General features: G+C 47.9%; 3 protein-coding genes and 1 non-coding gene across 10 annotated transcripts; 3 read left to right on the top strand and 1 right to left on the bottom strand.

Moving 5' to 3' along the window:
• MIR296 (microRNA 296) lies at positions 47,104 to 47,182 on the bottom strand. Its single transcript, NR_129685.1, has one exon. It is a non-coding gene; the product is annotated as a microRNA 296 (primary transcript).
• Positions 65,122 to 132,056, top strand: LOC102188874 (guanine nucleotide-binding protein G(s) subunit alpha isoforms short). Of its 6 annotated transcripts, none has more exons than XM_018057616.1 (13): positions 65,122 to 66,272; positions 117,615 to 117,687; positions 120,656 to 120,700; positions 124,913 to 124,967; positions 125,054 to 125,173; positions 126,915 to 127,012; positions 130,085 to 130,139; positions 130,271 to 130,344; positions 130,461 to 130,519; positions 130,628 to 130,748; positions 130,907 to 131,037; positions 131,251 to 131,318; positions 131,543 to 132,056. In XM_018057616.1, the coding sequence occupies exons 1-13, from the start codon at positions 66,230 to 66,232 to the stop codon at positions 131,687 to 131,689; spliced, it is 1,089 nt and encodes a 362-aa protein (XP_017913105.1). In that variant the 5' UTR covers positions 65,122 to 66,229; the 3' UTR covers positions 131,690 to 132,056. The 6 variants fall into 6 exon arrangements, with proteins under 6 accessions (XP_017913105.1, XP_017913106.1, XP_017913101.1 ...); XM_018057617.1 differs by lacking the exon at positions 65,122 to 66,272 and adding an exon at positions 111,158 to 111,399; XM_018057612.1 differs by lacking the exon at positions 65,122 to 66,272 and adding an exon at positions 113,398 to 113,928.
• LOC108633189 (neuroendocrine secretory protein 55) lies at positions 65,484 to 122,106 on the top strand. Of its 2 annotated transcripts, XM_013968728.2 has the most exons (4): positions 65,484 to 66,272; positions 117,615 to 117,687; positions 120,656 to 120,700; positions 121,610 to 122,106. In XM_013968728.2, exon 1 carries the CDS (start codon positions 65,505 to 65,507, stop codon positions 66,228 to 66,230), a length of 726 nt encoding a protein of 241 aa, XP_013824182.2. In that variant the 5' UTR covers positions 65,484 to 65,504; the 3' UTR covers positions 66,231 to 66,272; positions 117,615 to 117,687; positions 120,656 to 120,700; positions 121,610 to 122,106. The 2 variants fall into 2 exon arrangements, with proteins under 2 accessions (XP_013824182.2, XP_017913107.1); XM_018057618.1 differs by lacking the exon at positions 120,656 to 120,700.
• On the top strand, positions 74,041 to 80,702 carry LOC102190430 (guanine nucleotide-binding protein G(s) subunit alpha isoforms XLas). The gene is made up of 2 exons (XM_018056847.1): positions 74,041 to 80,352; positions 80,617 to 80,702. Exons 1-2 carry the CDS (start codon positions 78,372 to 78,374, stop codon positions 80,700 to 80,702), a joined length of 2,067 nt encoding a protein of 688 aa, XP_017912336.1. The 5' UTR covers positions 74,041 to 78,371.

The following is a 142,921-nucleotide window of genomic DNA, read 5'->3' as shown; positions in this document are numbered from 1 at the left end:
CAAAGCTGACAGCAAAGAACAGGGTGGCACCAAGGCAGAGCCGGTACTCGACTAGGAGACTCTTGAGGATGCTGCCGGGGCCTGTGCAGGGGGAGAGGCAGGGGAGCACTCAGATTTCTGGGACACTGGCCACAGTGTTTCCCTGTTCCCTTCTGACAGGAGACGGGTTGGGGAGGTGGTGTCTCCAGGGCTGGGACCCTGGACTCTGAACCATGAGGGCTCAGAGAGCCTCCTCCAAAGGCCCCTCCCATCCAGGGGCCTCACTCTGCTCAGGAAGGGGCTTTGGTTCATATCCCATCTGGGGCCAGAAAGTTGTAGATCTGAACTCTCGAAGAGCAAAGCTGTGTTGCCGGGTACCTCCTGGACCACAGGCTACCCTTGCACCCTGCTCTGAGTTTCCGGGCATGACCCAGGTCACCTGGGACCACTCGCTGTGTGTCCTTGGAGAGCCAGCAAGGAACCAGCTAAAGGCAGACCAGAAACAAGGGCCTGGAGGCTCCTTTTACCCTAAGATTCTGGGATTCCTGGGGGAAATGGTTAACTTCAAACATGCACATAAATGGCCTGAGAAAGGGCAGGAGCCAGTCCATCCAGCGTCCTCACTGCTCACGTCCCTGAAGTCCCCTCTCCAGGCCTCCTCCTCCACCAGCCTCCGGCTCTTGGAGACCCACAGCTGCAGCAGCAGCCAGAACACGGATGCATAGAGACTCTGCAGTGGAAACACATGCTTCCTTTACGGCTCACCCTGGACCTCCCGGAAAACAAGCCACGGGTCTCCCTCCCACCACAGGGGCTGGGGCTGGAAACAGGCTTCTGTCTCTCAGAGCCCTGTCGTCTAGGGTGCAAGAGCCGCAGCAGCTCCGTGGAAGGGGGCGTCGGGGGCCGGCTGGAATGTGTCCCCCCAATAGCCTGGTGTGCCCGGGGCTCACATCACCCACGCCCCTCGGAGACAATGGGGGTCAGAGTGGAGGTGCCCATGATGTTTCCCCTGCATCTTGTGGAGTGAAGACAAAGGCACATAGGGTCTGCTGGAGCCGGGCGCTGAGCCAAGGTGGACCCCTGGCCCTGCCTCCTCCTCCACCCCCATGCCTTACTGTGCCCAGCCTTCAGCTGCGGTCTTTTCTGAAATGTTAAATCCCCTAGCCCCAATCCCCTCCCCAGAGTACATCTTGGCACCCAGGTGGGGACATGGCTGCAGGTAGGGTTTCAGGTCCAGGTTGGTGAGCAGCCAGCCCGGGACCCCAGGGAACAGCTCCTCTCGGGACACATGGAGGCCCACCGCGAAACTGAGCACAATCAGGAGGCTGGCATAGCCAACCAGGGAGGGTACACTTCTCAGGGCCAGGCGGCAGGGGTCCCGGGCCATCCAGATGACACAGGCCCAGAGCAGCAGCAAGCAGCCTGGCCAGCCTGTGAAGCAGACACTCCACACCTGCAGAGAGGCAGCTCCTCTCACCGCATGTCTCAAGGCCCAGGGGCTCCGAGCCTTCTTAAAACTTCATTTCCAGGGCTCCCTAGTGGTCCGGTGGTTAAGAATCCGCCTTGCAATGCCAGGGCCACAGGTTCGATCCTTGGTCTGGGAAGACCCCACATGCCGAGGAGCAGCTAAGCCCATGCGCCACAACTACTGAGCCAGTGCTCTAGAGCTGGGGAGCTGCAACTGCCGAGCCCACGTGCGGCAAACACTGAAGCCCAGTCACCTAGAGCCGTGCTCCACAGCAGGAGAGTAGACCCTGTGTGCTGCAACTAGAGAAAGCCTATATGCAACAGAAAAGACCCACCACAGCTAAAATTAAACAAACAGATAAACCTTAAAAAAAAAAAAAAAAAAAACTTCATTTCCAAATCCAGCCCCATCCCCTACACCCAGCAGGAGCCCCCATTATTTGGGCAGATAAGCCGGGCTTCTCCTGTGCAGCAGCCATTAGTATGGTCCCTCTCTCAAATCCACTTTGAATGTAAAACTTCGGATAAATGCATTTGATCAATAGCTAAAGCTCCCTTTTGAGCAGGGTAGTGGGGGACTCGGGGTTTCCAGCCCTACTCCCCATCTCAGAGCCACTGTAGGGAGTTACATCCCAGCAAGAGAGGATGGCTGGTACAGCCCAGCCCTCCCCAGAGACCCTCTATAACCAGGAGACTTGTCCCTTACAAGAGGTGTTTCCTTCCCTTGTAATGGTGATGCAAGCTTGGCCATCCCAGTGATAAGGACAAGGAGAAGCATTTGCCACAAAAAAAAAAAAATGCCTCTCTGAGAAGGACACATAGCCCTCCAACCCAATCCCTCCTGCCCTCAGGCCCTGGTCAGGACACCCCCAGCTCGCATGGGATCTTTCATCAAGTATGCCAAGTGCTTTCCGGCTCTCTGAGCTTCATTGCAAGTGCCAGGACCCAAAAATATACGATGGAGAAAAGATAGTCCCTTCAGTAAGTGGTGTTGGGAAAGCTGGACAGCCTCATGTAAATCAATGAAATTAGAACACTCCCTCACACCATATACAAAAACTCAAAACGGTTTAAAGATCTAAATGTAAAACATGACACCGTAAAACTCCCAGAAGAAACACAGGCAAAACATTCTCAGACATAAATCGTAGCAACATTTTCTTAGATCAGTCTCCCAAGGCAAAAGAAATAAGAGCAAAAACAAACAAATGGGACCTAATCAAACTTAAAAGCTTTTGCACAGCAAAGGAGACCATCAACAAAACAAAAACAACCTACAGAATGGGAGAAAATATTTGCAAATGACGCAGCCAACAAGGGCTAAATTTCCAAAATACACAGCTCATGCAGCTCAATAAAAAAAAAACACACACAACTCAATCAAAAAATGGGCAGAAGACCTAAGCAGACGTTTCTCCAAAGAGCACACAGATGGCCAAAAGGCACATGAAACAATGCTCAGCATCACTAATTATTAGAGAGTGCAAATCAAAACTACAATGAGGTATCATTTCACAGTGGTCAGAATGCCCATCACCAAAATGTCTACAAATAAGAAATGCTAGAGAGGGTGTGGAGAAAAGGTAACCCTCCTACATAGGTAGAAATGTAAATCAGTGCAGTCACTACGGAGAACAGTATGGAAGTTCCTTAAATAACTAAATATAGAACTACCATTTGATCCTGTAATCCCACTCATGGACATATATCGGGAAAAGATGAAAACTCTAATTCAAAAACATGCATGCACCCCAGTGTTCACAGCAGCACTACTTTCAACAGCCAAGACACGGAAGCAGCCTAAATGTCCATAACAGATAAATGGATAAAGAAGATGCGGGGGTGTGTGTGTGTGTGTATATATATATATGCGTTTAGTTACTTCAGCTGTGTCTGACACTTTGCGACCCCATGGACTGTAGCCCACCAGACGTCTCTGTCCATGGGATTCTCCAGGCAGGAATACTGGAGTGGGTTGCCATGCCCTCCTCCAGGGATCTTGCCAACCTGGGGATCAAACCCAAGTCTCCTGTGGCTCCTGCACTACAGGTGGATTCTTTGCCATTGAGCTACCCGGGAAGGTCTCTCTCTCTCTCTCTCTCTCTCTCTCTCTCTATATATATATATATATATATATATATATATATATACATACATACATACATACATATATATATATATGTATGTATAGTGGAATATTTCTCACAAAGAATGAAATAATGCTGTCTGCAGCAACAGGGACGGACCTAGAGATTATCATACTAAGTGAAGTAAGTCAGACAAAGCCAAACAAGTATAATATGATATCACTTATTTGTGGAATCTAAAAAGAACGATACAGGTGAATCTATATACAAGACAGAAATAGACTCACAGACATAGCAAATAAACATGGTTACCAAAGAGGAAAGGGAAGCAGGGGAAGGATAAATTAGGGATTAATAGATTCAACTCAATAAATTGGGATTAATAGATTCAAACTACTATATATAAAACAGATAAGCAACAAGGATATACTATAAAACACAAGGAACAATAATCAATATCTTATAATAATCTGTAATGGAAAATAATCTGAAATATATATGTGTATCACTGAATCCCTTTGCCATACATCTGAAACTAACACAACATTATAAATTATCTGTTGGTGTGTGCGTGCATGCTCAGCCTACCTCCCCAGGACTCACCATCATGGTGATCAATGCAGGGACATGGCTATGCCTTGTGGCGAGGTAGCCCAGACTGAGGCACAGCTCAGCCCTGACTCTGTAGGGGTGGCAGTGGCAGCATGGCCTGCAAGCAAAGGGCACCAACAGGCTGCAGGTGGCGGGGCGGGGCTGTGGCAAGATAGGCACACCCAAGCCTGTAACCTGCAGGGGGCTGTCAGAGGGTCTGTCCTCAGAGCAGGGAGGATCAGATCACCTCACAGCTCCTGTGCCCACACAAGAGCAGCCTGGCCAGCATCGGCCCCACCACCCACCCACACCTTCCCTCCAAACAGAGAGCACACCCTTTGAGTCCTGCCTGAACCTATCCATGAGCCCAACAGCACCTTTGCCAACACTCTGAAGCCAACATGGCAGGCGTGAGCACCTACTCCCAGAGCCCCTGAGGAGCTGGCCGTTGGCTGGTTCTCAGTGGATCTTTCCAGAATAAGGGAATGAGATGAATGTCTCCACTGCAGTAGCCCCATGCAGGTTTAGGGCTTCTATCTAAGTGGTCCACGGTATGCCATCACTCAGGAAGCTATTACTAGGCGCTTTCTGTATGCCCAGCCTGTGCTGGGCACTGCCGTGATCACTAAGCAGCATCAGCCCCATCCTCCAAGGAGTTAAAACCTAGTTGGACAGAAGGTCCTGGGAACTCGTTGGAGGATCAGGGAGGTCCTGGGAACTCGTTGGAGGATCAGGGAAAGTGGCTCTTGGCAGCGAGTGTGTCTGTGCTGCTGGGAACCTCTTTCCCAAAAGGAGGTGAGGACGGGAGATGGGAACCTAACTGCACTCATGCCTCAGGTCATCATGGCCTTGTGAAGGACACTCTAGAGTTCTCAACCAAGGGTGGCTTTGCCCCCCACCCAGGGGACACTTGGCAGGGTCTACAGACATGCTGGCATGAGGGGAGAGGGGATGATGCTGGTATCTAGTAGGTAGAGGCCAGGGAGGCTGCTCAACATCCCACATGGACAGAACGGCCTCCTGCAAAGAAGAATCCCACCAGAAACTGAGTGCTGAGGTGCTGGTGCTGATGTGGAGAACTGGCTCCCGCCTGGATTAAGTTAGGATTAAGTTAAGAGCAGGCCTTTTAAGTCAGCTGGACATGGTTTCCTGTGGGCTGAGGACTTAAGCGCTATGATCCCCTATTTCCTTCTTGATAAAATGAGCTAGACAGTAATATCAGTTTGTGAGACCTCTTCCATCCAACGAGAACGGAAAGAGGGGCTGACCATCCAGGGCCTGGGGCTTGGCTCACACATCAAAAAAGTTCCGTTCTCACCATGATGATGGACTTAAAAACTGCCAGATTTGGTCAAGTCTGGCAGTTTTTAGGTCCATCCTCCCCAGTTTTTTTCTGCCCGAAGAACGTTCCCTTAGCAAGTGTGAGGCATGACGTAGCGTTTCCTGCGTCCCGTCTGAACTCAATGGTTTGTAACCCAGGTCCGTGAGAAGCCCATCTCCAGGGTGAAGGCTCCCGTCTGACAGCCCCCCCCCCCAGGAGGCCTCCTGTTTCTATGTTGTCTTGGAGATGATAGGCTTTGCTGCGATGTGTCTAGGACCTGGGGTGCTGTGGGGTTGGCAGGCCCTCGTCTGGGCTGTGGGTCTCTAACCTGAGCTTGTCTGACTCTTTTCTGGCACAAAGGACGCTGGTGGGTCCAGGTCCAGGCATTGTCCTGGGGCTCCACACAGAAGGGGGAGGTCCTGCCAGCTCCCTCCTGGGAGGGGCATCACCTGGCAAAGGAGGGAGAGGGGGTTCCTGGATGGAAAGCTGGAAGTCACAGGCACCCCGGCACTTTCTGAAGGCCTCAGGTGAGCCCAGAGGAGACAGCATGAAGGCCAGTTTTTAGTTAACTTTCTGGAGACGATTTGTATAAAAGCCAGGTGAGACTCTGAGGCACGTGGGTGTCTCACTCACGTCAGAGTTGGGGTTTCTGAAAGCCTGTTTCAGACCCAGAATCTCCTCATCACCTTCCCTCAGACTCTTGAACTTGACCTGACCTGAAGGATGGCAGCCACCTCTTCACTGCTTTCAAATGCCTCTGACCTGGTCTCTGGTCTCACCTGCTCTTCCCTGAGCCTCTGGGGAGAGAGTCCCAGAGTGTTTGCTTTACATCACTCCTCCCCAGCAAGCCCACCCTTGGCGCCGACAGCCCCAGCCCACCATGCACTCCCCACCCTGTGTCTGCATGGCACTGTTTAAAGTCTGGGCCGCAGCCAGGCCTCATGCGTCCACCCTTTCCAGAACCCATGATGCATCACAGGCACAGTGAGCAAAACTACCCCATTCCTACACCCACACTTTGTCCAGTGTGATGGTAGTGACAGCAGAGACCCTCACATGTAAAATGACAGCTGTGTCAGGGTCACAGCAGAGGTTCACAGTGGTCAGAGCAGCCCGGGTGGCTTCACAGGAAGGAAGGAACAAGGGGATCACTGAGCTGGGGGGAAGGCAGCCAAAATGAGCCTGAACATGAGCTCATGAATGAGCCAAAATGAACCCTGTGTAGAGGAGGGTGGTCTTGAGGAAGGATCCTGGGGGCCTGGAGCCCAGAAAGCTGGAAGACCTGAGAGGTCACCCAGGATCCCAAAGGCCTGGCCAAGTGCCCTGGTGTTTATTGCAAGAGCAGTGGGGAGACACTGAGGGCTAGAGGGGTGGTCAGGGCAGAAGGTTAGATTCACTGGAAAGAATATCTCCAGCTGCCATGCAGTGAACAGACTAGAGGGGACGGGCATGCATGGCAGACCCAGGGGGCACTGCCAGGGTCTGAGGAGGGCAGGGGACAACGCACTGGGGCAGCAAGCTGATCTGAAGGGGGAAATGAATGAGTTCGGAGTAATTTAGGACAATGCAGAAGCGTCTTTTTGGTGCATTCAGTATGGATTGAGAGTAGGGAAAAGACTTGCTTGCAAAATTTGGATGGACAGAAGTACTGCTCTTTAAAGCAGGACGTTCCCAATGGAGACCAGATCAGGCAAGGTGCCCTGATCCTTGTTTGGGGCAGGCAACATTTGAGGGCTTTGAGGACATTCTTCTCCCTCTTAGCCCAAGCTCTTCTCAATCAGAGAGCTAGTCATACTTCTGCTGTTCAGTTGCTCAGTTGTGTCCAACTCTTTGCAACCCGATGGATTGCATACGCCAGGTCTCCGTGTCCCTCACCATCACTATGTCATGAATGTCCTTCACTCATGTCCATTGAGTCAGTGATGCCATCAAATCATCTCATCCTCTGTCACCCCCTTCTCCTCTTGCTTTCAATCCTTCCCAGCATCAGGGTCTTTTCCAATGAGTAGGCTCTCTGCATCAGGTCACCAAAATACTGGAGCTTCAGCTTCAGTATCAGTCCTTCCAATGAATGTTCAGGGTTGAATTCCTTTAGGATTGACTGGTTTGGTCTCCTTCCTGTCCAGGGGATTCTCGAGAGTCTTCTCCAACACGACAGATTGAAAGCATCAGTTATTTGGCACTCAGCTTTCTTTATGGTCTAACTCTCCCATCCGTATATGATTACTGGAAAAACCATAGCTTTGACTACATGGATCTTTGTCAGCAGAGTGATATCTCTGCTTTTTAATACACTGTCTAGGTTTGCCATAGCTTTTCTTCCAAGGAGCAAGTATCTTTTAATTTTGTAATTGATACTTATTTCCCACCAAAATATGTAGGCTTCACCTGGGATAGTCCCCTAACCAGAAATGAACTTACCACCACTTCCCTCTATAGAGACCCAACCCACACTTCCAGCTGAGCTCTTCTGGCTCCTAACCCAGCCCCTGGCTGAGGCTATGTTGAAGTCCCAGGGAGGCCCAGCTACCATCTTCCAAGATCACAGCCAACAAGTATCGCCTCCCTCTCGAGAGAGGGTTCCATGCTTGCTTCTTCTCGCCCTGCGTTCCAGCTAGTCACACGCATGCCTCAGCGCCCTTCCTGGGTGGTAGGTTCTGGAGGACAGAAACCCAGCTTGTGGTCTCCATAGCCTCCACACCCCCATGCCTGGGGTCCAGCCTGGCACTATCCCCAGCCTCCCCTTGCAGCCTTGGCAGGAGACAGCCACAGAGCCATCTCATGGAGTGCGTTCCAAACAGGCTGCAGGAGGTGCTTCCTAGGGTGCCAAATTCCATCCTGTGCACAAAGCCGAGGCCAAGCAAATGGCTCTGTATAGAAAACGCTCTTTAAAATGCATTCCGCGCAGGGGTTTAAAGAGATGCCCGCTGCTCAGTGAATTTCAAAAAGGAGCAAGCGGGTGATGAATGGCCTTGGCTTGCTACCAGGCTAAGGAGCGGGGGGCTCTGTCTGCCTGTGGTAAATAAAGTACGGACATATATCACCTGTGGAGCCATGCTGAGGGAGAGTCTGTTGGACAGGGAAGCGAGGTTCCCAGTTCGTCTGAGCATCACACAAGGAGGCTCTCATTTTGGATGAATCACGAAAGAAGTCACAGTGGTGGTGCTGGTGGGGTCCCCTCCCCCATCATGGGAGGAGGCAGGGTCTCAGCTTCATGCTCCTATGTAGAGAGGAACTTCTGGAAGGTTGCCTCAAAGCATGGACAAACGGTTGTGATTGCTTTTTGGCTTTTTGCCTTTCAACTAGAGTCTATGTTTAAACTTTCCCATCCAGGACAGTGCTATGAGATGGGTCTAAGGGCTTCCCTGGTGGCTTAGATGGTAAAGAATCTGCCTGTACTATGGGAAGACCAGGGTTCAATCCCTGAGTCAGGAAGATCCTCTGGAGGAGGGAATGGCAACCCACTCCAGTATGCTTGCCTGGAGAATCCCATCGACAGAGGAGCCTGGTGGGCTACAGTCCATGGGGGTCACAAAGAATCGGGCATGACTGACCGACTAACACTTTCACACTTTAAGCCAGTTTTAACCTAGCCTAGCTTAGTGCGGGGGTGGGGAATAAGTGTTCATCTATAGGATATTAATACCATCCTTCCATTTCCCCACCTGCTGGAGCTCTGAGAGACTAAACCAGGGCAAGCTATGAGCATCTGTTATCCACCATGCTCTGCATCTGGAATGTTGGATTAGGCATGGTGGGGTGAGGAGGAAGGGTGTCGGGGGGTCTGTACACACATGCTGCTATGAAGCTACACAGCCCCAAGTCCAAAGTGACAGGTTCGACCTGAGAAGATGAACTCAGGAAGGAGCTTGGTCCACAAGTGACGAGACAGAATCGGGAGATTTGCTCTTGCTTCAGGGACTACAGCTGGCTGTTGGCAGGTTTCTTTCTTTCTGAATTACAAATCTGTCCCCAGGGTTCCTCTGGGCCCCAGGGAACTTGGAATTGTCACGGGGCTGCACACAGACACAGAACTGAGATAAAGGATGAGCCCATCCCGCCAAGGTAAGCGCAAGTCTAATCACCCTGAAGCAAGTGGTGCGGGCAATGATTCATACAGACTACTTCTGCAAAGACGGACAGCTTCTCATCAGGGATGAGGAGGCTGGGTTGGTGACCTTGGGCAAGTTATTTGCTTCTGGGATCCCTCACCCCGCACCCTATCTGCAGACGAGAGGCACATGCCAACCAGTGCCCGGTGTATCTGAGAACACTACTGTGGAGAGAGTAGTGTTTGCGAGTTTCAAACAGCACCTGGCTCATGTCCACCCTCCCATGGTGGAGAGCAGCCCCTGCCCCAAGCATTGAGTAGAGTGAGGGGTTTGTGGGAAGGGCTACTGCAGTATTCCTACCCACGTCTGTTACTCGAAACGACGAATGATGCATGGGTGTCAGGCTTCGTCCCGTGCAGACGGGCTAGCCCCTTGCTCAGCTCCCCTGGGCGAGCAACACTCACCACTCGGTGTTTGCAGGCCAAGGCAGGATTTCTGGCTGTGCTGCCCATTGACACCATCTTGGTTTGCTGAGCTTGAGATTTTCCTGGTGGTTTAACTCAACTTTGTCACCTTTTTACATTATGACAGAAGCTCTGGTGTTGCACTGCCTGGTTCGAATTCCAGTTTCACCACCTAATACGGCATAAGGAGTGACACCCCCTCTGCCTCAGTTTCCCTGTCTATAGCACGAGGATGACGCCAATGTAAAGCACTTGAAATGGCCCCAGAGGGATGGCCCTGGTGATCCAGCAGTTGAGAATCTTCCAATGGAGGAAGGGTTCAACCCCTGGTCAGGAAACTAAGATCTCATGTGCCACAGGACACCTAAGCCCACTAGAGAAGCCAGCACATTGCAAGGAAGAGGCTGTGCAGCCAAAAAAAAAAAAAAAAAAAAACCACCACAAAATTACATTTAAAAAGAAAGAAATGGCACTGGACATAGAGGAAACCCTAATAACTTCCCTTCTTATTGTAGCTGTTACTGTTATCTTGACATCATGCGATGAGGCTGCTGCAGTGGGTGCTCCGGAATGGGGCGGGGAAGGGTCTTACCTGTTCCCCCTCACTGCCTGAGGTCCACAGAACAGAGCTTAGCAGCTCCTGGTGTTCACCTCTGCTTGGCGACCTTGTAGGGGCTGCCTCCCTCTCTTCCGGCTTCTGGGAGAAAACACAACTTTCAAATCCCCAGCCATCAGCTAAATCTTATCTATGAGACTGCTGGGTACCTAAGATGCCCTCCCTCAACAGGAAGAAGAGGCCTCACTGGGCAGGGATGGGGAGGTGGGAGGGTTGTTCAAAACTGAGACTTTCCCCAGACTTTCCCTCTTCCTGAGGTCTCCAAGACCATTAGATAGGAAGTGAAGTGTTAGTTGCTCAATCATGTCTGACTCTTTGCAACCCCATGGACTGTAGCCCACCAGGCTCCTCTGTCCATGGGATTCTTCCGGCAAGAATACTGGAGTGGGTTGCCATTCCCTTCTCCAGGGAATCTTCCCGACCCAGGAATTGAACCCACGTCTTTCACAATGCAGGCAGATTCTTTACCATCTGAGCCACCAAAGAAGCCCTTCCCACAATCCCCTCACTCTACTCAGTGCTTGGGGCAGGGGCTGCTCTCCACCATGGGAGGGTGGGCATGAGCCAGGTGCTGTTTGAAACTCGCAAACACTACTCTCTCCACAGGTGAGTGGTAAGGAGTGAAAGCTGACACTCTTTTTGCCATAGCAAGTTTTTTCCCAATCTGTTTTGCTCTTCTAGCATATTGCAGTTTGGATGCTAAATTTTCATCAGAAGTACTCGATCTGTATTTAGATTTCATAAAATGTAAAGTGGAAAACACAGATCCATGCACTCAAGTTGTTCCAAACAAATTTCAAGTTTCCCAATAACCGAGTTGAGTGTTAGTTTTTAAATTTTCATTTTAATTAAGCAAAATGAAACATCTGCTTACCCGGTCGCAGGAGCCACAATTGAAGTGCTCAGAAGACACACGTGGCTGGTGGCAGCTGGGCTTGACAGTACTGATGGAGAGAGTTCTCTCCATCATCATAGAAAGCTCTGTTTACTGGACAGCCCTGCTCTAGATCAATGCCCTGAGGGCCCCAGGGAAGATGCAGACCCTGACCGGCAGGTGGGGGGTGGGTGCCAAGAGTCCCCATCACTGACAAGCTCCTGGGCATGTTCACAGACCAGGCTTGGAGTAGTGATGCTCGGGGGACACCCCTGCATCCTGCTCCAGCCCTGCCTCCTAGTAAAGCCATCCACCCCTCCCCCACTTCCCCAGGGCTCCTGCCCCCTTCTAGTCAGGGCCAGCAAAGTCTCCAAGAATTTCTGGGAACAAGTCATAAGATAGGGGGGCTTGGGACCTCCCTGGTGGTCCTGTGGTTAAGAATCTGTCAGACAATGGAGACGGCGTGAGTTTGATCCCTGGTCAGGGAACTAAGATCCCGTGTACCACAGAGCAACTAACTTTAGTGCTACAACTAGAGAGGTCGTCCATAATGAAAAATCCCACATTCTGCCAAAAAGATCAAAAATCTCGAGTGTAGCAACTAAGACCTGGTGCAGCCAAATAAATAAATATTTTTTCAAAAAGAAAGACAGGGCTCATCCAGGTGATTCACAGTGGCCTGGGCCTCCATCAATGAGCAGCTGTAACTTTTTGCAGTCCTTTTGCGCGTTAAACTGAAAGATGCCTCTTTATAACTTTCACCCTCCCACCTTCCTTCTGTTCTCTGGAGCTGAGTGGAGCCAATTTGTCTCAGCTGCACAAAAGCCCTTTAAACCTTCTAAGGCAACTATCACATCTCCTTACAGCTTGTCTGTTTAGGACCATGGGAGGAGAAACCAGTGAGCAGCTATCAGTCATTCACACTCTAGTGAGAATTTGCTCATCTGCTTGCTTTCCTCTGTGTCTGGCAGGTGAACAAATGGTCCCAGTTCTCTGGGGACAACTTGCCCCAGGCTGCAGGGCCTGCTGTTGCAGCAGGAGGACCAGCGTGTAGTTGGACAGCAACAGAATCAGGGGGCCTACAATATCTGGCCAGCTGAGACGAGGATGGAGGTGGAGCTTCCAGAACTCTGTGTGGTTGGTCCTGATGAGGGCGGTCATCCCCAGCAGCCTGCAAGCACAGAGCCACCGGAAGCACCTACACCTTAGCCTTCTCTGCCCTGTGGAGCCCTTTCCCTGGGGGTGGAGGGATGATCAGGCTCAGGGTGGAGGGTGAAATAGGGCATTCTGTGCGGCCCTGGCTGCCTCATGGCAAACCCGCTTAGACAGCCTTTCCTCCTCACTGTGCCCCCAGGGCCAAACCAGGAGTCCCCCTTGTGTGTCCCCTCAGCCCCCTCCCCAGCTGTGGGACTCGTCGTTGTCCAGCTGCTCATCTGCCTCCCCCGTCAGATGGTGAGAGCCATCTGCCTTGCTTATTGGCCCTACAGCTTCACTGACCCCCCCCCCCCCAGTTGTCAGTCTCCATCCTTCTGGAGGGCACTAGAAGCCTGTCTGTAGGTAAAAAACCTCCGCAAGGCCACATCTCTCTTGTTTGTCTCTATATCACCCAGGCCAGCACCTGGAACGCTAGAGGACTTGATGAGGCTTGTGGAATGAATGATTGACAGCAGGCAGCCAAAATGGAGGTAGGTGGGGCGGCTCTCCTTCTGAACAGAGGCAACTGTGAGCACAGACCATAGATTCCCACCCAGACGTGGCGTCCTCCCAAGCTGACCACGGTCTTAGCATCAGCCTTCAGGACAAGGAAGCTGACGGACACCTCCTGTCCGCATTCTCTCTCATGTGGTCAAGAAGATACCAGTGGAAGAAGGCTTTGCTCGCCTGAAGCCGGCCCTTTTTAGGGAAAGGAAAGTGCAGCCATGGCCATCTAAGGGGCAGTACCCACCCCCCAAAGGAGGCTGGACCCTCTGCCATCCATGGTGGGGACGGTCTGGTCAGTACCTGGCATAAATGTCATCAGGAGGCACGCAGTTCTGGAAGAAGGGTAGCTGCTAGAGGTACAGGCCCCCCAGGTGGCCGGCGGTGAAGGTGGCCATGAAGACACACGGAGTTGTAAAGGCCACAGTGCTCAAAGCCTGGCTGCACACCCACCAGAAGCCCCGGTTCAGGAAGGCCCCAAAGTACACGGCCAAGGTCATGGAAGGGGAGATCATCCCTGGGGAGACAACCCCCACCCACATGATGGGCAGCCTCGCCTAGCCTGGAGCCCCAACCATGTCAGTCTAGGCCATGACTGAGGCCTAGACTGGCCACGACAACCACAGGCCCCAGAGAGAAGGGGGGATGCTGTAGACCCCCAAGTTTGGGTTTCCTTGGGGTGGCTCAAGCTCTTATATCTGAGCAGCAGTGGGAGTTGATAGGCCACGCCCCCATGGACGTTCCACAGAGCCCAGGGCTTCGGCTCTCCATCTCTCTTCTGCCCTGGAGACCCACAGTCCAGTCCTCAGCTGGGCTTCTGTGTCCTCTTTCTCTCAACAGCTGTGGCCCCGTTCCCTGAGGGCCCCCAGCCCACCCCGGCCACCCCAGGGTCTGTCCTCTGCCACAGGGACCTTCTGCTGCCTGCTGCACCCAGTAGAAGGGTCACCAGGACCTTCCACGCCACGGGGAAGAAGGGCTCCAAGACAGCTTTCAAGCCTGATGTGACGGCAGCAACTTTTAGGACCCACTCCTTGCTTGTCCCCTCGGCCTCCATAGCCTTCTTGTCACTGAGGTCAGAGCACCAGCTGGTGACATCGCCCTGAATATCGCTCTCACAATGCTGGAAAAGTCAAAGGAGAAGCCAGAAAGAACAAAGGGGCCCTTCCCTGCCTGACAGATGAGCGGCTCTCTGATCTGGAAGGGTTTGGATCAAGCATCTGCGGTGCAAGCAGCCCAGGGAGGGGGAATGACTTGCTAATGGTCACACAGCAGGTTCACACTGGGATGCAAGCCATGCTCCTGGGAGCCAGTCTCAGCACGACCTGCACTCTGATCTTCGCCTTCCTCTTCGCCCTCTCATGGTGATAACCTGACTGTGAGGACAAAGCCTTGCTGAGAGGACTTCTAGCAAATTCCTAAACCTGAGGGTGGCCTTGGGGGCTTTCAAGAGGTGTTGTGACCACAGCCAAGTCCCTCTTCCACCTGGGCCTCTGTTACTACCCCAAAGTGAGGAATAAAAGCCAAAAAGTCTCCCGGTCCTTCCAGAAACGTGTGCTCAGTCACCCAGTCATGTCCAACTCTGTGACCCCAGCCAATCAGGCTCCTCAGTCCATGGGATTTTCCAGGCAAGAATATTGGAGTGCGTTGCCATTTTTCTTCTCCAGGGGATCTTCCCAACCCAGGCATTGAACCCATGTCTCTTGTGTCTCCTGCATTGGCAGGCGAGTTCTTTACCACTAGCGCCACTTCCAGGCATATCTGCTCTTAAATCGCCTGTGTGTGTGCACTCATATTTCAGCTGAAAGAATTAATCCCTAACAGTGGAACTTCAGTGGTGTGGGGAGAGACAGGGAACTTCACCAGCTCAGGAGGTGTCCCTCCCAGCCCCCACCCTAAGGACCATGCCCCATAAAGTGGGCATTTCAGGCAGCAAGGGAGCCCCCCCAGGCCAGTTCCCTGCTGCCAGTTCCAGCCTCACTTCCAGTGGATGCTGCTCCTCCTTTGCTACTTACTGGGCAGCTGGTCCAGGCCTGGTTTGCCCAGGTGCTGGGACACAGAGCTCAGTGGACAAGCTACCGCCTGGGGAGCCACATCCTTCCGGGAGGTTCAGGGTGCCTATCCGCCTCAGAAGTGCTGACGAGGCCTGCAGGGTAGACCATTTTTAACTTTGAGGAACTCTGCATTTCTCCTTTTTTGTGGGAAGTGCTGATAAGGCCTGCAGGGCTGACCCTTTTTGGGGAACTCAGCATTGTCTGTTGTGAAGGCCACTCAGCATCTTGTGGGGCGCGTGGCCCCAGCCACCTCCTGGCACCCCTTCTCCTACCTACCTCCATGCTGTGTCTCTCTCCCACCGTCTCGTCCTCCTCGTGGTCCATGGTATCGAAAGGGGAAGGTGCTGTGGTCCCAGGAGGCCTCGCCAGCTCATGGCCAAGCCTGGAGGTGACCAGGCCCACAAGTGCCATCCCATTGTCTGGGGCCAGGAGGCGCACAACGTCCATCGCATCCACCCGGCCGAACCTGAGTTGGGGGTGGGGGGCTGAGAGAGTGTCTAGCCTGGTTCCCTGTTCCCTCCCACCCACAACCCCCATCCATCACAGTCTTGCCCCTCTTCCAAGAAGGGTGACTGTGTCCCACCTATCCTAGGAGGCTTCCCTCTGCCTCTCACCAACCCCCAGCCCTTTCTGGATCTCCCTGTCTCTTGGTATCTTCCTCAGGTATGGGGCCTGCTTCCCTCCAGGACTCAGGTCCTCTGGGGAAGAAACCAGCCATGTTCTGCTGTCTGTCTCTGAATGCTTGCTTGGGTCTGGGCATCTAGATACTTCTCAATCAACAGGGGTCAGGGGTCTGAGTTTTCCCCCTGCAGCCCATCCTCGTGCCCAAGTTCCCCTCACCTGACGATCCCTAGATGCTGGATGGCCTCCTCCCAAACAGCACCTGCGGAAGACACAGTGGCTCAGGCTCTAGCCTCCAAGGTGCTCTGGGGGCTGCAAGGACACTGGGCAGCCCAGGCAGGGCTGGCCTCTCCCCTGGCCACCTTGGGACCCTTAGGGACCTTGGCCCTCCGCAGGAGGGTGGGGATGCCGTGTCCACATTCCCTCCTGGTGCTACAGGCAGGTAGGGGAGCATCATGCCCTCATCTCTGCCCACAACTGGCTGGTTCTTGCTGCCAGTCGAGCACAGACTCAAGCATCACCCAGGGCCAGAAGGGGACCCAGGAGGGCTAGTCGGGAGGGGTCTGAAGTGGGGGCAGTCAGGGGCACCTCCAGACTGAATCCTGAGGAGAAGGGTGGGGAATCACCTGGGAAGTGATGGGGTTCCAGAAGCCAAGTGTTATCCCCGTGGATGCCATCCCAGACAGGAAGTCAGAAATGGCCCCAGAAGCATGCTGTTAGAAATGCAGGAAGAAAGGGCTAAAAACACAGATTAGGGAACAAAGGGTGGGATAAAGGACCATCTCTTTCGTGAGGAGCGAATGGAACTCTTCAGCTTTTCAATTATGTATGTGAATTACTTTGATAAAAAGAAAGAGCTAGAGCTGTGCTAGACTTCCTGGATTCACGTGACGGGAGTAAGAGGTTCTGAGATGTCGAGATATGTAAGCAGGTCACATCAACTGCATCTGAGGGTCATTACTTACAGGCTGGTGAGACCATCAGTTGAGTGTACTAGGCAGTTAAAAAGAACGAGGTAAATTGGAGCTACTGAACTGGAAAGTTGTCTCCAGTGCCTCACTTCCCAGAGGCTGATGGACTTAGTAACATCATGCTTAGGCACAAGCGTGGGAAAACACAGAGGGTCTGACCCACACAGCTCAAGAGGACCAGGTAGTCCCCAAGCGGCCAGATCATGGACACTTGCCCTTCATTTCTTATCCATTTCATCCAGGGTTTAAATTTTTTACAGTAAGTGCAGATTTCTGTGGAATCAGAACAGAGCTTATGTCATAAAGATTTATAAAAATCAATTCACGGGAAATAAATGTAACGTCTTATTTTGACTAGACCACCACGTGACTCAGGAAGCACTGGGGGTGGGTGCGCGGGTGGGAGGAAACAGGAGAGACGGAGGCACCAGCTTGGTGGTAAAGGAGGGGCTGTGAGAACCAGATGCTTAGGGGGCCGGTCCCCTGTCTCTTCCCATCCTGGTGGCGATCCACATGTCCCACCGTATCACGCTGGAATTTCAGATGAACAATGGATAAGTTTCAGTACGTGTCTGTCCCAGGAAATATCTGGGACATCCTCATATAAAAGTGTCTTTCTTGTTTATCTGAAATTCTGATGTAACTGGGTGTCCTGTGTTTACATGTTCTAACTCCGGTGACCCTGTGACTTGGGAACCTGGGCTCTGGGAGGACGTGATGAGAACTGTGCGCCTTCCTCTGAACAAATGTCCAACCCCCACTTTGCAAACAATTCCAGGGAGTTGACAGAACCCTGTGCAAACCCATCCATTGGTTTGGACCAGGACTCAGGAAACTTATTCTATAAAAGCACCCGATAGTAAAAATCTTCAACAAAAGCAGCGACGCACAATACGTGTACGGCGCCGGGTGTGGCCACGAACCGATAAAACTTTATGGGAATTTCAAATTTCAGTTCCCGTAAATAATTTCCATGGGTCAAGAAAAATATTCTCCTTTTGATGTGGTTTTTCTTTTTTTCCTTCTTCCCAACCATTTAAAAATGTAAAAATCATTCTTGGGATTTGACCCTGGGGCCATAATTTGCCCACCCTGGATCTAGAGCCCCCAGCTGACTCCCTCCTTAGCTCCCACGCCCTCCATGTCCTGCTGCAGCCCTGGTGCCCCCTGAATAAAGAGGGCGTGCGTGGTGCCCCCATGAAACACAAGGTCTTTCAGAAGTGGCAGGGAGGGCTTTTAGGGAGACAGTTGTCATGGACAAAAAGAGCTGGTACCAGTGTGATCTTTCTAATGATTAAATCACTTGTGGGCCCACAGCCTCAGAGTCCTTGCATCCAAGTTGCTGGGGGGCAAATGAGAAAGTGGTCTGTACCTTCAGGTCCCAGGGAGACAAAAGCAACCCGTAGGGCACCCTGCAGCAGTAGGAAGAGGACACTGGTGGCCCACACGGCTCCCAGGAAGAGCTTGGTGCTCCCTGGAAGAGAAGAGGAGTGTGGGAATGCAGGGTAAGGGTGCCAGGCAGCCTGGGAAGGCCTATGCAGCTCTCTCTGATGCCAGGCTCTGCCCTCAGCTCTCACTGGTTCCCTGGTGATGTGTCCCTAAGCAGGTGGTGGCTTACCTGGGGTGTTGAGGAGAAATTAAGTGGGCCGCCCCTCCTATTTCCTATCACCCTGTCTCCTGAGCTGTAGGACTCACAGCCGCTCTGCATCCGGCCCAGCCCCACTGGACCCCAGTGTGGGGCCATATTGGATTTGTGGCCGTGCACATCACCACCTAGAGACACGTGACTTCCCTGTGTGGGTGTTGAGGGGGAGGGCACAGACTTGCTGGTGAGCACAGCAAAGCCTCTCCCAAGGTCAGTCCCGCTCCTCAGGGAGGTGAGCCCAGTGGCAACAGTGAGCTTTTCCAGAGGCTGGCCATCCTCGGTTCGAAGGGTGGTCTTTGCAGGCAGCGGGACCTGGTTTGCCCTGAGTCCTGAGCACCTGGGAGGCGCCTGGAGAACACTGGTCCAGCGAATACATTATTTAATCAGGCCTGAGATTCAGTCCTTCTTGTTCAGGTCGCCCTCAGGGAGCCCAAATGCTCTTTCTTTAATGAGAAGTGGCCTGAGAAGGTAACTGCTCCTTAATGGCCTTTTCTGATGAAATAAAAAATGGCACTCTCCCCTCTAAATTTTTTTTTTTAACGGGACTATAAAATCCCAAATCTGGGGATTGGTGCCTTAAGTGAAGAGTAAGAACAAGCTCCCAGTGTGTTTGTTTACTGGGAAACGAGGATCCCTAGGGCCCTGGGAATATTCTGTATTCATCCATTGCTCCCATCGCCTCCGAAGAACTTTCTGACGCAGATGCCTCAGTCCCTCCGCCAGCTTTGTAAAACAAGGCATCGAAGAGTGTTTGACATTGATCCCTGGGAAGATACTAAGGAAATTCTCTGGCTGCAGCCAAGACACATTAAAAGGCTATTTTTTTAAAGGCTGGATGACAGAGTCCACAAGTATGGCGTGTGATTTTGCTCACCTCCCCTTCCCAATCCACCTGCTTGCCATCGGGGTCAGCCTACCTCTCATGCAACCAGCCGAAGGTGCCCCCAGCAGTGGGCTGAGCAGAAGAAACACCAGGCAGGCCACTGAGAGACCATTGTATCTGGATAAAACAGCTGAAGGACCGGCGCTGGGGGCATGTGAGCTGGGTCTAGGGTACCCTAAGAGCCCCACAGTGGAAATGAAGACAAACAGGAGAGTGAGCAGGGAACAGATGTGCTGAAATCTCATTAAGAGGGTCTTGAAAATCAACCTGTCAGGATTAGATGCTTGTTCTTTCCAAGTGGTTTTTTGAATTCTTGGGTTTTTGTTTTTTTTTAAGAAAATAAATAATTCTATAGATTCTTCTCCCCAATCAGTTGCCTGCCTTTGAAATTAACCATTTCTCTGGCTCTCCTTCTGATTGGGATCTTGTCCCCCCTCAGTCTTTCTGAAGCGCTATTGTGCCAGACGCGATTCGCTCAGCCACACACAATGTAACTTTGAAATGTGATGGAAAAAAAATTAGCATTTCCAGTGAACTGGAAAGAATGCATCTGATTTCAAAATGTGTACTTAAAAAAAAGAAAAGAAAAAGAGCACCCAAATTGATTCTACCAACTATGGTGCTTTTTCTGCCAAGCCAAATCTGAAATGCATTTTTGCAAAGGGACAACTTTATTTATGATTTTTTTTTAGAGGAAGAAAATATGAAGATCCAGGAACAAGGAGGAAAAAAAACATCTTGAGGATTTAATATAGCTTGGATTAATCAAAGCGCCAGCTTTTAAACTGTGTGCCCCCATGGAAGGGTGAATTAATGAGCGATTTATACAATGAATATATTTTTTTCTTTAATTATCTAGGTATTTCAGACGAACCTGCTTTTTCTGACTTGAATTCTCCAGATACTTCTCTGAAATTTTAGCTTCACTTTGCATGTATAATTACAGCCTCAAGTCGTTCAGAGAGCAAGTCTCCAGGTGGAGGGAAATTTATCTGGCCCCCCTACCCTCATGCAAATCAAGCTGGTTGCTCACCACTCAATCTCAACTCTCCCCTGAATCCTTCTGCAATGAAGAATCCATTTTGGAATTATCTTTAGATCAGAGTTTCCAAGGCTGGCTTGGTGGGGAAGTGAGGGGAGGTTCATCAGAATCCAGGCGCTAGACCCCATGTCTGGAAACTCAGAACCGGCAGGTCTGGGGCAGGGCCTGGAAACATGTATTTCTAAAGATCCACCTAGCAAAGTGGTCGATAACCCCTTCCTGCTTCTGCACTCACACACAGCGAGAGCGAGAAGAAAACGCTCAGTTAGACAACCTCACTTGTCTGCTGCCTCCCAAGGGCAATCTGTAGACCCAAGGCTGAAGCTGAAGGCTGAGAAGATGGATTTTCCCCTCTCACAGCCCAAACTCAGTTGCAATTTAGATCTCCAAGAAATGATGGGGTGAGGGGAGGGGGTGGACTGTGGAAACAACTTGTGCTTGCAGCCTGTGCAGCTCCCTAACCACACTGGGTTGGTTGGCCATCGTTGTCCTGCCTTCCAGAAAATGGGGAGGGGGCTGGTGGCACATGGTAGTGGAGTTCCCAGAGCAAGCCCCCTCGGGGGTCAAGGTCAGCCTTATCTCCCCCCTGCAGCTTTGCCAAAATGGACGGCCAGGTTGTGAAAATCAAGGGAGGAGGACCATCAAGGAGGCTTGAGCTACCGGGAGCTCAGGGCGGCAGACATTAGCCAGTGGGATGTCCCTTCCTCCCTCGGAAACAATCAAGCCATCTTACCTGAGAGCAGGGAACACGGCACCAGGACCTGGAAGAGAAGCCTGGACGTCACCTCTGAGGCCATGGGCTCCAGGCCGCCCTGTGACGCCCGCATCTTTGCAGGGCGTCCTGCCCGTCCTCTCGTCGGCACCCTGCCCGACCCAGCCCATTTTAAGCCAGAGGAGGGGAGTCTGGGAAGGGGTGGAGATCACCCTGACCCCAAAGTGCTCGGTCAGTGGAAAGAATCGATCCTTCTGTCTTCTCCCCTCTGCCCCCAACTCCTTCAGAGTCTTAAGGCTCCACGTTGATGCCCAGCCTCACTGCCCTCCACTCTGCCCCCCTTCAGAGTGGAAGAGGGGTCTGGTTTTGAGATGGGCCAAGATGGATGCTCCCAGACAGCTTCTCTCTCCTCTCCCCACCGGAGAACTTTTGGGAACCAGAAGCCTTGAGTTCAGAAACGTCCAAGAGTGGTCCCGTCTCCATTAGCACTGATGTCTTGGCCTCCAGGGCCTGGGTGGCTTTCTGGCTTGGGTAATTATTTTTTCATTAGTTCCATCCATGCTCACCTGCAACCTTCACTGGATGCTGGGGCATAGAACAGTCATCTCTGGGCACACACACCACCACTTAGGTGCCTGGCTCTGTCTGCCCACCCTTCACCCCATGCCCACTCCCCCACCATGCAGGGCAGGCATCTGGCCCCAAGGCGCCCTGCATACCCACCCCGGACACCTCCTCTGACACCCCTGGAAAGGCCTCCGTGACCTGGGCATTGTGCTGGATTGAGAGCTGCTGTGTTCCTGGGCCTGGGAACGGGTGTGGAAGCATCCCATCGTTACGGGCAGCTGCTCCCCCAGCCCCAAGAGGCAGCCAGAGCATCTTCAGAGTCTGGAGGGGTCTGCCTCTGGGGCTGACACCCCAGGGGTCAGTGTTCTAGATGGTGAAACAGCCACCTGTATACACTCACTCACCAGCATTTACCAAACACCTACTTTGTGGTGGGCACTGTTCTAATGACTGGACTTCAGCAGGGAATCAAGGAAAGCTGTCTAGTCAGTGATGACATGTGTGGCTTCCAGTATTCAGTAGTTTTTGACCCATGAGGCCAGCTAGCAGCCCACTGGTCCCCAGCCTTGGCTCTCCTCAGGTGCCCTCTCAGGACAACTGTGCCTGGCCTGGCCCCTTTCCCTTGTCTTGCCTCTCAGGGTGGTCCCTGCTCCTCTGACTCTGGAGTCAGACCTGGATTTGAGTCCTGTCCCCATGATCTTGGTCTGTGTGGCTGGGAGCAAGCTGCCTGCCTTCTCTGAGCCTCTGTCTGCCTGTCTGTGAAAGTGGATCATTCCAGTACCTTCCTCGTGAGATGCAGCAGGGTGATATGTGGACGTCGGTGGTCCATGCTCACCATGGTGCCAGCTGGGCTTATTTGCTGTTTCCAGGGATGAGCTGGAAGACCCTGGACACACTCCACTCGTGTCCGTCTATGCCCAGTAGCTTCCAACACTATCTAAAACCTCAAAGACCTACCAGAAACTTCTCCACAAACCAGCCAGATAATCAAGCTCCCCAGGAACCTGACTTTCCTAAATTCAAACCTAAATCAAAGATGTTTTCTTTGTTATTCAGTCTCTAAGTTGTGTCTGGCTCTTTGTGACCCCACGGACTGCAGCACACCAGGCTTCATTGTCCTTCACTATCTCTCAGAGCTTGCTCAAACTTATGTGCATTGAGTCAGTGATGCCATCCAACCAGCTCATCCTCCGTTACCCCCTTCTCCTTAGGCCCTCAATCTTTCCCAGCGCCAGGGTCTTTTCCAATAGGTCCACTCTTCGTATCAGGTGGCCAAAATACTGGAGCTTCAGCTTCAGCATCAGTCCTTCCAATGAATATTCAGGGTTTATTTCCTTCAGGATTGACTGGTTTGATCTCCTTGCTGTCCAAGGGACTCTCAAGAGTCCTCTAGCACCACAATTGGATTAACTAGGCTTTCGATAGAAGAAAATAACCAGCCAATGAGGAGATGACCATGAGCTCATGCACAAGGACCACGCTGTAACCAGCTCCAAGTGAGCGGGCACTTGGGGCATTCTGAAGGTAGGCAGCGCACTGGGTTCCTGTGAGACGCTGCTTCTGTGCAGCAGTAATTCCACCTGGCACTCTCAGCTGAAATTCCAATCGGGAAAAACCCTTAGGACCTTCTCCCTTGGAGCCCTCCATGTGTTTCCACAGTGTGATTTAGAGCTCACTTGCATCTAAGAATCCTATAAAACAGTATTGCCATCTCCCTGGTTAACCAGTTTTCAGATCTTCTGAGGGGAGCTTTATCCCAGGACCCATGTCTGGCCCTAGCTGTCTGCACTGTCTCTGAGAATGAACTGCAGGCAAGTGCTGATCCTGCCAAATGCTAGAGGTTCAATAGACTTACCTTATCAGCTGGAGATTTACGGCACTTAGACAGCAGAGAGTGGACAATACGTTCTAGGACAGAACGGAAAGTACCTTCTAAAACAGAATAGAAAGTGAGGGTCATCGTCTCTGAACAGAGGTGGACAGACCCAGCCAAAGAGCACAGTGTACTTTGGGGAGCCTGCCCCACCCACCTAAGCACAGGACACCTGGATTTTCTCCTCAGCACAGCAATTAAAATCTCACTACAAAGGCCCGTTTATTTCCTCTTTTCTTGATCCTATTGCATGAGAGTCCAGGAGACCAGGTCATCAAACGTCAAACAGATTTGCAGAGGAGAAGGGGCCGTGTTGTACAGAGCTGTGTGTCCCCAGTTTCAGTACCAAGGGATCTAGCTCTGTGATTTGTGCTTATCTGCAGGCTTAGCTGTGCTATTGTTCACTCAATACTGTTTTGCTCTTGCGTTACTTAAATTATTTGAAAGGGAACTTTGACACTCCCATAGTGGATGGAAAAATCTATACCACTTGCCACACATAGGAAATATCCATAAAAACAAGTCCATGCTTATCAGCTTAATAACCTAGCCAGATATCAGCCTAATAACTTAGCCATAACATATCAGCCAGAAGCAGGTTAAGGGGGTTTAAGAGTTCTAGAACAAGTCACCGCCCACGACTAGAGGCTGTCACCAACACGTTGTAATTTGAAGACATCCAAAGATCACGGCATATTAGCAAAGCAAAGTGCCTTAGAAAACAACTGCAAAATGAAAAATTCCAAGATGCGGAGAGGGGCCCAGGTTTGCCCAAGGCGATACACTGGAGTTGGTTTCACAGGAATTCATCATCCTTTCCACGTGATATGTTTTTCAGAACAAATTAGCATGGTGTGTGGTTGTTTTCTCTTTTTAAAGGAAACTTAATTTTATGTATTTATTTCTGAGCACTTATTTCTGGTTCAAAAAAATCAAAACACAGAAAAGGGTGTGCGGTAGCACGTCCTGTGGGCTCTCTCCTCCTGGCCTCCCCCTTCCCCTCCTGGGACCCAGCCAGCCCGGTTCACTGGTCTATACAGACTAGGTGTACACAAGCCAACGCACACGTGCATATTTTTTCCTTTCTTTATAAACACAGATGGTAGCACACTATAAACACTGTTCCCCACCGGGCCTCAACAATGTGACCGTGATGACGCATCTCCTCTCACTGTGCAGTGCGTCTCCGGGTCTGTTTTTAGCGCAACATGGTAATTCCATGGGCAGGGGAGGAATGGGGTTATTTAACCGGTTCTCTATGGCGGGCATCTACGTGGTTTCCAGTCTGTTGCTATTACCAACCGATCCTCAATGAATAAACCTGTTTATTCATCATCGCCAGCCCGAGCGAGGGGACAGCGGCAGAACAAATTCCTGGCAGTGCAATTAGCATGTGTCTGTAATGTTCTGTCCCCGCGGGATGGAGACCTGGGCCAGGGAGGTCAAGACCAGGGGACATGAGGGCCCAAGAGTTGCTTTTTATTTTCTCCATTTCAAGAAATTGTCTCTCTCAGCCAAGGTCTTTAGAGGAAAAAAAAAAAAAAAAGAAAGGATAATTCAATTTGAGCTGCACACCCCCTGACTGGGTTCTCTATGAATTATGGATTTTTAAAAAGACAGAAAGGGAGGTGAGATATTGAATTTCCAAACTGGTTTTATCTTACTCAATTTAAAGTTCATCTCCTGATTCTTGTGTAGGTGCTGGTGTGCCAAGTGGCCACAGAGGCATGTGTCCCGGGCCTGTCCCAGTTAGTCAGGGGCTTTGTTTGCAGGGCCAGCAAACAGGTTTGCCCTGTGGTCACTCAGCTGGAGCACAGCCTGCCTGCCTGTCATTATTTTTTGAGAAAGCAGAGACCCAGGCCTCACCACCTCCTGGTGAGGCTCATCCAGGGGACTCCAGGGCTCACAGACCATCAGGGGTTCCCTGCTTGGGTGAGGGGCTGTGTCTCAGAGTGGAGAGCCACAAAGGGAAGACTTTTGAAGATGGAAAACACAAGCAGTGACTCAGAAATGCAGCAGACGAGCCTCCTGAGCCAGGAGCCTGTACCACTGCTCTGAGGCCTTCTCGTTAAAACACCAGGCATGCCTGGCCAGCCCAGTGGCTCTGCACGAGCGTGATCTTCAGCTCCCCCACTGTACCGTTTGGTCTTGGCTAGAGACATTTCTAGTTGTCACGGACTTGGGGGAAGGAGGGGTGGGTGCTACTAGTTTATCGTGGGTAGAATCTGGGGTTGAGGGTGCTCCTAGAAACCCAACAGTGTCTCTGCCTCCCCGCTCCATCCTCAGAGCAGGGAATCATCCCACCTGAACATCAACAGTGCCCCAGTGGAGAAACCCAGCTCTTAGCCTGGCCTTGAGATGAAATCAAAATGATCTGAGTGCTAAATGCTACCTTGGAAAGGTGGGAGCCCCAGTTCTGCCCACCCTGAGCATAAGAGATTGTGGACCCCACTCTATTTCCCAGCCCTGGGCACATAGAAGACCCTCCCTGAATGCCAGTCTACTGAATTTCTAGGCTGCAAAAATGTACACATTACATCAGAGGGAAGATGGATACATGGGAAAAGCAATAACTCAACGCTCTCAACAATTCTCCTCTGGGCTCAGAGAGCCTCTTTCCAGGACACTGTTACTTTATATTCCTACAATATTGCTCAGGAAAGATTGTTCTTCTCAGTTTCCAGATAGACATATTTTCCAGAGAGCTGTTCCTGACAGCTAGTTAGTGAGGCAACCGGATCAGAATCGATAAGTCTTGGATCCCTTTCTCCTTTTTTTTTTTTTTTTTTCACAAAATGAAAACAGTTCTTCTTCTTGGATTATTAAAATGATACATGCACCTTGTTCCTTACAAAATTCAGACAGTACCAAAAACACGAGGAAGAAAAATAAAAAATTACCCAAACCTGTTCACCAAGAGATAAACAAATGTAGACATTCTAGTGCTTATCTTTCCAGCCCTTTCTCTGAGCCTGAGCATATGCATATAGTTTTACTGTTTTACCCACATCAGGGTTTCCCCACCTGGATGCTGCTGACATTCTGGGCTGGATAATTCTCTGCTGTGAGGTGTCCTCTGCATCGTAGGATGTTTAACAACATCCCCGACCACCAGATGCTAATGGCATCTCCCCACCCCTGAGCAGTGACAACCAAATCTGTCCCTGAAAGTTAGTCACTCAGTTGTCTGATTCTTTTCGACCCCATGGACCGTAGCCTGCCAGGCTCCTCTTTCCATGGAATTCTCCAGGCAAGAATACTGGAGTGGGTTACCATGCCCTTCTCCAGGGGCTCTTCCCAATCAAGGAATGGGACCCAGGTCTTCCGCATTGCAGGCAGATTCTCTACTATCTGAGTTACCAGGGAAGCTCAGAACTGTCCCTAGACATTGTCAAATGCCCCTGGGACGAGAGGGAGCCAGACTGCCCTGAGTCGGAAACCACGGATTATCAGTGGAATCCCATGCCCAGTGCTCTGTATACACACAATGTTGGGAGAGAGAAAATGGAGAAGTTTATGACTTCCGTGTCCTTTGGCATTAGCGTCAGAACTGGGCATCAAAGTCCAGCTCTGGTATTTACGAGGTAAGAGCTCTAGGAAATGAGTTGGCTTCTCTGAGCCTCAGTTTCCGGTCTGCAGACTGGGACAGGGATAGGACATTGTGCCAGGAGTGATCCCGAGGGGCCCATCCACAGACCTCGCCCAGACTGGTCCCGTGTATGCCTTTCCCTGTACTTCCTGCCGCAGGGACCCCAGGATCAGAAGGAGGATGGCCCCTGGCCAGGGTGAGGAGGTAGGCTGAAGGGTGATTTATTGCAGGCACCTAGGCGAGGGAGCAGTGAGGGGCCTGGTGCAGACAGCGTCGTGAGGTTCTGTTTGTGGGCTTTGTTTTTTAATTCAATTCTTTTGAAAAACAGATAAGCGCACGTCTGCTTCAATCTAGTATGCTGGGTTTTTTTCTTTTTGTGTAAACTTTGGTTTCTTTTGAGCTTCAAATATTAAAAAAAAAAAAGACAAATGTACTAGATCAGTGGAGGTTTAAGCAAATTGGTTTATTTCACTGCCGGGGGAATTGGGCTGGATGAGTCACTATCCTAGACTTGTCGGATTCCTACCAAGAAGTACATGGTTTCCATGCTGATGAGGAAGACGAGGCCTGCAGCCTCCTATGGGCCGAGGAATCAGGCCCTGAGCGCATGGGCCCTTCGGGACCCTCCTTTCATGACCCCCAGTGGTCTTGGCTGGGCCTCTGCTCGCTCTGGTCTATGGTTGTGCTAAGTCACTTCAGTCGTGTCCAACTCCTTGTGACCCTATGGACCATAGCCCACTAGGCTCCACTGTCCGTGAGATTCTCCAGGCAAGAATACTATAGTGGGATGCCATGCCCTCCTCCAGGGGATCTTCCCAACCCAGGGATCGAGCCTGCGTCTCTCACATCTCCTGCATTGGCAGGCAGGTTCTTTACCGCTAGTGCCACCTCCCTTGTCCATAAAATGATCCCGCAAACAGATCTGATTGTGGCCCACCCGCTCCCTCTAGCATCAGTGCACCCTCTACCTTCAGAACACTAAGCTCATCCTCTCCAGGGGCTCCAGAGCCCTGAACTCTGAGCCCTGCCCACTGTTCTGCCAGCTCACCTGGCTTTCCATGGGCCCTGCCTGCCCCCTGGGTTCTCCCTCAAGGGGCCTTTGCACTTGCTGTCACACAGCTCTGCAGGCGGAGCATCCCGGCTCTCAGCCTCCAATCACCTCCTGGAGTGGGGGTCTGGGGGACCGTCCTGGCGTGCATCCTCATGTGCAGCAGTTTGGTAGGTGCTTCTGCGATCAACCAGTCTGTCTCTGGTTCGGACACAAGCACCCCCGACCCCGGGGGGTAGTGCTGAAATCCCGTCTAGTTTTGTTCTCTATGGCATCACCAGCGTCTCACACGATGCAGGGCACAGTCAGTAAATACAGCTCGAAGGAGGGAAAGTGACCCTCGCATCTTTGAAAGAGAGATTTTTCTTTTTCACCCTCAACATCTCACTCTTCCACATTCAAGTGGGACTTGTAACATAAGCTCTCACTATCCCCCTGGGCTCCCGGGCCCGAGGTGAGCATCTCCCATTAGTGATGGGGAGCCGCATCCATTAAGCCACCTGCGAGGGCCGGCGGCCGCCAGCCGGCGCGTGGGCGGAGCGATGACTCAGCGCTTCCCGGCTCGGGTGTCCACGCCGCCGCCCGCCTTCCCGGGGAGCCGTCCTAGCCAGTAATGGAGAAATTATGTGAGGCGTAATTTATAGTAAAAATCAAATGAACATTAATTCTGGTGAGTCACCCATGCAGAAAGGGCACCGGCGGCTGTGGACGTGGGCTGCGGGCGAGGACGGCTGGATGTTTAATCAGAGGGAGGAGAGACTGTGCTGCCTGGTACCTAAAGTTTGGGGGGAGGGGGAGGGTGGGGACTCCAGCCCCTTTTGGTGACCACAGTCCCACATCAGCACCATCCCGGGGCTCCTGGACTCGGAGGGACGTGGCCAGTAGCCTTTCCAGCTCCCTATTTGACAGGTGAGGACTCGAAGACCAGAGGGAGACTCCAAACTCATCAGATGTCTGGCCCCAAAGCACCCTTCCCGGCCTCGCCCATCCCTGCTGTCTCCTGGGTGGTCCCTCTCAGCAGTCCCTATCGTCAGGGCCGCCTGCACCCAGTGCTCTCTCTGCACTCCTCTCCCTTCCTCCTGGCTCGATGCTGCCACCTCTCAAGGGGCAGCTCCAACAGCTCCTCCCCCAACTTGTGTCCCGGCTTCCCCTCTGGCCTGAAGTGGCCTTCTAGAAGGAACTTTCCAAAATGCAAATAGGTTGTCATTTGTCTGAAGCACTTGGGTAGTTCTTTCTTCCCTACCCCCTCAGTCTAATCCAAGCTCGGGGTGGGACTTGGAAGGGGAGCAGCTTTGCAAGGTCAAGGCCCTCCCACTTGCTGCCCCATCCCCCATGGGCACACTTCCTTTCTACCTAGTCATCTGGCGACCTCAGGTACATGCCACCTCCTTCAAGAAGCCCTCCTTGCTTTCTCCTGGCCAAGACCCTGCTATACCCATGGGCAGGGTCTGTGTCACACCTGGGCTCTACACTCCATGAGGACAGGCTGGTGTCCAGCTTGTCCTCCCTGTGTCCCTGGGGCCCAAGTCAGAGCCTGGCTTGCAGTGGGTGTGCTTATGTCTTTTCACACTGTCTGCAGGGAGAGGTGGGTAGTGACTGGCCACAGAGAGCTGGTGATGGTGCTGGGCAATCCCACTCTTCTTCTTCTGCCCAGAAGGGAGCTGGTTCTCAGAAAAGTTGAGGGGTGCCTTTGCTCACATTGACACCCCCTGCCCCACCATCACAGCCCCTCCACCTGGCAGCAAACCACACCCTTCCCCCCGGCCTTCCTCACATCCCGCTTAGATGTGAAGGAATAGGTCGCAGATGACCGCTTTCACAGGTGGGTGCAAGTGCCTAGGACAGGGGCACGTCCTCTTTTTATCAGGATGTCATCAGTCCCAAGTCAGTGATGCGAACATCCTGCCTCTTGAGAAAGGGAAAAATTCAGAGAAGGGGGATATTGGAGGCAGACAGGGCCTCCCCTAATTTCCTTCTCCAAACGTGTGCTCTGAGTTTTGTTCATCTGTGGAAACTCCAACCAGCTGCCAGGAAGCCTGGCCCTATGGAATCTCGGCTGTGGGGCAGGCTTTGCCAGGGAGCTGACCAGGAAGGCTCTGCAACTAGTGGTTCTGGCCCAGTGAGGCTGTGGCCTTTCCCCAGGCTGTCCTGGTGGGCATGTTGGGGGCACCTGGAAGCTTCCAGGGTACAAAATCCCACCACACCTGTCCTGTGCCTTAAACATAGAACCAACAGCCACTCCTCATTTGCTCACTGCCTGTCTTTGGTGCTGAAGCCCCAGGTGCCTCCTGTACCCTGACTTCCCACTCCCACCCACAGAAACCCCCTCGTAAAGGACTGTCTCCCTCACCTCTTCTACTTGGATGTCGGCTATGCACCTGCTGGGTGGCAGTACACCTAGAACTTGGGCAGAGCAGGGCAGAGCCCCACCGTGCAGCCTGCATCCTGGCGGAAAGGGACCCCCAAGCCCTGTAAACAGGCGAACTTTGAAGTGTGATGCAGAGACAGAGCAGCAGGCGCCGATTGGAGTGAGGGCCTCCGGTGGTTCTCTCTGCAGCGCTGGGCTCCATCCAGGAAGGCCTGGTCCTTTGTCACTCTTTCCCATGAGTCTGGCCCCAAAACTATCTCCATATGTATATACATATATATACATGTATATATATATGTATATTATGGTGTCATCCAACTTTATTTCTGTGTTGCTTTTCTTTTTTTTTACATTTTGAAGTGCCTTTATCTTTTCTTAAAATTTTATTGCAGTATAACTGATTTACAATGTTGTGTTAGTTCCAGGTACACAGCAAAGTGATTCAGTTAGACGTATACATATACTCATTCTTTTGCAGATTCTTTTCTCATGTAGGGTACCACAGAATAGTGAGTAGGGTTCCCTGTGCTCCACAGTAGGTCCTTGTCGCTTATCTACCTTATATATAGTGTGTGTGTGTTCATCCCAAGCTCCTGATTTGTCCCTCTGCCTTTGGGAAAGTTCGTTTTCGATACCTGTCAGTCTGTTTCAGTTTGTAAATAAGTTCATTTGTATCAGTTTTAAAAGGTTAGATTCCACATTTGAGTGATATCGTATGCTATTTGCATTTCTCTGTCTGGCTTACTTCCCGTAATATAATCATCTCTAGGTTCATTCATGTTGCTGCGCAAGGCATTATTTCACTCTTTTTATGGCCGAGTAGTATTCCATAGTTATATATGTTTGTTGTTTTTTCAATCACTAAGTCATATCTGACTCTTTGTGACCCCATGGACTGCAGCACGCCAGGCTTCCCTGTCCATCACCAACTCCCGGAGTCTGCTCAAACTCATGTCCATTGAGTCGGTTACGCCATCCAACCATCTCATCCTCTGTTGTCCACTTCTCCTCCTGCCCCCAATCTTTCCCAGCATCAGGGTCTTCTCTGGAGAGTCAACTTTTCATATCAGGTGGCCAAAGTATTGGAGCTTCAGCTTCAGCATCAGTCCTTTCAATGAATATATTCAGGGTTGATTTCCTTCATGACTGAGTGGTTTTGTCTCCTTGCTGTCTAAAGGACTCTCAAGAGTCTTCTCCAACACCATAGTTTGAAAACATCATTTCTTTGGAGCTCAGCCTTCTTCATCTACATCTGTACATGATACTTGGAAAAACCATAGCTTTGATTTTACAGACCTTTGTTGGCAAAGTGATGTCTCTGCTTTTTAATATACTGTCTGGGTTTGTCATGGCTTTCTTCCGAGGAACAAGTGTCTTTTAATTTCATGGCTGCAGTCACCGTCCACAGTGATTTTGGAGCCCAAGAAAATAAAATTCTTTCCACTTTTTCCTCGTCTACTTGCCATGAAGTGATGGGACCAGATACCATGGTCTTGGTTTTTTGAATATTGAGTTTTAAGCCAACTTTTTTCACTCTTTTCACTCTCCTCTTTCACTTTCATCAAGAGGCTCTTTAGTGCCTCTTCGCTTTCTGCCATTAGGGTGGTATCACCTGCCTATCTGAGGTTACTGATATTTCTCCCTGCAGTCTTGATTCCAGCTTGTGATTCATCCAGCCCAGCATTTTGCATGATCTACTCTGCGTATAAGATAAACAAACAGGGTAACAAATATACAGCTTTAACATCTTCTTTGCCAATTTGGAACCAGCCTGTTGTTCCATGTCCGGTTCTAACAGTTGCTTCTTGGAACTGCATACAGGTTTCTCAGGAGGCAGGTAAGGTGGTCTGGTATTCCCATCTCTTTAAGAGTTTCCCACAGTTTGTTGTGGTCCACATAGTCAAAGGCTGTAGCATGGTATATATTGTATATATTCACCACATCTTCTTTATCCATGCCTCTCTATATTTCTTTTTTTCTTTATTGTAGTTGGTTTACAATGTTGTGTTAATTTCTGCCATATAACAAAGCTATTCAGATATAGATATATAATGGAAAAGAATAAGAAAAAGAATGTATGTGTATGTATATTCTTTTCCAGGCTTATCCCAGGATATTGGATATAGTTCCCTGTACTATATGGTAGGACCTTATTGTTTATCCATTCAATATTTAATAGTCTTCTGTACACTTGTATTTTATCTTATTTGGCTGCACTGTGCAGTTTGCAGAGTCTCAGTTCCCTGACCAGAGATTGACCCAGGACTATGACAGTGAAAGGCCAGAATCCTAATCACCAGACCACTAGGGAGCTCCCTGTACACCTTTATTTTAAGTAAACTTTGTATTTTAGAGGTTTTAGACTTACAGAGAAACTGCCACTGTGTGTGCTCTGCCATTATCACATGCCAAGGTATTAATAATTCATCACAACCAATGAGCCAGTGGGGCTGCCCACTAGTGGGAAGTGGGGCTTTTCCACTACTGGTAAAGAACTCGCCTACCAGTGCAGGAGACATGAGAGTTGAGGGTTTGATCCCTGGGTTGAGAAGATCGCCTGGAGGAGGGCATAGCATCCCACGGCAGTATTCTTGCCTGGAGAATCCCATGGACAGAGGAGCCCGAAGGACTACAGTCCATGGGGTCACAAAGAGTCGGACACAACTGAAGTGAGTGAGCACACCCACACACGCACACACACAAAGTGAGCCAATACTGATACATTATTATTAACTGAACTCCACCCATTATTCTGATCTCACTAGTTTTTCACTCAAGCCCCTTTTCTGCTCCAGAATCTCCTGGGGGACCCTACATGACACTCAGCTGTCACGTCTCCTTAGGTTCCTCGTGATTGAGACACTTTCCCGCATTTTCCTAGTTTTTGATGACCATTTTCAAGGGTGCTAGCAGGTGTTTTGTAGGATACCCCTGACATTTGGGCCGTGGGTTTGGGAGAGGCCTTCTCATCATATCCCTTCAGTTTTAGGCTCTCAATGTGGCCCTGCCACTGATGGGGGGGCTCGGCTTGGATCATGGTAGTCCTCCCTCTCCTTTCTACAATGGACTCTGGGAGCAAGTCCCCTTGTCCTGCCCAGACTTCAGGGCTGGGGAGTTGAAGGGGCACCTGCATGAATTCTCTGGAGTTACTAACATCCGTGTGGCCTTGTAGATGTTGGTTTTATACACTGGGTTATGACTCAGTACTACTTGGCTAGTCAGATGGTCCTAGCCTGGGTTCCACACTTGTCCTGCAGTCCTGGTCCCAGGCCAGGAATAAGCTCTTTTTTGCAAGGTGCCTGGTTCCTTTTATTGGAAAATGGTATTAGAAGCCAAAACCTGAGTGTAGGGTATGGTTGTTGCTACTGGATGTCATTACTTCTCAGAGTCCTGGATAGAGCTAGGAAACCTCTGTTTGTACACTAGCTTGTGTTGACACACCAGCCCCTGTAGACACACTGTTCTGGGACCATCTCTTCATCCATCAGTCTCTACATTCAGCTAAACATCCTCAATCATCAGGGCCCTTGAAGGGCATTTTTTTCAACTTTTTATTTCGTACTGGGGTATAGCCAATTAACAGTGTTGTGATAGTTTCAGGTGGACAGTGAAGGGATTCAGCCATACATATACATGTACCCATTCTCACCCAAATTCCCCTCTCATCCAGGCTGCCAAAGAACATTGAACAGAGTTCTCTGTGATGTACAGTAGGTTCTTGTTCGTTATCCATTTTAAATACAGCAGTGTGTACATGTCCTTCTCAGACTCTGCAACTGTTCCTTTCCCCAGGCAACCATAAATTCATTCTCTATGTCTGTGAGTCTCTTCTTGTAAGTATATTCATTTGTATCATTTCTTTTTAGATTCTACATATAAGGGATGTCATACAACATTTCTCCTTCTCTGTCTGGCTTGCTTCACTCAGTATGACAGTCTCTAGGTCCATCCATGTTGCTGCAGACGGCATTATTTCATTCTTTTTAACGCCTGAGTAATATTCCATTGTGTGTGTGCCACATTTTTATCCATTCCTGTCCATAGACATTTAGGTTGCTTCAGTGTCTTGGCTGTTGTAAACGGTGCTGCAGTGAACACTGAGGTGCATGCATCCTTTCAGATCATGTTTTTATCTGGATATATGACAAGAAATGGGATTGCAGGATCATTTGGTGGCTCTATTTTTAGTTTTTTAAGGAACCTCCATACTCTTCTTCATAGTGGCTGCACCAATTTACATTTCCACCGAAAATGTAGGAGGGTTTGAAGGGCATTTTCTTTACCACTCAGCTGCCCTGGGGCATTAGAGTCTAGGTCAGGTTAGAAGCAACCTGAATGTCTACTGACAGGAATGGATAAAGAAGATATGGTACATACACACAATGGAATATTACTCAGGCGTTAAAAAGAATGAAATAATGCCGTCTGCAGCAACATAGATGGAACTAGAGATTGTCATACTGAGTGAAGTAAGTCAGACAGAGAAGGAGAAATATTGTATGACATCCCTTATATGTAGAATCTTAAAAGAAATGATACACATGAATGTACTTACAAAACAAGAAGAGACTCACAGACATAGAGAATGAACTTACAGTTGCCAGATCAGGTTTAAACAGCTAATGTGCTAAAAAAAATTATTTTTCTCTGCCAAGCAGGACAAGGTAAAATTCGTGTAAGCTGCTTGTGCACCAGTAGTTCTCAGCCAGGCATGAATATCCCCCAGGAGGACGTGGGGCAGTGTCTGGAGACATTTTTGGTTGTGACAGCTGGTGAGGGTGGCATCCCAGGGATGAAGGTTGGGAATGCTGCTTAACATCCCACCATGCTCAGGATGACCATAGAGGATGATCCAGCCTCAAGTCTCCATACTGTGAAAGGTGGAGAAGCCTCAGGGTGCAAAGATGCAAGTGGGGAGGAACACTTCGGGGGCCCCCATTTAAAGTCATAATCTGTTTTCTTTCTTCTCATGAAATAATACTTAAATTTGTAGAAATGATGCATTGTATTTTCTCATCTATTATAATTCTTTTATTTTTATATTTTAATTTTAAAAAATTCAACTATAGTTAATTTATTATATTAACTTCAAGTTTACAACTTCAGATTATATTAGGTTATTACAGGACACTGAATATACTACCCTGTGCCATACAGTAAATCCTTATTGTTTAGTTATATATGGTGGTGTGTATATGTTTATTCCAAACTCCTAATTTATCCCTCTCCCATTCCACGCACCTCCCCCCCCACATAAGTTCATTTTCTATGTCTATAGGTCTGTTTCTGATTTGTAAATGATTGTTTTTTTTTAAGATTCCACATATACATGCTACATAATATTTGTCTTTAACTTACTTCACTAGGTCCATCTGTGTTGCTGCAACTAGCAAGAATTTATTCTCTTTATGGCTGCGTAATAGTCCACATCTTCTTTATCCCTTCATCTGTTGATGGACAAGGTTTTTTCCATGTGTTGGCTGTTGTGAACAGTGTAAAGAATTGAGTCATTGGAAAAGACCCTGATGCTGGAAAAGATTGAAGGCTGGAGGAGTAGGGGATGACAGAGGATGAGATGGTTGGATGGCATCACCGACTCAATGGACATGAGTTTGTGTAAGCTCCTGGAGTTGGTGATGGATAGGCAAGCCTGGCATGCTGCAGTCCACGGGGTCGCAAAGAACTGGACACGACTGAATAACTGAATTGATGAACACTGGAGTGTGTGTATCTTTTCAAACTCATGTTTTCTTCTTTTGGGTATATACCCAGGAGTGGGACTGCTGGATCATATGGTAGCTCTATTTAGTTTCTTAAGGAAATTCCATACTGTTTTCTGTAGTGGCTGCATCAATTTACATGCCCACCAACAGTGTAGGAGAGTTCCCTTTTCTCCACACTCTCCAGCATTTATTGTTCATAGACATTTTGATGATGCCCTTTCTGACCAGTGTGAGGTGATAACCTCTGTAGTTGTGATTTGCATTCTCCAATAATTAGCAATGTGGAACATCTTTTCATGTGCCTGTTGACCATCTGTATGAACTATGTGGTCCTACAAACCACATTTGGAAGAAATGTCAATATAGGTCTTCTGCCCATCTTTCGATTGGGTTGTTTGTTTTTTATGATTTTTTTAAACTTAAAAATTTTTTAAATTTGTATATATATGAATCACTTTGCTATACACTTGAAACTAGTACATTGTAAATAACTTATACATTTTTCAGATTCTTTTCTCTTGTATGTTATTATAAGATACCAAATGTAGTTCCCTACGTTCTACAGTAGGTCCTTGCTCTTTATGTATTTTTATATAGTAGCGTGTCTGTGTTAATTTCAAAGTCCTATTTATCTCCCACCCCATCCCATCCCCCTCAGTAACCATAAGTTTGTTTTCTATGTCTGTGAGTCTATTTCTGTTCTGTTAATAATTTCATTTCAACATTTTTTTAGATTCCACGTATGATATGATAGTAATAGTTGTCTTTCTGACTTTCTTAATATAATAGTCTCTAGGTCCATCCACGTTACTGAAAATGGCATTATTTCAATTTTTATGGCTCGAAAATATTCCATTGTATACGTGTACCACATCTTTTTCTTTATCCGTTCATCTGTCAGTGGACATTTAGGTTGCTTCCATGGCTAAGCTATTGTAAATTATGCTGCTATTGGTAAAGAATCTGCCTGTAATGCAGAAGACCTGGGTTCGATCCCTGGATCCAGAAGATCCCCTGGAAAAGGGAATGGCTACCCACTCCAGTATTCGTGCCTGGAGAATTACATATTCAGAAGAGCCTGGCAGGTTACAGTGCATGGGGGTGGCAAAGAGTAGCACATGACTGAGTGAATGGCACTTTAACTTCCATGAACATTGAAGTGCATTTTTGTTTTTGCCTTTTTTTAAAAATTATTTTATATTTTAGTATAATTGGTTTACAAAGCTGTTTTAGTTTCAGGTGCACAGGCTTCCCAGGTGGCCCTCACAATAAAGAACCTCACTGCCAGTGCAGCAGGCTCGAGAGCCGTGGGTTCGATCCCTGGGTCGGGAAGATCCCCTGGAGAAGGAAATGGCAACCCACTCCAGTATTCTTGGCTGGAGAATCCCAGGGACAGAGGAGCCTGGCGGGCTACAGTCCGTGGGGTTGCAAAGAGTTGACGGCACGACTGAGCACGCACAAACTTGTACAGCAAAGTGATTCAGTTACACGTACACATATATCCATTTTTTTCAGTCTTTTCCCGCATAGGTTATTTCAGAGTATCCCTGGGCTATACAGTAGGTCCCTCTTGATTATCTATTTATAAATCATAGTGTATGTATATTAATCCTAGGGGTTCCCTGGTGGCTCCGTGGTGATGAATCTGCCTGCGAATACAGTGCATGGGGTTGCAAAGGAGTCTGACGTGACTTAGCAACTAAGCAACAACAAATATGCTAATCCCAACCTCCTTATTTGTCCCCCCCCCCAAAAAAAAAACTATCCCCTTGGGTAGCCATAAATTTCTTCTCTAAGTCTGTGAGTCTTTTTCTGGTTTGTAAATAAGTCCATTTGTATCATTTCTTTTTAGATTCCGATGTGAGTGATATCATTTGTCTTCCTCTGACTTCACTTAGAATGGCCATCTCTGGGTCCATCCATGTTGCTGTAAATGGCATTATTTCATTCCTTTTTATGACTAATACTCCACTGTGTACATGTACCACATCTTCCCCATCTATCCATCTGTTAGTGGACATTTCGGTTACTCCCATGTCTTGGCTATTGTAAGTAATACTGCTAGTTTTTCTCCGGATATATGCCCAGGAGTGGGATTGCAGGATCATAGGGTAGCTCTATTTTTAGTTTCTTAAAGAACGTCCATACCATTTTCCACAATGGCTGTACCAGTTTACATTCCCACCAATAGTGTAGAAGGGTTCTTTTTTCTCCAAACCCTCTCCAGCATTTTTTATTTGTACTTCTTAGTAATGGGCATTCTGACCAGTGTGCAGTGATACCTCATTGTAGCTTTGTTTTGTTCATTTATTTATTTGCGCCGGGTCTTAGTTGCAGCACGCAGGACCTAGTTCCCTGACCCAGGTCAAACCTGGGCCCTCTGCAGTGGAGCACTGGGTCTAAATTGCTAGACCACTAGGGAAGTCCCTTCACTGTAGTTTTGACTTCCATGCCTTTAATAAGTAGTGATGCTGAGCATCTTTTCATGTGCCTATTGGCCATCTGCGTGTCTTCTTTGGAGAAATGTCTATTTAGGTCTTCTGCCCATTTTTTGATTGGGCTGTCTTTATGATATTTTCTAAAACATTAAAAAATTTTTTATTCACATAGATATAGGAATCACTTTGCTGTACACTTGAAAATAACACCACATTGTAAATTAATTATACATATATATTCTTTTTCAGATTCTTTTCCATTATAGGTTAATACAAGATATTGAACATAGTTCCCTCTGCTATACAGTAAACCCTTATTGTTTATCTATTTTTTCTTTAACTAAGACTGCAAAGAGAGATGATTTATTATATATATATAGTATATATACATTCAACCACAACTGAGAAGAGAACTAGTCAAGAATGAAACTGTCACAGGTCCAGGGTAAAGCCAGATGGATCTCTCAGAGGTGGTTGAGGTGATCAGAATGGCCATAAATGTTCCAGACCCATTGAGACAAGTTCTAGATAGTAGGCATGCAGACCAACAGTTTGTACCGTGTCCCTCACCTCCGACTTGCCTTGTTTCTGCTTCTGTGACTTCCATGGGTGTATCAGCTTACTTGGACCTCTGTCTAATCTTTCCTCTTTTGCGCTTCAGCCTGCACATCCTCTTCTTCCTCCACTTCACCCTCTTGGCGTGGAGGTTTCTCAGAAGATGACGCTAAGGCTGAGAGCTATCTGTTTTATATATAGTGGTGTGTAGCTGTTAATCCTAAACTCATAATTTCTCTCTCTCCCCCTTTTCACCCATAAATTCATTTTCTGTGTCTGTAGGTCTGTTTCTGATTTGTAAATAAGTTGATTATATGACTTTTTTAGATTCCACATATGTGTGAACATAATATTTATCTTTCTCTAACTTCATTAGGTCCGTCCATTTTGCAGCTAGTGGCAAGAATTCATTCAGTTTTATGACTAATACTCCATTACCTACATACACACATATATATGTGTATATACCACATCTTCCTTGTCCATTCATCTGGTGACGGACACTTAGGTTGCTTCCTTTTCTTGGATGTTGTAAACAATGCTGCTGTGAACAGCGGGGTGCATGTATCTATTCAAACTAGTGTTTTCTCCTTTTGGATATATACCCATGAGTGGGAATGCTGGATTATACAGTAGCCCCATTTTTAGTTTCTTAAGCAAACTCCATATGGTTTTCCAGAGCGACTACACCAATTTACATTCCTACCAGCAGTGTAGAGGCTTCTCTTTTCTCCACACTCTCCAGCATTTATTGTTCGTAGACTTTTTGATGATAGCATTTTGGACCAGTGTGAGGTGATACCTCTTGTAGCTTTGATTTGCATTTCTCTAATAATGAACAATGTGGAGCATCTTTTCATGTGCCTGTTGATGATATGTATGGACTATGTGGTCCATACAGACTATATTTGGAAGAAATGGCAATTTAGGCCTTCTGCCCATTTTTTTCATTGGCTTGTTTTTATATTTTAAAAAACTTAAAAATTTTTAAAATTCATATATATATAAATCACTTGCTATATACTTGAAACTAGCACTACGTTGTAAATCAATTATACATATACATTTTTTCACACTCTTTTCCCTTATAGGTTATTACAAGATATTGAATATAGTTCCCTGTGGTCCACAGTGGGTTCTTGCTGTTTACCTATTTTTATATAGTAGTGTGTGTAGTCATGGGAAATAGACGGGGAAACAGTGGAAACACTGTCAGACTTTATTTTTCTGGGCTCCAAAATCACTACAGATGGCGATTGCAGCCATGAAATTAAAAGACGTTTACTCCTTGGAAGGAAAGTTATAACCGACCTACTTAGCATATTAAAAAGCAGAGATATTACTTTGCCAACAAAGGTCCGTCTAGTCAAAAACCACTGGTTTTTCCAGTGGTCATGTATGGATGTGAGAGTTGGACTGTGAAGAAAGCTGAGTGCCGAAGAATTGATGCTTTTGAACTGTGGTGTTGGAGAAGACTCTTGAGAGTCCCTTGGACTGCAAGGAGATACAACCAGTCCATTCTAAAGGAGATCAGTCCTGGGTGTTCGTTGGAAGGACTGATGTTGAGGCTGAAACTCCAATACTTTGGCTACCTGATGCAAAGAGTTGACTTATTGGAAAAGACTCTGATGCTAGGAGGGATTGGGGGCAGGAGGAGAAGAGGACGACCGAGGATGAGATGGCTGGATGGCATCACCAACTGGATGCACATGAGTTTGAGTGAACTCTGGGAATTGGTGATGGACAGGGAGGCCTGGCATGCTGCAATTCATGGGGTCGCAAAGAGTTGTACATGACTGAACGACTGAACTGAACTGAACTGAACTGTGTGTAGTCAAAGCTATGGTTTTTCCAGTGATCATGTATGGATGTGAGAGTTGGATCATAAAGAAGGCTGACCGCCAAAGAATTGATGCTTTTGAATTGTGGTCCCAGAGAAGACTCTTGAGAGTTCCTTGGCCAGAAAGAAGATCAAACCAGTCAATCCTAAAGGAAATCAACCCTGAATATTCATTGAAAGGATTGACGCTAAAACTGAAGCTCCAATACTTTGGCTACCTGAGGCAATGAGCCAAATCACTGGAAGATTCTGATGCTGGGAAAGATTGAAGGCAGGAGGAAAAGGGGATGACAGAGGATGAGATGGTTGGATGGCATCACTGACTCAATGGACATAAGTTCGAGCGAGCTTCGGGTGATGGTGAAGGACAGAGTAGCCTGGCATGCTGCCGTCCATGGGTTTGAAAGAGTGGGACATGACTGAGCGGCTGAACAACAAAAGTGTGTACATGTTAATTCTAAACTCCTGTTTACCCTCCACCCCCAGAATTAACCCCCATGTTAATACTAAACTCCTGTTTACCCCCCGCTATCCCCTTTGGTAACTGTCAGTTTGTTTTCTTTTCTGTCCGTGAGTCTATTTCTGCTCTGTAAATAATTTCAATCATTTTTTTAGATTCCATGTATGATATCATATGATAGTTGTCTTTCTGACTTTTTTCACTTAAAATGATCATCTCTAGGTCCATCCATGTTACTGCAAGTGACATTATTTCATATTTTATGGCTTAAAAGTGTTCCATTATATATATATATATATGTAACATATCTTCTATATCCATTCTTCTGTCAATGGACATTTAGGTTGCCACCACATCTTAGCTATTGTAAACTATGCTGCTATGAACACTGGAGTGCATGGGTTTTTTTTTTAACTTAAAAAAGTTTATATTGTAGTATAGTTTATTTTGGAATTCCCTGGTGGCTTAGATGCTAAAGAATCCGCCTACAATACAGGAGACCCAGGTTCGATCCCTGGATCAGAAAGATCCTCTGGAGGAGGGCATGGCAACCCACTCAGTATGCTTGCCTGGAGAATCCCATGGACAGAGGAGCCTGGCAGGCTACAGTCCATGGGGTCGCAGAGAGTCAGGCATGACTGAGTGACTAACACTTTCATAGTTTATCTTGGAGCAGGAAATGGTAACCCACTCCACTTTTCTTGCCTGGGAAAGCCCATGGAGAGAGGAGCCTGAAAGGCTACAGTTCCTGGGGTTGCAGAAGAGTTGGACGTGACTTAGCAACTAAACCACAACAACATAGTTGATTTGCAATGTTGTTTTAGTCTCAGGTGTACAGCAAAGTGAGTCAGTTATACATGTATCCATTCTTTTTCAGATTCTTTTCCCATATAGGTTATTTCAGAGCAGAGCTCCCTGTGCTATACAATAGGTCCTTGTTGATTATCTGTTTTATATACACCTGCATGCTAAGTTACTTCAGTCATGTCTGACCTCTGTGACCCCGTGGACTTTCTAGCCCACCAAGCTCCTCTGTCCATGGGATTCTCCAGGCAAGCACACTGGAGTGGGTAGCCATTACCTTCTCCAGGGAATCTACCCAACCAAGGGACTGAACCCAGGTCTCCTGCATTGCAGGAAGATTCTCTACTCTCTGAGTCACCAGTTTTGAGTAGAATTCCCTGTGCTATATAGTAGGTCCTCGTTGATTATCTATTTTATACATGCTTGCGTGCTAAGTCACTTCAGTCATGTCCAACTCTTTGCGACCCCATGGACTGTAGGCGCTTCCTTCAGGAGACCTTCTCAACTCAGTGATCAAACCTACAGCTCCTGCATTGCAGGTGGATTCTTCAGTTCAGTTCAGTTCAGTTCAGTTCAGTTCAGACACTTAGTCGTGTCTGACTCTTTGCGACCCCATGAATTGCAGCACGCCAGGCCTCCCTGTCCATCACCAACTCCTGGAGATCACTCAAACTCACGACCATGGAGTCGGTGATGCCATCCAGCCATCTCATCCTCTGTTGTCCCCTTCTCCTCCTGCCCCCAATCCCTATAGTGTATATATTAATCCCAACCTCCTTTTGTCCCTTCCCCTACCCATCCCCTTTGGTAACCAAAAATTTTTTTTCTACGTCTTTGAGTCTGTTTCTGGTTTGTAAATAAGTCCATTGTATCATTTCTTTTTAGATACCACACGTAAGTGACATTTGTCTTTCTCTGGCTTCAGTTAGTATGATCATCTCTAGGTCTATCCATGTTGCTGTAAATGGTATTATTTCATTCCTTTTTGTGGCTAATACTCCACTGTACACATGTACCACTTCCTTATCTGCTCATCTGTTAGTGGTCATTTAGGATACGCCCATGCCTTGGCTATTGTAAGTAGTCCTGTTACGAACATTGGGGTGCATGTATCCTTTTGGATCATGTTTTTCTCTGGATATTCGCTCAGGTAAGGGACTGCAGGGTCATATGCATGTGTGTGTTAGTTGCTCAGTCGTGTCTGACTCTTTGGAGGCTCCTCTCTCCATGGAATTCTCCAGGCAAGAATACTGGAGTGGGTAGCCTTTCCCTTGGTAGCTCTTCGTTTGGTTTTTTAAGGAACCTCCATACTGTCCTCCATAGCGGCTGCATCAGTTTATATTCCCACCAACGGTGTAGGAGGGTCCCTTTTTCTCTACACTCTCCAGCATTTATTGTTTGTAGGCTTTTTGATGATGGCAATTCTAATCAGTGTGAAGTGATACCTCATTGTAGTTTTGATTTGCATTTCTCCAATAATTAGCAAAGTGGAGCATCTTTTCATGTGTCTCTTGGTTATGCGTATGGACAATGTGGTCTATATAGACCATATTTGGAAGAACTATTTAAGTCTCCTGCCCATTTTTTTGATTGGGTTTTTTGTGTGTGATATTTAAAATTTTTTTTTTACATTTGTTAATTCACGTGTATATGAATCCCTTTGCTGTACACTTGAAACTAGCGCTGCATTGTAGATTATACATTTTTCAGGTTCTTTCCCCTTATAGGTTATTACAAGATACTGAGCATAGTCTCCTGTGCTCTAGAGTCCTTGCTGTTTACCTATTTTTACATACTAGTGTGTATATGTTAATTCCAAACTCCTATTATCCCCTGCCCCCTGTCCCGCTATCCCCTTTGGTAACCCTAAGTTTGTTTTCTATGGTTTTCTATGTCTGGGGGTTTGTTTCCGTTCTGTAATTTTGTCTTCTTGTTTACATCTCACATATGATATCATGTGATAGTTGTCTGTCTTCAGTTAATATGACAATCTCTAGCTCCATCTATGCTGCTGCAGATGGCATTATTTCATCTTTATGGTTCAAAGATATTCCATTATACACACGTACCACATCTTCTTGATGCGTTCATCTGTCAGTGGACATTTAGGTTGCTTCTGTGTCTTAGTTATTGTAAATGATGCCGCTGTGAACATTGGAGTGCATTTTTTTGCTTTTTAAAAAACATTTTATATCATATGGTAGTATAGTTGATTTACAACGTTGTTTTAGTTTCAAGGGTACAGCAAAGTGATTCAGTTATACATATATCCTTTCTTTTTCAGATTCTTTTCCCATATGGGTTATTTCATAGTTTTGAATAGAGTTCCCTGTGCTATACAGTAGGTCCTTGTTGATTATCTATTTTATACATGCATGCGTGCCAAGTCACTTCAGTCATGTCCAACTCTTTGCGACCCCAGGCTCCTGTCCCTGGGATTCTCCAGGCAAGAATACTGGAGTGGGTAGCCATGCCTTCCTCCTGGAGACCTTCTCGACCCAGTGATCGAACCTACAACTCCTGCATTGCAGGTGGATTCTTTACCACTAATGTATATATTAATCCCAACCTTTTGTCCCTTCCCCTACCCATCCCCTTTGGTAACCAAAAATTTTTTTTCTACATCTTTGAGTCTGTTTCTGGTTTATAAATAAGTCCATTTGTATCATTTCTTTTTAGATACCACATGTAAGTGATAACATTTGTCTTTTCCTGACCTCACTTAATATGATCATCTCTAGGTCCATCCATGTTGCTGTAAATGGTATTATTTCATTCCTTTTTGTGGCTAATACTCCACTGTACACGTTACCATGTCTTCCTTATCTATTCATCTGTTAGTGGTCATTTAGGATACTCCCATGTCTTGGCTATTCTAAGTAGTGCTGCTACAAACATTGGGGTGCATGTATCCTTTTGGATCGTGTTTTTCTCTGGACATATGCTCACGTGTAGGATTTGAGGGTCATGTGGTAGCTCTATTTCTGGTTTTCTAAGGAACTTCCATTCTGTTCTCCATAGTGGCTGCACCAGTTTACATTCCCACCAACAGGAGAACATTCCCCCTTTCTCCACATGCTCCAGCATTGATTGTTTGTAGACTGTTCAACGGTGGCCATTTTGACGCGTGGGAGGTGTTACTTCATTGTAGTTGTGATTTGCATTCTCCAGTAATTAGCAATGTGGAACATCTTTTCATGGGCCTGTTGACCATCTGTATGGAGTAAGTGTTCCACACAGACATTTGGAAGAAATGTTGATTTAGGGCTTTTGCCCAGTTTTTGATTGGGTTTTTTTTTTTTTTATGATATTGAGTTGCCTGAGCTGTATATTTGGAATTTAAGCTTGTCAGTTGCCTCATTTGCAAATATTTTGTCTTGGTCTGTAGGTTGTCTTTTCATTTTGTTTCTGCATACCTTGTTTTCTTGTTTCTCTTAGGTTGCTTCACTTTTCAGCAGAATTTATCAGTTTCTAATGAGGCTTATCATCAGTCTTATTCTTGACCTTCCCCAGAACCCCTGGCCTCCCTGTCCTGTCCACCCAAGGGCCTTTCTGCCTGGTACCCTGCTGTGAGGGCACCTGAGCCTGGTTGGTATAAACTGCTGGAGCAGAAGAGGGACAGCCATCTCCCAGGCAAACCCCAACATGAGGTGACTGGAGACATGGCACTGTTTCTGCAGTTCCCCCTCAGCTCCCCTTCCCAGCCTGTGGAGCCAGGCCGCACCCAGCAAGGTTTGTGAATGGGCACCAGGTCCCAGGAATTGTCCATCAACTCCAACTGCTATTGTGATTGGCGGGGGGGGGGGGGGGGGGGAGCGGTCAGTTTCTCAGAGGAATTAATCTGCTATACTGGGAACAGGGTGTCCTCCTCCTGCCTCTGCTCAGATCACTACATCCTGGGCCACCGCTCACCCCCACACCTCCCACCCCTGCCCAGAGCATCCCATCAACTGTCAGGAGGCCACTCTGCACTTTTCAACTTCGCTGCCTTTTGCACATCCTCAAGTGTCTGAGTCTGTGTCTGTGCATCCATTTGTCTGCCCACCCATCCCCTCAATGCCTACTCTGCTCTAAGTGTGCTCTGGGATGTAGTGTTAGGCTCCATGCATTAGGAGCGCCTGCGGGAGGGCAGACCAGGATGTGTGTGCACACGGGCTTGCAGGGCTCCCATGTGTCGAGCTGCGCTCCATGCACAACGAACAAAGAGAAAGAGACCCATCTACTCGTTCTAAACAGGTTTATTAGGCACCTGAGTGCCACGTGTGGAGAAAGAAGCTGGAGGACCATTCAGTTGGCACAGCAGCTCTGGCCATCCCCTGGGTGCTCATCCAGAAGAACTAGAAGCCATGGGCAGCAAATAGACTTCGGCAGAGAGATCAGACGAAAGGGATGTGATGTCCTAGGAGGGCTGATGGTCAGAGAGGCTTCCCAAGGGTGGGGAGGGCTGGCCAGGCCAGGCGTCCAGCTGGGGTGAGGGAGAAAGACCCCAAAGGGGGCACAAAGGGAGGTGCAGACTGGCCAACAGCTGCGGGCTCAAGAATATGAGGGCTGATGAGCTGCAGGTGCTCAAGGTCAAGGCTGGGGTCGGGGGCCTGCGCTCCTGGGTTTTCATCTTGATGCTCACTGGCCACCACAGGGTGGTTGACTGGGTCGGGCCTCCATCAGGGGAGCTGGCAGACACACGGCCAGGCCAGGCTGGCCTTCCCCTCATCCAACCCCCCACATCCTAGCTCCTGAGTACACAGCCTGTGGGTGCTGCTCTCTCAGACCCTTCAGGAAAGCCTCCGCCCAACCCTCTGAACCAAGCACAACAGGATTGGGGGGGGCCCTCCGGAAGGGTCCTTCATGGTCACTTTCCACAAGGCGGTGCCTGATGCCCCTTCCCAGCCCCACCCACGTGGGGCCAGGTAGCACCCAGGTGGACATGGACCCCTCTCCCCAGCCCAAGTTCTCACACCATCATAAACCAAAGAACCCCTACTGCCCCTTCAAACATGCACATGGAAACGGGCCTCCCAACTGCCCGCTTCCCCTCCCAGCTCAAAGGCGGCACCATTAACTTTGAAGAAACAGCCTTTGAACGTGGGCTTGGCAGCAGGCTCAGGGCACCATGGGAAGCAGAAGAACTTGACCGTGGCTCTGCCGTGGCCTCAACATTTCACTTCCAAAGGCTTTTCTGGGAAGGTTCTGTCACTGCCTTGGTCTGAATGACGGGTGATGCTAACAATGTCGTCCTGCACAGGGGGACCCAGAGAGGGGGCCATGACCATGCCCAACCGCCACCCAACCACCCAGTGCCGTGGTGATGGACAGAGACGCTGCCCCGAATCCAACAAAAGCTGCAAATCAAAATGGGGCTGGCAGCTCACCCAGGTGCCAAGCAAAAGGCTTGTCCTTAGCGGTCACAAGAAGCCCTCTTTGGCCTGTGCTCCTGTGTCCTGCCCTGTAGGCTGGTCTCCACGACAGGTCCATGAGACTGACCACAAGGACTCTCAGCTGATGGGATGGACATCCTGCTGGGAACAGTCTCTGGGGTCTAAAGAAGAGTTAGAAACCCTCAAATGCAGCCAGACCTGGACGAGGGGCCTGGGAGCAGCTAGGACGAGTGATGCTGGCTGTTGGGGGAGTGGGGTGGTGTGGTGGTGCTCTGCCTTCCACAAACCTGGCGCCCCGGGTGAGAGGGATGGAGGACAAGCCTGTGGCCACCTCAGCTGAGGTCACTGCATCCAGTGGGCTCATTTACTATGCAGCAGTACAAAGTGTTAGCTCTAGGGCTGTGCTGCTGTTAACTTTTTATTTTTAAACAGATGGTCTGGAGTTTCCTGCTTATCAACCAATACAGCTTGGCAATAAACTGGTACAGTAAATCCTCGTGTCTCGGGTGGCTATGGGTGGGGGGGAGGGGGGCACCATGAATTAATCAGGCCTCTTAGAGAAGCCCAGTCATGAACCTAAGGTCAGCTGTGATGAGGTATTTCTAAGAGGCCCGTTGCTGGCCCAGACAGGACCCCAGTCTAACTGATATCTGCAGACCCTGCAACATGGAGACCCTTAAGTATGGGTGGGTTCTATTGGAGGGTGAAGACCACACCTTACCTCCCAGGACTCTATTTTCTGAGCAAAGCTCTCCTTCAAGGGCAAGATGAGATACCCATCAAGAAGAGGCTGAAGCACTAAGATTTCACGGCAAGGAGGGACATTAAGGAGGCTCAGTAGTACCACACAGAGTAGTGTCAGGGCTTTGTGGGGGACACAGCTGCTGATGGCTCCAAGGACACTGAAAGCAGAAAGGCTTGGGGGAGAGAGAAAAGGGGGCAAAGGGTTAACAGGATAAGCAACCCCCTCACACACCACAACATGCCCACAACCCCCAAGGTCACACCCAGATGGATCTTCAACTTGGTGTCCTCCTTCCATTAGCCAAAACAGCCCTCAGTGCAGCGGACGTTAATGGGTGTTCTTCAGGCTGTTGTCTGCTGATTTAGAGAAGTAGCCATGATTTTGAGAACGGCCCCTTCTCAGGTGAAAGCGAGTAGGCTGTAATGAAATGGGCTGAGTGGAGCTCTCCCAGGCCTCGAACATGATCTCAGACAGATCACCTGTGTGAAGTTAACTCCTGCTGGCCTTAGCCCTTCTACTTGGCCAGAGGAAGGAGTCAGAGTTGCGAGGCCCTCCTGATGCTATAGAGAAGGGATGGGGTGGGGAGCTGTATGGCGTGGCCTCCTTCACAATGGGAGGGAAAAAGCTGGTGGAACCCGTGATGCATCACCCAACCATCATGCAGACAAGGAAACCCACATGGGTCATGTCACCTACCTGAGACCACAGGGCTACCAGGTCCAGAGCAGGTCCAAAAAGTGTCCAGGGTGGGAGAGGGTGGGTGGGCACAGGAACCTACCCTGGAGAGTCTCCTAAGAAAGGGGCACCACCTGTTGGTGGGGGCCTGGAGCACTTTGTGCCAAGGCTCTAGTCCCAGCAAGGTCAATCACCCAGAGAGCAGTACTATGGGCGGGGCTCCATTGAGATCATGGGGGTGTCCAGGAGCCCCCATCATAGCAGACACACTGCACCAGGCACCCACCCGCTGCCCCCCCTCCCCCCACCGCAGCTAACCCCCAGGTACCTGCTGTTCCCATCGGGACTATAGAAGTGGCTCTCGTACTCTAGGATCACTCTCCTCACTGGTCACAAAACCCGGGAAAACTTGTATCACCCTGTCCGGAAGATGAGGATGAGCGGCCTCCTCGAAGGGGGCCAGAGGAGGGGAGGCACTGCTGGTATCCGTAAGGCCAGCAGGGCACCCTCCCCACCACGTGGGCTCCAGGCCCCAAGGAACCAGCTCAGGACAGACTGAGTCCCGGGAGCTGAGGAAGGGCCCAGAAGCAGCAGAGACCCTCTACTACACAGTCCACAGAAGGTCTCAGAGGGAAAGCCTCCCAGACACTGGCCTCTGGAAGCCACCCCAGCTCCAGCCTGACCCACCACCTGAGTTCAAATCTGGGCCCCCCCCCACTTTCTAGCTGTGTGGCCTCAGGCAAGTTGTTTGACCTCTCTGTGCCTCAGCTTCCCTCTCAGATTACTGTGAAGATTGAACGAATGAATATTCTCCCGGGAGAGCAGGCACCGCTTGTTGTGTGTGCTCACTTGTGTCCGACTCTGTGACGCCCGTGGACTGGAGCCCACCAGGCTCCTCTGTCCGTGGGATTTTTCAGGTAAGAATACTGGAGTGGGTAGCCATTTCCTCCTCCAGGGAATCTTCCCTACTCAGGGATTGAACCCGTGTCTCCTGCATTGCAGGCAGATTCTTATACCCGCTGAGCCACCAGGGAAAAGACTCATCAAACAGAGAGGAACAAACAAGGCAGGAGGAGAGCTTCTCTAGGCCAAGCTCCTCAAGGAAAGAGGACCTCCCAATCCCCCAGGAAGGTGTCCCTGAAGGCCTAGCAGTAGTCACAGCTGCCGTGGCTCTTCCCAGGGGTCTGGACAAGCAATAGTGAAGTCGGAACCACAGAGGACTGGGAGGAAATTCTGCACAGGAATAGGAATTACTCGAGGGCTGCCCACACCCAAGGCCCCGAAGGCCCTAAGAGACCCCCAGTGCAGTGCCCTCCTCCTCTCCCTCCCCTGTGCCTTGAGCCACACCCAGGCTTCAGCCTTGCCCCAGCCTCCTTGGTGCCTTCCTAACCACAGCTGAGAGGCCAAGAGCTGCACAGATGTTGGTGTAGCTGTGGTCACTACCCTGACCCTGTGGAGTCTGTTCAGACTGCTAAGCGGCCGCTAGAGAAAACCAGGCTACCTCGCTGGGCCCATGGAGGGCTCATTGCCCCCTTCCTCCACTGCCTCCTCGCCAGGCCAGGCCACTCCAGGCAGGTCCATGAGCCCAGGTCTCTCAGCCCAATGTCAAGACAAAGTCAAGGAGGCCCTGGGCAGCCACTCAGAGGCTAATTCTGACGGCCCTCATTCCTCCTGAGATAATAATAGCTCCACTTTACTGCAGGAGGCAAGTGCAGATGCCTACAGAGGCCAGGCCTGCTCAGCCTTGACTGACGGGGCCAGGTGGTGGCGGGTCTGTGGCTCACCGACAGGGGGCGGCCGCCCCTCAGCTTCAGGGCCTGTGGACTGCGGGCCCCAGACAACCAAAGGCTCCCTAGGCCCAGAAAAGTCAAATCTCCAAAGCTTTTGGGAAAATCTCCTATGATTGAAACATTCGCGGCTAACAGAAGGCAGACTTTAAAAAAAATCTGTGCAGATGAAACACATCCTGGGTGGGTTCAGGCCTGGGGGCAGCGTCGAGCTCCCCTCTGGGGTGGCGGGCATCCACAGATGAATTCCTGCTGTTAGTAACAGCAGTGGCACTTAGGAGTCTGTGCGGGAAGGGAGAAAGGTCCTAGGCAGAGGAACAGTTGCCCAGGGGGCACTGGTGGGGTGCTGAGGCAGGTGCTCAGGTCTGTTCTACAGCCAAAACCAGGGCCTAAACCAAAGCTGTATTCCCACTCCCCTCTGAGCTGGGGGTTGGGTCCTGCTGACCTCCCACCTCTAGACCTGTCCCTTGTGGGTGGGTCCCCTGTCCCCAGCACCCGCTCAGAGTCCTCACCTGCCCCACCCCCCTTGCCAGGGCCTTTAGCTCACTCACATGACCTTCCCGCTACCTCTTCACATGCTGGGCTGCTTCCCAGACCTAATCCCGCCCCACTCTCCTGACCATATCTGGCCATAGCGAGGCGGCGGCCGCCAAACCCCCCTGCCCCTCTACCCTGCCACGACTGGGCTTCCGTGTGTCCTGGGACATTAAAAATATCTGTGCGGCCTTGGCACATAAAAGCCTAGTGCCCCCAGCTGTTGGAATATAGGGCCTCACTGGCCGGCACATGCCACCGCTTCCAATAAACATGTCAGCTGACCTGGAATGCGGCGGCCAAGCCCTCCACCCCATCTCACAGCTCTTAACTTGGCTCCTGTGTCAAGGGTATTGTCAGCCCAGCCCATTCCTGACCCTACAAGGAAAAGACAGGCGCGGGCTGGGGGCCTCTGCGGCATCTGTGTGCCCAGGATACAGAGCACATGCACGGAGCATGGCGCGGCATCCACCACAGCTGTCCCCCTGCCTGGCTGCCGACCCCGATGGGCCCCACAGCCCTGGGATTAATAGAGCACAAGGGGCCCGGCAGCTGGCGGGGGCAAAATCTTTCCACACGGATGGTGACAACTGACATCACGCTGATTTGGGCCCTGATGGCTCCATCTGTGCATTCTTTTGGAAAGACCACAGCTGCAACCTGCCTGCTCACTGGAAATATGTCCACTTCGCTGGGGAAACTGAGGACATTTCCAGTGAGCAACTGGGGCCTTTAAGAGGGAACTCAGATGTCGGGTGGTGGCTTTGGGAGACTCGGGCTCGCAGGAGTGAGGTCTGCTCCTCGGGCCAGGCCCCCTCGGTCTATGCTGTGGTTACACATCTTGTGGGGAAGAAGGGAAAGCAGGTTCATGACCGGACATGCTCACCCCTGGGGAATGGAGGAAGAGGGTGGCCTCAATAGCCCCTAAAAGAACTCAAAAAGTGTAGGGGTGAAATGAGATGATTTCTGGAATTGAGATCCTTTAAAGTCCACCCAGAGAAAAGGTAGAGGCAACCAAGGGAAGCAGGGCAGTGGGGCTGATGGCCATGCAGACGTGCTGGGGCCCTGGCCCCTCTCTGCCTCGGGGCACTTGGAAACTTCCATAACAAGTTTAAAAATATACACGTCAAAAAAGTATTCAACAGAAGTTTGCTGAGGGCCTAGTGTGCGCTGGTACTCTCTGGCAGAGAAGGGAGTGGGTCCTGGCAGGTGACGGAACATCAAGTCCCCTCCTCGCAGGCCTCGGATTGGTGTCAGATGTCCCATTCCACTGGTGCATACCTTTTAAATTCAGTGTTTAAAAATACCACGATGAGCCTTGTAACCCTGCAGCCGACCCAAGAAAGCACAGGCGGTAACCTGATCAACTGGACCCCCTGCTCCCCTGCCCAACTTTTCATGGAGGCAGTGAAGACGTCACATGAGTTGATCTGGGTTGACCGTATGCTGCTCATGAACAGCACTTTGCCTTCATCATGCATAGACCACTTGCTTTTGAACTTCACTATGTCTGAATACGGCCTTTCAGGCACAGGCTCTCTTTCCTGGCATTTTCTGGCAGTCAGTCAAAAACAGAGAGTGCGATGGAAGACCCCTCCCCCACCAAACCCTTGAGTGAGAAGGGCAGCCGCAGCCCTCCTGGGCCTGGGGGCGCTGCTTGTGAGGCATCTCGCTGAGGCCAAGGGCATGCATGGGGTGAAGCCCCTCATTAAGCCTCGTTCTTGGCTGCGTCTGCAAATGGAACTGAAGTATGTGAAGTGGCAGAAATGTCATGGTAAAAGCAGAGCAAGACAACTGCGTCTGTCGATGTATTATGAGAAGGCAAGTGTCACTGAAAACAGACCCGCCCCAGCCACTGGGTCCTGGTGAGACTCCACAGGGCACTGCAGCATGGGAGAACTCTTCTCACCACGTGTCCACCAGGAGAGGCCTTTCCTGGTTCTGGGGTCAAATCTAACCTGTCCCCTTTGATGGTGAGGGATACAGGAAGACCACCTGTCTTCACAACCCCTCTGGGTTCCACACGAGTATCTATCAGGGAGAGGAGGGTGCTGGACTGGATGTAGGCAGTGTCTGGGCCGATTTCCAGAGATGAGGACCACCGCTATCTGTTTTAAGAGCTATGCATTGATCCTGGCATACTGTATACGTATTTAAGAAACACGCCGCCAGGAGCTAAGTGATGGTGGTATAACTGTCCTTTAAAACCAAACTCATTTACGTAAAGAAAGCAAGTGAACCTAAATAAAACCATTTCATGGCTAGAGTGTGGCAATATGGCAAAATCATGAAGCTACAGGAGCAACAAGTTTGAGCACAAATGATCTCAACACTTCTAAGAGACTGCAAAAGCTTTTCTAATTTCTAAGCTGCTATTGAGCTCAGAACATTCTGACTATGTTATCTGCTTAGAAGTGGCCATTCCACACAATAGGCAGCCACCTGGCTGGACTGAGCCTCTTCGGCTCCATGTCCTGTGCTTTGGAGCATCTCCACAGCTCTGCCAGCCCACCAAAGCTGCTGCTGAAGGAAGCCCTCAACAACAGGGCTCAGCTCTTGGTCAGGAGCGCCCCAAGGAACCTCTTGGAAAGCTCCCATTTTTCTCTCCTGAGTTTGCTCTTTGCCCCAAGTTTCCATAGTGACTTCAGAAAGAAACAGACAAGCACATTACTCTTCATGCAGGTAGTTCCCCCAACTCCACAAGTGCTCTCAACCGCAGACCCTCTCTCATCACACACAAGCCTATTTGAAAAATACTTTGAGATGGGAATGACTTCTTTTAAATATCGTTTAAAATAATTAAATTATTAATTGTATTACCTCCTTTATTTATGTATTTTAGTGCCACATTATTAATACTATTATTAAGGGAAAGCCAGGGTTTACCTGTCATCTCAGCACCTTTCTCCTCATTAGCACTGCCTTCCACACTCAAGTATGTCCCATTTGGATGACAATGACATAGTCACCCTAGTTGTGCACCATGACGAACTTGTCTATGCCTGCAATGAGTGGCTGGGTAGGAGCAGGGGGAGGACAGAGATTCAAAAGGCTGAAGAACATTGTTTAAATTGCAGCCATTCTGAACTTAAACTGTCCAGATCCAGGATTAGGAAAAGAGGTCTACTGCTTGGGTTCAAAATGATCAGCTGCCCCGTAGTAGTGGTGTGAACAGTGCTATTTTACAGGAGCTCAGTTACCTTCAAGAAGAACTAAAAGTGGCCCTGACCCCAGCATACACGGCCTCTCTCTTCTCAGATCTCTTATTGAGGTTTTTCCACCCTTTGTCTTCGTGGCAGACTCTGAAATAAACTTCACTGAAGTTCAGTGTTTTTTCCTTGACCCATTAGAGATAAGAATAATGAAGTCTAGGTCACGACCCCCCAGACCCAGCCCCAAGCCCTCACGCCCACCCTGGGGAGGTCTGGGCTATCCAAGCCAGAAGAACAGGGTGGTGTGGAGAGTGGAGTCACATGTGCTGCTGGGGATCAAACCGGTGGCCTTGTATTGAAGGGCGGCTGAGCCAAGGCCCTGTGTCTACCTGTGACCCAGGTAGACAGTTAGATCCACCTCAGCAGTCGCATTGCCTGAGATCAACCCTAGAGAAGCCCCTGTGAACACATACACAGAAGCAGGTGAAAGGACAGGGGCGATGGTCTTCTAACAGGAACCAAGTGCATGGGGTGGGGGTGGGGGGGAACTATCAGCATCTTCTATTCAGACAGAGATGATGACTGACAATCTAAGAGCCAGGCAGCTTCCGTGACCCAGCCAAGGGTCTCCAAGATACAGGGCCAAGTGAAAAGCCACAAAGTGGCATAGATATTACTTCTATTGTTTTTTTTTTTTTAAGCAATTTTGCTGTGGAAACTGGCCAGTATGTGAAGTTGGTAACCTCAGGGGCATTCGAGAGGTGGGTTATGGAGATGGTCACAAGTTGAGGGTTAAGGCAGACTTTGGCCTTTAGCTCTAGTTAGTATTTTAAACTTCTTATGTAATGTACTAGTTTACATATTCTACATGTAATTAAACATTAAATTTTTCACAGAAATGCCAGGGAGGAGCTGCTGCTATGTCACAGGTTTCATGGAGCAGACATCTTGAGAAAACTGACTTGTCTTTCTTGTGCCTAACTTCCATATTTGGGGGACAAGCTTTAAGTAGTTAACAGGTGCTTTTGGAGTTGGGTGAATTTTTGAACAACCGGCAGAAAAAAGTGTCACCAAATTATCTTCACTTTAACCTTGCCCAAGCCTTTCCTGGCTGCTGGGTGGATTCTGCCAGGCTTGATTACTAAGGGCAGGTATAGTTCTATTTCTAGCTTCCAAACCACTTCTGGTCAGTTCCTGCTCTGCTCTTTCTTTAACAAGAAGCTGGCAGAATGTCAGTTCTAAAGTGATCAAGAAAAGAATGCGAAGCCGGGAACTGTCCATTTGGATGCTCACAAAAAGCAGAGCTGATATCATGGGGCTGACATCCGAGCCCTCAGCTCATGGTCCGCATCTCAGTGAAGATGCCTCACTTGTCGGAATGAACAGGCACTAACCCTGAATCACAAAAGTTCTCATCTAAGAGATGGCTTTGCCATTCCTAGCAGGTCCCACCTCTGAGCCTCAAGTTTCCCCACCTGTACTGCCAAGGAGCTAAGATTTCACCTCTCGAGGAACATGAAAAGATACCCAACATCACTAATTATTAGGAAAATGCAAAACAAAACTACAATGAAGTATCATCTCACACCAAAGAGTCTACAAATAACATATGCTGGAGAGGATGTGGAGAAAAGGGAACCCTCCTACTACCCTGTTGGTGGGAATGTGCATTGGTGCAGCCACTATGGATAACAGTATGGAGTGTCCTCAAAACACTGAAAACAGAGTTACCATATGACCCAGCAATCCCACTCCTGGCCATACATCAGGAAAAGACAAAAAGTCCAATTCAGAAAGATACATGTTCCACTATTTCCAATAGCCAAGACATGGAAGCAATCTAAGTTTCCTTCAAGAGATGAATGGATAAAGATACGGTACCTAAGAGGCCACTAAGACACAAGACCCAACTTGACTGGCTGCCCCAACTTTACGTTAAGTTCTTCCTGCCTCTCTGGGAGGAGCACCATCACCTTCCTGGCTTCTTGCCTTTTACCACCACCACCACCACCAACTGAGCTACCATCAATTAAGCTATCATTTCAGCAGCTCAATACCAGTTTGCTTGCTAATTCCTTTCCTCATTTGAACACCTTCACAACTCTGGAAGGTAGGTTTCTTTAGACCCTTGAAGGACCTTATTTTGCAACCGCGGAGGCAGAAGATGGAACAGGTAGTGCCACTAGTTAGCTATGAAGCAGGAGGCAAGATGTATCTCCAGCCCCAGCTGTTCCCAATCCGGCTTCTTGTCTCTCATCCTAGCCTTTCTGTTGAGCTCCTCTCACAGGATACCATCTTATTTCCTTTTATTTTATTATTATTTTTGTACACTTTTGGTCATGCCACACAGCATGTGGGCTCTTAATCCTCTGAACAGGGATGCATTGGAACCTCAGACTCTTAACTGCTAGACCACCAGGGAAGTCCCTGTTTCCTTTTAAAACCCACCTAAGTAGCTTCAGAGAAAAGACATTGAGAAAATCCCTTTAAACAAAGAAGAGCAGTGAGGATGTCCCACTGCACCCATCTCCTCTAGAAAAAGCAATGACTCCTGTCTCTCATATCGCCTCAGGAGCATGGCAGCACACAGAGGAAGGGTGAAGAAGCCAGGAAAAGAGGAAGGAAGAAATAAAAACATGAATCTAACTACATGACAAGACTAACTAGAAGAAGACAAAAGGTTAAACCAAAACTTATTTTTAAATTAAAAAAAAAAAAAAAACCAGAATTACCAAATAACACAGAACTGTGAAGTCCAAAAGAACATGAGTTGGAAGTTCCTGATTTTGACATTTCAGAAAACGCTAAAATGTTCAAATTAATATGGAATGCCAACCTAGGCTGCCAACGAGGTTTTTTTTTTTTTTTTAATATGCTGTCATTTAAAAAACTAAATAAAAACCAAATTTTAAATAAACTTCTAAAAAGTCCTCTAATACCTTCCAACAAAAAGCCTCAGGTTGCTATCAATTGTCATCCAAAAAGAAATGACACTGAAATACCGAAAGGTAGGAAGCTTCTGCAGCCTCCATCTCAAGGACAGCCCCTTCCAGGAATATGCTTAACCTGACGGAAACCCCACGACATCATCTGGATTTCTCTCACTCCACTGCGCACTGGCATCTGGCAACCAGTGACTTAGCAGGACTCTCTCCTACCTACGGGATTCTCTTCTACAAACCTTCCCACAGCCACCTTTCAGCGTTTGCTGGAGCAGCTCCTGGATGCCTCATAAACCAACCAATTCTAAAGGGAGCAAAACAAGAGAAAGATGCACAAAAATCAATACCATTTCTATAAACAATAATCAACAGCCTGAATATAATGATAAAGCAGATTCTGCTCACAATAGCAACAAACATTATCAAACACTTGGGAAATACTTGATACATATTCATATATCAAACTCCACAAAGGATATGTTAGAATTATATAAAGAAAACACAAATCCAAATGTAAGAAATAGAAACTCAAACGAAGAAGAGACCAAACTTCTGGCTGAAGGCTTAACAACACTATTTCCCAACTTGATTTATAGATTGACTCAAAATCCAGTCAAGGCATCACCAAGGTCATTACAGAATTTGGTAAGAATGATTCTTAAATTCTGTAGAAAAATAAATGGGCAAAACAATCAGAGGATTCTGAGAGCACACAGAAGATTCTTATCCCAGCAGATCTTAAACTATAGTATGAAATGATGATTGTTAAGGCTATAAACCAACTAAAATGCTGGGGAAAGAGACTACAACTTAATACAGCAGAATCAAATTCACTACCAATAGAAAAATACACAGGCCCCACTACTGTCCCCATAGTCTAAAGATAGAGTGATAGTTTTTAAAACCTTCTTGTCTCAATTTGGAACAGGACGTTTTAGAGTTTCTAAGTATTCTTGCCTGGAGAATCCCATGGAAAGAGGAGCCTGGCAGGCTACACAATCCATGAGGTCACAAGAGTCGGACACGACTTTGCAACTAAACCAAACCAAGCAATACCAGAAAATTTCAAAGTGACAAAGATGAAGATTTCTTGGCAATCTAAAAAAAAACCTTTTGAATTCCAGTGTGTTTCCCTAGAGTCATCTCAAGCCCTACCTCCTCATTCCTAGGCTGTCCAAATCACAATTTGAAATTCATTAGATTCATCTTGTTCTCTAATTGTGACTGTGAGGATGGGGTGGCAGAGGTGCTGGCAGCGGGTGCCAGATTATTTTCCGACTTCTTTAGTCAGGGGCCCTTGCCCACCTGCCTGGCATCCAGCAGGCCCCACGCAGCCCTCGACTTCCCAGCTACACAGATTGTTCCAGAAAGTAATCAGGAATTCTCAAGTCCTCACTTGCCACAAACCAATCAAACTCAGCCATTTGGAAAACAAGTCTTGTTTTTCCTTCTCTCACCAGTGAAGAGCTGGAAGGGAAGTGTCGGCTCTTTCAGGAAGAAATTTCTAGATCAGCAAAGGGAAAACCTCCCAATTTAAATGACTTTTAGGCTTCCCCCTCAAAAAAAAAACAAAAACCCAAAACAAAAACAGATGGAAGTGAGAGGGTCCAGAAGTCATCATCAGTCAAGAGTGAGTCTTCACTTCTGATCTAAGAAGACCTGTTCTCTCATTCTTCTAGTTCTGTGACATTTTCATTAACTCCAGCAGTTCATGTCTAACTGTGGGCCTACTGAGACCTGTATAATCCTGGCCCTGGAAGTGATCTTGTCCATCCTCTGGCCCTACATCTCAGGACGAGGGAAGAAGGGGAGGCAGGTATCCGCCAGAAGCAAGAAGCAGAGGTTGGACCCCAGCAGGCCGGGGACCTGCTCATAGGGAGCTGGTCCAGAGCACCTCCCACCCCTGCCTGGCTGACAGGTCCTACAGCCTAGACACTCGCATCTGTGTCAGTAGGATGGCCCTCCCCTGACTGCCTTGGGGAAAAACAAAGCCAAGTGCAAATAACAAACAAATACCTTAGAATCCTCCTTAACTCAAGCACCACCACCATGAATGAGGCTGATTCCCTAGTTATCAGAACCGACTGATTACAGAGCCCAGCATCATTTGCCTGAAGATAATTGCCTCAATTCTCCACTTCACTTTGCCCATATAGAAACAGTCCCAATCTACCCGAGCCTCAGTGACTAGGCGTGTAAAATTGGTCTAATCACATCTTGAAGAGCTCGGGCTCAAAGGACAGCTCCAAGTGTCAGCCTGAACCATGACACCAGCAGACTCTCTCCCTCCCTCTGGCCCGCCACTGCCTCACCCTGCCCCCCAGCCAGGACCAAGCCTAGAGAGGTGAGTCAGGCCCTTAGCAGAGCAGAGAAAAACAACGTGGAGGCTCTCTGTTAATGCCAGTGGCTGGGGGACAAGGTGGGAGTCAGGGTGAGCTGAACAAAAGCAAAACGGCGTGCCGAGGATACTCCTGACGGCTGAGTGCCCTCTGCCATCAGCAGTGCTTTCACCCACCGCCCACCATCCCCACGAAGGGCTGCCGCGCAGGGAAAAGGGTGCAGCCCACACTGCATCAGCTGGGCCGTGGGCAGTGCTGGCCACAGAAAGGCACCAGGCAGGCTGGGGCAGGGCAGGTGACCGAGCCCAGTCCACATTTCTCCAGGAAAGAGCAGGAAGAGAGCCAGAGTCCAGTGTGAACCTGGGACCACATCACACGAAAGCTAAGAGCCAAAGTCGGGGCAGAGAAAGAGAGGCATCCCGCCCCAGGAGGCCCTGGCCACCCAAGTTTACACCCTGCCTGGGGGAGGGGTCTTCCAGACACTTTCGGTTGGATCAGGAGCCTAGAAATTGCTCCGCCCATGACAGGAGCAGGTGGGCAGGCGGGTGGATGCAGGGTTGGTGGGAGAACCTCGAGAGAGCACAAAGCTAAGGTGAACGAAAGCCACTCATGAGAGGACAACACCAGCAGCGCTGCACAAGGACACACAATAGAGAATCGCAATCCCAACAACAGAAGCCAGCCAGGTCAGAAGATGATGATTCCCTCCTGTTGTCTGCTTCTGCTCTGGACGCGAGTGCTCCCAAAATCACAAAATCAGGGGCCCAGACCTGTGGCCCTTTCTACTGGTGAGAGCCAATCGATGCCGGCGCTGCTTGAGTAAGTGACATGGTGCCCAGAGAAGCGAGACGAACCCAGACCTCTGTAGGGGGCAGGCAGGAGGGCTGACGCCAAATTCCCAGGGCTGGAGGGGTTGAGCCTTCTGGCTGATTGCCACAGTCAGGGGTGGGGAGCACTTCAAACTCCCTGAATTCATTTCTACCCAAAGGAAAGTTTGAAAAGCTCTCCATCTTCAAAAATAACCTTTTCAAATGATTGTCCAAAAAATATGTTCAAGAGTGATTGTACCCACTCGCCTGGAGGAGCAGAACCAATCTTTTATCTTCCGTCTCATCTTGGAAAATGTACTGGTATTGAGGGGACCTGTGACAATGGCCCGACAAGCCTTCTGAGAATTCCTGTGAGTCATCTGTCTCCCCAGAGGGGCCAGAGCAGGGCTTTGCACACAGTAGGCACGTGGCTTGAAAGCCTTCTAATGGGCTTCAAACAAGTGAAAAGAAAAGAAAGCCTCAAAGTCAGACGAGGGAAGAGCCCACCTCCTGCAGAAACCCACCAGATGGACACTCCCTGACATAACCACTGCCCACCGGCTTCCCTCCCTGGTTTGCCCATCTGGGAAGGATTGAGGACTTGCCACCTGTTGGCAATCCACTCTCTAATAATTGGGGGCATTTCCCACTGACGTGCATGATGTTGAATGGCAGGGTTTGGGCCCCTCTCAGTCACCTCCATCTCCCCATAGGCCTGGAAGACTGTCCTGGTCACAGAAGTGACTAAATGTACAATTGCTATACAGCTCATTTCATTTTAATTTCTGAGACAGCTCAGGGCAGGGAGGCAAAGAGGCCCAATATAATGAATAGACAGATGGCTGATTTCTCCACCAGTGAATTGTGGAGCAGAGAGCCAGAGTCCCACCTTGGTTACTAAAGGCCCACCCACCACCAGCTGAGGCTTCCCAGTTAACACCTGTTTGCTTGTGTCCTGAAACTGCCACCCAGACATTCCTTCCTGCCATTGAGCCACCTGCACTTTCAAATGCCTCTGAAATAGAAGCCGAGTTGGAAGAACATGTCCATTGATAGAGCCCCCAGCTCCTCTCCCAGGGCCTCCAGGCCCCTTTCATGAAATCAGAGTCTGACTTGAAAAAAACTCATTGAGCGTGGGGTTCTAATTCCACCTGGCTCAGGAGTCCTGGGGAAAACATCTCCAATATGTGGTCCCCTGTCTTTTGATTTAATGCTGCTCCTGACAAAGAGCCAACCACCTCCTGACAGCCGTTCCATTTCACAGTACTAATTGTTCAAATACTCTTCCTTGGGCGGAGCTGACATCTTAGCCTGTTGGAAAGGTATCCCGTAGGTTCTAATTCTACCCTCCCAAACCACATAAAAGACATCTTAGTGCCTCTTCCCCAGGATGATCCTTATAAAGGGCTGGAGACAATATTCTTCACGATGAACTGGGAACTGCATTTCCCTATCCCATGGGCTCAGGGGCCACCCTCCGGCTGAGCCCCGCAGGTGACATACATCCGCACTTTATTTACCGCAGACAGCCCGCCCCTCGCTCCTTAGCCTGGTAACAACCTGAGGTCGTTCATCACCACTTGCTCCTTTTTGAAATTCATCCTGCAGCAAGCACTTTTAAAGTCATACACCTAATGCATTTTAAAGAGCGTTTTTTGCACGGAGCCATTTGCCTGGCCTCGGCACTAAGTACAAGATGGAACAGTATTTTAGTGTGGTCCTCCTGCTCTCGGAGCCCGTGTCAAGCCAGAAATGTACCTGTAACTATACATGACTGGGGCTCTCAATGTGGTGCTTTGTTAAATGTTTGTTTGTTGATTAAAATGCATCTTGCAAAGAAAGTGCAATTCCTAATGCAGACTGTAGTCCAAAACTATGTATTATGTAATGCACATTTTTTTAATAATGCAGGCAATCTTGTGTATCTGTATTAGTGGATCGGCTCTGAGCTGCCATCTCCATTACAGGCAGAAAGCACTCCTGCAAAACGAAGTACTTTCTTATGTCCACTAAAGAATCATAATCCCCCTCATTGCTGACAGCTGGCATTTGTCTCCATTGAAAGGGCATTCAGCAGCACCCACATCTGCCTGATTTTTTCCCAAAGTGCCCTAAGAACCACTTGAGTGATGTCTTTTATGTTCCATTCACTGTCAGGGGGGCTGCACTGATTGAAAGAAAGAAAGCAGATGGGTCAATGTGAGCAGAACCTTTGGAAATGTCTTAGGGTGGGGCTGAGAGATCAGGATTTGAGACCTATAGCTCCAAAGGACCCTGTCCCCTGTCCTGTAATAACACCCGTATGTGATTCGTGCCATCAGACATCTGTGACAGTAAACCCCTTTCGGTCGCTCTGGACCGAGGAGGAGGGCACGACAAGAATGCAGATATGTGCCCTTTGACGAGGTTTGCAAATCGATTCCACTTTATTAGACTGATCAGTATTTTAACACTACAAACGAACTCAATGAACTCAAGACACAAGACAGGCACTGCCAAGAAGCCAGGTCAGGAACATTTAAGGCCATTCACAGCCAAGACGCAGATATAAAACCTCCACATGTCCAAAACAGTGGCTAGGATCTCACTAAGGTCTTAACTCTGGGCTTGACAGCTCTAAGGTGAACATGGAAAGAAAGGGGTGAGGGTGCGCCCCACCATGCTGAGGAACTGCTGTGGATGCAGGGCACTCTACTGTGGACTACCGCAGAAGGCAAAGCAGAATCACCTCATAGAGGAGGGACTACCCTGATGGTCCCGTGGTTAAGAATCCGCCTGCCAATGTAGGGGATGCGGGTTCAGTGCCTGGTTCGGGAAGCTCCCACGTGGCATGGAGGAACCAAGCCTGTGTGCCACAACCGCTGAGCAACGGAAGTCACCACAATGAGAACCCCGAGCACCACAACGAAGAGTAGCCCCTGCTTCCCACAACTAGAGAAACTCCAAGTGCAGGAATAAAGACCCAGCAGAGCCATAAAGAAAGAAAAGGAAAAGAATCACCTCATGGACTCTTGACGTCTCCGCCACATTGACTCAAAGACAAGAAAAACCACCTGTGCCACCTGGAAGCTTGCTGGTTTCAGGACTTGAGGAAGCTTGCAGACTTGAGGAAGATGGTTTTGCTGAGTTGTACCACTGGTGGACCTGTCACTAGGGCAAAAGGGATGCTCCGTATTTGAATAAGGTGGGCAGAAGCAGCAGTCAAGTTGCAACTGGAACCCCTGAGCTTCCAAAGTACCACCCTTTCCCGAGCAAGGACCACTCCAGGGACCCCCTTCAGGAGAACATGGAGCTCATTTGATTTCCCAGGGCCAAGAGATGGTCTCATCTCCTTTGGGGTTCAACGGTATGACCTAGGGGGTCTAGCTGTCCCCTAGCCTTAATACTCTGGTTGACCCAATAAATTTTCTCATACTGTAGAATGCATACTCGATTAAACAATGCTGATGGGTAAGGAGTGAGTCCTAAGTGGTTTAATGCTCTGATTAACATAAGATTAGCCCTAAAGATTCTCTCCTTAATATAAGATTGCCTTTCCTTTCCTCTTCTTCCTACTCTAGCATCTTCAGCACCTAGAACAGAGGTTGGCAAGAGCTAGGCATTCAATATTTGATGAATAACCGCACTTTGTTGAAAACCTGTTTATGAAAAGATCTGTGAACGGTACCCGGCGGTTTCCTTGATAGCCGGACGCCCTGCAGCGCCCTCCAGGGTCGGCGAACTGGTTTGCACGTACTGAACATCAGCACAGATCTTCCTTGAGGGATGTTCTGGGCAAAGAGAGACTTTCAGCCCGCGTTCTCAGCTAGAGCTCAGGGTGGCCCACCAACGGGTTTGGGGACGTGTAAACCATCACCTCGTCTGTCTGTGATTGTCCTTCTTAGCGAATCCGTAATTAATTAGTCGCTTCAGACCTGGGGGGAAAGGACTGGAAACGTCTCAAATTACAGTCTCTAGACGAGATCTGCGATTAATGACTGCCTGAGATTACCCTTTTCCAACTATAATATTAAGCCCTTGGAAAATGCCCTGGACTGGATAGTTTAATAGTGACGTACAGACGCTCATTCCTCCAGAATACAGAATATCTGCAAATTTTTTAGCTGCTTCAGGCTTTGTTCAGTTTATCAATAACCCTGGAGAAGCTGGGGAGGGGTCCGGACACCATGGAGAACCCATGCCCCGCTGCGCAAACTCTAACCTGTGGCTCGCTGGCTGGCTGGCTGGCTCGCTCTATGGCACACGCCTGGTTCCCCCGCCGCTCGCGTCCTTCAAAACCTTTCAAACAAGGTTCCCTCCTGCCACCTGCCGGTCCACTAGGGTCTGAGCCTCGGCTCCGCGCCACCGCGCAGCGCGCGGGGACCCGCCCCCGCCTCCCTACTGCACATGCCCGGCAGAAGTCCGGGCGCGCAACTTTGCAGAACCTCTCAGCCCCGTCTGTCTTCGCCTCAGTCTCCTCTTTCCTCTCCCAGGCGAGAGGACCAGCGGAGGCACCTCTTCGGAGTCTTAGGCTGCAGAGTCTAAGACTTAGAGAGAGGGGCCCCGGAGGAGACGGACTTTCCCACCCCTTTTCCCATCCTTTCTTTATGCCCAGAGAGGCAAGCAGAGGCGCGGAGCTTTAGAAAGTTGAGTGGTCAGGAAGGTAGGTGCTTCCCTTTTTCCCCTCGAGCCGAGGTGGGGCTGGGACCGCCGGACCCAGCTTCTTCCCTCGCGAGGGGCACCTTTTTCGGCTCTAGCGGCCGATGCGCTTCGGAGCTGCTCTCTGCAGAGCCAGAGGGTGGGTCGGATTCGCCGAGTGTGCGTGAGGATGGATCGTAGATCCCGACCTCAACTAGGGCGCCGAGCTCGCCACAATTACAACGATCTGTGCCCACCCATAGGCCGCCGGGCAGCCACAGCGCTCCTCTGGCTCTCCTGCTCCATCGCGCTCCTCCGCGCCCTTGCCACCTCCAGCACCCGCGCCCAGCAGCGCGCGGCTGCCCAGCGCCGGAGCTTCCTGAACGCCCACCACCGCTCTGCAGCCCAGGTATTCCCCGAGCCCCCTGAATCTGACCACGAGGACACAGACCTCGAGCCCTCCCTTCCCGAGTGCCCAGAGTACCAGGAAGAAGAGTTCGACTACGAATCCGAGACCGAGTCCGAGTCTGAAATCGAGTCCGAGACCGAATTCGAGACCGAGTCTGACACCGCCCCCACCACTGAGCCGGAGACCGAGCCCGAGGACGAGCGGGGCCCCGTGGTGCCCAAGCGCCCCACCTTCCACCAATCTCTCACCGAGCGTCTCAGCGCCCTGAGGCTGCGGAGCCCCGACGCCTCCCCGAGTCGTGCGCCGCCCAGTACTCAGGAGTCTGAGAGCCCCAGACAACGGGAAGAGCCCGAGGACAAGGATCCGAGGGACCCCGAAGAGTCTGAGGAGCCAAAGGAGGAGGAGAAGCAGCAGCAGCGCCGCTGCAAGCCGAAGAAGCCCACCCGCCGCGACCCATCCCCCGAGTCCCCTTCCAAAAGGGGGCCCATCCCCATCCGGCGTCACTAATGGAAGACGCGCCCCGGATTCTCCTTGTGTTCTTTGACCCAGGTTGGTTGCCCACTGCTAAACTGGGGAGTCTGGGGTCGGTGCAGGACCGGCGGGAGGAAGGGAGGGAGGAAAGGCAGGTTAGAGGGGAAGTGGGAAGAGAGCGGGCTCAGTGAGCCAGCCCGGGAGGGGCAGGGGCACAGGGCCAACTGGGAAGGGCTCCCCAGATCTCCCCCAGGGTGCCGGTGGGCGCCCAGGTGGCCAAACGCTTGTTGAACGGTGGGGCGTCTTTGCGTCCCTCTGGAAACAGCCAGAGGTCTCCGAGCTGGTGTCCAGGACCCGCGCAACTAAATCCCGGGCGCACCCCAGGTTTCGAGCTGTACACCCAGAAGGCACGGGTAAGTCACTTATTTTATGCGCTTTTTCGCCTTCTAGAGAAACTAGTCTCAAACCAGTTGGCCACGGCGGGTGCCAAAAACGTGGTTCAGAAGTGCTCGCGCCAACTTTCGGAAAGCAGAGCCACCGCGCTGTAGCGACACTGTTGCAATGTGCGAAAAGTAACCTGGCAGGGATTGGGTGAGAACTCCGGAGACTTGCCCGCTCCCGGAAAGTCTCTCTCGCGCGCGGCGCTTAAGGCACTTGGAGCCTGGAGCCCAGGACCCTTTGCTGCCAATTTGCAGCCGCGGGGCCTCGGCGCCAGTGCCCCTCGCGGCTGTGCGCCAGTCCTGGCCGCCACCGCCCGTCCCCGGGCGCTTGGCGGGCCAGAGACCGCTGCAAAAAAGCGTGCGCACCTGCCTGCGCGCCTCGTAGCAGACCTCTCCGGGCCAGCCGGCGGTTCCCCACGAATCACCTGTGCTTGGAGGGCAAGCAGACGAGGTACGGGAGTTTCGGGAGGTGCCCGACGGGCTACCAGGGTTGGGGGCACGGACGTGGTCGTGTCGCGGCATCGCCAACCTTTTGGCGCAGCTGGTCTGATGGTGAGGCTGGGTACATGTTGGCTAGAGAGGTCCCGGGCTTTTTGCGCAGCTGCCTGGGGATGTTAGATAGTAGCTAAAAGGTCAGCGAGGTGGTCGCGAGCGGAAAGGTAAAGCAGAACAAGGAACAGGCTGGAGACAGAGTCGCGCCTATCATCAGGGAACCCCACAACGCACCCCCAAAGAGCGCATAGCCAAAGAGCGCATTCCGAAAGAGCGCAGCACCCGGTGAGCTGGGGAAAGGTGTAGGAGCCGCCGCAAGTCCCAGGGCGATTAGTTGAGAGACGGAAGGGGCCAGAGGCTCCGGCAGCCTCTGGGAGGGGAGGGCTGGCAGCCCGCACCGGCCATTTTTGGCTCGGGTGGGGATAAGTTTGGAATCTGTAACCTGAAGGCAAAGCTGGAGCACAGAAACGGCCGCAATCCGGTAACGCATCTTCGGTGCGTAAAGTGTGCCTTTCTCGCCAACCCTGGGGGGAGAGACTGGTTAGTGAAAATGTATTTACAAAACCTCCCCCGACTTGGAAATTGATCTTTTTCTTGGTGCGCGGGCGTCTCGTTTGGTGCCGGTTTGAGCTATTCTGATGAGAAGGATTTGGGGGGAAAGTAAGGCGTTTGGAAACTTGAAAAGGCGGGTCGGGTTCTTAGACTCCTAAAATAAGGTTTCAGCCTATATTCAGAACATATCTTAAGGGGTCTTCCTTCCAGGTCTCCGCCCGGGGGAAGGCGTCGGGCCGCCCCAAAACTTCGCTCTGGCGGGCTGCGGCGCTGACTAATGGCTCTCGGATGCTGCTCTGGTCTTAACTAGTAAACAGCGGCGAGGGGGCTTCCTTGGGCAGCGGGGGAAGTGTCCAGAAGTCTGAAGGCTGCCTAGGACTTGGAGGCGGGTCCGGTGTGCCCTGTCTTTGGCTTGAAAGCGTTAAACTGCCTAGGTGAAATGGGGCTCCCCAAAGCTAACATTTCTACTTAGTGTAAAAACGGCGGCGCAGTGTTGCTATTGGAGGCATTGAACGTGCTGGCTTTTTCTCTGGTGATGTCTTGGCAGCCTGCGCTCACCCAGTTAAAGGTCTCTGGTGAATAGGCGGCTGCGGTCAGGATGCCCTTGGCTTTTCAATGTGGGGGCTGCCCTCCCAGGTTGGAGAGTCTAGGGGAACTGTGTTCCTGCAGAGCTGGGTTTTCCATTAGAGAAACATGTTGCTTTAGCATATAAAAGTTGAAAAAAAAGTCCTCAGTGCAACGCCCACACCTGTCACCCCAGTCTCGGGCTGTTTTTTAAACAGAAGCCTGAGCGGGAGAGGGTGGCTTTCTTAACTGTAGACATTATACCAGGTTAGTTGAGGGGGCTGGGTCCCCCCTTCCAGGAGCGCACTGTTGGCCATCTTTCAGACACTCCTCCACGAACTACCCGATTGAGAAAACCTGTTACCCTCCCCCACTCAGTTCCCTTCCCCCACCCCCTCCCTCCTTCCATCCTGATTCCAGGGTGGAAGAGTCATTAGGAACATACAGAACACCTGAGGAACATACCAAACCCCTGTGGGGAGGACCCCCACCCCACGGAGAGGGGCTTTTGCTATACACAGGATTCAAAAAGCCCTCTTTCTACCTACAGCACTAGTGTTTACCTGCCTTTCTCTCCCAGAAGCGTTTCTGGCAACTTCTCCAAGCATTCCCCACTCTCTAGTCTCCCAACTAGCCCTTTGTCTCACCCTGCTGCCCTGAGGTATTAGCATTTGAATGGCCTTATTTGCCCTTGCAACTTAGGAAATGGGCTTCTAAAAAGCAGCCCTTAGAGTTGACCACAGGGGTGAATTATCAGCCAGTTACGAGGTTTCGACTGGAGAGGAAGAAAGGAAGAGGAGGGGAAAACTAGTCAATAAAGCTGGTTAAATGGTCTGCTCCAATATTCAGGATTTTTTGTTTTGCTACATTAATCATTTGCTTAATAAAAATGTGCTTTTTCTTGGACAAAAGTGTTCTTTTAACTGAACCTAAGCTGGAAAATCATGCATCAGTGTTCAAATACTGTGTGGTGTCAACAGTATGATGCAGATTTATTTCTAAGGTTTGGCAAACAAAACATTTAATCTGTTTATCAGAATTCAGGAATTGGGAATTTTAAAGTTTGGAATTAAGATAATGTCTGTTTAACACACTAGAAACTTTTCCTCTGGAAATGCTATCACCCCTTTACTCTTTAGCCTCAGTTTTAGCAGGTGTGATAGAAGGTTTAATGAGGAAGAAAGCTGAAACTTCAAGGTTGGTAAGGAATGAGCTTTAAAAAAAAAAAGTGCATGGATTTTACTCAATTTTTCTATATTATCACTGTACTTCATGTAAAGGGAGGCTACAGAGAGGAAATTGAGCAAAAATCTTGGTGGCTGGGAAAGTATGTCTCTTAACAGAAAGGTGACCGATTACAAACAAATCACTAGAATCAAATCAAACTTCCAGAGTGATGTCATATGCCAACTCAAGGACTGCCCTTCCCTTAAAAATTGTCCAGCAAAGAGGTGATGAGATTCTCAAATTACATCTTTAATCCCGTTTTAGAATGAGGGCTGGAATTCCTCATCTTGTTCTTCGGGTTTGCCATTAATGTCGCTGTTTTCTAAATTCTGATGCCCCAGAGCTGGATAGCTGGGTCTAAGACCTCAGGCTCATTGCCCACCCCTGCCTGCGGCCTGAGGTCAGGCCCAGCGGTCTCTGCCTCAGTTTCTTCATATGGAACATGAAGGAGCTGAAGAGCAGGTCCTAGCATCCCTTTCTGCTCCCAGTACCTCCAGGGTGACTAAGTAAAGCCAATTTGACTCAGATCAATGATTTTAATGCTAAAGGAGCCTCCCTCCCCCCAAAATGAAAGGTTGATAAAATAAAAACACCAGTTGTGAAGAAATCTTTCTGTTTTGTGTTTGTCTAATTTGAGTTTCTCAAATCTGATTTTGCATTGGGGGCAAAAATGGTGCAAAAGTCAGGAAAAAAAAAATCCATAAATAGGATTTAGAGAATTCAGGCAGACAGGTTAGAGAATTCAGAATTCCACCACAACCTCTTACTAGCAAGGATGGGGGAGTGGGGTGGGTGAATAGCCTTCTGAAGAGCAGCTGTTAAGCTTAAGAGTTACTGCTCGTTTTAGGTGTGCTGTTTGCTCATCTGCCCTCCTTCATCGCAGGGTCAGAAGATAGGCTTTTCAGGGTGGGGGCCGGCAGCCTGGAGATGCTCGCCGTTTGGGGAGAGAGCAGACAAATGCTCCCAACCTCAAACTGACCACAAGTGCTGAGTATATGTTCTAGTAACACTTACAAGTGCCCTGATGAGGACTGACCTGAAAAATTGGCTCAGAGGCTGCAGCTAATTAGGATAAACCAGTTTTCTTTCAACCTTTTTTTCCCCTTCATTATCGCTCCCTCCCAGGAGCTTTTTCAGACATTTTTTCCTGAATTAGTCCTCATTCATGAAATGTGAATACCACAGATTCAGAGATACACCATGTATCTGCCTCTCTACTGTGGACTCCTAGAATAGCTAAGGTTTTCTTGCACTCTCCCCCAAACCAATCTTACCTCTGTTGCAAATGCATGAAATTGTTTTTTTTAAAGTGTTTAAGAAAAACTAATTTATGTCAAATTAAGTGATTTAACTAACATCCCATTTTCGTTCTGTATTTTAACCTTTGGGGGGGCTACATATCACAAGGCTATATATAAGATGAATTTTACTGATGTTTGTTTTCTTTAAATCTCGTGTTTCTTCCCCCAAGACCCCCCGATACTGGTGCTAGTGAATTCACATGGCAGAGAAGTCCAAGTAAACAGCCTAGTGACTTAGTGCTTCCAAGGCCAAGAGTGTGCAGTGTGGGGCCACTGTCACCTGTTGAAAGCACCCAGCCAGTAAAGGCAGGACATCTGAGAGGAGCTGGCACTGCAGCACCCCACCTCCCCATTCCAGGGCATGCAGTGCTGTAATTCAGTGGGAGATTTGAGGACTACAAAAGGAAAGTGTAGGGGAAGTCACAGGAAAAAGGAAAGATGGAGGGAGATGAGACACCTGGGAAGAAAGGAGACTGAGGTTTGGAGGTGGGAATCACAAAAGCTGTGTTAGGGCTAGAAAGAACAGGCTAAAGCAAGAGATTTGGGGAGGCAAAGGTTTAGCGGAACCTCCATAGCAGTCCGGAACCTCCATAGCAGTCTGGAACATCAGCTTAGTATTAGGAGGAGCGTTTTTCACAGCTGAGGATGACAGTGGAGTGCAGTCACTGTCTCCCTGAGAGTCTTACAGGCCTGGCCCAGAAGTTTCAATTTCATAGGTGCAGTCGAGCTGTCATATATACACCTCAACTGCTTCAATCAAATGGGAAGATTTACAGCCTAGGAAACCTTGTTTTATATGGTTTAAATCTCAAGTCCTGGATTCTGGTTCAGGGAGAGTCCTCAAATCTCAAACTTGAGGGGTGTGAGGATCAGAGTCCAAGACTGCCCCCCACCCACCCCCAAGCTGAAGAAGACAAATTTTTCCTCCCCGAGGCAAGAGCTGGCTTCTGAGTGCCCTGGCTTATGTTGCTGTCTCAATTAGATTTCATTAGGAGACTTTGCTCTGCGTAATTGAGGTTGTGTACAAAGGTGAAATATACCATTCCCCTTACAAAGTCAAAAGGAATAAGTCATGCAGCCAAGAAGCCCCTGGGGGCCTGGAATTTCCACCAAGAATTACTGAAATTTCAAACAGAGCTTCCACTAAAGCCAAATTTCTCTTCTGGGATTTCCTCCCACCATCCCTGCCCCCAACTTTTGCCCCCTTTAGTCCCCTTCCCAGGGTGGCATTGTTCCTCTAATCTGGAATAGCCACTTCCTCCCCTGGAATTCTCAGCTGCACCATCAGCCAGCCTAGAGGAGGAATCCACAGCTCCATCCAGGTGGCTGTAGAGAATGTCTGGACCCACCCTACAAGCCCAAGGGGGTCAGGTGCCAGCCTCACAGAATGGGGTGGCCGTTCCAAGATGAGGGCCACCAAGGACAGCTAGTGAGCTGAACGAAGGGGCTAACTGAACAAAGAGAGCTGGATTCTTGGTGGTAACCCTTGGCCCCTGGGGCTTTTTAATCTGAGAACAAGCCTTCACACCTCTGGCTGCCACTGTCTGTAATGTCAGCTCTGCGCCTGCTCCTAAGCCTCATCCATTGGAGGCATTTTCCCTGCACTTGGCATTTGCTGAATAAGCCTGGTCACGCAGACCCTTCTGCAGACGGCAGTAGGCTGCTGCTGCCTCCACCGGCTGAGGCTGGCAGAGGAGATGCTGGGAGGTAAAAGGATGGGCACAGTGAGTCCTAATTGAACAGTAATTAATTGAACAGCATCAAAGTCTCATTGCTACTCAGTCAGCACTCAGAAAACATTTGTCACTGGGAGGCTGAGAAACATAATCGTTGCCTAAATTCTCTTCCCTTTGTCCTCCCATTTCTGCTTTAGCCTTTTCCTCACAACTGGTGAAAAGATTCTCCTTTTCCTCACCTGACAGTAACCCACTGCCAGCTAATGACACATGGGGGCTGCAGAGAGGGCTCAGCAAACTGCCCCCCTGCCAACCATCCCCCCACCTCCCGGGAGGAAATGCCACCACCAGGGGAAGAGGGATCTTTTTTTTTGTCCTGGTTTCTGCTCTCTTCTCTCTTGCCTACCTCCCCTCCCTCTCAAGGGACCCTCTTCCACTTTGCTTTCTCTTTATTGGATACAGGGATGAACTAAAACAGAAAGCTGATAGGCAGCTACTTACAGTCTGGATAGGCCATGTGCCTTTAGCAATGAATAAGAACCTCCAGACGTAAGTACACTGACGATCCTTCACTGATTATGACGTGTGCTGCCATGGAGGCATCAATAGAGCAGAAGATGGAGTTGGGGGACGGGTGTTGGCAGGGAATCATGTGGGGCTGCCAAGGAAGGGGGCCATGTCCCTGCAGGTGACACTGGTGCCGTTTAAGAATCAACAGTGAAGAAATGCTGTCTTTTCATTTGGGGTTACTTCTTTACAAAACGCCAGCTGATCACTCCCTGTGGCACCTGGGCTGTCAGATCTGAACAGATTGACTTCCTCAGAAGTGCAGTGTTTGACTGAAACATGCGTAGTATTTCCCATCCTTTCACAATGCATGAAGTGTAGAAACCCTATTCTTTTTAAGTAGTTGAGGATACACAATATTCAAGAAACCTCCACCTGGCTTCTGACAGCCCAGGCTTTCCTCCTCTCAGGGTACCATTTCACTGCAGACCCTAGCACAAGCCCTGCTGGGTGGGCGCCAAACCCCAGGCTGCAGCTTCACCCCAGCTCAGTCTTTCTTTAGGCACCCTGCCTAGTCTCTGCCTTCCTCTTCTGGGCTACATGAACCCATTAACTAATGTTCCTTCCCCCTTTGTGCTCATTTCTAAAAATATTTACCTTTTCCCTGATAGAAATCCATTCAGAATTGGAAATCAATGCCTAATGTAATACTTTGCGATTATAAAATCATAATGGCAGATCTTAAAAACTGCCCTCTGGCCACCTCCATCCAGGTCAAGGCCATGTTTGTCTTGGCCAATAAGGTCACCAACCCTGAATGGGCTCGCCAGACAGTCCCACCAATTAGAGTGGTCACCAGTTAGCCCCTCAGCTGATCACCCCCAGCTCTTACCATACTGGTTTCTTGGGTCCCTGTGGCGAGGCTACCCAGCTGCCTTTCAGGTTAGCCAGCTCTTCTGACATCTGGCTACCCTTCTGCCAGTCTCTCAAGTCCCACTTCTGATTTGTGGTGAAGCTTCAGCTCTGATCCCCACTCATCCAAGAGATTTGGGGTTTTCAGATTCTGGTAGCCAGTCACTACAGTGAAATAAACAAGAGTGGACAAAAGGGGGACACTGGAATTAAAGGCCACAATCTTTTCTTCCTGATCCTAATTTACCTTCAAATTAAGGCAGTTGCTACTTAAGTCTAAGGATCCTTTCTCAGCCCACAGCAGTGGTTTCAACTGGGGGCAGTTTTGCCTCCCAGAGGACACTTGGCAAATTTTAGAGACATTTTTAGTTGCTACAACGAAGGGGATGCTACTGGCATCTAGTGGGTAGAGGCCAGGGATGCTTCTAGACATCCTCCAGTGCCCAGGACAGTCCCCACAGCACAGAACTCCCTGGCCCCAGAAGGCAACCAGTGTAGAGGCAGAGAAACCACCACCTAAATGAGCTATGCTGACCAGTTCTTAAATTCTTCCCTCTGGTGTGCTTCCACCTGGCCCTTCCTAGGCCCACCACTCTTTCCTGTAATGTCCCCCCTTTTTCTCTCCAGTGCTCCAAGTGTTTGAGAGTCTATCACCAAATTTATTTCTCCCCTTGAAGATTTTATCTGATCGAATGATTTCATATCCTAATAAGGATAACTGTCACTTTGAATTTGGGGTCTTGTCTTGACTTTGGTCCCATCCTCCTAAATGATAGGCTGAAAGAAATCTCCACCCAGACTGTACCTCCTTCTCCCCTCTGTCAGGTCCAAAACCAGACTGGATAGGCACCATGCCAGCTTTTCTCCAGGTCCTCCCTGACTTCTCCATCCCAGGGGCCAGAACTTGGGCTCCCCTGACCCTTGCATGTTGCACCCGGGGGCTGCTGGAGGGTCCTCTGGGATCCCTCTGACTCCCTCCCTCCAGCCTTCTTGCTTCCTTCACTGTGCCTGTTTCTCTGTCCCTTAAAGGTCACGACCAGCCAGGGTCTCCTTTGTTCTCTTCAGCAGGACCATCCTCCACACTGCTTCAATCCTGCCCTAAAACTAGGCTCAAATCCTCACTTGCAGGATTAAAAAAAAAAGTTCAATATCTGTTCCATTTCCTACCAAAGAAGCCTCCAAACTGTTTGCCCTGCTATTCCATGTCATCCTCAGAGAAACACTATCCAGTACTCCCTGCCTCTCTCTCCCACTGCTCCCCCAGGCCCGGCCGGGTGACCTGTTCTCTTTATCCAGCCGTGTGCCATGTTTCTTACTATTGGATCTTTGTTCGTGGTAGGCCGACGTCTCCCATCCCCCCACTTTTGCTCACAGCCTAGCCATCCATCCCTCCGTGGAGGCCCATCTGCAACTCCATTTTCTCCAACAAGGTCCCCCCCAGCCCACCGCCCCAGTTGAGGGGTCTTTCTTTTCATTTTTATGTTGCTTAGCCTCTAGGAGGGAGGATACTGTCGGCCCGATCTTCATCCCGTCAGTGCGTGTGCTCTCCTGGCAAATAATCCAGGTGCTACAGGCTCCTGGGGATGCAGAACAGACTCTCTGCATCCATTCCTTGTTGAATAGTGCTGTGGGAAAGAGCCTCGGTGACATGGGCTGTGCGCGAGGCCTGGTGAGTGTAAACCATCCCTTTAGGGCCCCCATCGCGGCCTCCTTGAGGCTCCAAACCGCGACACCTACTGACCTTCCACTTCGGCAGGGCTCAGCATCCCCGTGACCTCAACTCCTTATCCATCTGGGGCTGTTCCTCTGCATCGGGGCAGTGAGCCCCCTCTCTCCTCAGAGTCTTGGCCCTCTACCTGCAGGCCCTTCGCCTCCTCCTCGCCTCGCCCCGGCAGCGGATCCCCCTTAGGGGTTTGCCCACCGCCATCGGCAAAAACGAGGGCTGCTCCCTGAGAGACCCCACCTCCTCTTTCAGCCTCGGTGACCTGGGGCGCCAGGAAGTGACCCCACAACGCCAGCCGGCCTCGTGGCGGCCCAGGCCTGGCCGCCATACGCCCGCCCACCAACCGCTCCTAACCACCCCAGCGGCACAACCTCTTAGGGCGTTCCAACGCGGCGCCCCCTATTGGACCTCCCACTCACATCCGGTTTCCGGTCTGACGCCCCCCGCTCATTCGCTAGGCAGCCTTGATTGGCGTGACCCCAGCCCAATGGCTGACCCAGCGCTGGGGTCGGAGGGGAGTGAATTGACTGTTGCCGCCGAGTTGGCACATTCCGTGGATGCCCAAAAGGTTGAGCCGTTACGCGTGGGGGTAGTTGTTCAAAGTTTGAACCAAAGTTCAGTGTTGGTACTTAGAAGTGTATTGACCCGAAGAGCTGAGATGATACGCCCTTGGGGGGGCGGGGCTCCAAACATTACCCGGGGTCCGACTTTGTCAGTTTTTATCGGCACAGCTCATCCGCATGGGTGGTACGGGGGCAATGATGCGCGGTGGCTCTGACCCCCTCGTTCAAAGAGGGATGTGTTAGGTTTATCGAGGTGGGAGTGTGTGTGCGTACGTGGTTAGCCTGACCGTGGCTCGTAGATACAGCGATCCAGGCGATGCGATCTAAGCGATGCGCCCCGCTTGCCGCAGCCCACCTTGCACGTACCATCCCTCCCCACGCCCTAAGGCCAAGTGATCACCTCCTTCTTGCCCAGCTACCTTCCACCTAAAAGTGGCTCATGGGTCCATGTCACCCACTGGCAAGACAGATATGATGCTTGAGTCCCGGGTCTTACGTGAACTACACGCAGCAAATTTTTCCTGGGGCTCAAATCCCTCCGCAAACCCCCAAACCTTGATCTGTGTCCATGCGCACGCCAAGCCCACCCAGGTGGTGTTGGCATTTATCCCTGCCGGCTCTGAGCCCACCCCGCACTACAGCGACTGCGATGGGAGCTCAAGCCGGGCGATTGCCGGGTTTGTGGCCGGACTTAGTGCCGCCTCAGCGGGCTCAGGCATTAGAAAAGTAAAGCAGCTGTTTTGGGGGACCCATAGCGAGACGACAAGAACTTGAAGGGGGCTGGAGAGGGGCTAGAGAAGCTGACTGATCAACCCCGCAGCCGGTGCCGGAAGCGGGCAACAAGCGCACCGCGGTCGCAGCTGCCCGCACGGCACGGTGTGTATCTTTGGGTTCGGTGCGCACAGGGTTTTTCAGTTTCCGAGACCACCTTAAACCGGCCATAAATCTCAACTGAAATTCCATTTAGCCCTCTCCCAGAACAGCAAGACCCCTGGAACTCTAGGGCCTTCAGTCTGTGGGGTCCCTGTGTGCGTCCCACAACCCCCAGTTCCGTGCCGCGGCAGCTACCGCTTGTAGGGTCTTGGTAGTAGATACCCAAGACCCTCTTACTCCCTTGTATTTATCGTCGTCCCCATGAACGGAGAAGAACCCTGCCTGCGTCACCGTAGGCCACTGCAGAGACCCCAGAATGTGGTGGGGATGGGGGACATTGATGTGCTTTATAGGAGCCTGCCTCGGCAATCGGCAAACAAAAGCCGTAGAAGCGATGTAAAGTACCCCAAACACATTTTAAAAACAAATTGCGTGCTCACACTCGTCAGCCCCTTTCCCCTCGCCACCAGTCTGCTCCGCCGGTGGGCTCACGACCACCTGTCGCATCCCCGCGCGCTCCTGCACCCCCTTCGCACGTGCCCGAAGCCTTGCGCTCCAGACTCGGGACTTAGGATCTGAGGCTGCTCAGGGCTGGGGGCTGCGGCTCAGGGGTTCAGGGGTAGTTTGGGGTTACGAAACACTCCTGCAGTCCCCCCTCCCCCGAGGAGAGTCTGTTGGGTCTGGGAGGGAGGGGTTCAGCTCCTGCGCTCCCGCAGCCCGGGGCCCACGTCTTGCGTCACGTGTCCTGCAACGCAGGAGAGCGCTCTCTCTGACCAGGGGAGAAGCGAGGAGAAACACAACAAATCAGTCAGGGAGAGGACTGGAAGGAGCCAAAACGTCCCTGCGAGGCCTGCGCGCATCAGCCCCCTTACCCAAAGTCTGGGGCTCCCGGAGCCTGGCGCCGGCTCCCAGAGCCATCTCGACACTGGACCTGCGTCCTCTGGTGGCAGAAAAAGAGCACTACGAGCGATTTTCGGACCGAATCGGCGCGCTCCTCTGATCCAAGCAGGCGGGGCTGGCCTGGGACTGAGCAAAAGAGAGAGGAGGGGACGAGTAAGGCCAAAGGTGGTAGGGGGTGTCCAGGGGGCAGCCTGAGGGGATAAAACGTGACCAGAAAGGAGCCGAGACTCAACCAGCAAAAATAGACTTGTTTTTGCCATGGTCTGGGGTTCGAGGCCTTGAACCCCTGAACCCCTAGACCTCACTAGGGTTGGATAGTGAGGTCGGAGAACTTTCCAGCTGGTACTTTGATTTAAATTTTTTGAAAATATTTTTTTTCACCCTAGTTCGGTTGGGTGCTCCGTCTCACGGGGCCCCAAGTTTATTTTAAGAAGCCGCCACCGTGTTATGGGCGTGCGCAACTGCCTCGACGGCAATAATATGTCAGGACAACGCAATAACCCCCTCGAACTCGGGGAACAGCCCGAGCAACCACCTTTGGAGGCCCCAGGGGCAGCTGCCCCCGGTGCTGGGCCTGGCCCAGCCGAAGAGATGGAGACCCCACCGCCTCACAGCGAGCCCATCCCCATCGAGACTGAAGGCGAAGCCTGTGGACCCCCAGAGGTCTCCAGACCCAACTACCAGGACCTCAGCCAGGCCATCAAGGAAGCTGGAGCCCAGGGAGGGTACAGCCCCCCTCCCGAGGAAGCCATGCCCTTCGAGGTCGAGCAGGCCAGCTTGGGAAGCTTCTGGCCTACCCTGCAGCATCCTGGAGACACCACTGGGACCGGTGCAGGCCTTGAGGCCTTCAGCCCACCGGTCATGGAGCCCGGAGCCTCCCATGAGGCCGTTCCAAGCCTGGGAAGCTACAGCCCTCCACCAGAAGAAGCTATGCCTTTTGAGTTTGAGCAGCCTGACCAGGGAGACAACCAACCTCCCTTGCAGGTCTCAGACCTTGCTCCAGGAGGCCCAGGTTCGGTGGTCTTCAGGGCTCCTCCCAAGGAGCCCCGAGCCATCAGACCTGCAAACGCAGGCATCAGAGGAGGATGCAGCCCTCCCCGCGAGGAGGATCTGCCATTCGAGTTTGATGGAGCAGCCTTGGGGGACGACAGCCCACCCCCCGGGCTCCCCCGAGCTATCCCACAGATCGACGGCGGTGGGGGCAGCCAGATCACGACAGTCGCGGTCTCGAGTGCGATCCTCCTCACTCCCGCCGCGAACGAGCCCCCCCTCTGGGTCCCCGGCATCATCGGCAGCCCATCTCGAGAGGCTGTCAGACCTTCTCCACACTTCGTGGGAGACAGCCCCCCGATGGAGGTCTCCAGACCCCCGCGCGAGATTGGCAGCGCCCCCGTTGGGGTCGATGACGCTCCCGGCGACATGGACAGCCCCCCAGTCGCGCTTGACGATCTGCGCATCGAGGTCTCCGGAGCTCCCGTTGAGAGAGAGCAAGCAGAGGGAGAGAGACCCCCAGCCGAGGGAGAAGCAGCCGAGATGGAGGGAGGCTCAGCCACCACAGCCGCAGAGGGAGGCAAGGTCCCTGATCCCGGGGACCGAGCCCCTGCCGCCGCCGCCGAGGCAGCACTGGCCGCTCCAGCCGCCGAGGCAGCCCCGGCTGCTCCAGACCCCCCCGCCGCCGGAGCAGCCCCTGCCGCTCCTGCCGCCCCAGCCTCTCCTGCCGCCCCGGCCGCTCCTGCCGCCCCAGCCGCTTCTGTCGCTGGGGCAGCCCCGGCCGCTCTTGTCGCCAGGGGAGCCCCTGTTGGCCGGGCGGCTCCTGTCCCCCGGGCGGCTCCTGTCCCCCGGGCAGCCACTGTCCCCCGGGCAGCCACTGTCCCCCGGGCAGCCTCCGTCCCCAGGGCCACTCCTATCACCTGGGCAAACCCCACCTCGGGAGCCCGACCCGAGATCAGTTTCCTTAGACCCCCCAGCCCGGAGATCCAGGCTGCCGATCCGCCTGTTCCGCAGCCTCCGCGCGCATTTGCCTGGCGGGGCAGGTCAGAGCCCAGCTGCTGCTACCTCTACGACGACCAGATATCGGTCAGCAGCGACAGCGGAGACGAATCCGACGATGGGACCTTCGGATGCCGCCGCTGGTTTTCGTCCAAGCGAAACCGCCGCCGCCGAAAGCCCCGGAGCAACTTGCTCCACAACTTCCTCGTCCGGGCCTTCCGAGGCTGCGTCTTCGGATCCGAGAGCCCCCAGTTCAGAGGCTCCTTCAGCCCCAAGGTCAAGAAGGTTGCCTTGGCAGAGAAGCGCAGACAGGACCGCAAGGAAAACGCGGGGAAGTTTGGCCAGAAGCGGTCCGAGAAGAGACATAGCCAGCTCACCAACAAGCAACTCCAGAACAAGAAGATGGACAACTCGCATACGCACCGCATGCTGTTTCTAGGTAATGCGGCGGACTTTGCCCGTGGGGAGCAGGGCCACCCGGGAACCCCGGGAGCGGGTGGCAGGGCTGCCCGATGGGCCTCCGGGCCTGGCGGCGGGAGGTGGGTGTCTGGGCCGAGGCGGGAAGAACCTGCCAGAAAGTTCCAGCACGGGGCCCTAACTTTGCCCTGGGAGCGGGAGGAATCTTGGGTGGGCTTGGGTGGGGGAGAATGTGCCCTTTGGGCGATAAACATGGCGCGATACAACACTTGAGGGTCGTTTCCAGCTGGACAAACCAGTGCCAGCGATCGTAAGACCACGTCGCCGAGTCGTGGGGTGGGGGACGGCAAGAAAGGCGGGGGCTTCAGGTGAGCCAGGAACTGCGGGGCGGGGGGGATGGGGTGGGGGTGGGGCGCTCATGGGTCGCTCATGCTAGCTGGCTGGGGCGGTCGGTGGGTTGGGGGTTGATGGAGAACGTGCGTCCCTGCCTCGCCCGGCTCGGCTTCCCGGTATCGGACAGCTTGTTGTGGGTGTGCATTGGTGTCCACATTGTGTCCGCCTGTGCATGGTATCCTCAAGTGTTCTCCAACCCCCATCCCTGGCACCCCCCAAATTACCCGCCGACTGTGTACTTGTACCGGGGAATGGGCTGTCTTGTGTTTTGCGCCATTGCTCGGGCAAAAACTTTCCGTGAACACACAACACACTCCGGCGGTACCTGTGTGCTGGCGCTGGCGCTCTGCAGCGGGCGGCGCGAAACGGGCGGCGCGAAAAGCCTGAGAAAGTAGCGGGAGATGCTGGGGAGGTTGTGGGGCCGCCAGCTGAGCTGGGGGCGGGGGCCGCCTCCGGGCGGCCTCCATAACCTATTTTCTGTCTGTCTTTCTCTCTCTTTTCCCCTTTGCGCTAAGCGTTTCCTCACTTCTTATTCGTTCGCCAAACCCTCCCGCCTTTACGGTTGAAAAACCAGACACGCAGGTATCTGGGGTGTCCGGGGCTGCGCGCAAAAATTTGGTATTCTGCACACATTCGGTTTACCTGGTGGGGGATGAAGGGAGGAGGGGCAAAAAAACCCTACAAACCACACCGGGACTGGTTCCAGGGGATGGGCGTGGCTATGTTTAAGAACTATGAAATCTTTTTTTTTTTTTTTAACCTAGGGAAGAGCCTGAGGTAAGCCAATCCTTTACCCTTTTACCAAATACAGTAGGAGGGGCTTGGTTCTAAGAGAGGGGTTATGCGTTGGGAATTGAATGCCCATCTTGTGTTTGAAATGCAATTAAAATAAAACTTTTTAAAACAAGCTTCCAGTGTATTTTAAGTGTGTGGATAAAATGTGAAAAAACTGTGAGACATGTAAATGTTTACATGTGAATTTTTTCAAGCAGCTTTAGCTGGGGGCAGAGAGGCTCAAAGGTAAGACCCTCTGCATATGGGCTTGGGATACAAAAACATTAAAAGATCTGTTGATAATCCCACTGGGAGGATGCCGTTGATGGCCCTGGCCTCCGCCCTCCTCCTCCCCTCACTTTTCCAACAGCCTCCTCCTCCCCCCACAACAAGACCCTCTGCTGCATCTCCCCAGTCCTTCCCTGGCCCCGCCCAGTCCCCCTCCCTCCTTCCCCCTCCCCTAGATTCTCCTTAGCTCAAATCTGGGTCTTGATTCCTGTGCCACAATCAGAGCAGCAATTAGCAAAGGTCTGAATGTGTGGCTTAAGTGAAGATTTCAAAAGTGAAACTCCACAATCCTAACTTTTTAAATTTTATTCTCTAAGCCCTCTCGAGGGATTTCAAGATTACAATTTTTCAGGCTATGCTACATTTGCTAAATATTTTGTAATGTGCCATATAACTGTGTGCTATTTTGATATGTGCTTCCCACGAGTCACAGTTTTAAATGTGATGGTCATTTTATTCATGCCCACCCAGGGAAATAAGGACAGCATCATTTCCCTCAAAAACATCCAGGAGGGAGGTAGTTTTACACTTCAGATGCCCTAACTGCACTAAAGGCCCAGAGCCTCAAATGACAATGTGTTCTTTTCCTGCGGACAACTGATTTTGCCACAACAGTTCCATTTCAGCATTCCAAACATAGCACTGGGTAGCACACCTGTGATGGGGGAGGGGCCATAATTGGGGGCAGACAGGAGAGCCAAGGCGCAGTGTGCACCTGCCGCCTAATTGGCAGTGTCCCTCACATGCTGCAGCCTCAGTTGCCTCATTTGTAAAAATCTTTCAAGCAGATCTTCACTAAATTTTCCTTTGCTCCATGCCCGGAATCTTCTATTCTAGGGCTTTAGGGTGGGGTGCACCACCCACTTAAATCAAGACTGGAGGCTTATGCCATAGGTTATACAAACATCTACCCTGCAGCAAACAGTCCATGTCTGGGGCTGAGCCTTAAGAACATTAGAAGTTTCCCTTGCTTACTCTTGTTTTGATGCAGGGGGGAAAATTCACCTTATAAAGATTAGCTAGGGTCACCCTGCATCACCCTGGCCCTACACCCAGGTCAAGCACCTTTGCATGCAGTGTGGTCCAGTGAGCCTTGGGCCCTGTCTATCAGGAAAACCTGAATTCAGAAAGCCAGGTTGCCTGCTGTGTCAGTGTGGCTCATTGAGCCAGGCTGCAATCTGATAAGACTTTGTTTTTTGGTTTTTGGTGTTTTTTGCTGAAGTGACAAGAGAGGTACCCCACTGGATCTGAATGACTGATTGGGGAGGGGGAGAGAAGGCAGGGTGAAGACCCACAGACATCTAGGACAAACATTTTCACTAATATTTAAATCCTAACACATAAAACAAGATATCCATACATGTCCACCCTTGAAAATGCAGACCAAATGACCATCATTTTGATAATTTGTGACATACAGATTCAAATGTTGCTTTAACAACATGTGTTCTTTTCTGTGTATATACCTTCCCCATTTTTATTGCCCAAACAGCTTAACCACATTACAGAGAATCTTAAAAAGATAGGTAAATGGTTAGATAGTCGATAACATGACTGAAATTCTAGAATAGCTAAAAAAAAGTGAAGCCCATTTCTTACTCAACACTATCCAACGATAGATTTATTTCCATGTTTCTATTGCCTTTCTGAGTAATTTCAGTGGCTTAAACATGTTTTTTAGAAACCTAATTTGGGTGATTCCATTATTTTCCTTTAAGAATTGAAGGGACTGCCAGGTTAGAATTTCTTAGTAGCTACTGCATTTATTAAAATTGTGCAGGTAAATGCTATATATATAATAATGGCTATTCTGTCATGACACTTTATTTATACAGTGAGTCTCAATTGACTGTATGATCATTTATGCCACCAAGTACAACAGTGAGGGCTCCGTCTCATCCTGCTCGGTACCCCTTTCCTTTTTTTTTTTTCCTTTTTCAGTTCAGCCCTTTTTTCTTTATTCAAAATGCCTCCACTGAGTCATTTGTTGCAGTGGGAAAGTCATGGCTTATCAGGCCAAAAATCTCTTCCTTGCCTTTTAAAATCCAATTTCCTACAGATTTTCCTTCAAATAAAACCATTTTCCTATATAGCTATGTTAGTTTTTCTCATTTGCCTACATTACAGATACCTTGGAAAACTGGTATTCAGCCAAAAAAAAACCAAAATAAGATTTGTCACTTTTTTGTTTATTCCTCCCACCTCCTTACCTTCCCCACCCCCAGTTTGAAAGGAACAGCTTCACTGCCTTCAGAGTTATTAGTAACCTGTAATAGTAATGACTACACATAATGATAGCACATTCTTACTGTATTTTTAAATGCCTTTCATCCAGTCGCATTCGTCCTTTGCAACAGCCTTGGGCAATAAAAATGTGATGGGACCCCACTGCATAGGCAAATAAACCAAAAGCCTAGTGATTAAATGTCAGTTACTTTTGCTCAACTCTGCAAGATAAGTGAGGGCGTCAGAAGCTCCTAATTCATTGCTTGTCCCCAGAATGCGGTGATCCGCTATAAGGCATCGTTTTATAAGTGTGCTGTGTGTTCTCTAGTTCCCTTGTCAGATGACAGGTGTCCAGCAGTCTTCTGCTTCCTGAATTATAGCCAGAACCAGACAGATCCCTGCTTATAAATGTCCACTGTGTGTCTGTGAAACGTGAGCCTCCCCATTTCTGGAATACCTGTCACTGTTCTGGTGGTATTTTGTTTCCACATTTGTTGTAACCCATCTGCCAACACCACAGCCTTAGTTTGTTTGTTGGACTTCTTTTTTTAAAAGCAGGTTTTCCTTAAAGTCTTTTAAAAATCCCCCAGAAGTATTCGTTAGTGAGGTCTAAAGTTTTTCCCTTTACTCAGGTTTCTACTAAAAAAAATACACACACACACACAAAATACACCATCATCATCATTTTAAAATAGTTGCTTTTATGCCTAGCCCCCTCCATTTTTAGTGTTCCAGTGTAATAGACTTGTTTAGAATCTCCTGGCTTGGATCTAATGACCCTATTAAAATAACTCTTGCTCAATATTCTTCATAGTGATTATTTTTTAAAAAGTATTCCTTCCTTTTAGTCAGGGTTAATTCCTTCTTAGTGAGAGTCAGTGCATAATCTTAGAAATCACCTTTGACTTTTATGGAGGAAGGTTGATATTAAGCAAAAAAGAAAAAAAGACATCTTTTTTAGAGAAGGTAACCTAACTGACTAGATTTGAAATTCTCCATATCAACCATGAATCTTTTTAGAGTCAATTTCCCCACCATATGAAATGTACCTATCACCCCCAGCAGAACTGTGACAACTGTGACCCTCTAATTCCCTCCCCATGAAGTGATTTTGGGAGACGTGTAGATTGCAAAGGCAAACTGTCCTCTACAGTTGATGTGACAGGGTCCCCACTAACAATGAAAAAAGTTAGTTGAGGAGGAAACTGCAAGCACTGGTCAGCCTAATTAACCCTCTCCAGCCCTGATGCCCCACCCCCCCACCCCACCCCCCCACCCCCCCCAAGGAAGAGGAACTCAGACTCTGGCCCTGTTAACTCCAACCTCAACAGATTTCATTGAATTAGACTGAAAGAGTCTTTGTTCCATCAGATTCCTGTTCTGGCCCATGGTCATGCAGGGCATAAGATGGTAAAAGTCGGGCCGGGGTCTCTCCTTGGGATTCATCTAAAGGGTCAACTAGTCCAAGTGGCCTTTGTAAAACTGAGGAAGGCTAATGGGAAGCCCCAGATACAAACTGACCATTGGTGTAGGCCAAGGAGCCTCTGAAAAGGGAGGGGAGGGGTATTTCCAGAAGAATCAGAGAAGGATGTGTCCTTTTCCTTCATTGTCTAAAATGGGCACCAGATACTAAAAACTGAGAGGAGCCTTTAACTAAGGGCTTGGCACATATAAGTGTCTGATAAATGGCAGCCATTATTTTTAGGCGTCTTACTTGTCTTCCTGGACTTTTCTCTCCTTGGTCCAAGTGAGGGTTTTTATTTGCTTGTTTGTCTCATATTTTCTTAGCTTGTGGGATCTTGGTTCCCCTACCGAGGATCGAATCCACACCCCCTGCACTGGCAACGCAGAGTCTTAACCACTGAACCGCCAGGAAAGTCACTGGTTGTCTTCTTTGTTTACGGTATTCCCTGTGAGACTTACAAATTCTAAAAATCCGAGGCACCCATCCTGTCTTTTCCTTCTCAACATTTCCGAATACACTCTTTATCCAGGTTTTATAAACAAGAGTCAACCCAAGCAGTAGACGGACACGTTGCCACATTTATGATGGTGTGGAGTCACTGTTAGGTGAGTGACAAGATGAGGTGGGAGCTTATTCTTCACCTGTCCTGAGAAAGCATTACCTACTCCCCTCTCAGATCCCTCGCTGCCGCCCCCCCTCCTCTTTATTAACCCTTATCTATAAATCAAATCACTACTGTGGTTGAGCCCGGGGTCCTGAGCGCTGATTGCTCTGTGCTTATTACACATGCCAAAAAAAAAGATTGTCTCTAGTTTTCCTTCCGACAGCCAGATGGAGAAGAAGGCCAGCCACTGGGAATGGAAGATGAGAAGACCCTCTGAGAATGAGGTAGGGAACAACACCCAAAAATACCCACGTTTGACTTTTCCTGGTTGTTGATGACATGCTCAGCTGAGACATGAGACGCTCTGGTCTCTGACAAACAGCAAACCCTTGAGAGGCGCAGCCCCCTCCAATCAGAATTCCTGGAGTAGTTTCACCCAGGCAGCAACTGGGGGCTGTAACAGGGAAGGACATTCGGGGACTGATCTGTGACAGAGCAGGGAACTGAACAGTAAGGGAGCATGCGCTGCCATCCTGCCTTAGAGGAAGAATGCACTGCAGGGTAATTTGTTAAACCTCAGGAGAATTCTCAAGCCTTTTGACTCGTGGAGTTCTGCCCACAGAACCTGAACATAAGATCTTACTGAATGTTTCTTAATGATTCAAATTGGGGCGAGGAGGGAGGTATAAAGGCATAAATTGTTATCGGATCCCAGATTTATTATGAGTCAGTCAACGTTTCTGAAGTTGTCACACACACTTGGTGTGTAGGACAGAGTGAGTACCTTAAATTTCCCTTAATGAGTTGATAATGGGAAGGGAAATCTCGTACTCACTTTTGAAGGCGTGCCACAGACAAGCTTTTCCAACCTCCATATCAGCACACAGCGCCAATTCTTTAAGGGAAAAGAACTCGATTTATCCAGCTCTCACCTCTCCCCTACGATCAAAAGACCAGAGCACCTCACTTCTCTTTCCTCTCTGAGCAGTTTTGCCTTGCCTCAAACTGACTGCTAATTTGCAAATGACTGTGAAGATATAGATATAGATATAGATATATATATTTTTTTTACAGGGAACCTTTATTCAGGTAAGTTTATAGCTGTGGGATTTTTAAAAAGAAACAGTAATTCCTGTGATGAGGCACACAGACTAAAAGCAGACACTGTAATTGTAGTCCATGGCCAAGAGAGGCTGCTTGCCAGGGCTCTGCTGAAGGATCCAGAGCCAGGTCCTGCATCTCGGCAAGTCTCCATCCAGGCCCCACTGACCTGGGGGACCACAGGCCTGGGCCTCAGTTTCTTTAGCCATACAAGTAGCTAACTGGTCCATCTGAAAAAGAAAACAAACCAACCTGTTGAAATAGGGTGTGTCACTTATGAGGTACACAGCTACTGAAATTGCTGGGGCACATGGACACTCCCTTTTAGTAAATGCTTCTTGTTTCTCTGTGGTTCCGTAAGGTACCTCCTAAGTTTTTTTGGCCTTTGTAGTTTCTGAAGTTCTAGCAAGTGTCCATGTTAATTCTCAATCACTGTTCTCTGGATAGGTCTGAGACGCCCACAGTCTGCTCCATTAACTTATTCATAAAATCATATATGTCATTCAGGGGTCCTTCCACCCACTGCCCACCCCCAAATATGAATTATTTTTTTACTGACTGACTCTAGAAGGGCCAAGAGACGATGGGAGTGAGTTGGTATTTCAGGTGACCACTAGATGGTGAGGTGGTACAGGCAAAAGAAAGGTGTCACATCTGTAGTGACAGCGAGAGGGGAAGAGGAGAGCCAGCCAAGATAGAGGAGGGTCCCTCTTCCCTGCAGCCCCACCCCAGGACAAAGCCCAGGTTCTGATCAAAACCCCTTTGGTTGGTAAGGCCCTGGAGCTTTGGTCAAACCTCGTCTCTTATTCTTAAACTGTGACTTCTCCCTGCTGGCTCTCTGCTGGGATTTTAGCATTTTCAGGGGGCTCTGTATAACAGAGGGGTCCTTCATAGGCAGACCACTGACATGTTGCCATGGAGACCAACCTGTGCAATGTAGAATGTGTGGGAGCATCTCTAACCTCTGCCTACTAGATGCCAGTAACACACATATACACACACACATACACACACACACAAATACACACAATACACATGCACACATACACATACAGACACACAAACGTACACACACACAAACATATACACGAACGTACACATATACAAACATGCACACACATGCATACATATACACACAGATACAAATGTACACACACACACACAATACACGTGCACACAAACATACACAGATACACATACATGCATGCATACACATATATACACATATATGCATACACATACACACATATACACACAAACATACACACATTTATAGACATAGACACATACACACACACACCCCCCACCCCACCCACCACCACCACATACACACAGTGTGACAACCAGAACTGCCTCCAGTCATTGCCAGGTGTCCCCTGGAAGCGGGGGAACAGAAATCACCCCCAGTTGAGAACTACTGCCCTCACATCCTAGGAAAGGCAGAGCTCATACAGATCATAACCTGACCACTTTAAAAAGAAAACTATTATCTTCAGAGAAAAAGTTGCTAACTTCAGTTACTAGTAACCACTCAGAAATGTTAATTCCAGCCTTGGTGATCCTACATTCTCGGGTAGAACTGATTTCCAAATATCTCTGAGAAGAAGGTGACCTCCAGAAGTTCACTAGATGACCCTGAATGGAAGAGAAAAGGAAATTATTACAGGGAAGGAAATAATGAATTGGCGCAAGATTGCTGATTACGCAAGTCAGTCTGTATCTAATCAATAGTAGATCAGGGCGTAAATAGATTTTAACCCTTCAGTGATCTCATCTACCACTTAGGGGTTCTTTAGGGGCTTCTGTTTGAAGCAGGCAGGGGATGGGATTCTCCCTATCTGATGTGCATAAATTGATTCACTCTGCATCAGAGAGGAGTATGGTCAGGATAGTAAGGACTGGTACTCAGATGACTGCTGGTCACATAACAGGTCTAGATGGCTGGGGCCTCATCTGCATGTGTCCCACACACACAAAAAAAAAACACAGACAGAGCCTGTGATTGGTAATGTGTGCATTGCAGCCATAGGGTGTAGGCCCTGCTAGCTGGGTCATTGTAGTCCTAGCCCTGTGGGGAACCAGCCCATTGCATGGGGGTGACCCCTAACTGTTAGGACTTGAGATTTCAAGGCAGGAAGTTGTAGAGGTAGGTAGGGGGCAGTGGAAGGAATGACTCTGAATGACTGTACTGATGAAGGTAAAATAAGATCTTTAAGAAATAAGACATACTTGTGCCAACAGAAGTGAGAACCCAAGAACGTTTCCTGTTCAAGAGTTGCACTTGGTTTTTGGTAAGATGGTGGATACACCCAGCCGTCCATACCCCCATTGCTAGGGCAGATTCTATAACCAATATCTTGGAATAATCATAATAAGACTAAGTAATTTAAAAATTTTTTTACAGATTATTTTTTTACTCAAGTATAGTGAATAAGTCATTTTATTTATTTTTTTAAAATCATTTTATTTTTAAATAGTGGTCTAGCACCCCCCAGCTTGCACCTAACCAGCCCCCTTCCCCGCCCAATTAACCCTGATGGAAGGAGACTTTTTGCTTCTTTATTATGTTTTGAGCCTAAAACACTTACATGTTTGCCCCCTTCTGGTCTTCCAATAGAGCTATTATAGATTCATTTGAGATTTATTAGTTTTTGAGAATATTTTTTTTTCATTTTCCTTAGCGAACTTGGAATTTGGGGCCCTTAAGTTAACTGCAAAGTCTAGAAGGAAAAAAAAAAAAAACCCTACTCTCCGTTCTACATACGTATGAGAACTTAGATTTTTGCTTTTACTATTAAGATTACTTTAGGATAAAGGGTGAAAACTGGTTGGTAGTTTAATAAATTATCTACTGGATATTTAAAAAAAAAAAGGTTCCAAGTTTAGTTAAGCAAAGTGCCCTCTAACTAAGATCTGCTTATTGCAGAATCCTCGAAACTACCCAAGGCATGTTTTTTTTTTGCATGTTGATTTTGACTTTTTGCCTGGGACCAAGTGCAACATCTTTCCAAGGAAATGCTTAGAAGGCTCCAGGCAGAACCCAAAACAAATGCCAGACGTTAGGGGAAAAATTTTAAAAGTTGGATTGTCATAAAACTAATAGCTGTTTATAATTCCACACTTAGGTGATTTCATTTCTTCCTTTTTAGCTGCTAAAAGGGAAGCATATTAAGATCATTTTGTTTTGCAAACAAATGGCTTGTTTTAAGATGGACACTTGACTGAGGGTTCTCTTTTCCAGTTGGAGGGTTTCTCTCGGGATCTTTATCCTTGGGAGGTTTGGTCCGGGGTGGACTTGTTGTGTTCATCCTTTGCCATGCTCCCAAGTTACCCGGATTGCAGAGGGGGTGGGCACAGAAGCCCTGGCTTCTTCCCAGGATCATGGAAAGGGTGCACTGGGTGAACATTAGCTGGCTCTCATTTCCAGAACCTTGGTTGATTCCACTGCTCTATTCAAGGATTCCATGAATTTGCCAAGTGACAGCCAGGAAAGGCCAAAACTTGATCCTTAAAATACCAACAAGGCTCCTCGTCCTGAAGATTCTGCATGGTCAGGGGAGATACTTAAACTTGGTGGGTGGCCCTAGAGAGAGCCAGGAGGTGCGGCTGTCAGTGTTCAACTTTATGTAGAAAGAGGTAATGACCCAAGGGACAAAGCCAAATCTCTTGCAGACATCTTATCCTGAGATTTAAGTTGACAGGTGGCACAGGTCTCGCTTTTTATTCTTTCTGACCCTAAAACCTTGATTCCCCAGAGATAGGGTCTGACTTCCCATATTAAGGCAGGCTCCAAGCTGGGCGCTGACCTTTCATTCTGCCAGGAAGAAAGGGTTGGGGAAAGGCCACCAGGACTGCTTCATTGGAGAAGGGCAGGGGGAGGGGGGAGCTGTCCCATTCTCCCTGGAGGTCTGCCCAGCTCAAACCTGGGGTCAGAAATCAGCCTCTTAAGAGATTCCCTCATTTTTTCTTTGCTTTCTCGTTTTCTCTTCCTTTCTTTTGAGATTAAAAAAAAAAATTCTTACTTTAGGGAGGTTTCTGAGCAAGCAATACCTTTTTTTTTTTCCTTTTTTTTAGGGAAAGGGGCCAGAACACCAACTATTTAGGGCTGGGAAGTGGAGACAAAATAATGCAAGGCTGTTCATATCTGGCTGGCAGATGGCGCTCGGCTTTTACAATTGAGAGCCTCGCTTTCCAGAATTCACAGGGAGCTTGCGCCCAAGACAGAATTCCACAGCCCCCTCCCCTAATCCTCTTTCCCAGGGTCACAGTCCCCGCCCCTCAAGGCCCAGGGATCATTTTCTTTTTTTTTTAAAGGTTTTCCAGTGGAAAAATGGATCTCTAAGGACAGATACCCTTTTAACTAGTGGTTCTGTTAGACCATGGCCCATGCAAAAAAACACACTATCACAGTGACCTCTAACCTCCCAGCCCTTTTGCGTGCCCTCGGTCTTCCGGGAACCAGTTCTGAGACCTTGGGCAAATTGCTTATCTTCTGGGTCCCAGTTTTTCTCATCTGAAAAAGGAGAGGACTGTCCTTTTCACTTTAAACTTCTCTAATTCTCTTCTTAAAAGTTTTAATAGGACAGGTATGCCAAATAACCATCCTGCCCCGCCACACACACACACACACACACACACACACACACACACACACGTCTTTCTTTTCTCTTAAAGCATCCTTTCCAAAATAGCAGCTTGTACAGGAAATATTAGGCCTGTCTTTTGCTCTTTGGCACCTAATTAATAATTTCTGGGTACCCGTCATTGGGAGAACCTCTGCAGGACGCACAAGAGGGTGGGATTCTTTCTCACCCCAATCCAGGGCTAGAAAAGAAATTCAGAGGTGTCAGAGGTCCTTTTGTCCATCAGAGAAACCCTGGGAGGTTCCTGGAGGAGTTAGCATTTGAGATAATATGGGAAGATCCTGGGAGATGAGGGAGTAGACTTTGGGGTAGATACTCAGTGCTGTCTTATAGAAAAGATACTGGCTGGGGGTGAATCCTTACAGTTTTTTCCATTCATGAGAAAATGGTTGGGGTTTTTGAGGGTCTCTGAGATTTCAGGGCTAGTTTTTCTTTTCTCCCATTTATGACCTTTCTCTGCCTCTCAGGGCTGCAAGCCTGTTGAGCTTTCATGGGCATTCTTACTAAGAAGAGTTTTTCCCAGCTAAGGACCCCCACCCTCCATCTCAGGCCCAATCCTGGGCTTAAAGGAAGGTCACATCTGTCATGATGAGGCCAAGTCCAGTGGAGGGACAGTGAGATCCGATGGGGTCCGGGGCCAAGTTCCTTGGTTCCAAAGAGAACAGGGACCCCTTCCATTTCGCTTCTCCCCTCCCTGCAGCAGCTGTAAAACCATGAGGTCATCTATTTGAGAAGGGCCACGTGAACTTCCTCCCATGCCAGGACCTACCAAATCCTGTCACAGGAGTTCATTCCTGTCCAACAAAACCTACCCTCCACTCACCATTCTTAAATACACCCTCTCCCCTTCCCCTTTATAACTGAAAAAATTAAATGAAACTGAATAAAATATCCTCTATGCCAATAGGTTTCTCTCAAACTCCTAATTTCCTGGGGCTCCTTTAAAGTTTTTCTTACTTTTTTCCTGCCCACACCTTCCAACCCATAGCCCTGAACTTTGAACAAGGCAGGTTAACAAAGCTCTCCCCCTTCCCCGGGGCTGGGTGCTGGGGGTGGGGGGGTGGTGGTTCCTCTGGATGTGGGGTCCCTGGGAAAGCAGGGCAGGGGGGTTGCCCTATTAAAGACACCTTTTCTGGGCCAGTAGAATTCTCCCCCACCAGAGGTCAGCAAAGAGCTCAGAATGACTGGGATGCCTACAGGAAGTGGGATCACTTAGAATTTTCTAGATGAAATGTAGCAAGCCCTACGGAAAAAAACCCCAGGTTTTGGGGGGTGGGTATCTCAAATTAGGGTTCCATCCTATTCTGGGTCCCTGGGAGTTTAGTTTTAACACCAGTGCTGCCATTCTGTACTTTAGGGAGACAGGGAGCTTAGGTCCATTCATTTGGTGGGTTTCTCTACCACTTTTCCCCCCCTGGACAGCATACACACCTTTACCTTCTGGGGGGCCATGCCCTCTTAGAACCCAGTCTCCCACATCGGGCCAAGCTGCCCACAGGACTGGGAATCCACACCCCACACTTTCCCTGACCCCTTTCCCTTTTTTCTTCCAGAAGTTGCACTTATTGTTAAAATGACATTATAATATTACAGGAAATCCACCCCCCGCCCTGCCCTTATCCTGTCAGGGTTTTATATCTCCTTATCTCCTCCTGTTCTCTACCCAGACATATGGATGTTTCTAAAGAGGGTACTGATGGCGGTGCGCAAACAACTTCACCTTTAACTCACCCCCCCCCCCCCCCACCCAACACTCACTGACTTCCTGAGCGCATTTCCCACATTCTCCATTGTGTCTTTTCAGGGTTCTTTTACTTGCTCAGCGCTTTCCCCTGGGGTGGGACAAGGGGGGAAGGAATCTGAATTCCTTTCTTTTCTGAACTTTTGTGAACTCAGAAGTGGAAAAACCAGCTCCCCTCCAAGCCAGTTCTTTCTTGAGGAAAGAGAGAGAAAGAAGGTACAAAGGAAAGAGAGAGAGATAGCAACATAGAGATGAAATTAAAAGTTAGAAAGAGGAGGGAAGAGGGGAGAGAGAAAGAGAAAGAAAGAAAAAGTACTTTAGCTAAATGTAGCTCTAGAGGGGAGCCATAGTCCCTGCCCTTTAGGAACTTACGGTCTGGGAGAAGGAGGAGGAGAGGGATCTGGGTACAAGGAATGGAAGCTGTACCAGGTAGAGCATGGAGCGCTGTCAGTTCAGGCTGAATGGCCAGTGCAGCTGAGGGGCCAGGCTGCCCTTGACTGAAGGCCTGGGGTGCAGGCCCAGGAATCTGAAGGGGGAGTGGGGAACGACACAACACATAGCTCCCTCCACATTCCACCACCCTTCAGGACCCCACCCAGGAGGACAGGGACTGGGGGCTGGTGCTCAGTGCCAAGACCAATGCCCCTCCCTCCCTTCCCCACCATCCCCTGAGCTGTGACCTCCACTCTTTCTACCACAGTTGGCCCTTTTCCACTTGCTAGAACATTATTCTCCTGACCCTAAGATGATTCCTCAATTTTTTTTCCCCTTAATTAGTAATAAGCCCCCTTCTGGCACAGCCTGATTTTCTGAGTGTTTTCACAAGCCTAACCCCACTGAGTGGTTTGATTTTTAAGAAATCTGGCGCCCGTTGGACCTTTTTGACCTTTAAAAAAAAAAAAAGCTAATCTTTATGAGTTCTTTGATTTGATAGTTACTCAAAACAAAGCAAAGTAAATCTTCAAGTTGAAAGTGAACACCCTGTATATTACGTATACCTCTCAGACGTTGAGGAAATCCTCAGAAGTTTATAGGTTAGTGTCCTCCAGAACTTGGCTCCTGCCAGACCCAGTATAGGCATTGTGTGCTTTTTTTTTCCTTCCTTCCTCCCTTCCTTCCTTTCTTCCTTCCCCACACTTTTGAAAAACAAGTTTTATTCTCCTGGGTATGTTCATTAGAGACAGGGGACAATTCTGTTCCGTGAGGAAGGCGGAGGGGGCTTCTGCAAGAGGAGACAAGATTGATTGCTTTGAGCTGGGGGGGCCCTCAAGCATATCACACCCAGATGCAAATCTCTCAGGCTATTAAAAAAAAAAAATACAACACAAAAGCTGATTTTAGCTTCCTGGCATTAGTGGGGAAAATATTCCGTCAGCTGCCTCTGTGTCCTGTGCTTGATTCATTAGCTCAAGCAAAAAAATAAAATAAAAATCTTGTCCTAAATTGTTGTAGTAGGACCCCATTCTCCCCAGTTTGGGCCTAAAGCAAAAAGCAACAACCAAAAAACGTAGTCCACAGAGGCAGAAGACTTTTGCTAGGTTGAACAGGATTCATTTGTTCTCAAGGTTTTAACTTCCCTCCACCAGGAAAAGTTCACCCTTTTCCCAAGCCCCCAAGTTAGAAACGTGTTACTAATTGATTGGAGCTAAATTTGCATTGCTTTGAAACCCAGCAGAATGGCCAATTAAGGGGCCAGAGGGGGGAAATGTAATTGCTAGCCTAATAGCCCAGAAAGCAGCCTCACCACCAATATGCTGATCGAATGGGCCTTCTGTGACCTTTAAGAATCCTGGGTTGCGGGGAGGTGGGCAGAACGGGAGAGAAAAGGACCCTTAGGGGGAAAAGGATCATCAGGGCTGTTCTTCAAAAAAAAAAAAAAAAAGAAAAGAAAAAGAAAAGCTTGTTGGGAAATGTTTAATGGGAATTTAGCATAAAATGACACACCTAATTGAAGGAAATTGTGGTTCCAAGTGAAAACAGTTGTCACGAATTAATTTTTGACTATTGGCAGATCTGAGGTTTACCTCATATGTAGACTGTGTCCAACTTGGCAAAGAGCATGGAATACTGCCCAGTTCTCAGTGCAAATGCTCCCATTTTCTCTCACTGATAAGTCACTGCCGAATTGGGGGGTTAAATGAGATGTCAAAATGGCTGTGTTTCCTTTTTGCCTTTCTAGTAGCATCTCTTAAGTCGCAGTAGCCACGCGTGTGTCTGCCAGGCCTCTCAGAAGCATGAAATCCTTGCTGGGTCGGTGAGTTTGCCTTCATTTGGGCATTTTTGTTTATTCATTCATTCACTCAATATACACTTAAAATGTGCCCTTCCCCATGGGGAAGACAAAGGTATAAGGCATTGCTGCTCTCTTTGGTCTTACAATCAAAACAATCCCAGGAAGTTAACCGTGAACCATTGCTGCTGGGTGATTAAATAGGAAATAGACATGGCAGGTAAGAAAAGATAGAAAGGTTGTCAAAAAACACAGATGTCGGTGGTCTTCCAACCCTTCCCCAACCTAGTTGAGCAAAGCAAATCAATGGTCACATAAAATGATTGTTGAGTCTTGATAATGAGACTGTAGAAAACCCAGAAGGATCAAAACAGAAGTCCATGTGTAGATATTCCACAGGCACACAGTTCAGATTTCCACATCAGTCCAGGACTAAACAGTTATAGGTAAACAGCAGGGCTGGGACCTTCTCGAGGCCCAGTGTGGGTCTCAGAGAGGCTACTAAACCAGGCCTTTCTTCAGGAGGTGTTGCTGGGGGGTTTGCTGGGCGAACTGAGGAGCGGACTTGCTTTCAGAAGGGATTCCAGAGGCCTGACCCTGGGATAGTGAAGCTCCTTCTTCATCCAGCTCCTTTAGCCAGCTCCTTCTCTCTTCTCTGATTTTTCTGGAGCCTAAGGCTTTCAGGATCTTCTGGGACTGAAAATCCTCTTAGGGGATAGCCTTAAATTCTTCCACCTAAGCTTAGCATCTTCTGTTTATGTCTAGGATTTGTATTCTGAGGGGTGGGGTGAAAAAGCATTCACAGTTTGCATCCAGAGGTCCTGAGGTACTGTGGAGTGTTTTCATCTTAGCTTTGGTCCTCCATCTTAGCTTGGATCTTCCATCTTCTGGGATGCCCTCCATTTTGGTTTTAGTCAGTCCTCCATTTTAGGTCCTCAACTGCCCTCTATTTTTGCTCCTGTCCTCCATCTTAGATCCTGGCCTGCCCTCCATCCTAGTTTCTGTCCTCTATCTTAGCTTCTGGGCTCTGGGACTCTTTTTCCTATTTTCCTAATGGAAATAGAGATACTCACTATTCAGGTTAGAATAATTAACCCCCAGTCTTTGTGGAAAGAAAAGTGCAGAGTTAATTGCAAAATTTAATTTCCAGCTTTTCTCTCACAAATACTTTTGAGTCATCTCTTCAGAGCCTTGGAAGAGTTGTTTTATCTATACTCAGCATAGGATATGCGGTTTTTATAGAAATACGTGTGTGTGTATACAGATAGGTAAATAGAGAATTCTTATTTTAGATACAAGAGGAGGGAAGTGCTTTTGTGAAGGCGATTGAACTGAAGGAACTCCCCAGACAACAGGGACTGGTTTTATTTCAGGAGTCAAATTCAGATTTACAGAATTAATAAGTTTGGGCTTCTCCTTGTTTGTGACATTTTCATACTTTTCACCTGAGACGCACACTTCGAAATCAATGTGAATGAAAACCCATTTTCAGGGCATAATGTGAAGCTTGTTTACCAGCTCAGGGGGAAAAAAAATATCAGTTTGCCAAGTCACTTTGAAAACGTCCTTTATTACAAGTGGCTGCCTCTGTAAATGAATTAGTAATGTGCAGTTACCTCCCCACTGCGGCCTGATGCTCTCTTGAATCCGGACCACTCTGCTAGGATACCTTGAAAACATTGTCCATCCTGAGAGAACTGATTGTTAAGAGATGGGGCCACCAAGGCACCGAGAACTGCAGTGAGCAAATGGTCCCATTGCTGGGACTCAGGGGCCCCCCAGCTGCAGAGTCCCCTTTCAAAGACATCTGGACAGCTGAGGCTGGGAAGAGTGGATTTTGCTTCCTCCCTGCTCAGGGATGAGCCTGTGGCAAATTGGAGAAGCGGGCTTCTGGCCCCAGGCCTCCTTACCTCCCTGCAGGTGGTTGTGTTCTGTTCAGTTAATCCCATTAGCTGGCAAAGGCTTATGGGGCTACCCTTAAGGGACATTTGCATTTTAATAAAGAGCTCTCTGAGGCCAGAGAGCTGAAAGAGTCACGTTTTTAATAGTGAAATAGAATTCTAACAAGAGGCTGTGGAGAAAAGACTGGGGAGGGAACATTTGGGCAGTTGACACCCGAACGCTTCCCCCACCCCCAGCTCTGTGCACCTTCAAGCAGTGAATTCAGCAAATTGGCTCCCTGCCCCCACCGCCCCGTGACCCCAGGGCTTGCTCGCTCTCCAGGTACAGCTCAGCGGATGTAGGAGGGGGCCTCATCCGAGTGGCAGAGTCAGGTCCACATCGAAGCTTCAGGTGCCTGACTCATTCCGGCTCAGGCCGGTAATAACAAGCCCCATGTTTTTCTCCAGCGTCCACTTCTCTGACACACAGAATAGTCAGGAAATAAAAGATTCGAGTACTATACAGCTGCTTTGCTTTCTCTAAAAAGAAAAAAAAAAAAGTCGGGGGTGGGGAGGGAGAAAGGAGCAGGGAGGCAGGAGACTAGGCCGGCAAATAATGATGCCGCAAAAACAAGCTTATTGCTGGTGTGTTACATAAACAGCCCCACCATCCTTTGCTGCAGCCCAGGGAAGAAGCAGTGCTGTAGTGACACTTGGGCTATTTCACACCTGAGCTTGGAGTTACTCAGAGGTGCATTAACAACTAATGATTCAATCGAGGGAGGCCTGGATTGCCATTTTGACTTGCCACATATTAGCATACCCTTCTAGAAACCCGGAACCTGCCAATTAAGCTCCCCAGTGAAACTCAGAAGGGGCCTTTCCAAGATGTCTGATATTTAGGAAGAGGAAATTAAGCTAATTGTGAAAGCGCCTGACACGTTTCCTTAATATCTAGGTAGTTGAAGGCTAGGATTGAATATTATGAATTCCTCACATGATAAGTGTTTGCATATATGCCATGGCTTCCACACATGGTTTTCCAAAGGTGCAGCTCAGAAGTACTCAGGGCCCTGGCTTCCTTTGCCTTCTTTTTTTTTTTTTTCCTTTTTAATCTCCTTTATTTCCTTTTTCTCCCCCCCCCCTCTTAAATGTTACTGCATTGCTCACCTGAAATGTCCTTTTCAGAAAGTTCTCTGATAGCTCACAGGCTGGTGACGTCTTCAAAAATGAGAGGAGCTGAGATTGCCAGAGAGGGCCCTGGGCACTGCAGTAGCTGTGACAGGCAGGAGTGTCACCGGCGGAGCTCTGCAGCCCTCGGCAGGCAGGAGGAGGGGGGCGCATTTCATTATGCGTGGAAGTTATAGCTTTATTTCAAACACAAACATGCAGGCCAGCAAGGATATTAAATATGCAGTCATGCTTTCCCTCTGAGCGAGGAAGTCGCTCGGATTTTATCTTCCTTCCAAGCAGCTTCCTTCTGCCCCTTAGATAAGTCAACAGGGAGAATCTACCTCCAAGTGTGGCTAAATTGCGACCCCCTGACAACGCCTGGGAGGGAGGGAGCCGGCATGATGGAGCCGAGGGCACCCTTGCTGATGGGGAAGACGGCCTCACAGCACCTTGGCTGCTGCCTCAGAGAGGCCGGCTCCAAAAACATCGATTTTTCTCCCCACTCTCCCAAGGTTAGGATTCTGCTTAGAACTCTCCGCTTCCTGCTAAAATTTCCATCACCAAAGGGCCTGATTTCAGGCAGAGAAAGGACCACTTTAGCAAATGAGAGGAGAGGAAAGCTGAGGGTCATTTCAACTGCGGCAAAAATCAGCCATGCCATTTTCCCGACAGCACTTTAATTATGATGAAAGAACAAGATGGTTTTGGTTGTTGTTGTTGTTTTTAAACCAAGGAGGCTGGGGCTCTGAAAGAGATATGAGGGCGGTGCCAAGCGGGCTGTCACTACACAGTGATGGATAAGCCGAAGGAGGGAGGGAAGCCCCCTGCCCATGGTCCCGGGTCCCTGCCCCAGTTGTGCTGGTCAGGCCGGCTGTTTGTAGCCAGGGCCGAGCCTAGCCTGGGAAGAACCCACGGGACAGGCCTTAGCCAGTGCCTCCTGAGTGCCGGCTTCTCCCTTGCCCTCTGTGGAGTGAGCTGTGACTTTAACCTCAAGCTGAGGGTCTTGCTCGTGTTCTGCTCCGTTGGCTTTTAAAGCAGCTGAGGGGTTTTCAGTGGTCACACGTCTCATTGTTGAAAATGGTGGGTTGTTTTTTTTTTTTACAGTCAGGTTCTAGGGCCTGGGAGCTGCAGAGGAGGCCAGAGAGAACCCTGCAGGTCTGAGGGCTGAGGCCCAAGCTGTAGCAATGGGAAAAGAGGTGGAAAGCAGATGTTAATCAGTTTCTTTCAGCTCTGGTGAGAATCAGGGAAAAGGCCCATTTCCCCTTCCACCCACCCTGCCTAGACCTTCGACCTTGAGCTCTCAGGAACTCCTCCCCCAGCCCGACCCCCCCCCCCCCCCCGCCCAGCCCCTGAAGGTGGCCCTGGGATTCAGACTGGCAGTATTTAGAGAAAGAGAAAAGTGAATTCCAGACTCAATCCCAGCTGAAAAGAGCCTTAGCTCCTGGGCTTGGGAATGTGAGGAAGAGAGCAACATGGATCCAGACTGCCCACGGGGCCCAGGAATGGAGGGAGGTGGTGGGGCACTATTTCAGCCCCCTCCTCCGTTTTAGAGCCTTTTCATGCCCTACAGACACCAGGTAGCGGCTGCTGGAGAGCCTCTAGGACGGAACTACACAAAGCAGGAGACGTGATGTGACCCTGACTTTGTGCCTCTGAATTACCCAATGTCTGTTACACATGCAGGCAGAGCACCCTGCAGGCTGCGGTAAACACCGAGGGGCGTAGTTCCCCCAGCCCTTGGGGGTGGGGCCCTCTACGCCAGCAGGTTCTTCCAAACAGTCCATGACTTTTCCAGGGTCCCTTCTGCCCCTCACTGAACCGTCAGGCTGGTACAGACCCTTCTGGTTGTGATGACAATTACCAGGCAGAGGGTAGTGAGACAGCAGGGACTTAGGGCTCTATGGCAGGAGACTAATGGGCATTTCCCAGTGAAGCCACTTTATTTCTTGCACTTCGTCGAGAGAATTCACAAGCCAAGTGCAACACCCGCAGGATCTCACGGGAGGTGGCAGTGGTCTCAGGGTGCAGAGACGCCTCCTTTTTCTAGAACAACTGCAGTGTCCCCATCTGAGCCCCGCCAAAAGGCAGATTCTTTATCTAGATGTTCGGCGACTCTGCCTGCTGCAGAGATGGAGGAACCGTGATCCTGCTGATTGCAATGGACCGGTTGAGAAAACACAAGAGAAAAACAAATCTTTTTCTCAGTCTTCTCTTTACTGCTTGGGAAACAATATTAGGGGCCGGCAGTTGGGTCTGCATGGAGAAAGATACAGGGGCAGCATCCTGACCTCCCTCTCTGTTGGGGGTCTGTAGGTATTTTAGAGGGATTTTAGTTTGGAGGGGGAAAAAAGACAAATAAGATACAGAGTCTACGGGGTCAAAGCAGGTCACATTAGGAGATTGTACCTTTTCAGTGTCAGAGTAAGGGTCATCTGAGAGGATTTGGGGTCTCTCTTAGAAATAAATAGGCACTTTGGAAAAGGAAAATATCCGGTTCTTTAAGAAACGAGGGTGATCGGTTAATGTCAGGCATCTGTGATCATAATCCTGTCTGAAGAACTGGTCTCGTTTTTCATGTCAATTAATTTTGGTTGAGATTAGCTGGCTTCTTAATTTAGACCATTTGCATTTTACAGAGTTCTTAAAAGGGGGTGTCAAGCCACTTTCTGATGGCACCAGAGCCAAATAAATAGGACCATATAAAAAGGTTATATTGATAACCTTTTACAAAATCCATTCTGCCTTGTCTTCTCTCTGGCAGACTGAGTCATTTAGCACAACCTGAAAACTTGGATTTTCCTTGCTCGAAAAATGTAACGCTTCCTACTATAATATGTTTTTTCTTGTCGCCCACAAACTTCCTCTTCTGGTGACCCTTCTGACTTTTTGTGTTCTTGACACTGAAGCATCCAATCAATTTGGTCAAAAGTCCAGTTGTGAAAAAGCATCTGGATGTTTTGTCCCCAGACAGCCAGTTTGTGGAATATTTGAGGATCAGCTCATCTGACCCCCTCCCCTGACATTCCTGCCCACCCATCCCCCCCGCCCCATCCCCGCCCGCCCGCCCACAAGTAGGCTTATTTTTAGGGATCAGAGGAGACAGACCTAGAAAGCCAGCCAGCTCTCTGAGGAATGAGGAACTAGAAGGGGCATGAATAAGACGTGAGACCCTCGTGCTTGCTCTGCAGTGGCCACCTGGAGTCTGCTGCAGAGGGGCAGAGGGTCACCAGTCTTTACAGGCAGGCACACAGAGGGCAGTCTTTGTGATTAGGCTCTTGGCAGCACCATTGTCAGGGTCAAGATTTATCTGGTGCCTGCGGCCACCTTAGCACGAAAAGGAGGCTGAAGCCACCTGCCCTCATTTTGTCTTAGATTACCACCAGCTAAGGGCAGCTAGTGAAAAATACAGACGAGGAGTATTGCTTTCATAGGAAAAAAAAAAACTGGTCATGATTCAGTTTCTTGAAAAAGTGCCCCCCCCCCCAATCCTTTATTCCCAGAGTCACTAAAACTAGGACTCGATCATCAGTCTCTTCTCTTTCTTTCTCATCTGGCTAGCTAATTCAGACTCTTTGGGCTTCAGTTTCTTTCAATAGCCAGGCAGGTGGGGTAGGAAGGGGATGCTAGTGGGGGCAGAGGAAGTGGGAAGGGCTCCTTGGCACCCCTCCCTCCTGGACTTCAGTCTCAGGCAGAGTAGTTCTATTTGCAGACAGCTCAGCCAAAGCAGAGCATTGCTATTACCCCCAGATGCTGTTTCCAATCGATCTTACTCATTTTCCCTCTGGGGTGCAGGCAGGGCAGAACCCAAATCTGCTCAGACTCCCCAAGCCACCCAGCCTTGATCTTTTATTTCTATTTTATAGTCACAGAACCTTGAAGATACTTTTTTCAGCAGTTTAACCACATACCAAGAATTTCAGGGGGAAAAGGTCAAGAATTGATAACTTTCATTTATTAAGAGTTCATTAAGCAGACCTCTGAATTCTAATAATGACACATCAGTGTCACATTGCTGGGAGGAAAAGACTGACAGCTGGGTGATTTCATAGAACTATCAGGTGTTGGGAGGAAGGTACAGCTAGGGTTCAATTACTATAAATTAGAGCGATTTTGTTTGTTTCCCTGGGGTTTTCCTGTTGCTAGTACCTTTTTTGGTGTGTTTGTAGTTTTACTGAAAATGCATATAGTTTTCTGCCACTGGCTCTTCTACTTTGGCATCCATTTTAGAAGTTAACTTTTTGTTGTAGAGTTCTATTCTTTAGTTTTCTTCTTCTTCTTTTTTACAAAGTTCCCTTCTCTGCCTTCTGTACCCTCAGTAAATCTAGAGGATATCTAGTTATGCCAAGGTGAGGAATACACATCTATTTAGCACATTTAAGAATGTGCAAGGCAAATGAAATATAAAGTTATCTTATATCTGAGATGAAAACATTAAGTGTCCTTGGGGATCACCCTAGTTAGTTCACAATTTGGGGTGTTTTTCCCCCTCCTTTTGCATTCAACTAACTTGTGGCAGATCACTGAAACATATTTAGGCTGATTACTGATTTTTATGCAAAACTATTTAAGAAATTCACTTTGAAGGCTGAGAAAGACTTTTGGTTCCCCTGCTCTGGAGCGCCCCCCTGAGGCCTGGGTTAATAATAACACCATGATAGGAATTTGCAGCTAACTAGTTAGGTCTTTGTGCCTAGGCTCTTGAGTAAACTCAAGAGAGTTGGTGATGAACACCGAGGCCCGGCGTGCTGCAGTCCATGGGGTAGCAAGGGGTTGGACACCACTGAGCGACTGAACTGAACTGAGTTAGGTCTTTCTAGACTTTAGGATGCTTTGAATGGTTATGAATAAACAGAGTATCCATTTAGCTTGAAGATTAGATGTCTTGCATCCCAGCTAAGTTTTATATCAGCTTCCTCTGAAAGATTCTTTCACGAGCTTTTTGAAGCAGCTCCCAGGGAATCCAATTATGAAAGCATCCTGTAGTCAGAAGGTAGAGGTTTGCCTTTTCAGAATAAGGGAGCAATAGCTTCAACCATCATCTTCATGAGAAGCATCCTTATTGGAACCAGGCCCCAAAGTGGGATATTTGTCAACTTCTGGAGGTGGTTCTCTGTCCATCAGCCACCTGGCACCATCTTGCCAAAAGACAGGGACCCCATACGTTTGTGGCTGGTGGCATAGACGAAAGAAAGCTTCATCTGGGCTCCTTCTTGACTTACCCAGCCTTCTTCTTGCCCTCTGCAAACCACTAGGACACAGTATAGGCACTTGCTCAGGCCAGACTTTTGACATTGCAGAGCTGCTCACTTCACACCACAGCTTCCAAGGTTTAGTCTGGAGCCTTCGCTGGCTTTCCTCAAAAATCAGCTGCCTTCATGAGTGACTGCTGATGTCTAACCCTTGGTCAGATTAAGGGACCTAGTGAAACCTTTGCCCTGCCACCCCACTCTCAAGGTGTTCATGTCTTCTATCGACGAAGGGCTAGTTTTCTATAGAGTTTTCATTTCTTGGTGTTAGGTCACTGCAACCCTGGGGTAAAAATAGGTGTAGTTAGTATGTTACAGATTAGACTCCGAATTTCCAGCTTTGCGGCACTTCCTCTAGTAATACCAATTTTGGTGACACATTTCCTAGAATCCCAGGCTTGCTTCACTTGCTAAAATCCTCCAAGGACAGATCTTGTTTGCTTTAAAACCTAGAAGGATTTCAAATCAGACTTCTCAGCTCCCACTTCCTCTTCCCCCTGTCTTCTGTCTTGATTTTCTTGTTTTCTATTCAGGGAGCAAGGGCCCCCATCCTCCCCCTCCCCAACCCAAGGCTGGCGTTTTTGTTGACGGCTGAGCACACGTGGCCTTCCATGGTCAAAGGCCCTTTCCTGACTGGCTCCAGAGTTGTCGCCAACGAGTCGAGGGGGAAAACTTGAGTTAGGCCTCACAATTTCAGCCAAGCTGGGCATACATCGAGTACACCTGTCACTTGAACCGGTGTCCAAAATGCAGCCCTAAGGGTCACAGCTGTGGCATTATTTCAGCATGAGCAATTCAGTATTTAATGTTCCTTGGAAAAATAAATCATTCCAAGCGGCTACTGTTCACCTATTAACCCTTAGAGGATTTCATAGAAGGAGCATGGGGATGCCATCCATAATTTTCTTGGCCAGCAACATGCACTTCCCAGTTCTGTCTTTTAAAAGACCATTCCTTATATAATGGAGAACAGGGAGCTGGAAGAACAGCATTCTCTTGTTTTGTGGCAGGCACAGCCTTCCAGGGTGAGAAGTTAGACTTTCTTTTCCTCTCATTTATATTTTTACCTGCATAGTACATAGCTTTCTACACACTGGCATTCCATTTCTTTCCTCTTTTCATGGTAGCTTATATTAGCCTGCTATCACTGGCAAGTCTTATTTTACAATTAAGCGCTGGGTGTGTGTGTGGGGTGGGGTGGAGGGCAGTTCATCATTAATCAGATCTTGGGATTTCATGTGAACGGTCCCCCAAAGCCACCAACATTTTAAATGTATCCTCCTTTCTGTCACCTGGGTCTTCATAAATGAATTGTCCATCTGCAGTTAATCCACACAGTGCAAATTGTTTTGAAGGCTGAGTGGTCCCCCTTCTGAAAGAAATTGGCTATATTTAGTTTTTTAAGCAAGCCTGCTTTGTGTTCTTTGTAAAGTCAGCGACATTCTTTCAATTTTTTCGGTGTAATTAGCACAAAAGGAGCCGTAATCTGAGAAGGTAGTAGAGACTTCAGCGACCAAGAAACAGGAATGTTCGAGAAAGCGAGCAGAGGCCGCCTTCCCAGTTCTGGGCGGCAGGCAGAGACCCTAGGACGTGGCTGTGGGCACAGCTGAGGTCTGTAGCTCGTGAAAACATCTCCTTTCCATCTGATCCCAGACTGATTGCAATGCCCGTTGTTTCAGCTGGCTAGTTCTCTCTTCCTCATAACTTCCAGAGGTCGGCAAAGACCTGAGGAGCCGCTGTAGCATCTGGGCTTCGCTGAGTTGAGTAGCTCCTGGCTCATCAGGGAGAGGGCTGTGCACGCCGCCCAGTCCTCCATGGGCCGCCGGCAGAGGCGAGGGCACTCTCTGGGCAAATACTGAGTTGTGACCAAACAGAGGCTAAATGGAGATGGAGGGGGGAGGGACGAAGCTGGGGCTTCTCTTGGAACCAAGCATTTGTGCCCCTCAAAATAAAAAACCAGGGAAGGAGGCGGAGCTAAACTATAATTACACATTTTTCTATTTCATTTTCAACATGTGTGGGCAAACACAGAAAGATGAAAATGTACCCACAGTTTTAGATAAATGTGTGACTAATTATGTCCCATTAATTGCTTAATTCTGGGTTTACCAACAACAGATGGAAGTGGGTTTGGTTGGGGGCGGGGGGTCGAAGGCAAGTAACACCCACAGCCCCATCAGAATCTTACTTGTCCCAAACTGAGGCTAGTAACTAATTGCAAGCCTGTTTGAAAACAGTCATCTACACTTGGTTGGTAGGTAAATGCAGTAAAAACACCAAGATGGTAAAAGCTGTATTTAGCAGTTATTTCCTTTATACACAAAACAGCATTTAATGAAAGGGAATTTATTACCTGATTCATCCAGAGTATTTAATGCTATAAACACTTAATTATATGGGGCTAAATTTGAAGAATTGAATGCAATGGGGAAAAAAAAACCCCCAAATCTTTAAAATCAGAACAATTAAAGGATTTCTTTTTAGAAAGATATCTTATTAGGACTTTAGGGCTCTCTTGATTGCGCCAACTTGCTTTTTTTTTTTTTCTCTCTCCCGTTGGTACTTGTTTAATAAGATGTTGAATCAAAATGTCATTTAAATAAGACATCTTGTGAACAAAGACACAAGTGAGCTGACCCTGTACCTATTGTTAACCAGTCCTCCCTGCATTATTTTCCATCCTGGATGAATTTCTATCCTAAAGGCCAAATTAAAAGTTTGAAGCAACAGGCTTTCCCATTACCTAACAAAAGTTAGTTTGGTTTAGGAAAATTAACTCTTCTGCTATAGAATGGTAACAGTTTGACATACCTCCCCCCTCAATTAGGACCTCCAATAAGTGGGTCCATTGATCTGTGGTTGACGTTAGTAAGCCACTCATCCAAATCATCTACCTTGAATCTTTTCAGGGCTATCATGTGTATCATTATTAAGGTTTCAGTTTTTAAAAGGAACAGGGTAGACTCGACTTTATTGTGTCCCACTTTTCAAAGTGTTTGGTGACTTTGTTAAAGTCCACTTCTGGGAATGTCCTGAGAAAGGCACTAAGTAAGGGTCTTGGGAACTGGGCATCATAGAGACCAGGACTTTCCTCTCTTTGATGGTGTCCATCTATCAGAGTCAGGAAAGATCCATCAAGGCACCAAAGACCCAGTTTCCCTCATTTTGTGAACTGTGCTTTTAAGGTGTTTGATTGGTATCCCAAAGCCACTGGCTCAAAAAATTGGGTCCAAACACATTGGCTAACATGCCTCCATATTTTGTTTTGATTAGAGTATATTCTAAGTGAAAAATAAATTATTTTAGAATTAATAGGAATCAAATTGGGTAATTTCATGTGGCCCTGTAGTTAGTTCCTTGATGTCAGCTTTTGAAAGGAAGTTTCACTAACTTGAACACCATGTTTAGTTTTGAATGCAAGTTTAGGGTTACCTTGTGGTTGTCACTGTTAACTAGTGAGTGTGACAAGGAAAAAAATGCCCTTGGTAAGCAGTACATTAGGTTTTTAAGAATTTTATGGGACTAAGTAATAGAACCTTCTCATCAGGGATTAACTAGGAAGGCTTTTTACAATACCTGCTTCATCATGTGCATAGTACAGGTGTCAAGTCACATTCATTTGCAACAACAAATTCAGTCATTCAGTTAAAGTGCAAAATGTGCTTTAAAGACAGAAAGCACCAATGAAGTACTAAACATTATTATTAAAAACTTACAGCTAAGGTTTCTGTTTCAGTGGAAACCTATTTGTTTCCTAGGCTATTAAAATAATATCATAATTTTATTTTCTCTGGAACCTCACAATGACCCATCTAATGAAAGGCCAAGAAGAACACATGCTTGTCCAAAAACTTAATTACACCATTAAGTGTAAAAACGTTTTCAAGATTCTGAGCTATAGCAAGTATATTGCTTCTAAAAGCAGGCAAGGCATTCTTTCTCAGACAGGAAGATGCAAAAGAGCCAAGGAACACATCCACCCATAAATATGAAGCTTACAAGACCACTAAAAAAGAAAAACAAACCCCGACTTGCCAATCCATCCATTGTTGTAAAGTATGCTTTGCTGGAGGGAGCTGTTGATCGGTTAGCCGTGTGTATAGCATGGGAACCCCCCCTGTTTCACAAAGTCACAGCACGAGGTGACCTAGTGTTTAGGTTACGGGTGTATTCTTATCCCCATTTGCTGGCTTTGGCAGGGAGCAGGTCACCTGAACCAGGCACTTTACACCCGGGACATTCTGGCCCTTTGCCGCTCTTCAGAGCTTGAAATTTCTATGACTTCCATCTTTCCCTGAGCCAAACAAGAGGCCCCTTCCACTGGAAAACTCTCCAGTCTGGACTGTTCCAAGAATTATGCTAATAGATTGCTCCACTCTCAAAGCATAAACCAGGCAGTTAAAATGGTAACAACCTATTAAAATAAATCACTAATTCATATGAAAAGGTCACGCATGGTGGCCTCTGAACCTGAAAGCCTTTAAAAAAATTTTTTTTAATTAAAACTTTTAAGGCCCTGGGTAGGTCAACTGCTAGACTGAAAACTGTAGACAGTATCAGCTCACCACGCCAATTAAGTAAAATCTCATCTTTCACTTTGTGTGGGGTGAAAACAGAAAGCCGAACAGACCACAAACGAGCTTGTGTTTCAGAGCTCTTAGTGGCCTTTGCTTACCTGTAAACCATTGATTCCACCTGCTGTCATATATTTACAAAGTAAATGCTTTATTTGTTCATCAGTGGTTGGTCATAATAAAATATAGGTGAAAGCTACACTAAAAAAAAGAAAAAAATGTTTTTCCAAGAATGTCCTGCCAGGTTAGAAGTTGAAATGGCTGAAGCCTGACCTTGCTTTATACGTTCTAGGACAATAGTCCTGATTGTACTTGCCTGGAATATGTGTCAGTATATGACATGGGACAGCTTCACTCCTTTCAAAGTTCAGGCGTCATATTTATCTAAAAGGAGGGAGATGGTAACCCAACTCAGAGATTTCCAAATAAGGAGACTCTTCATTATATTCTTTGTAGTGATGTGTAGCTACTGGCAAAAGTATCAAGGTTGTATTGGTTACTATTTACCTTGTTCCTCTTAAATACAATGTATTTGCTCTTCGCTACATTAGAAGTAGGAAAGGAAGATGCTTTGGAACAAATGGAGCTTAACAAAAATCTGGCCTGTTCCTCCCCCTTATAAGCCTTCACCAATTTTTAAAAATGACAATTGATCAATTAAATTCAAGCAAGAGGTTTTTATTTACTAGGTAAAGATTAAAAACCTCAATCTTTAGGTAGTCTCTAATCTAGCTGGTAAATGATTAAGTCATGGTTTCAGACAGCCTTACTGTGGAATTTATTTATGAGAACATTCTGGTCTATAGGGTGAATATTTTTATCCGTTTTTGTTTTGGTGGATGACAGTTCCTTTGAGGTTTCTGTCGACAGAAGGTGTATTTTTGTGTGGAAAGAGAGGACATATCCAGAGCGTGATCAGAACCTGGCTGATTTGGGAATGGGGGTGGAAGGGCAAACACAGCAACTTTTCTGCAGAGTCCGAGAATGTCTGGGCCCCGCGCTGTCAGGAGAGGTAGCAGATATAGATAGACCATGAGAGTCTGGAGTGAAGATTTCGCTTCCTGTTCTTAATTCCGAGTGTTCTCTGCTGACTTTGAATTGCCCTGCCATCTCTCAGGTTCATGAAGTGAGGCCTTGCAGAAGGGGGGGTGGGGGTGGGGTGCAGAGGTGTACCTGGTGGGGTCAACAGCAAATAATGGGTGACACCTTCATCTGCCACACCTTTTCTTATTTTGAGTTGAGCAAACTGGGGGAAGGGGGGAATTTCATCAGTCCCGTTGAATGATTAACAGTGCCTTCCTATTTTCAAAGAAAAACTATAGGGACAATTTACTCAAGGCCTCTGACCCAACCAATCAATCACTCCACCCCCTAGGTATGTTAGCTGTGTTTCCATTTACAAATAGGCTGTTTTCCTCTCCTTTTATCCTCCAACTTTTATCCAAAGTTTTAATGACTGTTTCAAAATGAAAGAAAGTTAAAGAACGGAGAGAGTAGTAGTGACTACTTGCGAATTTGGGTTGATTGGCAGGTGACCCGTGAACCACCAAAGGCAGTTGCCAAGGTCTTAGACTGACGTCCTGGCTACTCTTGACTCACCTGGGCACCAGGTGGGCTGCTGGGACCAAACTTTTATTGAATGAATGAATGAACTGTACCCAAGCAGACACCCGCTTGACTTCAAACGACTCAACCAAGGTCCCAGGAAAAGTGAGCCACCGCCGAGCCGTTGAGGACTGACTCGGTGTCACTGCCCTTAACCCACTGCGCTCGGCCTGCTGTATCCTTAAATGGGATAGTGCTGGGGTGGAGTAGGGGAAACACTTGAAAGTTTTTAAACAATTCTCAAACAAATTCGTGATCAATAAACTACTTTTCCATCTGTTCCAGAACACCCCCAGCCACCGCGGCCCACAGGCCCAGCCACGGATAACTGAGACACCCTGGCCCACCACCTTGCCAACCCGGGAGGACTCCAAGGGCGCCGACCCCGCGACCTGGCCACCAGCGCTCGGCTCTCGCGTCGCCGGCTTCACCTAGCGATGATGCTCGTTTCGCGCTCATATCACATCACCTATCGCGCGCCGCGATTAATTAGTGCCGACACCTACCTCCGCGGGTGCGCGCCGCCGGGAGGGAGGGCTGGGTGGCCGGCCCCGCGCACGCTAACTGGGAAGCGGGAGGTAAGGAGGCGCGCCGCCGGGTGAGCGCCGCCGTCGCACACTTTGCACGCCGCCCAGGGCTACACCACTCACCGAAAATTGGGAGGCAGGTTTGGGAGGCGGGGTCCGGCGCCCACCGCCTTGGGCGCCCCCGAGGCCCCCAGCGCCGCATCCCCCACGCCCCATGCCCACACCTGTGTGGACCCCCGAACCCGCCCGCACCCCCGGGGTGCGCGGCAGCCCGTTTGGGCATGTCCCCGGCGGGCCGATTTTTCGGCTTCCCCTTCGGTTTATAGGGGCCACCGCGGTGGGTCCGTCCTCTGAAGAGAGGCTGGGGCGTCATCGGGCCGCTTAGGAGCGCTGCTCTTCGGCTGCACGCTCAGTCGCGTCGGCACCGCGGAGCGGGCTGCGTCAGGTGGCCGGCCCGGCGCGCTGCTCGCTCGCTGGCTCTCTGGCTCCGGGCGGCGGCGCCGTGGCTGGAGCGAAGCCTCCCGGCGCGGGGCGGCGGCGGGCGGCCGGCAGGCAGGCAGGCAGGCACTGCCTTGCGTGTGAGTGCACCTCACTCACATGTAAGTCCGGGGGCACCGTGGCCTCCCGCGGAAGTGCGAGTCGCCCGGCGCGGGGCAACAGCCACCGGGGCCGGGACAGGGCAGGGGCGCCCCGGCGCTACCGCCCTGCCCGAGCCTTCGGGGCACCCCCCAATTCTCTCTCTTCTCTTCTCTTTTCTCCATTGGCGTGCCCAAGAGCCTAACCAAGGAGCGCCTGAGGGTAACAGCAAACTCGTGCCATCGCGCCTTCTGCACTTTTTCTTTTTTGAGTTGTTTGACATTTCTTGGTGCTTTTTGATTTCTCGTATTGTTGGGTGCTTTTTGGTTTGTTCTTGCCCCTTTTTCGTTTGCTCATCCGTTTTGGCGCTAACTCTTAGGCAGCCAGCCCAGCAGCCCGGACGAAGCCCAGCAGCCCGGACGAAGCCCGGCAGCCGCGCTCCGCGGCCCCCGGGACAGAGCCGCGGGGATCGCAACAGACTCCCCCGACACGGGGCGCACGGGGTCCGGCCAGCCCGAGGCCGGGGGCAAACAGGGCGCCCGGGCCAGGCGAGAGCCAGGCACCCCGAGGTGGCCGAGCCATCATGCTGAAGATGGCCATGAAATTCAAAGCTCGAGCTTTGGAGAGCGAGAGGAAGACAGCGTCGGCTGCGGCCGAGGTGGCTGCCGAAGCTGCGGCGGTGGCTGCAGCGCTGGCCGAGCAGCGCGCTTCGTGGAAGAAAGGGGTCGCCAAGAAGACCCCGAAGAAGTCGGAGCAAGAGGCGCCCGGCGAGAAGTTGCTGACCGAAAAGGAGCGGCGGAAGATGGAGAAGAAGCTGCTGGAGAAGAGAAGAAAAGAGGAGAAGGAGAAGGAGAAGGAGAGGAAGAAGCTGGAGAAGATGCAGAAGAAGATGAAGAAGAAGGGGCCAGAAGCCCAGGAGGAGGCCCGAGGCCCGGAGGTCGCCGCCGCAGCCGGCGCCGCCGCCGCCGTCGAGGGCGCCGCGGAGGGCGCCGCCGGGGTCGGCGTGGGCGCAGGCGCCGGGGCCACGAGTAGGATCTGGATTGAGTGGGACACGGACTCGAGTGATGAGGACGACGACTACGACGATGAGGACGACGACGACGACGACGACTACGACGACGACTACGACGACTTGTTCGACGCCCTGCGAGGCTTCAGGAGCGCTGTGTGGGGGTCCGGGCGGCTGGAGATGAGCGCGCTGAGCGCCCACCTGCCGCTGCTGACCTTCCTCGTCTTCTCCGTGCGCAACCCCGCGTGGGTGCTGGACTTTCTGCTGCACCCAAGCCCGGACGAGGGCCGCGGCTGCGGCTTCTTTTTCGGGGCGACCTGCTGCTTCCGAATGTTCCTGGGCTGCGCCTTCTTCTCCTTCGTGGGCGGCCCGGCCAAGCGCAGAAGACGAGGGCACTCCGGGGCCTCGGGTGCCTTTGGGTCCGGCCCTGGCGCCCGTCGCCGGGGGCGCGAGGAACGGCTCATCTAAGTCAGACCCTCGCCCCCACCCCCAGACACCACCATCGCTGTGTAGTGTGGAGTTTTATTGAGTATTTGTGTATGTGTGTTTGGACACATTTTCCTTTTCGGTTGCTCTGTCCTTTGGTTCGTGCTCGCCTCGCTTTTTCCACACTTCCCTGCTCTCTAGCTCTCTCTATGTCTCTCACTTCTTTTCGAAAATTTTCCTAAGTCCGGGCTCTGGCTCGCACTCCCTCCCCTTCCGCCCACCCCGGCCCCTCGGCGGCGCCGGCGGGAGGGGAGGGGGGCGCTCGGCCTTGGGGGCCGCAGGGCGACGCGGCCCGGGGGGTGGAGCGTTGGCGTCGTGCGAGGGGTCGTCACCGGCTCGGAGACGCCCCCTCGCCCCCCCCCGGGGACCGGCCCCACTTGGGGCCCAAGCCAGGGGGGGGGCGAGGGGGCGTCTCCCGGGCCCGTCCCGTCCCGGGCCGGACGCGGGCGGAGGGACCCCCCTCCCCGGGTACCCGGGGGGGGGGGCGCCTCCCTCCGCCAGCTCCCGCCCTCCCCGCCGCCGCGGCCGCTCCTCATCCCTCCTCCTCCTCCTCCTTCCACCCCCCTCGCCGCCGCCGCCTCCGCCTCCCCCCGCCTCCCCCCGCCCGCCGCGGAGCTCTGGGTCGGGGCGGCGGCGGGGCTCCGGCCGAGGCAATAAGAGCGGCGGCGGCGGCAGCGGCGGCAGCAGCGCCCGCAGCTCCGTCTCAGGTCCGCCTCGCTCCGCGGCGGCCATCAGACCCCTGGGCTCAGGCTCGAGGGGCTGGGAGCCGCGCGTTCCGCTCGGGCACAGCGACACCGCCCTCCCCGCGCGCTCCTCCCCGAGGAGCCGAGTCCGCGCCCGGCCCGCCCGCCCGGCGCTGCCCCGGCCCTCTCGGCCCGCGTGAGGCCGCCCGCGCCCGGCCCCGCCGCCGCCGCCGCCATGGGCTGTCTCGGAAACAGCAAGACCGAGGACCAGCGCAACGAGGAGAAGGCGCAGCGCGAGGCCAACAAGAAGATCGAGAAGCAGCTGCAGAAGGACAAGCAGGTCTACCGGGCCACGCACCGTCTGCTGCTGCTGGGTAAGGGCGGGGCGGGGGGCGCCGGCCCCGGCCCGGCCCGGCCCGGCCCGGAGGGGCCCCTCGGGGCGCCCCGCAGGCCGCGCGCGCCGAGCCCGCCCCTCGCCCCGGGTGCGCGCTCCCGAGCCCGCCGTCCGCCCGCGGGCTCAGCCTCCGGGGGGCGAGGCCGGAAGGGGGACCCCGGGGCGCCATTCGGCCGGGCGGGGGCCTGAAATGGGGCTGGGGGCCGTGGCGACGCGGGCGCGGGGCTCCCTGCCCTGGCCGCCCGCTCCCGGTCCCTCTCCCGTCCTCCCCGCGCCCTCCCCTCTCTCTCTCTCTCTCCCCGCGAGGCCTACACGGCGCCGGGGCTTCGGGTGCGTGTTGGGGAGGGGGAGGGGGAGTCCCACAGGGCTCGGGAGACTGCGACAAAAAGAGGGTTTCGGGGACAGGAAACGGGGTGGCGGGCCACGGGAGGGGGACCCGCCTCCGTGGGGTGTGTGATTTGTCGGGAGAGGGACAGGGAAAAAGCCAGCCAGCAGGGGAGAGGCGGGGGGACGCCGCGGTGGTGGAGGGGGCCTCGTCGAGGGGAGGTTCGGCTGGGGAAGTGGCCGCGGAGAGTGGGGGGGGGCGGGTGACATCAGCCCCTCGGAAGGGCTCCGGGTGGTAAAGGTGGTGCAGCGAGGGGGAGGGGGCGCGGGCGAGTCGTGGCGCCGGAGCCGAGGGGGGGCGGGGGGCGGGAGGAGGCTGCGCGGCGGCCGCTGGGCGCGACTTGGTGCGTTTGGGGCAGGACACCCTGTGTGCGCGGAGCAGACGTGTCCCGGGCCGGGCCGGGCCGTGGAAGGAAGCGAAGGAGAATCGAATAAAATAAGGCCGAAAAAAAAAAAATGGAGTTAGTACGCTGAAGTGCCCAGTGAAGCCAAATGACACGTCATTTTACAGTATGACCTTTTTTTCCCCTTCCAGATATGCAGGCTTTTTGAAAAGCACAGAAGAGAATTAATTGTAGCAGCTGCCGCCCACCCCCCTCGCAGCAGCGCCCCCCCAAAAAAAAACCATTAGCACACACACATTTTCCTGTTAGTCGGCCACATTGAGAGCGCTTTGTGAAAAAAGGAAAAAAAAAAAAGACATGCACAAATCAAAACTGGAAAATGACATTTGTCTGTAAATGGCTTCTTGGTCTGGAAATGGCGTGGTTTTTTTTTTTTTTTGTCCTTTTCAAGGTGGGGCGGGGGGTGAGAATCCAGCGCACTTGAAGGAAAAGACTTTTTTTCCAGGTGGAAGGAGAGGAGAATACATGAATTAGTTGTTTGTCAAGTGCCATTTGGTTGTTTGGTTTTGGGTTTTCTCTTTTGATTGCGGTTTTTCCTCTTTGGCAAAAAAAAGAAAAAAAAAGGCGTGGGGGGGGGGCTGTTAACTCTAAGGAGATGGCCTTTCCCCCATTTTTCTTAAAGGTGCTGATTTGAAAAATAAATAAAAGAAGCATAAAAGAAATTGTTGAAATGACCAGAAGAATTACACAAGCATTAATTAGTATGGAAGTTTTCCATTTCCTCACTAATTTGGCTATCTGAGTGAATTTGCTAGGTTAAGACCTAGTTCAGGGTCACATATCAACAAAAGAGCTTGATTAAAAAGAATAAAATGTAAAGGGCTGTTTTTCCGTTGTGGTGGCGTCTCCTTTGCTTTTGGGGGACGGGTCATGTCTTTGTTCTCCTGGGTCCAGATATATGTAAAGCAGAAAATTATTAAGTGAAAATAAGTCTCTTTGGTGTTTATGCATTTGCAATTACAGTAATTAAATGGTACATATGTTGAGCTGTTGTCAAAAACTTCTAAAGGTGGAATTATGGTGTGTGAATATTAATTGCGTATAATTTGATTTCAAAGTATAAGCCTAGAAAAGTCTAGAATCTTTCCTAGGAACACTCTTGCTATCTGAATAATTTAAAACAAGTGTGATGCAAATGGTACCTTAAATTTCTGACACCTTTGCACAGTGATCATAGTCTCCCCTTAATTTGAGACTGTTAACTCTGAATGCACCTGGCATCACTAGGCTAACCTGCCCCAGGGGTCCTAGTCCCATTATCATAAAAAGCCTCTGGCATGGGGCTCTGCAGCCGGGGTCAGTGCTATGCGTTTTACATCTTTAAATGGTGATTCTCACTGAGTGATGCCCCTTACCCAAAAAAAGAATAAACATCATGATGCCCTTTTTAAAAAAAGAGGATCCTCTTTTTTAATTTAATGGAATAAAATTTGAATTACAGGGCCACAAAAGATCTTGCAGTAGTTTTTCAGTTTCTCTGATTTCCTAAATGTGGAAACTGAGGCACAGACCTCTGCATGTAAAAGAGAGGTGCTACGAATTTTAACACGAAATAAGAATATTGGAGATTCTGATTAATATTATGTATTCTCTTCAATAGTACTATTAATATTTTAATTTGTGAGAGTTAGGCTCATTAAGATAGAATGTTTGCTTTGAAATCAATGTTTCTGTGGAAACTAATTTTAACTTTTTACAGATATTGATTACAGCCTTGTGAAAAGGCAAAAGGAGGAGGAATGCTTTGCTCTCTGGGCAGTAAAACCAATAAAAAGTGAAGAGGGGCTACAAAACCACATAGGTTTGTGTGGGAGGGGGACAAAAATTGTCCATTCAGGATTATTTGTTGGACAGAGTATCCGTTTACGGAGGCCGAGAAACTAGCAATCCTCCTCCTAGCTTGGTGGAACTGTTTTTTTTTCCATAAAATACATGTTTTTACAAATTTAAGGTGATTTCAAACGGGGCATACGCCCTTTTTCTAGCTCTGTTAGTCGTGAAGGGCTTGGAATCATTGAAAATTCCGTCGTTTTCAGGAATATTCCCCTTATGATTAAAGTCTTGTCCTTTTTAACATGTTATTAATAGGGTTTCAAGCACTATATTTAAATATTTTTCAAGAAGACAGCAAATCGATGGTCTTTCACCTCCCCCCCCACCCCCAAATGGTTATTATATCCAGAGAGTTTACCATAGAAAAATAAAGTTTGCAGTAAAAGGGGGGAGGAGTGTGGAGAAGTGGATCAAATGGCATATTGTGGGGCTAAGGGGGTGATTTTTAAGTAGCCCAGGGGACAAGAACCCTGCAGACAAAACAGCCACTTTGAGAAAATGTTGGAGAGTTGCTGCGTCAGTTTAGATCTGGGGGCGCCTTAGGGGTCTAGGCATTGTCTGTGAACCCTGAGGTATTTTAACCATGAAACAGCTGACAAACAATGAATTATGTGCCCATATACATTAAGGTGTACATTTTTACCAGTGAATGCTCATAGTTCAGAGATCCAGTTTCATAGTTATAACTGTAATTTTCCTACCTCCCCCCACCATGACAAAATTGCATCATTCTTTGTGTGCCCACCCCACAAATTTTAAAACAACTAAAAGAAAACACCTAAACAAACCAAAACCTTTAATTCTTGTTTGTTGTTCTGATGGTGAAATACTGCAGGTACACACAAAGTTGGATGTTTATTTCATTTTTTCTGCGTCGAAATGTCAAGGAAATTTACACGTCTCTTATTTTGCTTGTGTTTTGCGTGTTGCTTCTATGGAGAAAACAGCAGTAGTGTCTCTCTCTCTCTCTCTCCCTCTCTCTCCTCCCTGCCCAAAGTGTGTAAAATGCCTCTTTCTTAACCTGAGACTTACTTTCATTTTCTAGGTGCTGGAGAATCTGGTAAAAGCACCATTGTGAAGCAAATGAGGATCCTGCATGTTAATGGGTTTAATGGAGAGTAAGTGTCAAATCTTTACCAAGGGCACGATCAGAGTATCACATTTTATACTAACCTTTAGGAAGTTTAGGTAGCTTTTAGGGGCTGGGCAGCCAATGTCCGCTTAATTTTTTCAGCCTACATATTAGGAAAGAGCTCTTTAGGGGCTCTTTTCCTCCTTTTTTACTCTTTGGTGCAGCAACAAACAGTAATAGTTATAAAGCCCCTGCGTTGGCCCTGTGACAGGTCTGCGGTAGGTTTTGGTGCAGTGGGTCTCCAACGTGGCTAACACCGGCCCTGGCCATCCCTTTGCCTGGCCACGCTGACCACTGCAGAGCTGGTCCCCACCCCCAGCACATTTCAGCGCAATGCACCAGTGCAGGATGTTTTAAACTATTAGGGAAACATTGTTTCAATAATAATCTCACATAAAACAAAGTGGGAAGAGTCAGCCCTTGTTAGTAATTCTTCATCCCGCCCCCCACTGTGGAATTATCATGGGCAAATCATCATTTCCCTTTTTAAAAATCGATGATCTTGCCTAAAGGAAAGAAAAAGATATTTAAATGATAGAAAGGCTGGGAGTTAGGTACTTTTGGCCAGACCTAGGAGCACTTTTGCCTTTGAAAAGTCCTTCAAGGCATCTTGCTTTAGGACAATGTGACAATACCGCAGTGAGAATAAAGATGAAGAGAGTGCATATATGAACATGTAAACTATAGGAGAAGAATGCAAATAAGCGGCAGAGGTTTCCCCAGACCCACCTCTACTTTCACGGGGGTGGGAGGGCTGGTAAGGGTCGTCAACCTGACAAACACTTGCAGGCACTAGTTTGCAGTTAACTAGTTGGTTAGCAGTCCTATTCCTTTTCTTAAACCTGGGTTCAATTTAAAATTGCATTCCCCTTTAGTTTCCAAAGGGGAGGCTGAGTCAGGGGCATAGTTTTAATTCAGTTATGCACCAACCCTTCCCTCCAACGAACTAATAAAGACCAGTTACTGTCTCCTACTGTGCACTACACAGGGGGAAACAGATGAATTTTATCACCTATTAGAAGTAAAAGAACTGCAGGAGGCAGCTCTTTATGGAAAATTCTAGAATTTCTTAGACCAAATAATCATGGAGGGGGAAGGTAGAGAACAGGATGACATCATCCATACAAATGGACGTTTAGTTTAGGATGCTTTCTAAGTTTAAAATTCAGAGGGATGAGCTCTTTTACCAGTTTTATGAATGGCTCTCCCGATGAGTTAATAGTATGCAAGTACATGTTGATTAAGTCACCTTCACATGTCACAAATCAATTCTGAAATTCTTAATTTGACACACCTACAGTAAAGCCTTGCCACCAAAGACTGCTGTCTGTCAATTAAAAAGCCTGAAATAGGCTTTTTGCTGTGATTTTGTAATTTAAAGAAAAACCTTGCATAATTTTCCCCCCAGCAACTTTCCGGGGAGTGCTGCTTCAGGAGGCTTGTTAAGCAAAAATAATTTGACCATGTCCCCTCTAGATAAATATTTTGATTAAAACTGGATGTGGCCTGCATTTTTAAAAGGATGCAGAGCCACTGTTTACCTTAGCTCAGGTCCAATAGAAGATAGGACATCCTTGAAATAATTCACTTAAAGTTTTATTACTCTGTGGATTGCCGTAAAATTTTTTAATTTTTAGAGAAAAGTTTCTCCCCCCTAAGTGAACCTGTCTGTAAAGCAGACGAGGCATTTAAACCAGCACTTCTCTTTTCTGGGTTGTTGGGTTTTTTTTCCCCCCCCCCCCCCCCCCGAAAGAGGAAGAGACATTCCCAGTTTGCCTGTTTGTAGAGGCAACCATAGGTAATCTCTGAGGATGTTAAATTTAGCCTGTGAAAGTGACATACAGGGGAATTCTTTATGTGAGCCTAGAAACCTTATTTTTATCTCATACAAATGAGCCTCCTTTTTTCTTTTTCCTCGCTGCGGTATTGCAACAAAGGCGGTTTCCTTCTCCACTAGGAATTCCCTGCCAAGTGAGGACATCCGTCCACCCAAGGGGATTCTGTGTAGTGGCTCAGGGTCTCTGCCTCCTTGCTCCGTAAACGTGCGCTTTGTCAGGGCTGGGCTGAGCTATTACATTTGCCTTAACTGTCCGCAGACTGCTGTGCCAAGTACCTCTGCAGAGTAACCGTGGCATATTAATCTGACCTTCACAAATACAGAGGTCAAATGCGGATTTTCCTAACTCAACGCTAGCTAACTGTCTTCCTTACATTTGGGGGTGGGGGGAGTGCCATTAACACTGGATGAGCTAATAAGCTAATCAATTACAAGACCTGGTAGACAGCTTAAGCCATCCTGTCCCTCCCACCTTTAAGGAGGAGTTCCTGCCAATCACGAAGATTGGGTTTGGGGAGGGAGGGGCTTGGTGGTAGTGGGTTTTATTCTTTTAATCTTTTTTTTTTGCTGTGTGCCTCACAGTCCAGGCACACTTTTAATTGATGACAATTTGTGGGGAACAGTTACATAGAAATAAAAACATAGGTAGCTGCCCAAGTCCAAGAAGGGAGGAAATTAATAATGCACCAGAAAGTCACGGGCCAAAAATCATGGACCTATGTGTATTCAGTACAACACGGCGACTGAGGTCTGGAACCATCAGGGGCCTTACACGCTGCTATATTCTCCAAAGAACTGTGAGATAAATCACTGCGTTAGCTCCCTGATGCATGTACATTTAGTGAAAGCACAAGAAAATAATTATCCGTCCCTCCTGTACCTGACGGAAGTCTCCAGAGGGTTCTGCTAATGCTGCAGTGAAGGTGTGGAATTCTTCCCTCCATGGCCTGCAGTCTCAGTAGACGTGCCAATTTAGCCAGGAAGGCGACCTAAGAATGAACGGGAGGATGGCGGAGGATGGCGGCCGTTTGTTTAGGAATGTAGGGAGGCTGTGTGGGATTTTTGTGAAATTGCGGTGCCTTGCAGATTAGGTGAGCTTTCAATCTCTCTTTAAAAGGGGCGGCGAAGAGGACCCGCAGGCTGCAAGGAGCAACAGCGATGGGTAGGAACATTCAAAAACAGAAAAACTTTTAACACACACACACCTGACACACACAGAGCTCATACTGGGAAATAGGACACAGAGACCCGGGAAGAAAACCAAAATCATTTAAGGCCATCAGCCATCTTGGTATATACATTTGCAGACAACACAATTTCTTGTCATTTCAGAGCAAGTGAAGTGCAAAACAATTTTTTTTTTTTTTGCCATCCTTAAGGTATAGTTAGATTCAGCTGGGGGAAAGCTGTAGAGTTCAGCATTAAGACGGTCAATTTAGGATTTCAAACATAGACGGTTTCTATCCCCCACCCCCAGCTCTCCATTTGAATTGCCTATTTGTTTTAAAAACTGGCTACTTGTTTTTAAAACTACTAAATTCTGTCTACCCTGTAGCTGGTCTGATGTTAAAATTTCAGACCTCTTTGGGGGAAAAAAAAAATCTTTTTATCTCTATTAAAATACGTGGTGCTGCACCGTCCTTAATTGGGCGGCGGGAGATAAATGCTTGGCACCTTGAGGAGGAGGGAGGTCATTATTGAGAATGATCTCGAAAAGTCTCTGGTCTTTTTAAAATTGTCATTTTATCCAGTGGATAGGAAATTAATGATGGCCTCCATCTTTTTCCATTCATTATCAAATTATTTTTTTTCCTTCACTTCCTGCATCCGCACTGCCCATCACACTCATGCACATGTACATATACGCATGCCAGGTAACCCTCTCCAAGCACTGCTCTGCGTATTCAGCATGCAGTGAGGGAGCAGGTCTTTGTCCTGAGAACATGCAGAGCCAACTGACCTAGCCTAGGGCACCTCAAAAATAGCTTCTGTGGCTTGGGAGGGGAGGGGCAAAGGAGATGGGGGTCGGGACCAAGTAACTGACACATGTTTGTTCATCTGTTTTTTTTAGACTATATAACCCCTAGATGATGGCTTCAATTTCTCATCTTCCCGGCTATGTCCTATCACACTTTGCATGCTGGAATTGCCCGTCTTAGGAACTTCTAATAAGAATACTATTCTGTTGTGGGGGGGGTGGGGGGATGGGGCCCCAACACCTAACCTCTAAAGATAACTGAAAAAAAATTAAAAAAAAAAAAAAAAGTAATCCCTAATTGACAAATATGTAGTGTATCAACCACCCAAAGCATCTACATAAACAGTGATTGACAGCTTACTGTACCAAAAGTTGGCATTTGAGAGCTATGACCCCTCTCTATTGAACCACCTCCCTATTGAACCACCACCTGTATACTTCCTAGATGCTATGCTAGATCCCTGACTGAACCCTACTAATACCTACTAACAGCCTGCTCTTCTATCTGTGACTCTGTTCTACAAGTTAAAACTTAAGTATTAACAAATGTGATAAATAAAAATTCTCTGCATGTCTCAGCAATCCCTGTATCTTGCGTCTGTCTTCTGTCTTTCTTCTTTCGTCTGTCTGCCCACCAAAAAAAAGAAGAAAAAAAAAGCATAAAGATAAAAAGGTATAGAAGTCAGTATACAACATAGCCTTCCCCTAACACTTGGAGGAGGGGTTGGCCATCTCTTAAAATTTGAACCCAGCATATAAAGCAGCCGTGATCTCAGGCTTTATATATGTTGCGGGTAGCGGGGAGGCGGGGGGGTTACAAAATGCAAACAGTACTTCCAGCCCCCACTTTTCATCCATCCGAATTCTGTATGTAGTTGATATACATTTTGGTTTTCATTACTTCAAAAACATATGAGGAACTTTATCAGAGGCTGTCACAATCAATGTTAAATTCATTAAGTGATAGTAAAAATTATGATAAACCTGCCAACCCCCAGTATAATATCTCCATCTACATAGTAATTGCTTCAATGGAGGAATTTTTGTTTTAGTATTACACACCCGAATTAGATTTCAGATTTCTATTTTAGCTGTTTTATACTTGATATACTCCCACACCTATTCACATACGTAGATGAATACTGAGCACATTCTCAGAATATCCGTATTTAAGACTGGAAGTTTTCCAATTACCATACTACTACTAAGACCAAAATATCAACCTGAATGAAAGAACCAGGTTTCTGGAAATAACTTCTCTTGCTTTGGGCTCATTTGGGCATTAATACCCAGACATACATGATTTTAACTATTGTGGGACCTTAAAACCAAAGCTCCAAGGCGCTCATTACCATGGAAATGGAGCTTCTTTCTAATGAATGGGAATGAGACTATCTTGTGGGGTTTTAACTTTGAATTTCTGTGTGCAATTTGGGAACAAACATGACCGTTTAAAACTACAACATCTAAATACCTGATTTAGGCCGTAGCGCCAAGTCGGGACACGATTGGGAATTTCAGAAACTCACAAACTCACAGAGGGGGTCAGGATGAGATCCCTTTATATCGATGCTGGTTGCATTAAGAGTCAGGGGTTTGGGGCACAAATCCCCCACTTCTGGTTGGCAGCACAGCTCTCCTGGAGTTCTCCCGCCTTGCAGCACTTTTATTAAAAGCCATGAGGGGGTTCCTGGTACCATCTGTAGCCCTGCACCCGCAAAGCATACACCTCTTCAGCCCCTGATGAGGGCAGTACCTCCAACTAGCTCCCCCCATTCAGATACGAGACGGGCAGGGTCTCGGAGGCCAGTTGCACCCTGGGGAAAGGAAGAAATGAGATCACTCGGAAAACAAGGGCCCACCGCTCAAAGGAATATGCAAAAGGCTTATTTTGAAAGGGTGAAAGGCCAAGTTCTCCGGAGGGCGGGGCTCTGCAGGCGATCACAGGGCCACACAACCCACCCCACCCCCGGCCCTGGAGCTGCCTCCCCCTCCCCACGTCACACTGACCTCCCGGCTAGGCTGCTCTTGCTGTTAACATCCCCTCCCCGCTTGTCCTCTACGCTAATGTCCTGTCGTGTCCTGCCCCTGCTGAAGGGCTACGTGTTTAATTTCTACCTCCATCCCAGTACTGTAGGTGAATTAACCCCGTGAATACATCAACAACTGGAGTCCAGAGATTTATTTTAAAAATCCCCAGCAAGAAAAATATAAGCCCTGTCCCCCTCCTGCCTCTGTCACCGGGACCCTCTGCCCCTCCCCTGAGGACAGCACCTTCCATCTTTGTGACACTACTGTCACCTCCCAGGACCTGATACTCAGTAGGTGTGTCGTGGGTGTGGTCCAATCCCCTAGCCCACAGGTGACCCACTCTGGGCAATACTGTGGCAAGAGCACAGCCCCAAAGAATCTTGGCTGTGTTTGATGATGGACAGTGTCTGAAGACACGGGGACAAGCACAATGTCAGGGTTCCCCAGAGTCAAAGGGCCTTTACCTGTGGCCCCAGGGACCCTGAAAGTAGCTGGTTCCACACAGACCACACCTGCCCTGCCAGGTGTGCAAGTTAAAATCAATTAAAAAGTGATGAAGGCACTAACATCTACTTAACTGTGGGGCATAGGCCACACCGCCTCCCTCCCCTTCCCCTCGCAGATCTTAAAAGACTTACAGGGAGGGGTGGCAGAATTCCATTTTACTGTATTCACATCGAGGGATCAATGTATATGAACATCATCAAGTAGAAATATTGTCCACTGCTGCTGGCCACATCGAGGGACACACAGTGACTATTCCAATAAATAAAAATAGGGCCCTTAAGTCTGTAATTAACACTACCACCTACATTTCATTCACTGCTGATCCCTATGCTAATCCAGTGACTGAAGAAGCCCCAAGGCACACCATGACCTTTCCGCACCTCCCTAACCCTACAATAACACTTTACCGCCCCCACCAAAAGCTTCGGGACAGGGATGCCTGGCATGCTGCAGTCCATGGGGTCGCAAAGAGTCACAACTGAGCAACTGAACCCTCAGTAGGGATGCTAATAAAGGCCAGTAGGAACTTTTAGGAAGTGCTGGTATGCAGTGGGGGCCACAAGAGGGTGGAAGCCCCTCTGAATAGTAAATAACCAGTCCCCACACTTCTGGTACAGTAGCCACAATCCTTATCTAGATGCTTGGGATTCTGCCCTACTTGGGCGTGTCCTCAGGACACAATGGATGGTTATCATTTGAAACCACCATTATTCAGGAACCTCCAACCTAAGCACAGATCTGAACCCACCACTCCTTCAAGAACAGAATACTATTTTAGTTGGAAAGTCGTGATTGAAACGACACTGAGTCAACGTGATGCAATATGATTTTTTTTTTTTCTTTTCAATCCCACTGTAGTGAGAAGGCCACCAAAGTGCAGGACATCAAAAACAACCTGAAAGAGGCCATTGAAGTACGTGCCTGGTCCTTTTCTGTCATTTCTTTTAGCCTCCCTTTCAGACAGTGCTCTCCCCCTGACCTTTGCTCCATCATTTTCAGACCATCGTGGCCGCCATGAGCAACCTGGTGCCCCCTGTGGAGCTGGCCAACCCAGAGAACCAGTTCAGAGTGGATTACATTCTGAGCGTGATGAACGTGCCGGACTTTGATTTCCCTCCCGTAAGCCAAGCCTGCACCCCCTCCCCACACCACCAGGGGCCCCCCTCCCCCTACTCTGCCACAAAACCCAGTTCTTTGACACTGTTAGGAAATAGTTAACCCATTAAGAATCCTTATTCTTTGAATGACAGCAACAGCTAGCAGTAATCATTAGGGCTTTAGTCAAATCGGAGGAGCAAAGTTATGTCAACCCTTGTCAGTCTTGACTCACTTCTCTCCACAAGTAAACATCCCAGGTCAATACTGCAATTCCCACTGGATTGGACTGTAAATTTTCACAGAAGAAAAAGTCATGAGTTGTGGCAGCCTTAATTAGTCCCGTATACACATCTTGTGACAAAGTACTGTATGCTGAGTATGGCACAGAAATGCGAATCGTCTGGCGATTGAAACTATTCTGAGATACCAAGGAATGAGGAATGAAGTGCCAGCGCTGAGTTTTATAAATGGGAGATATTCTCATTTTAAACAACTTGCCATTTAACTTTTGTTAATTTTTTTTCTAAAATCAGTTCTTGCCTTTGGCTAAATGAGGTCTTTTCTCATTAATTTAAAAAAAATTACAAAAGGCCCTCACCTAAATGTCATAACACAGGGATTGTCTTCTCTGTTCCCTGGCTGACGTGCAGGACACTTTTTGCACAGATTTGTTGGCTCTGTAAAGAACTATTTTTAGGGAACAGAGAACTGCCCATGCCCTAAGCATATATATATATATATGTTTTGACCCTTAGTGAGAGAAGAATAGTTTATAAGAGGGGAACAGGAAATACGGTGGAAAGATGGGCAAGTTTATAAGGTCCAGAAGGAAAAGACTTGTCTACAGCAAAAACAATGACTTATTGTTGCCTTTTGTCAGGATTTCGTGGGAATTTGTGTTTGTATATTTTAAATGTGTTTGGCTGCAAACTTCTCCTATCCAGGAAGCAGTATTAATAAGTATGGCTAGGTAAATTTTCTTAAATAGGAAGAAATAAAAGAAGAGTCCAGCAGTAAACACAGCCTACATAATACCCAACACAGACTCTTCTGTGATTCTGTAGCTCTAATAGGAGAAAATGCACCAGGATGGTGACTCTTAAGGGTCCTCCCGTTTAGCTTTTGACCCTTTTCTTGCTGCATTCACATTGCAGAAAAACCTCTCCTTCCCTTGTAAGGGGAGATTGCCCCATATAATTAAAAATGTTTTTACGTCAAATGACATATGAACCGTGACCTATTGCAGTTTAAAACTAGGCAGAGGTCATTTGCTCCTTTGATTGATAGGCATTGACTGACAAGGTCAGATTTGCCAATAGCTCCCAATTATAATATTTTTTGCTAAAATTCACATTTTCCTGGAAGGAAAATTGTGGTCTCATCACATCTTCATAAATGAGATGTCTTACCTCCATGACATCAAATCATTTATTGGCAAAGTCTCCTAATTAGCTTGTATTCCTCCTAGGTAAGCAATTGGGTGAGGAAAGAAACTTATTCAGTAGTTCAGTTTGGCCCTTCATCCCATTCCCAAAAAAGTACAGAATGAAAACTACCCAAGACCAGTAATTCACAGAAAGAGATCAGCTGGTGTCAGTTTCCAAATACGTGTAGCACGCTGAAGTTCTTTATGAACGCTGACTCCTTAGCTTGCCTCGAAACGGAATAACTGCACCCAGGGTTGGTGGCAGGGTGAACGCTGGTCTCACTGACTGGGAGCAGCCCCTGTGTCTAAACATTCCCTCTCTTTGCTCACTTCCAGGAATTCTATGAGCATGCCAAGGCTCTCTGGGAGGATGAAGGGGTGCGTGCCTGCTATGAGCGCTCCAATGAGTACCAGCTGATTGACTGCGCCCAGTAGTAAGTGCACTGTCTCCGCATCAGCGTGCACGCGCACACACACAAACACGAGCGCATGGAGAACATCCTAAAAACCACAACTCACACTGTTTAAGTTACTTCTTTTCAGAGAAGCCAGCCTGCAGTTTGAAAGTTGTAGTCCAACTCACTGGTTTTATAAAGCCCTTAATTGTACTTTTTAGTGCAGTGACATTATTTTTATACAAACAGGTAATGCCTGGTAGAGCAAAATGATAATTACCTGCAGTAAAGTGATGTTCATAATTAATTACCTTGAAGTAATTAATTGAATTGACCTCCAAGCATGTGGGGAGATAGGACAGCTTTCACACTTTGGATAAGGTAGAAGTATTGTATTTTATTGCTATAATTTAAAACATGACAAAGAGGAACAGTGTGGCAAAAATATGCCTCCCCCCTCCTTCGTGGCCAGTCCAGTATTTCTACTATCAGGTAAGTGACTGTAGTAGCTGCTAGAGTCCAATATGTCTAGTTCATCTAGAGTTGGGTATTGTGTTGAATTCCATCTCCTATCCTTATTGATTCATTCACACTGGGCTTAATTCGAGGATGCTCCCCCCATGGGGTCCTTGCTGTGTCCCTTCATGGGCTCTCTTCCAGTGGATGTGATAAACACAGCTGGAAAGTTGCTTTTTAAATAGTTTACGACCTTGCTTATCCTGTACATAATATAGCAAATATGTGATGTTCAGAGCCATAAAAGATATTTTAAAGGTATCGTTTGTTTGCTGATGTTGCACAGATGTACTCAGCGGTCTCAGTTATCATATATTCTTAAGTTGGATTGTCTTTTATGACCGGGGGAAGGGCCAGAGATATTTGTGATGTTTCAGCCTCTCTTATGTAAGTAATTGAAACACACACAATTTTGCTATTGAAAATATTAAGTAACCAGAAACACGGTACCCGGCTGGCTCACAGAAAGCTGAAATTGCATTACTTAGGAGCCCCACGCCTGAGGAACTTATGAAAACCACTTGAATAAACAGGAGGGAGGAAGAGGTGACAGCACTCCAACTGCAAACACAAAGCAAGTGCCCCAAATTCCTGTTATCTACACATGACAGGAGCTTGTGTTAGGGGCTATGAAGCCTGTCAGTTTCTCTCTCCTTGGCCCTGCTTTCCCATTGGAAGTGCATTTGATTATTTTCAGTTATCACACATACAGCTATTTTGTGATTTCATATACAAGCAAATCTGTATATTTCTTCAACAAAGTGAGAAAAAAAAAAGTCCATCTTGGCCAGTCTCTGTGACCCCCCCCAACCCCCACCCCCTCTTCAACAAAGTCTCTGATTTTCTCAAAAGTTTGAGCTTAAAGCTGGAAGTGCTAATTATAGTAATGCAAAACAAATGGAAATCCTGGAATTGTTTGCCTTTTGTAGTTTGGATCCAAGTCAGAAGTACAGGTACAAGATTAGAAGGATTTAACCACTCCAGTTTGGAGTGCTCTGGGAGGGGGTAGGGTGTAACACTTCATTAATTAACAGTTTAGCCAGCTTTTTTTTTTTAATCTCACACCATTTAAAAGTTTTTTTTTTTTTTTAAAGCAACACTCAATTACTCCTGCAACTTTATCTGAAAAAGGCAACATATGCAGTTTATGGAAAGTTTTAAGGAAACTCTAAGAAAAAGAGAACACAGCTCAAATTTTATAAAATGTCTTCCCCAGCCCAATGATTGGAAAGCGGCTCTGCCCCTGCAGTGACCAGTGTGTTTCTGGTTTCACTGCCTTTATGTTAAAAAGTTGATCTACTGCTACCTTGCCCATTTCTTAAGGCGCCTGTTTTTATTTGTTGAGCCGGGGTTTGGCTGGCCCCACTCCAGATGTCTCTCTCACAAGATTTGGTGCTGATGATCTATTTTTAGAACTGTGGTTCTGTTGCCATGGCAACATGCTGGAGGCCAGGGCGGCTGGGGAGCTATTTCTGGACTGGTACTGTAATGTAAGACTGATTGGGCAAGTTAGTATATCCTCTAAGCCAGACTAACTTTAAACTGGTAAAAAGGAAGGAGGAAAGAAGAAAAAAAAAAAAGGTACAGAATTTCTTTAAATAGACTTTTCTTTGTGATTTTTCTTCTCTGATTAGCCCCCTTTAAAATAATTCCAGACTCCTCCCCCCAAGGGGGAAAAAGAAAAAAGCTGGTTTTACCATTAACACAGTAATCAGTGTTTTAAAAGTTTTTTTTCCTAACAGTGTTATCTAGTCTGGCAACATAAGCAAGGTACTTTTTGCTTTGGGGACAGTGTATAGCTGTGGAGAGGGAGGTAAAAAACACTGCTTTTCCCCTATAAAGCTTTCTCATCGTTAAGGATGGCCCCTAAGATCTCCACCCCTCCACTATGCAGGCTCCCAGCCTGAATAAGAGCCCCTAACCTGGGTGGCTGTGAGGGTTTTTGAAAACACTAAAGTTTAATATCTGGACTGTGCTATTTCATAGACCAAGTAGAACGGAAGGGAACGTTGTGTCTGTTTCCTGTTCAGTGTGGTAAGGGCCCGGCCCCTTCTTACAAGTAGAAGGAAGGGATACCCTTTCTGAGTAACTTAGACAATCTCATTTTCATTAGTCTCTTGGGAGGGAAAAAAACCTTGCTGCTCTTAAGTGTGCCATTTTTTTCCATTTTTTAAAACACCGCATGACAGGAAGAGTCCAATTTTCATCCTACTTGCCATTTTAACCAAAGCCAAACAATTTGAATTTAACTCAGTCATTATCAAATGGCACAAAATCAGTCAGCTGATTGATCTGCACAGAACCAGCCTTTTAAAATTAAAACAAGGCCAGGAGAGCCCACTCCTAGTTCCTGATTCCTAGACGTACTACTGCTCAGCCAGGTACATTTATCTTATATTCTCTTTGCTCTAACCTTTCTAAAGCATAAGCTTGGAATCATAAGTTTAATGAACACAAGAAAAATTCCCACTGACTTAACGCCATGTAACTGTGGGGTGATCATTTCCATTAGCTGATCGTTGCAGAGAGGCAGGAATAGTGGGTGGGCAAAGTGGCATGAGTATGTGGTCACCCTGGTGCATCTTTCTCTCCCAGCTTCCTGGACAAGATTGATGTCATCAAGCAGGATGACTACGTGCCCAGCGACCAGGTACGCACACATTCTCACAAGCAGAGGACTTGGAGCCCTCTGTCCCAACTAATTGGCAACTCCAGATTGGCAATTATTAATGAGTGTTAGTTGGTTTCGGTGAGATCCCTTGACCCAAGATTCTGTTTTAGGATCTGCTCCGCTGCCGTGTCCTGACTTCTGGAATCTTTGAGACCAAGTTCCAGGTGGACAAAGTCAACTTCCAGTAAGTAAATGGTTCCCTTTAAAAAAAAAAAAGATATCTTGATGTTCCTTCTGGTAGGGAGAGTGGTGGACCAGTGTCGGCCCTTGGAGTGACCAGGTATCATTTCTCTCCTGCAGCATGTTTGACGTGGGCGGCCAGCGTGATGAACGCCGCAAATGGATCCAATGCTTCAATGGTACGGAAGCCGAGGGCTTCTCTGCTCTTTAAGGACATTTTGCTTTTCTAGTTGTTAAGGATCACTTTCCCTGCTAACATGCGTTATGTTTGCTTTCTTGTGCTGAAGATGTGACTGCCATCATCTTCGTGGTTGCCAGCAGCAGCTACAACATGGTCATTCGGGAGGACAACCAGACCAACCGCCTGCAGGAGGCTCTGAACCTCTTCAAGAGCATCTGGAACAACAGGTTTGTGCAGTGATGCCCCCCCCCCCCAATCTCCTTCCTACTGATGTCAGGGTCAGTAGAAAAGAATCTTGTACAAGTTCTTGTGCAAGCATCTCAAACCACTTGCAAAAAGAATACTCTCTTTTCCTGGGCAATAAACCCGCTTCCCTCTTTCTTAGATGGCTGCGCACCATCTCTGTGATTCTGTTCCTCAACAAGCAAGATCTGCTGGCTGAGAAAGTCCTTGCTGGAAAATCGAAGATTGAGGACTACTTTCCAGAATTTGCTCGCTACACTACTCCTGAGGATGGTACGTATGGCTTTGCAGTTGATTAGTGCCCATTGGTCCCACAGGGTTTTGCATATGTTAAAGATTTCTATTGATTTTAAAAATGAATGATCTCTAAGAATGGAGCTCCACTTCCCCAGCCACCACCACCACCACACTATAAGGGGTCTATAGGGGGAGCAAAAGAATCTCATTCTAATTACTTAAGTAACAAAATATTTATATTCTTTACAGCGACTCCCGAGCCTGGAGAGGACCCACGCGTGACCCGGGCCAAGTACTTCATTCGAGATGAATTTCTGGTGAGTAGAGACTGTTGTTTACTTTATTCTAAATCTGAGGATCAAACCATCCAGTTCCTCCATGTTATTTCACCAATAGCCAGCATGACTCTTAGCCTTTGTGCCCTTCAGTTGGGGATTGTTTCAACATAATGTCAATAACTAGCGGGCAGAGTTTGGTGGATGACATCTACTGGTAAGTTTCTGGCGAGGGGTCACTGACCACCATTCCTCTGTCCCCACAGAGAATCAGCACTGCTAGTGGAGATGGGCGCCACTACTGCTACCCTCACTTCACCTGCGCTGTGGACACCGAGAACATCCGCCGTGTGTTCAACGACTGCCGTGACATCATCCAGCGCATGCACCTCCGTCAGTATGAGCTGCTCTAAGAAGGGAACCTCTAGATTTAATTAAGGCCTTAAGCGCAATTAATTAAAAGTAAGATATAACTGTACACGCAGTTGATCACCCACCATAGGGCATGATTAACAAAGCAACCTTTCCTTTCCCTCAAGTGATTTTGCAAAACCCCCTTTACCCTACAGCTTGCTTAAATATTCCAAATTTAGAAAGCTTAAGGCGGCCTATAGATTAAGATTAAGAAAAAAAGGCCACAAATGTTCCCTTCTCTCTTTAAGTAAGTAAAATATAATAGCAGCAAACAGAAATAAATAAATGAAATAAATGAAACAAATGAAATAAATATCGTGTTGTGTAGCATTAAAAAAATCAAAATAAAAATTAAATGTGAGCAAAGATGTGACTCCTGTGAATTATTTGCGGTTTCGAGCAAACATGCACTGTTCAGGGTTTGGACTACATCAAAAGTTAGGAGGCCCCCATGTTTAGGTGACAAGGCCCCAAGGTTATAAGTGGGTGTAAAATGTTCCCATACTATTTGTTGAGCTAATCTTGGGTTTCTGAAAATGATTTTCAGACAATACCAAATGATCACCCTGTCCTTCTCCCAAACCGATGCCCTGAAGAAAACCATTAAGGTCCATCAAAAAATTCTATACTTTGAGCATTGCTGCCCTATCCAAGTATTCTACCAATTTATATCTTTATATACTATCTTATGGTGGGTCTACTTCCCTACTCTCCCCAAAATAGGTGTCTGCTTTTCAGCTCTTTGTCCATCCAACATCTCAATTGGGTGGGAGGAATTTAGTAATGCAGTTTCAAATCAAGTGGATTTACTCAAGAAATAGTGTATAATGTATATTGAATCATCACACTGTATACACTGAATATATTAAAATTTGTCAATTATTAACTCAGTAAAAATGATGGGAGGGGTGTGGGAGGTAGGGGGTCGGGAGGAATAAACCCGGTGCAAAGCTATCAAATAGTTACAAACAAATGGTGTAGTGATTTGGGGAAAAATTAGGCTGGATCCCTATCTCATTCCATATGTAAATGAACTCAATGTGCAGCAAACGTATGTTTAAATACAGAAAGTTACTTTTAAAATGGCTATCTTTACAGTTCAAATCTTGGTTTATAGACGGCCTCTCTAAGCGTGATGTAAGATTTAAAAAATTAAATGGGGGGAGGACTGTAAAAAAAATCAAATATGAGTGAGGGCAGGGGTGGGAACTGGGTAAAAATGTAAGAAAGGATTCATGTCCCTAATAGGCAAAGAGCTCTTAAGAATTAATAAGCAAGCCCATCACAAAAATGGGCAAGGTACATGAACAAGCAATTTTACTTTTTTAAGGTACAAATAAGTAATTACCTCTACACCTCATCTCATACACAGATGAACTCAGTGGGTCAAACACATATGTTTAAATACAAAAATGTACTTTAAAAATGGTGATTTTTACAATTAAAATCTTAGTTTATAGAAGACCTCTCTAAGCATGACCTAAGATTACAAAATATAAAGTGGAGGTGGGGAGATGGGAGAGGTCTATACATAAAATATGAATCAGGGTGGGGGTAGGGGTGGAAATTGGGTAACAATATGCAAGAAAGGATTGATTATCCTAATTAGCAAAGAGCTCTTAAGAATTAATAAGAAAGCCATCATAAAAATGGGCAAGATACATGAACAAGCAATTTTACTTTTAAAAAAGATACAAATAACTATCTCTACCTCATCCCACACACAAATGAATTCAGTGTTGGTCAAACACATGTTTAAATACAAACGTACTTTTAAAATGGCAATTATTACAATTAAAATCTTATGGAAGGCCCCTCTAAGCATGACCTCAGATTAAAAAAATATAAAATGGGGGTGGGGAGGTGGGGTGGGAGACGGCTACCCAAAACTTAAATAAGAACAGGGTTGGGGTGGAAACGGTAAAAATACATAAGAAGGATTAATTTCCCTAATAAGCAAAGATCTCTTATTCAATAAGCCATCACAAAAATGGGCAAGATACATGAACAAGCAATTTTACTTTTAAAAAAGGTACAAATAACTATCTCTACCTCATCCCACACATAGATGAACTCAGTGTTGGTCAAACACATGTTTAAATACAAACGTGTACTTTTAAAATGGCAATTATTACAATTAAAATCTTATGGAAGGCCCCTCTAAGCATGACCTCAGATTAAAAAAATATAAAATGGGGGTGGGGAGGTGGGGTGGGAGACGGCTATACAAAACTTAAATAAGAACGGGGTTGGGGTGGAAACGGTAAAAATACGTAAGAAAGATTAATTTCCCTAATAAGCAAAGATCTCTTATTCAATAAGCCATCACAAAAATGGGCAAGATACATGAACAAGCAATTTTACTTTTTAAAAAAGTACAAATAATTATCTCTACCTCATCCCATACACAAATGAACTCAGTGTTGGTCAAACACATATGTTTAAATACAAACATGTACTTTTAAAATGGTGATTTTTACTACTGAAATCTTATGGCTCATCTAAGCATGACCTAAGACTAAAAAAATGTATAGTGGCAGTTGGGGATGGGGTAGGAGAGGGCTGTATAAAATGTAAGATCAAATATGAATGGGAGTGGGGATGGAACTGGGTAAAAATACATAAGAAAGGATTAATTTCTCTAATAAGCAAAGAACCCCTAAGAATTAACAAGCAAGCCATCAAAAAAATGGGCAAGGTATATGAACAAGCAATTTTACTTTTTAAAAAGGTACAAATAACTATCCTTACCCTCATTCCATACACAAATGGACTCAATGTGGGTCAAAAACATATATTTAAATATAAAAATACATCTTTAAAATGGCTTCCTTAAAATATTGGTTTATAGAAGGTAATAAGCATGACATAAGATTTAAAAACCATAAAGGGGGGTTAGCCGAGGAGAGTACAAAACTTAAATGTGAATGGGGGTGGGGGTGGAGACTGGGTAAAAATCTGTAACAACAGGTTAATTTCCCTAACAAGCAAAGAGTTCTTAAGAATAAACAAGCCCATCACAAAAATGGGCAAGGTACAGGAACAAGCAATTTTACTTTCTAAAAAGGTACAACTAACTAACATTGGGGAAACCATGCAACTTCACTCATAATGAAGTGAAATACAAATAAAAATCTTGCACCATTGCTGGGGGAGGGAATGGGCACCAGCACTCACAGGTCCCACACCAAACTCACTGAATCCTTGACGGGTCATGGCTTGGACCTGAGATGATCTTGGGTTCCCTATAGTTCTTCATCCCCAGGCTCATCCCTTAAGCTCATGGTCAACCGTGGTGTGGCTTCCTAGAAGGTTGGGAGGGAGACACCAGCTCACCCCCAGCATCAACCATTGCACCCTCTGAAACAGGCCAAATGGGACATCAGTCAAGTTGACTCTCTACCTCAGGCCCAAACCCTACTTCCTGTTCTGTTTTCCAGGTCAAATTAATCCCAGCCAATTAATCCTCAAGCTCAGTACTGCAGAGGTGAGCAAAGAGTGTGCCACCGAGGGCAAGAAAAGTAGCAAACACCCCCTATCCATTAACCTTCCCAAAGTTCCTATGTAACATTCATTCCACATAAAAATTGTGTGCTTACTAGAGAGATTTCATCACAAAATGACACTCAAAAGCCGCCCAAATGAACATACAATCAACATGAGTGCTTGCTATCCAAATACAGCCAAAGACCCACCCCTTAAATGTGCATAATCCTCCAAAGTACCCCAAATAAACACTAAACCCTGGGCAACAACTACAGGACCAGCCCAACCATAAAAACACCCATCCAGGTAAAGTGCTGGCAGAGAATAGTTCCCAAGCCCCTCTTCCAAGATGGCCAGCCGGAGGCCCCACCCATCCAGAGATTCTAGAACCTTGTCGGAATAATCCACATTAGGTTGCCATAGCGCTAGCCACATATCCATCACCATTAGAAAACAAACTCTCAGGCTATAGAACATGTATATGTGAAAAATGCAATCCCAGAACCCCAGGCCCTTGCTGATCACAACTGGCAGAGACTGTGATGACGTCCAGAAGGATGGTAATAAAAGTCACAGTTATCCAGCATCTACCAGGCACCCATCAGCGCCTAACCAGGCAGGGTCCACTGTTTCCGCCTTTTTTTACCAATGACTAAACTTAGCCTAGAGAGGCCAAAGTAACTTGCCCCAAGAAAGATTAGTAAGCGGGGAAGATGGGCTTCAAACTCAGGTAGCCAAAGCCCACTGCTTGGCTGCTATCATATCCTGTAGTTCTAGACAATACGGGAAAAGAGAGAGGGTTTCCTGCTAGTCTTTCCAGGATGTCAGTTGTGGGAAGACCATGACCCATGGTCGCCATTGGATTCCATAGCTGGTGGTGATGGGGGTAGAGAGATTCGTGAGTAGGCAGCAGAGTGGAAGGGAGGAGTGCCCTCCTCCCTCAGAGTGGCACTGGATACACGCCCCCAACCCAGGGATTGAACCTGCATTTCCTATGTCTCCTGCATTGCAGGCAGATTCTTTACCACTAATAATAAACCACTAAGTGGCCTGATGAAGCTTTAGTTTGAAGATGGTCTAGAATTTTTACCCATCTTCACTTTCAAAATTATCCCCAAAGAAATGGCCACCTCAGCACAGCCCTTCTATGTCAAATGGTATTCTCTTATCAAAATAGTTTCTTGGACATTTTTTGGTCTTTTTATTCAACAAATAGAGAGCAGAGAATCTATGCCAGCCACTGGGAATTCAGCTCTCATGGGGTTTACGTCTATCAGGGGAGACATGCATTTACCAAATAAGTAATTGAATTACAGATGATGATAAGGCCTCTGGGCTAGTAAACAGATTGGGGGCAATGGGGAATGGGAACTATTGGAGGGATTCCACTTGAGATAGAATAGCCAGGGAGGGCTTTTTGGAGGAGGAGGCTTTTCTTACTGGAATACAAAGGATAAGAAGGAGCTAGTCATTTAAGTATGAGTCACCAGTAACAAACGTCACTCTTCTTTATCGATATTGATTATTAAAATATTAATAGCATTTATGGAGCACTTTACTGGCACTTTATGTGTGCCAGACAGTGTCCTAGGCCCTTTATAGGGGTTATTCCACTTAATCATTTTGAAACCCTAGGAGGACGTACCCTATCATCCATGTAAGATGTGTGCAATCTGTTATCCCACTGTACAAAAATAAAAAAGGTAAAATATATCTAAAACATTATGAATAATTTATATAAACTATGCTTTTAACACTGGTTACACTATAAAGGTCATGTAATATTCACTTAGTTAGTGTAACTTCTACTCAGGTTGCTAACAGAGAGTTGGGGAATTTAGTGTCTCTACGATAATTTTTCTGTGTATCAACATTTAATACTATGAACAAAACAATTATCTGATTTTGCCTGTCTTGTTCTCTGTATCAGTTAGGAATGTATTCAGCCACACATAACGGAACCTGACTTGGAGTGGAACAAACAGGCTTACATCTCTCACCAAGAATTCTGGAGGTAGGTGTTTCCTGGTTTTATCTCAGTAGCTCATCAAACAGCAGCACCAATGCCTCCACAATTCTCTTGGCTTCTCTCTCCTGGTTGCAAAATTGTATATCTTAGCCTAAAGCAGAAAGGAGAACAGGACACCCCAATCAGCTCTTTCATCTGGAATGCACATGCTTTGTAGATGCCCTTCATTTTCTCTACCATGTGAAATATACAGAGATACCAGGATAGCAAGTTAGTTAGATGGCTAGATAAATCGCTAGCCAGCCAGCCAGAAAAGTATCTGTTCAATAACACTGTTGCACATTCATGCACACATACAGACGTATTTGTAATCTTTTGTTGCACAGACCTTAATGGAACATCTCCACCCAGAACCTGTTGTTTTTAAGGATTAGGGAATACAACAGGTAAAACATTCAAATCATAAAGGACCAACTTACATAATTATATGTAAATCAGTTTGAAAGCTTGGATGAAATAGATAATTTTCCAGAAAACACTGGTTAATCAAAATTGACTGGAGATTAAATAAAAAAAAGACTTAAGCAGACCATATAACATAGGAAAAAAATTACAGAGCCTAGAGAACACCATGGCCAAAGGGCTTCAGGCTCTTGTGGGAAGCTAGAGAGTTCAAAAAAATATGAAAGTGGTTTCTGGGGCTCCAGTGTCTGTTTCTTGATCTAAATGCTGATTAAGCAAGCATATTCTATTTGAGAAAATTCACAGAACTATCTACCTATGATTTATTTGATTTTTTTTCAGTAATGTATACTTAAAAAAAGAATCTAGGATGAAAGGGAAGAAAGGATTCTTTATATATAATGAGGAAATGGAAAAAGGCAGACCCAGGTAGTTATATAGGGGAATTCTACTAAACCTTTAAAGTTCAAATAATTCCAATGCTACTTAAATTATTCAAGCATATAACCAAAGGAAAATTTTCAAAATTATTTTTATAAAGAAAACACTGATTCTAAAACATGCCAATGATTGCATCCAAAATTAAAATTACAGACCAATCTCATTTATGAATATCAATCATAAAACTTTAAAATATAAGCAAGCAGAATCCAATATTATCCAATCTAATATTAGATTAAAAAAATAAAACATCATGCCTAGGTAAGATTTATTCTTTGAATTCAAGGTTGGTTCAATATTGACAAGGCAGTAATATTTGCCTGAATTTAATACCTATTTATATTTTTTAATAATCCAATAAAATAGTAATCAATGGATGCCCCCTTAATATGATGAATTTATGTAACATATATATAACATTAATTATGTTATATAAATGTTATATATAGATAAATTATTATATATGATACATCTATAAAACATATTTTTCTCCAATATTCAACAATTTACTTGATGAAGAACATCTACAACTTTTCCACCAATGTCAGAAATAAGAATCAAAAAAGACAAGGTTGCCTCACACTGCCATACTGTATCATTTTATTGAGCATATGAGCCAATTCAATTAAAGAAAAAAATTAGAGGTCTGAGAATTGGAAAGAAGTAAAACTATTCTCTATCACAAATGATATAATTAAATAACTTAACTCCCCCAAAAAGTTCACAGAGAAACAATTACTAAAAATTGAGAATTTAGCAAAGAACAGAGTTCTAAGATGAATATCTAAAAATCATTAGCCTTTCAAGTTTGATTTTCCTTCTGAATGACCTACCCGACAGCTGACTTGAACAACATAACAAACACATGGACACTAAGACTTAACAGATATATACCACTGAATAAATATTATTCTCAAATGCACATGAAATATTCTCCAGGATAAGTCATGTGTTAAGTCACAAAACATATCGCAATGAATTTAACATTAAAATCATTCTAAGTATCTTTTCCATCTAAACTGGAATGAAACTAGAAATCAAAACACTAAGAAAATGAGAAAATTCACAAATATGTGGACACTACACACATTCTGGAACGATGATTGAGTCGAAGAGAAAAGGAAAATTTAAAACTATGTTGGGATAAACAAAAGTGAACATATAGCATGCTGTAACTCACGGGATGCAGGAAAAGCAGCACTGAGTGGAGTGTTTATAATGACGGACTCCAACATTGAAAAAGAGGAGAGACCTCGAACAAACAACATAACTTTACATCTCAAAGAACTAGAGAAAGAACAAACTCAGATGAAAGCTAGCAAAAGAAAAGATACAATAAAGATTAGAGCAGAAGTAAATCAAACAGAGGGCACAAATCAAATAGAGCATAGAAAAACGGGGGGAGGGGGAAACTAGGAATTGTTTTTTTTGAAAATGTAAACAAAACCAACCAACTCTTAGTGAAACTCACAGAAAAAGAGACTCAAATTTTAAAAATCAGAAATGAAAGAGGAGCCATTACAACAGATGCCTCAGCTATTAAAAATAAAAAGATAATAAGGGATTATTATGAACAATTATATGACAATAAACTGGATAACTTAGATGAAATATATAAATTCCTAGAAACATACAACCCATCAAAACTAAATCAAGAAGAAACAGAAATTCTGAACAGACTAATAACAAATAAAGCAGATTGAATTAGTAATCAAATCCTTCTCAGCAAAGAAAAGCCCAGGGCTAGGAATTGGTGATGGACACGGAGGCCTGGCGTGCTGTGATTCATGGGGTCGCAAAGAGTCGGACATGACTGAGCGACTGAACTGAACTGAACTGAGATGGTGTGATGGATGAATTCTACTAAACATTCTTAGAGAAATTCATACCAATTCTTCTTAAAATATTCTTCCAAAATAACAGAAGAGGGAACACTTTCAAACTCATTTTATGAGGCCAGCATCTGATACCCTGATACCAAACCCAGATAAAGACACCATAAGAGGGAATTCCCTCATGCCCCTGTGTAGGACTCTGCTTTCACTGCTAGGGCCTGGGTTCAATCCATAGTTAGAGAACTAAGATCCTGTAAGCCACATGGCATAGCCACAACTACAGACCAATATCCCTGATGAACATAGATGCAAAAATCCTCAAAACACTAATGAACCAAATTTAATAATCCATTAAAAAGATCATACACCATGAACCAGTAGGATATATCCCTGGGATATAAAGATAGTTCAGCATTAAGAGTAAAAATCACATGATCATCTCAATCAATGCAGAAAAACATTTGACAAATGGCAACATCCATTCATGATTAAAAACTCTCATCAGGGGCTTCCCTGGTGGCTCAGTGCTAAAGAATCCACCTGCCAGTGCAGGAGATGTGAGTTCAATCCCTTGTCCGGGAAGATCCCATATACCTCACAGCAACTAAGCCTGTGTGCCCCAACTACGGAGCCTGTGCTCTAGAGCCCAGGAACCACAACTGCTGAGCCCATGTGCCACAACCACTGAGTCCTGCCTGCCCCACTGTCTGTGCTCTGTAAAGAGACACCACTGCAATAAGAAAGCCCGACTACTGCAATGAGGAGTGGCCCCTACTCACTGCAACTAGAGAAAAGCCCGGGCAGTAACCGAGACCCAGTACAGCCATAAATAAATAAATAAATAAATTTTTTTAATCTCTCAACAAAATCAGTGTAGAAAGAACTTTCCTCAATACAATGAGGCCATCAAGGAAAACACAGCTAATACCGTAATAAATGGGGAAAAACTGAAAGCTTTTCCTCTAAGATTCGATATAAAACAAAGATGCCCACTCTCATCTGTTTTGTTCAGCATAGTACTAGAAGTTGTAGCCAGAGTATTAGACAGGGAAAAGAAATAAAAGTCATCCAGACTGGAAGGGAGGAAGCAAAATTAATTGCGTTTGCAGATGACATGATAGCATATGTAGACAATTCTCAAAACTCAACAAAAAACAAAAAAACTGTTAGAACTAGTATGAATTCAGTAAAGTTGCAGGATAAAAAACATATTAAAAATGAGTCTTAATTCTATACAAGCAACACATTATTTTATGAGGAAATAGAGAAAACAATTCCATCACAATAGCAAGAAGGAAAAAAATAACAACTTAGAAATAAACCAAAGAGTTGAAAGACTGGTACACTAAAAATTATAAACCACTGATGAAGGAAATTAAAGAAAACATGGGTGAGTGGAAAGACATCTTATTTTCACGGATTAGAAGAATATTATTAAAATGTCCATACTACCCAAAATGGATCTGTAGATTCAGCACATTCACTATCAAAACCCCAAAGGCATTCTTTACAGAAATAGAAAAAAAAAATTCCTAAAATTAACATGGAACAAAAGACCCCCAAATAGCAAAAACAATTTGAATAAGATTAACAAAGCGAGGGTAACACATTTTCTTTTTTAAATTACACTACAGGGACCTCCCCAGTGGTCTGTATGGTAAGACTGTGTGCTCCTAGGTCAGGGGGCCTAAGTTTGATCCCTAGTCAAGGAACTAAATCCCACAAGCTGCAACAAGAAGATAGAAGATCCTGTATGCTGCAACTGAGACCCTGCACAGCCAAATAGATAAATATTCTAAAAAACACATTACAAAGCTACAGTAATAAAAACATTAATATGTATGTAATAGATACTTAATTATATAATATATACTTATGTGATATATATTATATAATGTATATGATTATTCTATATTTATATACTATATAATATATGCCCATATAATATTATATAACTGCTTATTTTACATTATATGTATTTCATATCTATGGTTATACTTCTATGAGTTTCACTCTGTTAGCTCAATCCCACACATAAGGGAGATCACCCAGTACTTGTTTTTTTGTGTCTAGCTTATTTCACTTAGCATAATGTCATCCGGGTTCATTCACATTATCATAAACAGGATTTACTTCTTTTTTTAAAACCTGAATAATAGTCCATTGCATATACAATCTTTTTTTAATCCATCAGTAAATAGATCAATTTAGATTGTGTCCATATCTTAGCTATTGTGACTAATGCTACAGTGAATGGGGGAGGGTTATCTCAAGACACTGATTGTATTTCTTGTGGTGAGTACCCAGAAGTAGGACTGCTGGACCATATGGTAGCTCTATTTTGAATATTTCAAGAACCTCCATCCTGTTTTCCATAATGGCCACCCCAGTTTACATCCAATCCATAGCGTGTAAGCGTTCCCTATTCTCCACATCCTCACCAACACTTACATTTTACCTTTGTGATAACAGTCACTCGGACAGGGGTGAGGCAGCATCTCATGGTAATTTTGATTTGTATTTCCCACGTGATTATTGATAATGTGTTTTCATACACTGTTGGCCATGTGTACATCTGCTTTTGAGAAATATCTATTCATGTCCTTTGCCTATTTTATATTCAGGTTATTAGATTCCTTTTTTTGAGTTTTATGAGTTCCTTCCCAATTTTGCATATTAACCACTTATGCACACCTATTCTTCTATTCCCTACACTGTCTTTTCCCTCTGTTGAGTGTTTCTGTGCTCAGCCTTTTTGGTTCAATGCAGTCTCACTCACCTATTTTTGCTTTTGTTGCCTGTGCTTTCAGTTTCCAAAGAATCACCACCCAGACCATTATAAAAATTTTTTTTCCTATGTTTTCCTGTATTAGTTTTATGGCTTTGGGTCTTAAGTCTTTAATCTATTTTGAGTTGACTGTTTTTTTTTCCATTTTAAAAATTGAAGTATAGTTAATTTGCAATGCTGTGTTAGTTTCAGGTGTACAGCTGTCTATGGACAAATAGATACAACCTTTAAAAAAAGAAGTAAACCCTGT

Source organism: Capra hircus, chromosome 13 (genome assembly GCF_001704415.2).
Source record: "Capra hircus breed San Clemente chromosome 13, ASM170441v1, whole genome shotgun sequence".
NCBI classification, from domain to species: Eukaryota; Metazoa; Chordata; class Mammalia; order Artiodactyla; family Bovidae; genus Capra; species Capra hircus.
Note: the sequence above shows the minus strand (reverse complement) of the source record. Positions and strands in the feature narration are given on the sequence as shown.

Coding starts and splice junctions, on each gene's coding strand:
- LOC102188874 (XM_018057611.1), top strand. CDS start 113,790: ATGGGCTGTCTCGGAAACAGCAAGACCGAGGACCAGCGCAACGAGGAG. Junction 113,929..117,614: donor GCACCGTCTGCTGCTGCTGG/GTAAGGGCGGGG, acceptor TTCATTTTCTAG/GTGCTGGAGAATCTGGTAAA. Junction 117,688..120,655: donor GTTAATGGGTTTAATGGAGA/GTAAGTGTCAAA, acceptor TCTCTTTAAAAG/GGGCGGCGAAGAGGACCCGC.
- LOC108633189 (XM_018057618.1), top strand. CDS start 65,505: ATGGATCGTAGATCCCGACCTCAACTAGGGCGCCGAGCTCGCCACAAT.
- LOC102190430 (XM_018056847.1), top strand. CDS start 78,372: ATGGGCGTGCGCAACTGCCTCGACGGCAATAATATGTCAGGACAACGC. Junction 80,353..80,616: donor GCACCGCATGCTGTTTCTAG/GTAATGCGGCGG, acceptor GGTCGTTTCCAG/CTGGACAAACCAGTGCCAGC.